Source organism: Stegostoma tigrinum, chromosome 41 (assembly GCF_030684315.1).
Source record: "Stegostoma tigrinum isolate sSteTig4 chromosome 41, sSteTig4.hap1, whole genome shotgun sequence".
Taxonomy (NCBI): domain Eukaryota; kingdom Metazoa; phylum Chordata; class Chondrichthyes; order Orectolobiformes; family Stegostomatidae; genus Stegostoma; species Stegostoma tigrinum.
The window spans coordinates 11410789-11554967 of record NC_081394.1 but is presented as its reverse complement, the minus strand read 5'-3'; positions in this window follow the sequence as shown (position 1 = coordinate 11554967).

Here is a 144179-nt window from a genome sequence, read left to right as displayed (position 1 = left end):
TTTCTACCTGATTCACACGCAAATAGACACAGTTGTAAGAAAATAATGTAAGTAAGCACATGGTTTAAGGGTGATGGTGGAAAGAGGCATTCCATTTCATGGGACATTGGTATCAGTTTTGAAACAGGCGGAATTTATACCTTGGAGACTGTCTCCAACTGAAGAGATTTCGAACCAGTGTTCCAGGAAATAGGATAAATAGGTTCGTCATTCGGACTACAAAGGAGTGAATTTGGGGGGAAGGGACTGGGAAAGCGACAAGAAATATAATGTGAAATAGCAAAGAGTAACAGCAGGTTGAAGTGTGCAGGGGGTTCAGCTAATCAGAAGACTCTGAAAGTAGTTAAAGAAAACGGCTTTATTATTATTATTATTATTATTATTATTATTATTGTAATATTATCAATGAAGATGTCATAATTCAAAGCAAACCAATAGAAAACAGCATAAGGGCACTTTAGCAAAATGCTTGTACAATTAGAAACAAGATAAATGATCAAACAGCACAAATCATCGTACATGATTTAGTAAGCATTTTGGAGACACAGTCGCAGAACGGTCGGAATTTGGAATTAAGTATCTGGGTGCATTGGCCTGTTCAGTGGGACAGATAGAAAAGCAAGGGAGGTAAATTAGTGCTGACATTCAACGATGATATCAGGTTGGTTGGGATCGATCGTATGGCTAATATGGAAATAGGGTGAACCCATTTGAGTGGAAATTAGAAATTCCAGACGAAGAAAAAACATGACAGACACGTGTAATCTATCAGTCACTGGCTAATAATATCACACTGGTGAGGTCAATATGCAAAGTAATAATGATTGTCTGTAAAAGTGGTACGGCAATTAACATGTGGAATTTTTATGTTCATGTTTATGGGCTGAACTATGTCAATCAAGGCAGCCTTGAGGAAGAGTTCATCATACGTATCTGTGACAGTTTTCGTGAACATTATGTCATGGAATTGACGAGGGAGAAAGTGGGTCCTCGATCTGCTCTGTGTAATGAGACGAGAATAATTAAAAATCTCATTGTTAGAGATCTTCTAGTAGGATTGATTAGCGTATGGTTGAATTTCGAATGCATGTGGAAAGTGAGAAGATAAAATTCAGTACTAGTTTCCTATAATTAAACAAAGCGACATATAATGAGATCGGGGGGGAGGTGTTGAAAATAGACACGAGGGGAAAGCTTCATGATGGGATAGATCAGGAACAGTGCAAAATTGTCAAAGCAATCTTCATTCAACGTGGCTAAAACCAATGGGAAAGGAGAAGACTGAGAAAACTTTAAACGTTAATATAAAGTCAGAACCAAGAAAGTATAATAAAAAGTAAGACATTAGACAAAATTAAATTGATCAGAATATAAAGACAGATTGCCAAATTCTATACAAATGTGGAAAAATTAAAAAAAGAGAGTAGATTAACAATTGTCCTTGAGAGGATGAGAAGAGGGATTTAGTAATGGGAAATGAGGAAATAGCTGATGCATGAACCTGTATTTCGTGTCAGTCTTCATATTGGAGTACACAAATAATATGTCAGGAATTGATATATCGGAGCCTAAGGTCGGTGAAGACATACGTGCAATCATTATAATGAAAGAGGTAGTATTGGACAAGCTAATGGAGTGAATGACAGGCAAGTTTCCTCAACCTGATGGAATGTATCCCAGTGGGCTATAAGAGATGTTGGGAGAAATAGCAAATGCGCTCATGGAAATTTATCAAAAGTCGCTGCACTGTCAGGCAGTTCCAGCAGATTGGGGAACCGCCAATGTGACACTTCTTTTTAAAACAGAAAGTCGACAAAAAGATGTGGAATAGATAACAACGTGTGTAGCTGGATGAGCACAGCAGGTCAAGCAGCATCTCAGGAGCACAAAAGCTGACTTTTCAGACCTCGCCCCTTCTTCAGAGAGGGGGATAGGGAGAGGGTTCTGAAAACATGTAGATAAAACAATGTAGATAAGCATGAAGTCATCCATTTTGTCCTTATGTGAGAATGAATATACTGGAGAGAGGGGGAGGCAGGCCGAAGGTGGATAAAGGAGAATATAGGTGGAGAGGAGAGTATAGATGGGGAGGTAGGGAGGGGATAGGTCAGTCCAGGAAGGACGGACGGGTCAAGAAGGCAGGATGAATTTGGTACATGGGAAATGGAGGTGCAGCTTGTGGTGGGAGGAGGGGATGGGTGAGTGGAAGAACAGGCTAGGGAGGGTGGGATGAGCTGGGCTGGTTTTGGGATGCAGTGGGCGAGGGGAAGATTTTGAAGCTGGCGAAGTCCACATTGATTTGGAAGTACAGGCCAGTTATCATCCTTTCTGTCATGGAAATACTCGACTCTATCATCGAGGAAGAAATAACAAGGCTTCAAGTTAGAAATTGCCCCTTTGGGCAGATGCACCGTTGGTTCATGAAGGGCAGGCCAACCTGAACTAATTTACCGGATTTTGTTGAAATCATTAAGAGCACTGCAGACAGCAGGGAGACAGTAGATATGTTGCATCTGGATTTCAAGAAGAAATTCAATAAATTGCCACCCAAATGGTTGCTGCATTTGATTAAAAAATGTGTTTAGTGCGATGTATTACCATGGATAAAGGATAGGTTAACTCGCAGGAAGCAAAGAATGGAGATAAGTAAGTGCTTTTCTGGTTGGCGATCCGAGACCGGAAGTGTGTTTCAGGGATCAGTATTAGGAACTCACTTTTTCACGACTTTCATAGATGATTTGGAGTTGCCGAACCACGTGTAACGTTTGCGGTAGATAGTAAGATGAATGGGAGAGAAAAGTGTGCAGAAGACTCTAAAAGTTTGCAGAGTGATATGTACAGTATAAATGATTGTGCAAACATCTGGCAGATAAGCATGTAGATAAAACAATGTAGATAAGCATGAAGTCATCCATTTTGTCCTTATGTGAGAATGAATGTACTGGCAATGGATGTTTGCAGAGGTGATTCATTAATTTGATTCCAGAGTTGCAAGTGTTGGCTTAAGTTGGTGAAATGAGTAGACTGGAATTATATTCATTGGAACTTAGAACAATTAGTGAGGATCTTGTTGAAACATATATAATTATGAAGGTAATGGATAATACCAAAGCAGTTTTCACTGGCAGGGGAAGCAAGAATAATAAGACATACATTCAAATTTAGGTGCAGCAGATTAAGGGCGATTTTCATGGGGAACTTCATCACGAAAAGCTTTGTGAATCTATGGACTTCTCTGCGAGTGAAGTAGGTGAAGTTTTTAAAGCTAAGGCAGATAATTGTCTGAACAGGACAAGAATTAAGTGTTATGCTGAGAGTGTGGCTGGGTGGAATTGAGGCCAGGAAATGGTCAGCCATCATCTTATTCAATGGTGAGCAGGCTCGAACAACCAGATGGCATGCTCCTGCTTCTGGATCCTAAGATTGCTCAGTACCTTTCTGTGGCCCTATTATTATTATTATTACTATTATTATTATTAGTATTATTATTATTATCATGTAATCACGTGCATGATTTACCATTCGCATGTGCATCACCTCACAGTGTTATATTTTCATTTCTAACTAAAAACCTTTATCTAGACCAGCCGACATCTCTGTTGATACCCTGCAGCAATTTTGAGCTATCTTCCTCATTGTGTACTGTCCTATATATTTTCCTTATCAGTACCAACCTTCTTGATTATTCCCTTTACATTTCAGCCCATTACATGGGGAATGAGATGTATACACAGAATGTTGTCAATAATTGCCAGTATTTTAATGTCCTTATGGTGTTCAGACATTCTGTTCACAACTGCATGCTACCACGTTGCCAGGTTGTCCACATGTGCTCCTAAGTAGGGTACCAACATGGGCAATGATCTCATCAACGCACTGCATTGACGTCATTTCTTTCTCAAGTTCGGACATGAGAAGATTAAGTGGGTAAAACGTTCCACTCAAACTCTGAGGGTGGAGAATCACTCACTGCTCAATATAAGCCATCGGATCACAGTTCCAATAAGCACCGAAGAAAGTGAAATGGAGATATGCAAGGTGTAATTTAAAACAAAAAAAAATCAAAAATCCCTTCCACAGAATGTTCTGAAACGTTTTGTTTCTGGGTATAGACTGAGAAAGTAAAATGATTGGCCTCTTTGGACATCAGGGGGTGTTGTGTGCAGAAAATGTTCCCAACGCTATATGCAATACCAGTGTCTGTTTCATATGTTTTAATTTTCCTCATATATCCACTGAATTCCATCCTTGTAAATCACCTTTATAGCCTCTACATATGTTTTCTTTTCATCCTTCATTGGATGTGGGTGTGCCTGGTTCGACCATAATTTAGTGCCTACGTGCGTTGGCCAGTAGGCTCATTGAAAGTAACACACAATGCTTTCGGGCTGGTGTCACATGTCGGTGCAGACAAAACAAAGATGACTGCATTATTCTGTGAAAGACATCAGCAGGCAACTTTTTAAAAATTATTATTATTTTCCTGACATTCCTCAACAGGCCAGTTCACTTCTTAACTTCAATTTTTTATTAAATTCAAATTTTAGCATATGCCCTGGTGAGAACATTACCCAGATCTGTGGATTAATCGTTCAATGAAAAGTTGGCCATCGTATTCTCAGTTCATTGACAATTCATGGGCAACAAATGCTTTCCAGTGATGTCTACATCATGAAAATGATTTTTGAAAATTATATTCGGAATTTTTAATTCAATGTCCCATGTTGTGCTACTTCATGGAGGAGAAAACCAAATGAATTAAGAATAAAGATGTATGCTGGTTTTAATTTATGTACGAAGGTTTGTCCAATTAGCCATTTTGTCTCTTCTTCTATACAGTTCACACACTTTCAATTTTCGGCAGACTGTTTCGTAAAATGTCTGTTTATCACTTTATTTTTCTGAACAGTGTGTAATGTTTGCAATTTTTCGTGTATCATTATGACTGCAAAATCAAAAGAGTATTGAAAATTGATGGTTAGGTCCATTGTCATTTCTGCTACTTCTTTGATTTGACACTGACACAAACCCCAAATGGGCTTCTGTGTGTGTGTGTGTGTGTGTGTGTGTGTGTGTGTGTGTGTGTGTGTGTGTGTGTATGTGTGTGTGTGTGTGTCGCGCACACCAAAGCGCATGTGTTTACATGGTGTTATTTCGTAACTGTAATTGATGGTAATAACTCTCGAGGTTAATTATGACACTGGAGATTTTGCTGTCGTCTTTTTAAATGCCTCCCTTCAACACATAAAAAAAAGTAATTCGAAATTTCGCCAACGTACCGAAGAGGAATCAACGGCATTGGCACAGAGGAAATATTCATTTCAATGTCACAGCAATGGTGCAGACGCGTTGATAGATTGGTCTGTTGTAACAACGGTTCAGCCACTCAAAGCAACAGATTGGGCTGTCACGGAATTTAATGAGAATTTTTAAAAAAGGTTGGCATGTTGCAACAATGAACAGAAGTCTCAGCGCAGCACTTTACCATCTTTCTACAAACTACGACAAGCTGCCTTTAAAAGTTCGAATCAAATACGTGCTTCGGGTTATTCAAGCAATTTACTACCCCATCCTCGCGATCGTTGGCCTCGCTGGTGAGTGCCTGTGTACACCTGTGTAGATTCTAAGCCATTCTTACTTATGTTATAAGACGATTCAGGTAACAGTTAGAATTCCCAGCATTTGTATTTTTTTTTGTAAAAAATCTTTCTCTTCTCTCTTTCCAAAGTTTAAACTTTCGAGAAACTTATTTATTTCTTTGTAAAAAATCTATCCCTTCTCTCTTTCCAAACATTAAACTTTCAAGAAGCATTTCAAAACTTTCCAGGAGCTTTGGCACTGAAGCAATTTCCCGAATTCTCTCGCTATTCAATTCTGCCCACTGTCACCATAAATTTATTTTTCTTTTCCTGCTCAGACCTAACACATCCGTTGCATAAATAAAAATTCTTACAAAGTCAGAATCTCTTTTTCATGGACACGAAATGTTGAATACTAGGGGACATTTAATTGAGGCAAGTGGAGGAATTTGAAAAGAGATTTTTTTTCAACAGGGAGACTGGGAGGAGTTGAAATGGCAAAGCAGGGGTGTAGGGGCTTTTAAAGATCATTTGCATGAGCATAAAAATGCACAAGTATGGGGAATATAGATGAAAGGCATTAGTTTAGTTTCGTGACATGGGCAACACAACTTCTTTCGTCAAAGGGCCAGATTCTGTCTTGTATCGTTTTGTGTTCTCTGTTCTCTGTTTGTTACATCCTGACTCGATGGTTGCAACTCTGTCTTGGGCTCGCGCACAGTAAAAAAAAAACTCGCCACATACTTCCACTCATTATAACCTTTTATTCCCACACCCACTTTACCCAAATAGCATTCTTTGAACCATCAAACTTGTTTCACAAAATTACTTTTGGACTTTTCCACCAACAACACAATGACACCATTCGCAATTCTGTGATTCACATCTATGCCCACACTTCCTTAGCCTCTGGGTTGAAAACGGTCACTCTGCTTCTCTCTGTACAGACGTTGCCAGACCGGTTTTGTTTCTCGATAGACATATGTTTTGTTTTTCTCAGATTTCCAATGTTTGCACTTGTTTGTTTTACTGACATATGGGCACTGTAGATGAAGTCCTGAGCAGTTCACAGATAAAAAGAGATTGAAGTGAGTCATAAAGGGAGGACAAGCAAGCTGTCTCTTAATTGTTCATCTGGCTTTCCAATATGCTACCTAACGTGCCACTTAAGTCAGAAGCCGGATGGAAGATGAATTCCATTCAGAAAGGAGATTTTCACTCGTTTGTTTCGTCACATTGAACAACACTAGTTGAGGTCTGCAATGTTTTTGGCTGCTAAATTTAAAACTTACTTTAACTTCAATACGTCAGAAACTTTGTTTTTTTCCCCAGCCAAGAGATGAGCATTACTTCCTCCAATACTACTCTTTGATATATGCAATGGCGGTGAATGCCAACTATACCAAATGTGAGAAGTTCACTGAGCTCTTCCTTAACAGTGCAGAGAAGGATAAGAGGCCATTTAAATTGCGAACTCCTTTCGAAAGAGTAGAATGGATGAGGTGTAGGATGAAGAGAGTTTCTGTTCATTACCATTTAGGCTGAGAGAAAAGAAAAAAATGTTGATCAGGAGGGGGATATATGGATACGAAAAAAAAAGTAAAATGGAACATAAAGAGTATTACATTGAGTGTCATCTTGCCAATTGTTGGAGCAGAATCGAAGGACCAAACAAACTTGTCCAGTTCCGATACTTGATTGTCATGTGGTCTCAAAAGACTTTTGCCAGTATTGCAGGAATTCTGACTAAGTGAGTTAGTTGCATGAATCAATTATTTAGCATTAACTGGGAGCACAATTGTCTCAATTGGTTGTTTGAGTTGAATATGCAGTCTCCCTGATGAGAAGTAAAAGATTAAGACCGTAAGTTTAAAGCGAGCTAAATTGTGAACAAACACATAAATTTTAATTATTGGTAGTAGGAGAACCTTTTTTGTGATTGTTAATAACATGAGAAATTTGTGGCTAATTTTAGTTCATTCAAAAAAAAACAGAATTTGATGATTCACATTATATTTCTCGTTTGTTGATGTAGCAGTAGGAAATAGCAGTTGTATGGAAGTATAGCTTTCATATAAAGTATTATACTTTTTTGTATGCAACCTGTGAAACTATATATATATATATATATATATATATATATATATATATATATATATATATATATATATAGTTCTTTTTAAAATTTGTTTACTGAACCATTGGCACAACAGCTTAAAGCGCAAGTTAGTGTACGACTGAGCAGAGGCAGTGGTGAGACAAACATGGAGGACACACATACTGTCTCAACTGTTCACTTGGCTTTCTAATAACATTCCTGCAGCTTTACATAACACAGAGCATAATAGGATATGTATCCAATTCAGTCAGGTCATTTTCATTGAATCAGATTGTCACTGCCAAGGTAAGGTGACACCTCACTGATGCTTCAGAGCTGCAACATGATTGGAAGCTGAAGTTTTTTTTAAAATTTATATGCATCAGATTGTAAGTTATTTCCGCGGCGAGAACTTCCCATCACTTTCTAGTATTCTGTCCTTTGATGTATCCAATGGTGTTTGAAGCCAGTTATATCAAATGGGGAAGGCATTCTATGCTCTTCTTCAACAGACTGTAGATCAATGAGAAGCCCTTTGATTTTGTAACTTTTTTTGTCTTAGAAAGCCATAGATTGGTGTGGTTGGAGAGAGTTTATATGTACATTTATGACTCAAGTAAATCAAGAAGGGAATATTTGGTTACACGAAAGCACAGGAAATTGGAAATGAGTCAGCATCAGCTTATCATCTGACTGACTGGTGGGGCAAATTCGAGGTACTCAGCAAATGAACCCTGTTCTGTTAAACCATAAGTCCACAAGACCATAAGACATAGGAGTGGAAGTAAGGCCATTCAGCCCATCGAACCCACTCTGCCATTTAATCATGCCTGATGGGCATTTCAACTCCACTTCCCTGAACTCTCCGCGTAGCCCTTGATTCCTTGTGAGATCAAGAATCTATCAATTTCTGCCTTGAAGACATTTAATGTCCCAGGGTCCACTGTGCTCCGTGGCAACAATTCCACAGGCCCAGCACTCCCTGGCTGAATTAATGCCTCCTCATTTCAGTTTTAAATTTACTCCACCCCCTAATTCTAAGGCTGACCCCACGGGTCCCAGTCTTCCTGCCTAACGGAAACAACTTCCCAGCTCCCACCCTTTCTAAGCCATGCATTGTCTTGTAAGTTTCTATGAGATCTCCCCTCAACCTTCTACACTCTAATGAATACAATCCAAGGATCCTCAGCTGTTCGTCGAACGTTAAACCGACCATTCCAGGTATCATCCATATGAATCTCCGCTGGACACATTCCAGCGCCAGTATGTCCTTCCTAAGGTGGGGGGCCAAAGAATGGACACAGTATTCTAAGTGGGGCCTAGCTAGAGCTTTATAAAGTCTCAGAAGCACATCACTGCTTTTATATTCCAACCCTCTTGAGATAAACGACAACATTACATTCACTTTCTTAATCACGGTCTCTACCTGCAAGTTAACCTTTAGAGAATCCTGGACCAACACTACCAGATCGCTTTGTACTTCTGCTTTACGAATTTTCTCAACGTTTAGAAAATAGTCCATGCCTGTAGTAATTTATTGCAATTTTTTACTGACTGATGATCTCATGTTAGTTTCGTCAGTATTCAGGGAATCCCAATTACGTGGCAGTAGTAGTATTAGCATATTAAATTCTACTAAAGGGGAGAGCAATGCCCTAATTGCTCATAGTCACCCTAATATGAAGAAATGAGATTTTAAAAAGCAATGTTAAAACGGGCAAAATTGTGAACAACACGCCAGATAGAGATCATTGGCAGCAGTGGAACATTTCTGTGTAAACGAAGATGATGAAAAGCACTAGGTAAGTATCTTTTACTGATAAATTTGGTATACAACTATTAAAACTCTGATAAATATGTCAGATTTTCATATAATAGATTCGTCCTTATCATTGGTCTTCAGTATTGGAATTCCGGCTACGTTTTCCAATCAACCCAACTTGCCAGTTATTGTTTGCCATTTTGCATTACACACTGGTCCCACCTTTCCACAATATCGGAGTCCACCTCCATATTGTTGCCAGCGCTACTGCAATACTTACGTCGATCCTTTCTTTCTCCTTGCTCAAACATCAAACTTTGCACTCTAATAAACCTCACATATCAAGTCATGATATGGAAGTTTCAGTTTTGGGCTGGGGTGAACAAAATCAGAAATCACTGAACACCAGTTTATTGTCCATTAGGTTTTTATTTAATATCACATGTTTTTTGGGAGTTCTTCCTTCATTGGTAAAATTCCATGTACTTTGGGGATCGCCCTCACGTCAGGGAGGGACATCTGGTGATGGTTAAGCTTGAAAATCACTACGTCTCAGATTAGGTAAGAGTTCAAGTAGGAGAATTCTTCAGAGTAACCTCAGACAAATAACTCAGGCTTTTGGCATTAACTTGGGATGCCAGACCAGCAATCCATGCAACTCAGCTAACCAAATGCAATATAAGATGTAATTTACTGTTAATTACTCAAAGCATTTCAACCGATTAAGTCATAAAGTGGCTGTTTTTCACTTGAAAATACATTTTGTTGAAGAAAAAGGAAAACATCACCATATCCATAATGAAACAACGGGCCTCTAACCATGGAAAGCTATTATTATGACCACGTGTCACTTTTAAAAGTTTGTTTTTGGACATGGTGATAATAATTGTCTCATCCACAACAACAGTACAGCCGCAGCAGTTCAGTATGCAAGTGGTGCTCCTACTGTAGACGCCGAAATCTTAATTTAGACTTTTTGGTGTTATCCCTCTTGTTTAAACCAGTATAAATAACCGGATGAGATCAGCGCCAGCAAAGCCAGCATTTCTTGTCCGTCCCTAATTGTGCAGAAAGATGTTTGACGCTATCCGACTGAAACATATTTAAAATGGGTTGAAGACAACAGGTGGAAATTCAAAACAGAGTTTAAAAAATGTATGTTTCAAGTCAGAAAAAGGCAAATGACTGACTAAGTTCAGTTTATTCTATTTATTTGTACTCACCAGTGTATTATTTTTATTGAAGTGTACTATTTGCATTATTTGTTAAGTTTTATTTTGTAATATCATTTTGTGAACTATCTAATAGGTAACAATATTGTTTCAGCCTTCAGAACGCACATGCATACTCATGGAGAAAGTCCGGCTGTTTCAGTTTTCCTGGATAATTCTTTTTACAGGACATATTGATTGCAGCAAAGAAGACCCAGGAGTCGGTCGTTGAATGGTTGTTTTAATCGGACTGTTATATCTTTGCATTAAAAACGACGTGAATAGAGCATTTATAGTCATTGTCATAGTCATAGTCATAGACACTCTCAGACTGACATTCTGTTGGAATTGGGTGAAAACAACGCAGGCAAAATGTAATATGTCAGACAACAGAACTCAACCGAGTCCCACTCTCCAAACAATGTCAGGCTCTGAAGATGAACAGTGGCAGCTAAATCGGACGTTGGCTAATATTTTGTGAATTATAAATATGAGAATTTGTTTCATTGACTATTTAATGCCGATTTTGATATCATTCATATTCACACTTATTTCAAAACAATGAAAGAACCTTATATTCGTTCTCACACCAAACAGTTGGCAAACTATCAAATTCTACCAAAAAAACTTGCTTTGTCTGGACCCCATGCAGTTTCGATGGAAAGGCAAACCCATGTCAATCTTTCATGCAAATCATCCCTCATTAGAACTGTGAACAATATTTCTCTAACTGATTCTGAAGGCATAGAGTAAAATGACGGAGAGGAGGATCATGTTGAAAAGTTTAGTCAAGCATTTTGTGTTATCTTCTTTGTCATTTAATTACATTTGATTTCTCACATATCACAATCCATTGTCTATATGATTTCAAGAAAATTGTTTTAGCCCATCACTCCATGAATTCATAATCTTAGCCGTTATGTCTGGAGGAGTGTTGTGGAGCAAAGAGAACTTGGAGTGCGGCTTCATAGATGCTTGACAGTGAGTGGCTGGTGGACAGTGCAGTGAAGAAGATGTTTTGGCATACTTGCCATTATTGGCCAGTGAATCCAGGAGAGAAGTTGTGATACTAAGTTGCTGCTGTACAGGACATTGATTAAGCCACTTTTGGGATATTGCATTCATATCTCGTCTCCCTGCTACAGGAAGGAAGTTGTAAACACTGAAATGGTTCAGAAAGGATTTGCAAGAATATTGCAAAGGTTGCAATGATGGAATTATAGGGAGACGACCATTAAGCTGACCCTCTTTTCCCTGGAGTGTCAAAGGCTGATGAGTGTCCTGACAAATTTATAAAATCATGAGATGCATGGATCGGGTGAATAGCCAAGATATCATTTTTAATTTTTTTTTCCCCAAGCTGGGTGTGTCCAAAGTTGCAGACCATTTTTTTAACGTGAAATCGGAAAGCTTTCAAAACAAACTCAGTGATTTTATTTAAAGCAGAAGTTAGTTCGTGTATGAAAGGAGCTGCAGAGGCACTGGTGGAGATTGGTTCAATCATAACATTTAAAAGGCACATTAATCAGTTTATGATCATGAAGAGTTTAGAGGGTTATGGGAAAATGCTGGAAATGGTCTAGATTCAATCAAGATATCTGTTTGTCATGAGTGAGTTTCACCAAAAGGTATGATTCCACGCTACATATCTCTCAGACTCAGTGAGTCATTCCTAAGTCAAAGGGGAAACCTTATTCGCAGGCTGCTATCTAATTTTGCTGTGTTTTTCTCTTCTTTACAGTTAACATTATAACGATTATCATCCTCTCTCAGGGAAAATGTGGTCTCTCCCGATGCATTACACGTTACCTGGTGGCCATGTCAGTGGCAGATTTACTCGTTGTTATCCTAGATCTGATGTTGAGACACGTTCCAATTATTTTTAAAAAGCAATTTAATTTCCTACAGTCTGTCCCTTTGTGTAATATTCATGCTGTCCTGTTATATACAGCTATTGATTGTTCTGTCTGGTTCACTGTCGCTTTCACCTTCGATCGTTTTGTAGTCCTGTGTTGCAGCAAACTGAAAAGTAAATACTGCACTGAGAGAACAGCGGCTGCAATTCTTGCATCAATGACTGCTTTGAGTGGTTTGAAGAATATTTTTTGGTATTTTATGTTTACAGGTTTGTATCGGCTTCATAATGAACCCTGGTTTTGTTATGTATCAACAGGTGTTCAGTTGTCTTTTGTCTGGGGTTCCATCGAATTTGTCCATTATATTTTCACCCCAATTATCCCATTTTTCATAATTCTGCTATTAAACCTATTCACAGGAAAACATGTTTTAATGAACACCAATGTTCGCAAGACACTCTGGGCTCGCAGCAAGGTAGCGAACATAAGAGATGCAGAGGTGGAAAATAGAAGAAGGTCCATCATTTTACTCTTCCTCATCTCTGCTAATGTGATCCTATTGTGGTTACCGTTGTTAATTTTTACATTTTGGACACGGGTGAATTTATTGGGGTATGCTGTATGGCTTCATCAATTTTGGCGAGACATTGGCTTCATGTTGCAACTTCTGAGCTGTTGTACTAACACGTGTATTTATGTTGTGACACAGAAAAGATTTCGGAAACAGTTGAAAAATGTTCTACTATACTTACTTACTCGAAAACTCCAATCTACCGAATGAAGTAATTTTTCCACCATTGAATACATCGAACAATTTTTGATTGTACTTCACATTTGCCAGACAGTAACCTCGAAATTTTTATTCAGTAAAAAAGTCAGTAGTGCTCCTCATTGTATTTGAAGAAATAAAGTTATACCCAATCATCATGGCAAAGGGAGAGAGGATCTGTCACACATCATTATTTTTGGGTTAAAGCTGTGTATGCTGTGGAAAATAAGTTTGGATACGATGAAGGTACTGGCCCTGTTATTATGTTCTCCGAACAAAATTGTTCTCCAAGTGTTTTGATGGGTGCAAATCCCTAGCTAACATGCTAAATTGAAAATGCTGTTGAGGCCTTTTGCCCATCACAAGGGTAAGGCAGCGATAACCTACCTTCATAATATGCTTAAAAGTCGAAGAAGTGCATTTGGCACTCATTCAGTGCTCGTGATCATTGGGAATAGGATAGATTCCTTCAGCACTTGGAGAATTGTGAGACTATCTGATCAAATTTCATTTATGGAATGGAGCTGGAGTGGTGTTTGCTTTGTGAGTCGGCAGCCCGGCTCACATTTCTGATAGCCAATCAGGAATTGTGTCTATTACTTCGCGGTTGAGAATTTGAGATGTTCTTCGTTCCTCATGACATTGTACATGATACATGGTTCTATCCCGATGGTGCATGAGTATGCAAATATGGAAAATATCGTGCCATTCTTCATGGCAGTTGTCAGTCATTCGACGCCATTACCAAATGCACTCAAACAATAAGAGTGAAGAGGGAAAGCATCATAAAAAAACTGGATAGCTGACAATCTCTGTAATGAACAGGATAACATCAATTGGAACTGAAATAAGATACAAGAAGCAAGCAACCTTCTCTATCTAAAATATTGAAATTTGAGCAACATCTAATCTGCACAGTATGGAAAGATTTATTATCCTTGGTAATGCTTACAATCCTACGTATGTGTTCACATTCCTGAATAGGAGAGTGTGTAGAAAAAGCAGATAGTTTAAAAGGTTCATGAGATGGTTAAGCAAAGGTATAGAAAGTTTGCAGTGGACTCCAACTTACTTACATTGAAAACAACGCAGAAACATTCCGTATCATGCAAATTCTTGTCAGGATCAGAGATGAAACATAGTAATAATTAAAACAATTCGATATTTAAGCACACTGTATACAAACATCAGACTGAGGAAAGATGAGAATCAAAAAGGCAAAGTAGAAGATTTGTAGGATATGGGCTGGAATCAACTTCATTCAGTAAATGACTCAGATACTTGAGTTGCTTGTTGCTTGGATTGTAATTTGAATAAAACACCACTCACTCAGCTGGTTGGTTAGTTTGCAGACGTTTAATTACGCTGCTGTGTAACATCAGTGCAACGTCTAATGATGCGCGGTTTCAATTTCCTGCCTCAGGTATGAAATCTGGGCTCCAGGAGAACTAGTTACCTCATTTCCATTTTTTTTTCTTAACAGTGGTTTAGATATAGGTCTAATTCTACATGTTTATTAATCTCCTTCTTGGTGGAGAACGAAGCCTCGAGCTATTCCCGTGTTTCTCGCTGTTTGGTCTGTCTGAGGGTCCTATTGATGTCACAGTTGACCAATTCTATTTGTCCGTGTGAATGGAGATGAGTGAGTACTGGTCATGTCCTTTCGTTGCTAGTAGGTTTTCATTTATTCTTTTGGCCTGCTATCTTTCTGTCTGCCCGGTGTCGTGTTTGTTGCACAGTTTCCATGGGATCTTGTATATCATGTTGATTCTGTCCATTGGGCATAATGTGACTTTGTTTCGAGTAAGGAGTTGTCATAGGATTGACTTAAAATTCTGTTTCAATCTGATGCTCAATGGTCCTTTAGACCCTTGTGGTCAATTCAGATATGTTTTTGATGTGATGAATGTTTCAGGACGTGGTATAACATCCTATGATAACAAAACGTAGAGCTGGGTGAACACAGCAAGGCCAAGCAACATCAGAGAAGCTGGAAGGCTGGCGTTTTGGGCCTGGGCCATTCTTCAGAATGATAACTTCCTGTTGCCGTTTCTGTGGTAGGCATCATTAGAGCCAGCTTTTCAGGCATCTGTTGTCCTTAAATGATTGGGAAATACATTCATCTTCATTTTGTCTGCTGTAGTGTGTCATCACTCATTTACACAACTCCGTTTGAGGGTGTTGGCATGGATGATTTCAGGACTTGATCCATGTGTATGGCCGTTGTGTGTACCTTTGTCAGGAATTCTCCGTTGGCCCTGAATTCGACGCTGAAGTCCCTGAATTGGGGCTGTTTGTTCTTTTCTTTCTCCTTGGTACTGCGGAGTGTATGTTAATAAATTGGTGTGTCTCTTCTGGTTTAGCCGAAATGAAGATGACAAAAGATTGATAGTTGGTTGTCTCTGCAGAAGGGTTGTGCTTTTCAGTCTCTTTTTCACCACTTCTCCTATTATCTGGACATTGGTAACCCCATGGTCGTCTCGTGGATTTGGTCAGATTTCTGGTAATGAAAGGTAAAGTGGTTGTGAAACGTATGATAACAGACTTCAGCACGTCGCTTGTGGAGATGGCGTCACTCCGGTCTCATTCATTCAGAAGTTTTGTTATTATTTCGCTTGCCAAAACTATGTTAATCAATGTGAATAGGCTGGTAACATGAAAGGACACCATGGTCTCGAGCTTGTCTGTTATTAGGTTATTGAGCAATTGGGGACCTACTGGGCTGAGTTGATTCCCAGCAATGTGCTTTAGACTTCTTTTTAAATCCTTGGCTAACCCGTCTGTTGGTGTGCCTGGGGCTGAGATTCTCGGCCTGAGGTGTATAGTCTGTTTGTTTGTTTTGGGAGACTGTAGAATGGGGGGTATTTGTTCCATAACGTTTCACTTCTACATCGTCGGCTTTGTTGATGTGTCTCGTCTGTTTACGTCTCATACAACATACATAGAACATAGAACATTACAGCACAGTACAGGCCCTTCAGCCCTCGACGTTGTGCCAACCTGTCATACCGATCTCAAGCCCATCTAACCTACACTATTCCATGTACGTCGACATGCTTAACCAATGACGACTTAAACGTACCCAAAGTCGGCGAATCTACTACCACTGCAGGCAAAGTGTTCCATTCCCTTACTACTCTCTGAGTAAAGAAACTACCTCTGTCCTATATCATTCACCCCTCAATTTGAAGCTATGCCCCCACTCGTGCTCGCCGTCACCATCGAGGAAAAAGGCTCTCCCTATCCACCCTATCTAAACCTCTGATTATTTTATATGTTTCAATTAAGTCACCTCTCAACCTTCTTCTCTCTAATGAAAACAGCCTCAAGTCCCTCAGACTTTCCTCATAAAACCTTCCCTCCATACCAGGCAACATCCTAGTAAATCTCCTCTGCACCCTTTCCAAAGCTTCCACATCCTTCTTATAATGCAGCGACCAGAACTGCACACAATACTCCAAGTGCGGCCGCACCAGAGTTTTGTACTGCTGCAGCATAACCTCATGGTTCTGGAACTCGATCCATCTATTAATGAAAGCTAAAACACTGTATGACTTCTTAACCCTGTCAACCTGGGTGGCAACTTTCAAGGATCTGTGTACATGGACACCGAGATCTCTCTGCTCATCTACACTACTAAGAATCTTACCATTAGCCCAGTACTTTGCCTTCTGATTACTCCTACCAAAGTGCTTCACCTCACACTTGTCCGCACTAAACTCCATTTGCCAGGTCTCAGCCCAGCTCTGCAGCTTATCTAATCCTCTCTGCAACCTACAGCATCATTCGTCACTATCCACAATTCCAGCGAACTTAGTGTCGTCTGCCAATTTACGAACCCATCCTTCTATGCCCTCATCCAGGTCATTTATAAAAATGACAAACAGCAGTGGACCTAACACCGACCCTTGTAGTACACCACTAGAAACTGGTCTCCAGGATCAATATTTCCCATCAAAACCACCGTTTGTCTTCTTTCAGCAATCCAATTTCCAATCCAAATTGCTGCATCTCCCACAATTCCATTCCTCCGCATTTTGTACAATAGCCTATTGTGGGGAAACTTATCGAATGCCTTGCTGAAATCCATATACACCACATCAACCGGTTTACTCTCATGTACCTGTTTGGCCACCTTCTCAATGAACTCAACAAGGTTTGTGAGGCACGATCTTCCCTTCACAAAACCGTGCTGACTATCCCTAATCAATGTATTCTTTTCTAGATAATTATAAATCCTATCCCTTAAACCTTTTCCAACACTTTACCAACAACTGAGATTAGGCTCACTGGTCTTTAATTACCAGGTTTGTCTCTACTCTCCTTCTTGAACAGGGGAACCACATTTGCTATCCTCCAGTCATCTGGCACTATTTCTGTAGACAATGACGAGTTAAAGATCAATGCCGAAGGCTCGGCAATCTCCTCCCTGGCTTCAGAGAGGATCCGAGGATAAATCCCATCCGGCCCAGGGGACTGATCTATCTTCACCCGCTGGGGATTTCGAATACCTCTTCCACGTGAACCTCAATCCCACCTAGTCTCGTAGCCTGTATCTCAGTATTCTCCTCGACAACATTGTCGTTTTCGAGAGTGAATATTGTTGAAAAATATTCATTTAGCGCTTCCCCTTTCTCGTCTGGCTCCACACACAACTTACCTCTATAACCTTTGACTGGGCCTCGTCTTCCTTTCGTCATTCTTTTACTCCTTAAATACCTATAGAAAGCCTGAGGGTTTACCCTGATCCGATCCGCCAACAACTTCTCATTTCTCCTCATGGCTCTTCTGAGCCCACTCTTTAGCTCTTTCCTGGCTACATCGTAGCCCTCAAGTGACCTAACTGAGCCTTCACATCTCATCCTAACATAAGCTTTCTTCTACCTCTTGACCAGAGAGTCCACCTCCTTCATAAACCACAGCTCCCGTACTCTACAGCTTCCTCCATGCCCGACAGGTACATACCTATCTAGGACACACAGAAACTTTTCCTTGAATAAGCTCCACATTTCTAATGTGCCCATCCCCTGCAGTTTGCTTCCTCATCCTATGCTCCCTAAATCTTAGCTATTCTCGTCGTAATTGCCTTATCCCCAGCTATAACTCTTGCCCAGTGGTACACATCTATCCCTTTCCATCACGAAAGTAAACATAACAGAATTGTGATCGCTATCACCAAAGTGCTCACCTACTTCCAAATCTAACACCTGGCCAGGCTCATTACCCAGTACCAAATCGAATGTGACTTCGCCCCTTGTTGGCCCATCTACATGCTGTCAGGAAGCCCTCCTGCACACACTGGACAAAAGCTGACCCATCTATAGTACTCCAACTATAGTGTTCACAGTCAATATTTGGAAAGTTGAAGTCCCGCATGACAACTACCCAGTCTCTCTCACTCCTATCGAGAATCATCTTTGCTCTCCTTTCCTCTATATCTCTGGAACTATTTGGAGGCCTATTGAAAACTCCCAACAGGTTGACCTCTCCTTTCCTGTTTCCAACCTCAGCCCATACTACCTCAGTTAATGAGTTCCCAAATATCCTTTCTGCAACTTTAATCCTGTCCTTGATCAAGAATGCCACACCTCCTACCCTTTTACCACCTTCTCTGTCCTTACTGAAACATCTTACTCCCGCAACCAGCAACAACCATTCCTGTCCCTGTTCTATCCATGTCTCCGAAATGGCCACAACATCGAAGTCTCAGGTACTAACCCATGCTGCAAGTTCACCCACCTTATTCTGGACGCACCTGGCATTGAAGTAGACACACTTCAAACCAACTTTTTGCTTGCCGGTGCCATCTTGCTTCCCTGAAACTTTATTTCGGACCACCCTACTCTCAACCTTTTCTATAGTCAAACTACAGTTTTGTTTCCCATCCCCCTGCTGAATTAGTTTACACCCACCCAAATAATCTGAGGAAATCCCACCACCCCCCCCCCAGGATATCGGTACCCCTCTGGTTCAGGTGAAGACCACCTTGTTTGTAGAGGCCCCACCTACCCCAGAAAGAGCCACAATTATCCAAGAATCCAAAACCCTCCCTCCTGAACCTTCCCTGTCGTCATGTGTTCAACTCCCCTCTCTCCCTATTCCTCAACTCACTAGCACGTGGCACAGGCAACAAACCAGAGACGACAACTCTGTTCGTCCTAGCTCTCATTGTCCCTCAAAGCTCCCTGAATTTCTGCCTTAAATCCCCATCTCTCTTCCTACCTATGTCGTTGGTGCCAATGTGGACCACGACTTGGGGCTGCTCCCCCTCCCCCTTAAGGGTCCCAAAAACACGATCAGAGACATCACGCACCCTCGCAACTGGGAGGCAACATGCCGACCATGAGTCTCTCTCGTCCCCACAGAACATCCTGTCTGTCCCCCTAACTGTGGAGTCCCCAAAGACTAATGCTCTGCTCCCCTCCCACCTTCCCTTCTGAGCAGCAGGGACAGACTCTGTGCCAGAGACCTGTGCCCCACTGCTTTCCCCTGGTCAGTCGTCCCCCCAACAGTATCCAAAACGATATATTTATTGTTAATGGGAATGGCCGCAGGGAGTCGCTGCACTGCCTGCTGGTTCCCTTTCTGTCCCCTGACCGTAACCCATCTGCCTTTTTCCTGTACTTGAGGAGTGACTACCTCCCTGTTACTCCTCTCAATAACCCCCTCTGCCTCCCGAATTATCCTAAGTTCATCCAGCTTCACCTCCCTAAAGTGGTTTTCAAGGAGCTGGAGTTGGGTGCACTTCCCGCAGATGTAGTCAGCAGGGAGACTAGTGGTGAACCTTACCTCCCACATTCTGCAGGAGGAACATTCAACTGCCCTGATCTCCGTTCCCATTATTCTAAATACCCAAGACTTAAAAAATAAAAAAAAATAAATCTGTTACCTTCCCAATCAGGCACACAGAACCGTCTTTTATTTTTGTTTAGAGGAGGAGGATGGGTGGGAGACGCTACCTGGGTCGTGTTTCGGGTAAAGCAACCACACAAATATATGACCTCACACACCAGTCCCGTGTCGGCTCCTGCTCAGCCCACCTCCACCTATGCACGAGGTAAGCTTTTTAAAGATTCAAAAACACTGACTCACCGGCTTCCCGACAGGTTCCTGCTCCAAGCTCCTGCTCGCGCTACTGCTGCAACCAGAAATGGAAGGCACTGGCACTCGAGGCCTCCACCCCAACCTTGAGTTCACCTTGGCCATCTCCAGCACATCCCTCACCTTCCTGGTTCTCACAGTCTCCATCTCAGGCAACCAGCTTGTAACTAATGTCCATTTCAAGCCCACCGACTCCCACAGCTACCGAGAATACACCTCCTCCCACCCACCCTCCAGCAAAAATTCCATCCCCTATTCCCAAATCCTCCGCCTCCACCGCATCTGCTCCCACGATAAGACATTCCACTCCTGCACATCCCAGATGTCCAAGTTCTTCAAGGACCGCAACTTTCCACCCAAAGCGATCGAGAACGCCCTGGACCACGTCTCCCGTATTTCCCGCAACACATCCCGCACACCCCGCCCCCACCACACCGCCCTAAGAGGATCCCCCTCGTTCTCACACACCACCCCACAAACCTCCGGATACAACGCATCACCTTCCAACACTTCCGCCATCTACAATCCGACCCCACCACCCAAGACATTTTTCCATCCCCACCCCTGTCTGCTTTCCGGAGAGACTGCTCTCTCCGTGACTCCCCTGTTCGCTCCACACTGCCCTCCAACCCCACCACACCTGGCACCTTCCCTTGCAACCGCAGGAAATGCTACACTTGCCCCCACACATCCTCCCTCGCCCCTATCCAAAGCCTCAAGATGACATTAAGCAGAGGTTCACCTGCACATCTGCCAAGGTGGTATACTGCATCCACTGTACCCGGTGTGGCTTCCTCAACATTGGGGAAACCAAGCGGAGGCTTGGGGACCACTTTGCAGAACACCTCGGCTCGGTTCGCAACAAGCAACTGCACCTCCCAGTTCAAACCATTTCCACTCCCCCTCCCATTCTTTAGATGACATGTCCATCATGGGCCTCCTGCAGTGCCACAATGATGCCGCCCAAAGGTTGCAGGAACAGCAACTCATACTCCGCTTGGGAACCCTGCAGCCTAATGTTATCAATGTGGACTTCACCAGCTTCAAAATCTCCCCTTCCCCCACTGCATCCCAAAACCAGTCCACCTGTCTCTGCCTCCCTAACCTGTTCTTTCTCTCACCCATCCCTTCCTCCCACCCCAAGCCGCACCCCCATCTCCTGCCTACTAACCTCATCCCACCTCCTTGACCTGTCCATCTTCCCTGGACTGACCTATACCCTCCCTACCTCCCCACCTATACTCTCCTCTCCACCTATCTTCTTTTCTCTCCATCTTTGTTCCGCCTCCCTCTCTCTCCCTATTTATTCCAGTACCCTCACCCCATCCCCCTCTCTGGTGAAGGGTCTCGGCCCGAAACGTCAGTTTTTGTGCTCCTGATATGCTGCTTGGCCTGCTGTTTTCATCCAGCCTCATATTTTATTATCTTGGGCACTCCAGGTAAGCTTTTTAAAAATTCAAAAACAGTGACTCACCGGCTTCCCGACAGGCTCCTCCTCCAAGCTCCCGTTCGCGCTGCTGCAGCAACCGTTAATGTGTTGATTATTTTATTCCCAGTTACAGATTCATATCTATTTGTCCCTGCCAGTATGTATTCGGTCTAAAAGGGCCATCTTTCCTGATGTGTTAAGAGTGTTAAGTTCGTTCCCTTTGGTCAGTGTCATGAATACTGCCTGTCTTGTAGCTTTTCGTGTTTCATCACTGATGCCATTGGTCTTCAGTATGGATTCTTATGTGGCTTGGAGCTCTTGTCCTGTAATCACTTCTGTTTTTGTAGTGGAGTACACCGATTAGAAAATTTATCTATGTCTATTAGAGCCTGGAAGGAGAGATTTTTTTTACCGAAGTGAATGACATCCACAATGGACAGAATCGACACGATATAAAGGATCCCATGCAAAAATTGCGACAAACTTTACAGTGCACAGACAGGAAGAACACTGGCTACAAGCATACATGAAGACCAATTAATAACGAAGGATATGACCAGTGCTCACTCCTTTCCATTCACATGTATGAGGAGATCTACCAGTTAAAATCCAACAACATGACGATACAAGTACAGGCCAAACAGAGACACGCATGGCGATTTCTAAAGGCTTCTTTATTGACTAAGAAGTCCATCAATAAACACATAGATTTAGACCTAATATATCCACCATTGTGAAGAAAAAAAATGGTAATGAGGTAACCAATTCCAATGGACCCCAGATTTTAAATACCAAGCAGGAAAACTCAACAGTGCTTCTTCGGAGGCCCCACTGATTATGTTACCCAGAAAAGCAATGAAACATTTGTGAACGAATGAACCAGGTCAACCAGGGTACCAACCACAGCTTTCAGAAAATGAGTTTCTCAAATATTGAAATATCACACAATCTGTTACTTCGTTGTTTTTTTTTTCAATTGCAACGCTCTCTCAAGACAACAAAAGTCAGATTGGATTTAACGAGGTTTCAAATTTATAATTTTTTGTTTCTTCAAACGTCAATCCCAAGCCCGGGTGGGGAAGATCACTGCCATTTAACAATGTCTTATCCAACACTTATTTTTTGCACTGCAATTGGGAAATGAGCTGAGTGCAGTTATAAATATTGATTCAATTCTAAACTGACACGAAATTCAATCTGCACGAGCAGTCCTTTCTGTTCTGTTCTTGTCTGATCCTCTGGTCACAGATTTCTTCCAACTTTTTTTGTTTGTTTGTTTGTTTTTCAAGATAGGCACAGGGTGTAAAATGTATTCTCTGTGTCCATTGACAAGAACAATGCAGATGAAGCAACATTCTGGGCGACCTACCTCAGTGTCAGCCTCCCTGCTCACAACCCCATTAAGAATGAATGGAGATTTAGTGACAAAAGCTGTTGGATTGTTCACATAGGTAGCGTTTCTGGAGCCTAGCTAGATAGCCCTAAAAACGAAAATATACATTGAAGAGGGTCGGTCAGCTGGGAGATTCATTGACTGCTGCAGACAACACAAATTAATTCCATTGATATTGAGGAAAAGCTCATCCACCAATCTTTGGCCACAGAACTCCTTTTTGGAATTTGGTGGAGGCTGGTGGGTCAAGGATTTTTCAACCTTTCTGTATCAACTCCCATAGTTTCACTTCTGCTCTGTCTTTCACACTTCACTTGGTCTGTACAGGATTAGTTAAAATTGGTGATGATATTTGAGAGAGGCACATTAAATTTGGCCTATATACAGTCCTCTACATGCAGAAGCTGTAAAATAAGCTTGCTTGTTTTCTGTACTTTCTGTTTCCTACACTGCATAAGACAGAGAGTTTGGTTGCAATAACTTGGACTGGACCTCAGCCCGGGATAGCAAGTGGTACCAGGAATAAGCCTAAGCCTCCAGATCAAACGTCAATCGACGGGACATAGAAGGTTAGATGGGCGGTAGAGTTTTTTTTTGTAATTGTTTTAAATCACTCAGTAAACATTCAAAAATCAACAATTGCTGTTGTCAAGCCTTCATTTGACGACTTTTATTGAATCCAAAAGAACCACTCGGCTTCACTCTGTGATCCAAGATACAATCTTAGCTGTGTTTCCTCTGTTACTCCCTACCTGCTTTGTATAATGTGGTACAATTGACTCAATCGCTATCCAAAAATCCCTATACATTGATGCTGGATTTGGCAATGTCCTTTCTCTTTCTCCTTTTCACTTTCATTCACTGTTTTTCTCTATGATTTCCATCAGCTTGAGTTTTACTTTTTGGATAAATACGAAGACCAGCATGTTGATTCGTGATCCTGATGGTGGATGCTCTCAACACTGGCTTTGGAGAAAGGGGCACCAGGCTCAGTTGAAGGAGGCACAGAACCTTGGCTTAACTCAGAGGTATTCAAGTAGAAATGTAATTAGGACTACTGGAAGGGGGCGAGTGATCTTGTGAAAGGAAGCAGAGCTTCTGAATAATGCATTTGTATCGATGATAAGGACGACAGGATAACGTGGAACTCAGGACGGGTGTTACTGAGTGGAGACAGGAATGCATGGAGGATATAAGAGCCTTTGACAAATATAACTTTTCCGTTTTCACAGAGACCAATTTCCATCTATACCATTATCAAAATCGTAAATCGATTGCTTTTCTCAAGAAACAAAATAAATATTTTGTTGTAAAGTTACTTTGCAGTCTGCATGATTGATGTAAATAATGCATGACTGTCCTGAACTTTTCACAGATGAAAAGAAGTGCAGGTAACTTGCTGGAAAATGTGGCCATAGTCTCAGATCCTAAGGAAGGAGGTGAAAAAGTGGCAAATGTTGAGACTTGTCTGATTGCACAGGAAGTTGTCTGCGCAGAATGAGCGAGAGTTTGGGGTGTAGCCATTGTTGGCAATGGTCTCACAGGTTAAGTCATCCCCGTGCAAAGCTAACAGTGGAATAATGTGGTGCAATATGGCATCCCATTGGAGATGCTGCACGTGTTGGCCAGTGGTGATTTGGAGATAAGTCCTGGAGGTTATCAACCAAGATCTTAAAGCATTATGAGCCATGCTTGTGGGGTTAAAAGGTTCTTTCCTGCTGTGGTTACCTATGCTCTTACGTTGATCCTTTGAGAAACTTCAATCCTGCAGAACCATTCCCAAATCCATCATCACGGTAACAACGTCCAATAATCCGTTCCTGATAATGCGACTTCCACAGAACTATATACCCGCAATACTGCATACATCGTCTCCCAAGCCTGTCTGGACAGTGCTTTGTGATATTCACAAAGTCACAGTGTGTATGCCTGGCAGTCGTCAGATTTCCTGGCTCCAGCTCTCTACTTTCCTGGAGAATTGTGTGGCTGTTTCTCCAACAGCGATATTAGAACACAGAACATCAAACATAACAGCGGAGGACAGGCCATTTGGCCCTCGATGTTGTGCTGATCTGTGAAACCAATTTGAAGCCCATCTGGACAACAATATTCCATTATCATTCATATATTTATTAAATGAACATTTAAAAGCCCTTAAAGTTGGTGAATCTATGATGGTTGCATGCAGGGCATTCCACACACTTACTAATCTCTGAGTAAAGAACCTACCTCTGACTTCTGTCCTCTATGTATCACTCTTCAATTTAAAGCTATGTCCCCTCGTGCTCACCATCATTGTCTGAGGTAAAAGGCTCCCACTGGCCACCCTATCTAATTATCTGATCATCTTGTTTGTCTCTGTGAAGTCATCTCTTAACCTTCTCCTCTCTAATGAAAGCAGCCTCAAGTCCCCCAGCCTTACGTCAGAAGAACTTCCCTTCATACCAGGCAACATCCTGGTAAATCTCTTCTGCACCCTTTTCAATACTTCCACATCCTTCTGATAATACAACGACCAGAACGATCCAAAATACACAAGTGTAGCCGCACCAGAGTTTTGTACAGATGCAACATGACCTCATGATTCTGAAACTCAATCCCTCCACCAATAACGCCTAACATACCGTACACCTTCGATGCAATGCTGTCAATCTGGATGACAACTTTCAAGGATCCATGCACATGGATTCTGAGATGTCTCTGCTCATCCACACAACCAATAATCTTACCGTTTGCCCAGTACTCTGTATTCCTGTTCCTACTTCCGAAGTGAATCATTCCACACTTTTCCACATTAAACTCCATTTGCCACCTTTCAGACCAGAACTGCAGCTTATTGATGCCCCTCTGTAACCTGCAACATCCTCCCGCATGAGCCACAGCTCCAATGACTGTAGTGTCATCCGGAAATTTATTAACCCATCGTTCTACGCCCTCATCCAGGTCATTAATAAAAATGACAAAAAGCAGTGGCCCCAAAGCAGATCCTTGTGGTCCACCATGAGTATCTGTACTCCAGCATGAACATGTCTCATCATCCATCACTCTCTGTCTTCCTAAAGCCAGCGCATTTCTGATCCTTACCGCGAAATCACCCTCAATCCCATGCCTCCATATTTTCTGCAATAGCCTGCACTGGGGGACCTGATCAAACACTTTCCTGAAATCCAGAAACACCACATCAACCGTTTTTCCCTTGTTAGGTTCGTTTTGGAGACCCTCACAGATTTGTTGAAATAACAAGACACTGATCTGTTGAGAGAAAATTAAAAAAAACACAAATCCTTTAAAAAAAACATGTGCAAGCTCTGGAAGATCACTCGACTCAATCCAACGCAGAAAGCAGGGTTTCATAAGCGATTCTCCCTGAGTAGTGGACAGTACACACTTTTTATCCCTTATCGAGAGAATAATAGTTAAAGCAATTTTACATCTCACAACGGCATGAAACAATCGCGAAATTAGAAACATAAAGAGAGCAGGATACAATATCGATCATTCATAAAGTGATGGCTCATGGCAGGAACAAATTTCACGTTGCCGAATTGACAGAATGTAATTTCAAGCTGCTGAAGAGACAGTCTTGAAGTCAGTGCCCTGGCCCCTTTTAGCAGAAACAGATGTTACATTCTTTACAGGATCTCAGAAGTCACACAACTGTACAAACGCTGCACACCTAATCACATTTGAGACAGTTTCCAGAAACCCCTGTGCAAGAAGATAAAGAATTAATAAGTTTTACATATAATTCCATTCAGGCAGGAAGCTTCAGGCCGCGTCTCTCTACCTCGCTGTTGGAAAATAAGGATTTACAAAGTTTTACACCTAATTCTAACCAGGTAGGAAGTTATAAGGCAGTGTGTACATACCTCTGTGTAAGCAGGTAAAAATTATTAATTTACAGATAATATAGAAATCAATTGGATGCTATTCCGAGAACTTTTCACATCCACCAGTTCACCCCATTAGCATTGAAATTCTCGAGGAACAGTCCTAGTTTCTGTATCTTGAACCTAAATGCCTTCAAAGCTAATAGTCTGCACCTAAAATGCAGTGGACAGATATGTTCACAGTATTCATCGTGGTGTCTAAACAGGTTGTCGTATAATTGCAACATGCTTTCTGCATAGTTTTATTCAAGACCACAAGGTCTAAAGGTCAGGATTGAATGAGCTTTCTTGATTATATTTTGCAACTGTTTGAGACATTTATGCACGTGAGCCGCTGTTTGGCCATCCATTGTATCCAAACTTAGACCATTCCTGCAATACACAAAAGTACTGATTTTTTTTTGGTTAATGTGAGCCATCTCACATTTCTGTACAGCGAACTCTACCAGAGACAGTTTTGCCCTCACGAAACACATCGGTACCCCTATGCAGTTTTATGCTGTCATCTACACTGTCTTTTAAGCCTGTTTTTTTTTATAGCAGATTCGCATATTTGACAATGTATACAGCAATTAAAGCCTTGAATAAAAAAATAAAGTGAATGTTTGCGGCCCAGCACAGACCCTTGTGGGACACCATTGGGCAAAAACTGTCAGTTTGTGAATCTTTCCATTATCATTACTTTCTTTTGCCTGTGACTGAACATATTTCTGAGCCATGTCAGTAATTCGGCTTCAATTGCAGTTGTTTTATCAAATGCCTTCCTCAAGTCCAGACAAATGACGGCATTCATTTTCCCCAGTACTGTAACTCAGTAGCATCGCCAGAAAAATATTACAAATCATTGCGATTTTGCAATCATGAACACCCTGTCATAAATCTATGTTAACTTTCACTCTGGAACTGAAAATTTTCAATGCTCAGTTGAGCATCTTTGATTTCAGACTCCAGTTCATTTTTGATCACTAATGCTAGTCTATTTTGCCTGTAATTCACTCACTTTTTTTTTCTTTCCACTTTCTTCAAAAAGAAATGGGATAGAATTGGTTAATTTACCAGTTCAGAGTGATGGCTCGTGCATTGAGGCAACTCTGAAAGTTCACAGTTAATCATCTACAATGTGCTCCTTTACATCCTTGAGTATGCACTTGATGGAAGCCATCAGATCAGTGATTTGTCCATCTTAATTTCGATTAATGTGCTCACTAACAAAGTTTTCTTTGCAACAATTTTACTCAGTGCCGGTTTCTAATCTATTGTTAACTTTCCCAGGACATCTCATAATTAATCCTCCTTGCCTTGTATAAATCATCGTGCAAAATAACCAATCAGCATATCTGCCATTTCCCCATTCTCAATGATGCAATTGCCATTTGTGTGTGTGTGTGTGTGTGTGTGTGTGTGTGTGTGTGTGTGCGCTGACATTGATCCTGACTATCAAATACCTATCCATGTCACTATAAAATGTATTCTTATTGATTTTACTTTCCAGTTAAGGAATCCTTTCACAATTACTTTTGGTATCCTATATCAGCTGCTTTGTGAACTCTTCTAGTGTTTTTCTATCTTTACCATTCAGTACAATTATTTTTATGCATGCAGTTTTTAAGCCCTTTCATGTGGATTTATGTTGATCTTGAAAATAATTAGTGTCTGTCACTTTTTTTGTTTTGTATTGTTTTCTGTGAAGTCCTGCATCTCAGAGACATAAGCTGCTTATGTATAGTATTAAATGTTTATTTAATCATCTTCCACTATTCTTCAGTTTTTCTTGATGTCATCAGCAGAGTCTCCAAGTTCACTATACGTTATTTCTGTTTCATTTTGAATTCCCGAAATGCTGCCAATTTGTGAACCGAAATATAACGCATTAAACTCTGAATCAAATGTTATATTGAACTCGATCCTGTTATGATCAACACGTGATAAGTATTTAATAAAGTTTGCTTTAAACCTGTAATGCTACTTCATCTCCGCTGCTATTTTTTCAACTGTCCTAAACAAATCTTTAGCTTTCACTCCCAAATACAAATCATTGTGCAAACATGCAACAATTTAACCCATGAAATCATAATCCGCAATTTGGCTTTTTGCCTGCAGCTCATTTTTATACATTCTCTTGTGCACGCCATTATTTCATCAGAACTCTTATTTCTGTCATGTACACTAACCTGTCTCTCAGCACTGATGCTCTACCCACTTGTGTATTATTTCTCGTGGGGCTGAACCAAAACACTGCACATAGTTTTGCCCTTGTCTGTTACTCCTGGAGTTGGGTAACTGTCTATTTCTTAACGAATTAATGTGACTTGATTTTGATATTCCAGTGACCTTCCCAAGCCCTCCCTTTGCATTACTTCGAACATAAACCTGGAGAGCACAGGATTGAGTCATTCAACCCATGATGCTCTTTTGGACCCGACACCAAGTCAAACTAATATCTTTTACCCGCCAATGGTGCATATCCAACCATTGCTTGCATATTCAGGTGCTTATGCGATAGTCTCTTAAATGGCCCCATTGTATATGTTTCTGCCAGCAAACCTGCCACGATGTTCCATGCTCCTACTCCTGTTTGTGTTACCAATTTGCCCCTCACATTGTCTTTGACCTTTACCCATCGAACATTAAACACCTGTGCCCTAGAATTGGGCGTTTCAACTCTGGAAAAAAAATAATAAAAATTTGATAGACAAGCATACCTCTGCTGCTATTCATTTTCTAGACCTCAATTGATGCTCCCCTCGGCCTGCACCATTCTATGGAAACAAACAGTATCGGATGATGACAACCTATCATGTGATTTTGACTTCGTCCACCCATTCCAAAACCAGCAACTATATGTCGTCACCTGATTATAATGTAGAAGCAAGTGGCCTCAATGACAATAAGCAATAAAATAAATTTTAAAATTCATTTGGTGTGTCTTAAAATCGACCCCCATTTGAATGACGATTAAATTCACTATACACATTTAGGTTAAATGTGCAACTTTCACTTCTGTACATTCACAAGCACCATAAGTGACAAGTATGACTTGATGGCAAGAAATTCCTTTCACTTTCAGATTTGCAGGCAACCTTTTATTACTGACAATTCTCGTGATTATGTGCAAATCGTTAGTTCAAGACTTTCTTCTGGAAGGAAAACCGAGCATTGGGGGGGAAAAAAAACAAAGTGGGCTGAAATAGGGAAGAGGAAAAAAAATAAAAAATACTTGATTTTTTTGCATTTTGTCAATGGTAATATGATGCTAAGTGAAAAAATTTGGGCCAATAGGAGATGAATTCGATATTCAATAGTACGCCTGAATAAATTAACATATCTCCACGAGTGGTTTTGCTTTTTAACATTTGGTACTTTCTGCGATTCATTGTGTCTACAAGTATGTGAGTGTTATTTCAGTTTGCTTGCAGCATCTATACTCTTTTGTATTCTCGGTCTTTTGTGCAAATGCCAAGGTTATTTATATTGGATACGCAATCTTAAAATGCTTGCAGAAGAGGTACAGTTCTTATAAATAGTTGCAAATTAGCACAAATTACAACTGTATTTATACAGGAATGAATATGACAAAATGCAAGACCTCATAGAAATGAACCCGTGGCCTTCAAAGACAAGACCAAACCTTTGCAGGCAAATAATTTGCATGACATGAAAATAATATTCAATCCAACATCAACTGAACTTTGATCCAAACATAGTCACTGGCTCTTGCAATTTTCTTTTTTAAATGTGCATTGAATAGCATGGAATATGACAAAAGTAAAAACATGAGAATAAATCAGATATGACAGTCCCTATTAAAGAGCAACTAAGTACTATCAGGTTAAGCTGATACTCACTTGGGTTCATACAAACTAGATTTGATATCACTTAAACATACAAGATTTTTAAGGGGTTTGACAGGTTAAATCCTAGAGGTTGTTGCCCCTCACAGGTGAGTCAATGGTCTCAGGTTTCAGAGTAAAGAGGCACCAATGGAAAACCTGGACGTGGAGTAATTTCAGCTCTCAGAGTGTTGGGAGTCTTTGGAAATCTGCCAAAGAATGCTGTTGGGCAGAATCCTTGATTATAACTGATCATGATTCAGATGACAGAAACCTTTTCTTCAGTGGCATTCCATTCTCTCCTCGCTCAGAAAAACGAATTAAATGAACATTCTTGTTTCTGGAATTATGGATTTCGACCAATATTTCGTGCATTGGTGTGCATATTGACATTCTGACGTTTCCTCGTTACCACAGCTCCACAAAGCTAAACTGAAGTCTCCCAAACAGCACAAGAGTAATTTCGACCATGCTGTGAATAGTTTCACCTTGAAAAACATCATTACCCTAAAACTACTCCCCATAGTCAGTGAAGATAAAGACCTTCCTTGTACCGACTTTTCTAACATTCATTCGGACTAGCCTTCACTGACACAACTGGCTTTTCAGGCAATGAACTCCAAACTCACACCATTATCTAAGTTGAACAAAATATGTTGGCTCACTTGTTACCACTGATGCATCAGGCCACCAGGAGCCAGTGTTTGGATCCACCCTTGGGGACTGTTTGTGTGGAGTTTGCACGTCCTCCCCATTAGTGCAAGGTTTCCCTCCAGCTGTTCTGATTACCTCCCAAAATGCATGGGTGTGCAGTTACGCGGATTAACCACCGTCAGTGCATAATTACAGAGATAGGGTATCGGTTTTGGTCTGGTGGAATACTATTCAGATGGTCAGCGTAGATTCATTGGACCAATTGGACTACTACCACACTATCGGAAATGCCTGATTGTCTTCTTCGAAAACTCATCAACTCTCCTCTTACCATCAAACTTTAGGCTTAAATCCCCATCCGTTGTGGAGTAACACCTCTCGCTCATAAAAACAAAGCAGCATCCCCATACACCTTGTCTATGTCGTTTTTTTTTCATGTCTTTCTTCGAGATCAGGTCTGCTGTCAATTTACATAGCTCAAAGCAAAGAAAACACACCTTGTCAAGCATTTTGACATACCTAACTCCCTGCATTCTCTGCACTATCCAGATATCTCCTCTGTATATTTACTAACACAACATCATACTTCCTGTCGTGCAGTGAGATGAAATATGTTCAGTATGCCAGTCTGAACCTAGTCACTGTTATGCACAGTTCCAACATAACTTCTTAACATTTGCATATGACTCAATGGTTCAGTAGAGCAATTATCTTATTTACGTTCTGAACAAGATTATCTCCCTGTTTTGCGACCTGCAATAATCTTTTAACAGTTCTATTTGCTCTGTTGTGTTTCATGCCTCGTGCCAAGGCATGGTACATCTTTAACTGGCTTGAAAGGATATTGGTCCGTATGGGAGAGGATCTAGTTGTTGTGATCCATTTTGCAACAAACAGCACAGGCAATGATCGGAAGGAGGACCTGTTTGGTGATTATGAAGCACTAGGAATGAAATTACGGAACAGGTCCTCGATTGTTATAATCTCCAGATTAACACTCGAGCCACGTGCAAATTGGCAAAGTGGTTAGAAATTATGGATTTAAACATCTGGAAAACTTGTGATGTGGGAATGCAGGTTTCTATTTCATAAAGCATTTTTAACAGGTTTTGAGCAGGAGGGATCTGTAACTTTGGGCCAGTCTCCAGCTGAACCAATTTGGGACCAGTTTTCTCATCAAAACGGTAGATGGTATGATCATGAGCATTTTAAACTAGTGAACTGTGGGGAAGGGAAGAGGAATATGGCATGAAGTATAATGGCAAATAGAAAAGGAAGCAGCAGGTTAACGTGTGCAGTGGGATTTGACAACATCAGCGACTGTTAAAGAGTTATGAAGAAAACTCAAAACTCAGGAGATATTAATGGAGATGTTATAGTACAAAAAGAAGGGATAGAAACAGCATAAAGGCAGTTTACCTGACTGTTCATAGCATTTTATGCAAGGTAAATGAGTAAATGGTGCAAATTATTGAGAATGAGTCTGATTTTGTAGCCATTAAGGAGATATGGTTGCACTTTGGTTCTGACTCGGCATTAAATATCCAGACGTATTGAATTATTCAGAAGAACAGATACGAAGGTAAGTAAAGTGAATTAAGACTGACATTCAAGGGTGAAATCAGGTTGCTCATAAGAGATGATATAGGTTCTATGGAGATTAAGTTTGAATCCATTTGGGTGGAAATGGTAAATTCTAAGAAGAAAATGTCACTGATACGTGTAGTCTATGAGCTACCAAATAATAACAGAACACCAGTGAGAGCAATAAACAAATATAAGCTACTGCCTGTATGCAATTTTCGTGGGATATTTTAATCTACATGTTGGATGTTCAAACCACATCAAAAAGGCAGTCTTGAGGAGGAATTCATTGAATTCATTAACAATAGTTTTCGTGGGCAGTTTGTAATGGAACTGATGTGGTGGAAAGCTATTCTAGAGCTGCCCCTGTGTAATGAGACATAAATAATTAAAAATCTAATAGTTGGGGTCATCTCGTAAGAAGCAATGTGGTCCTATGCTTAAACAAAGGAGATGACAACAGGATCAGCGAGGAGGTACCTGAAGCATTCGAAGTAAACACTTTAAGGTGGGACAGTTTAGGAACCAGGAATGACTTTGAAAGCCATCTTTCGTCAAAATAGATATCAGTGAAATGGAATGACTGTAGAAAACAAAAGGTGAACAGCCTTCAGTGTTTAATGAAATAAGGGAGATTATCAAATTGAAAGATAAGGCATACAAATTGGCAAAGGCCGTTGAGAAAGTAGAAGACTGACATCAACATCAACAGAAAGACAGAATTTTTGAAAAAATAAATAAATAAAAGTATAAATAGAAAAAAGATAGAATACAAGAGTATTTTGATCAGCATATAAAAAAAGGTAGCAACATTTCCTAAAAAATATAGAAAACTAAAAATATTGGCGACGGGAAACATTGGCCCTAGAGAGGATGAGAAATCGATTTTATAGTGGGAAATGAACAAACAGTTGAGACATTTCTTTTGTTTAGTTTTTTTTTTATGTGTGTGTGTGTGTTATCCTTCATCTTGAAAGACACAAGTAACATACCAGTAATTCATTACAAGGGGACTAAGGTTTGTGAGAACTTAGACACGATTATTATCGTGATTGTGGCAGTTTGGGGCAAGCTAATGGAGCTGAATGTAGACAAGATTCCTCGCCCTCATGAAAGGCAACCGATGATCCTTGCAAAAGAGACAGTGGGAGAAATATCAAATGCTCTCATGGTAATTTTCCAAAATGTTCTGGACTCCAGGGCAAATCCAGGAGATTGGAAAACAGCCAAAGCGACGTTACTGTATTAGCACTGCTGCCTTAGGTCATGAAAAACAAGTCATGCTTATTTAATTTAGTAGAATTCTATGAAATTATTATGAGTAATGTGGACAGTGTGGACCCAGGAGATGTGGTGTTTCTGGATGCCAAACAGAAATTGTACAAGGTGCCACACAACAAGTTACTGTGTAAGAGAAAGGTGCATGGTGTTCCGACTGATGTGTTTCCCTGGATGGAGGATTGGTTAACTAACAGGGAGAAAAGAATGGAGATAACTGAGTTTATTTTAATCTGGTTGACCATTGTCCAGTATTGATATATTGCAGTGATCATTGACTGCGACACAATTGTTTACGTTTTAAACAGTGATTTGGAGCTGGTGAGATTGGAGTTGCAGTGTGACAAAGTCTCAGGATCGCAGCTACATGAATGTTAGAGTAAAGTGGCCAGACGACTCATGAAAGTGTCTAGAGGGATCTATACTATTGAAGTGAGTGGACAAGTTCTGGCAGACGCAGTACAATTATAATAAATTTGAAATCATCAATTTTTATAGAAATAACAGTAAAAAGAACATTATTGAATGGCAAAAAATAGCAAGCTGCTGTGCAGAGGGCACTGGGTGTCTTTTTGCACGAATTGAAGAAGATTAGTTTGGATGGACAACAGGTAATCAAGAAGGTAAATGGAAATTTGTCCTGCATTGCTCGATGAATTAAGTTAACAAAGTAGGCAGTTTAATTCGCAGGTATATACGGTGCTGGTGAAGTCACACCTGGAGTATTGCATTTGGCTTCGGTCTCCTTACGAGTGAAAGGATGTTCCGGGACTGGACGTGGTGCACAGGCGATTCACTACATTGATTTTGGAGGTTCACGGGTTCGTATGTAAGGAGAAATTGATTTGGCTGGGATTATATTCACTGGAGTATTGAATAATGGGGGGAATATTGTAGAAACGTATAAAATTGTGAAGGGAATAGATAATATCAAAGCAGGGAGATTGCACCGGTTGGTGAAATTAGAATAAGAGGACGCAGACTCAAAATTAGGGCGATCGGATTTACGAGGGTAGTGAGCTGGACCTTCACCAAACACATTTTGAAACTGTATAAATCCCCATCCCATGAAGTAGGTGTGGCTTCCCCATTTAACGTTTTCACAGCTAAGATAGAAACTTTTCTGAACAGTGGAGGAATTAAGGGTAATGCTAAGTGTGTGGGTAGAAAGAATTGAGGTCAGGAAAATATCTGCCATAATCTTATTTAAAGGTGAGCGGGCTTGAACTGCCAGTTGGCCCACTCCGGCTTTTGGACCTTATGTTTGTTCAGAACCTTTCCAGGGCCCTATCATCATTCTGTGATCATTTGAATTGTTCAGCATTCGCATGTGCAACCCTCACAGTGTTCCATAGTGATTTCCACTTCTGACTCTTCACTTAGCCTAGCTGAGCGATCTGTTGATAGCTCTCCTGCAATTTAGAACCGTCTTCCTCATTACTTACCATCCTATCATTTTTCATAGCAGTATCAACATTATGTATTATTCCCTCTCTATTTAAGCCTGTTGTATGTGAACGCATCCACAGGATCTTTGCAATAATTGCCAGTATTTTTTTATTCCCTTACGGTGTTCAAACATTTGTTTACTCCTGTGTACTTCAAAACTACCAGCTTGTTCAAACGTGCTACTAAATGAAATTGCAACATCGACAACGATCTCATCGATGTACTGAATTGACAACAAGTCTTTCTTATGTTCGAACATGTGGAAATCAATCTGGAAAAATGTTGCATTCAAACTCTTAAGCAGGAGTTTCACTCACCTTTCAACATAGACCACAGGGTAATAGTTCCAAGAAGCGCCTGATAAAGTTCAATATATTTAAATGAGTTCTGATTTAAAAGAAAAATCAAACATTCCGTAAACAGAGGCTTGGAAACATTTATCAATGAGTACATTTTGAGAAAGAGAGATGATTGGCCCATTTGGACATCCGGAGGAGCTGAGTGTAAAGGAATCCAAGAGCCATGTGATCCAAACTACTGCCTGGTCCATATGTTGTAACTTACCGAATATGTCCACTCAATTTCACGCATTTACTTATTTATTTCTGGCTTCTACATACATTTTCGTTAGTCATTCATAAAATATGGGTGCACCTGGCTCGACCATAACTTACTGACTGTAGGCTTTTGCTCATAAGGCTATTGAGAGTGAATCAGAATGCTGTGGGTCTGGTGTCACATGGTGTCACATACCAAGGAAGGATGAAAGCACCATCCCCTAAAAGACATCAGTAAACCAGATGGATTTTCTTTTTTTAAAAGACAACCAACAACTGCTCAATACTTTTTCTTTAATTTCATTTTTTGATTGAAATCAAATCCCACCATATGGCCTGGTGAGAAGATAACCTGGGCCTGTGGAATATTTATCAATTATTATCGATGGCGAATATTATCAAATATTGGCCATTGCTTTGTCAGTTCAATGATAATTAAGAATACACAATAAATGCTTTCCAGAGACACCCACATCGTAAAAATGAATGTTAAAAACGATATTCAGCATTTTAAATTCAATGTTCCCCTCCGCGTTTTCTGCTAAATCATGGAAGAAAAAAAACTGCATTATTTTGGAACAAAGGTGCAAATCAAGTTAGCCATTTTGTCTATTCTTCTGTAAAGTTCACACATTTTCAATTTTCAGCGGAGTGTTTTGTAAATTGCCCATTTATTTACTTTTATTTTCTGCACAGTGTGAAAAGTTTGCAAGTATTTGTCTGTCTGTTGTGACTGCAAAATCAAAAGAAGATTTAAAATTTATGGTTCGGTGTCATTGTCATTTCTTGTAGTCCTTTTCATTTGTCACTCACTCAAAAACCAAATGCACTTCATCAGTTGTGTTTGTTTGTGTGTGTGTGTGTGTGTGTGTGTGTGTGTGTGTGTTTGTGCCCGTGTCTCTGCCTGGGTCTGCGTGCTTGTGCTTAACAAGGAGTATGTGCTGAAAAGAAATCATTTGAATGTTGTTTGAATTTATTTATTTTGTGATTATAAATAATATGAACAACCCTCGAGCTTAAATGCATCCCTGGAGCTTTCCTTGTCTCTATTTATAAATACCCTGCTTCAATCTATAATCCATAGTCTTCAGAAGTGTCGTCTTCAGACTTACGAGGAATCAATGGCATTGAGAGCAAAGAAACATTGATTTCAATGTCACGGCAATGGTGCAGAGATTGAGTATAGTTTGGGATATTGTAACAATGGTTCAACCACTAAAAACAATAGATTGGACTGTCACCGAAGTTCATCAAAATCCGAAGAAAACAGATTGGTATTTTGCAACAATGAACAGAAGTCTCAACATGTCACTTTACCATCTTTCGACAAGATTTGATGAACTGCCTTTAAGACATCGAATCAAGTACGTGCTTCGGGTTATTCAAGCTATTTACTACCCCATCCTCACTGTTTTTAGTCTCGCTGGTGAGTGTCCCTGTCCACCATGGTAGATCCTAAGCCATTCTTACCTATGCCATAATAGTTTGCAGGTAATACTGAAAATTCTTAAAATTGTACCTCGTTCTTCACAAAAAAAACAAGTTTTTTCTTCTCTTTTTCCAAACCATAAACTTTAAATAAATAGCTCAAACCTTTGAGGAGTTTTCGTACTGGAATGATTTCCTGAATTGTCTCGCTGATTAATCCTTCCCATTGCCAGCGTCATAATTTTGGTCCGTTCCAGCTGAGTCCCATTACATCTGCTGTGTAAACTAAATTTATTTCAGTCAGTGTATTTTCTTTCATAGTGTTGAAATGTCAAAATACTAGGGTCACGAATTTGAGGTGGGTGGATGAATTTCAAAAGAGATATTGGAGCAAGATTTTTTTTACTTAAACAATGGTTGAAATCTAAATGTGCTGCCAGGCATGTTGGACATTTAAGAGTTAGCGAGTTTTGAGAAGATTTGTAGCTCAGGTTGAGGTTCTGGATGTGAGATTGTCGGAGGCTTCGTCGGAGGCTCACTGATGATGTTACCTAGAATGGTGACGAAACGTCTGAAAATTAACCTTCCAGCTCAGTGAGCAATCTCACATTCAGAACATTTAAGAGTCATTTAGATGACCATATAAATGCACAAGTAATTGTGGGATATGGACGAAAGGCAGGCAGAATGGATGAGTTAATTCGGTGTCATGTGCAACATTTTGACCAAAGCGGCTGTTCCTCTATTGTATAGTTTTGTGTTCCATGTTCTATGGTTATTGCATCTGGAAGAATTTGTTGCAAATCTGTATTGGGCATGCTTAAAGTGAGAAGACTTCACAAACTTCCACTCATCCAAAACTTTCATTCCCACACCCGCCTTACCCAACAGCATTTTTTGAGCCATCAAGCATTGTTTCATGAATTTACACTGGCACTTGTCTGAAACGTAAACAAAAATGCTGTTCACATTTCTGTGACTCACGTTCTTGCATACAACACTTCTTGAGTCTCTGATCTCAAACCGGTAACTCTGCTTCTCTCTCTACAGATGTTGTCAGGTCGGTTTTTCTTCTCCAGAGATGGAGGCATTTGTCTCGGATTTCCAACATTCACATTTCTTTGTTTTACTGACATGTGGGTACAGTAGATAAAATGTTGCACAGTGACCAAAATAAATTGAGGCTGCAGTGAGGCAAAGAGAAAGCTCAAGCACGCTGTCTGTTAACTGTTCAACTGACTTTCCAGTAAGGTTCCCACAAATTCGCTTCATCCAGAATCAGCATGTGAAGTGAATCCGATTCTCGAAGGACATTTCACTGGATTATTTCTTCATATTCAACACTTCATGCAAGAAAAAGGCAACTGACTCACTAAGTTAAGTCAGTTCTATCATTTTTATTCACCACTGTATTACTTTTATAGCAATGTATTGTTTGCATTCATTTGGAGAGTTTTATTTTGCAGTTTTATGGTGAACTACTATGTCGCCGATAACAGCATTACCTCGGCCTCGCGAATGCATATGCGTGCTTCTCTGGGCAAAGTCAGGCTATTTCAGATCTCCTGGATGACTGTTTGTAGGGTACATCATGACGTACAGCAATTTAGGACCAGGTGTCGGTAGTTGAAATGCTGCTTCAGTCTGCTTGTCATAACTTTGTGTTGAAACTGTATGAATAGCAAATTTCTCATCATAGTCACTCTGCAGCCTGACATTCCGTCAGAATTTGGTGACCACCAGGAAGGAGAAATTTAACAGGTAATGAGTACAGAAATCTACCGAGAGCATCCCACTCTCCAAATATTGTCAGAATCGAAATATGAAAATTGGCAATTAAACTGGGGAGTTCAGACAGAAATGGGTTGCTTGTTCAAATTTGTGCTCATGATAACTTTGAGAATTTGTTTACTTGATGATTGAGTGCCTGTATTGATGTAATTCGATTCGATTCTGACAAAAAGAAAATTAGACATTCTGACGTTTCTTCTCACACATAACAGTAGACAAAAGATTAAAGTTCTGGACATGCTTATAATCTGCATAAAGACAAAAAAAAACTTGTATTCTCTGTCCATCATGTAGTTTCTATAAAAGGGGAAATCCATGCTAATCTTTCATGTAGATCACGCAACAGGAGAACTGAAAGTAATATTGTTCCACCTGTTTCTAAAAGTGAGGAGTAAAATGACAGATCCGAGGCTTATGTTATAAAAATGCTGAAGCATTTTGCGTTATCCTCTTTCTCAACAATTTTCTCTTGAATTCTCACATATCAAAATGCATCGTATTTGTTGTTTCAAAAGGTTAATTAGAGCATATCATTCCATGAATTCATACACTTAGTCCTTGGGTCCGGGGGAGTGTTGCGAAAAAGACACATTGGAGGGCAGCTTCACAGATGCTTGAAAGAGGAGTCGCTGGTAGGCAGAATAGTAAATAAGGTGCTAGGCGTGCTTGCCTTGAATTGAATGCAGAATAGTAGTTGGGATGTTATGCTGCTGCTTTCCAGAACATTGGTTAGGTGACTGTTGGAATAGCACGTTCAGTTCTGGTTTCCCTGCTACAGGAAAGATGTTGTGAAACATGGAAGATTTCAGAAATGAGTTAAAGGGATATTGCTAGGGTTACAGTGATCTTGCCACAGGGAGATGACAATGAGGTGAATCGATTTTCCTTGGAGTGTTGGAGGTCCTATTATGGTCACCGTTGTTGATTTCTACATTATGGCAGCGGATGTGGTTATTGGGGTTTGCTGTGTGGCTAAATCAATTTTGGCGAGATATTGGCTTCATGTTGCAACTTCTGAGCTGTTGCACAAATACTTGTATATATGCGGTAACGCAGAAAATGTTTCGAAAGCAGTTGAAGAATGTTCTCCGATACATATGTACTATTAAAAGCCAACCCATCCAATGATGTATTTATTCAATCATGGAGTGCTGCAAACATTTTTTTGATTGTGCTTCACACTTAACATTTCGTCAAACATTTTTTAAAATTATTATTTAAATGGAAGATCTGATTCTCATTGTAGTTGATTAAATAAAGTAATGCGCGATCACCAAGGTGACATTAGCAAGGATATGTCATGCATGATTATATAAGTGCAAAACAGCTTATGTTGTGCAAAAAAAGTTTCGTTGCAATGCCGGTACCTACCCTCTTACTGGTGACTCAGGACATTTTTTTTCTCCAAGGTGTTTGATGTGTGAGAATCCCGACACACCATGCGAACAAGAGAATGCTATTGTGGCCTTTTGTTCATCAAAGAGGGAAGATAGAGATCACCTCTTTCCCGACATTAGCAAAAGTAGCAGAAAATGTTCAGTCACACCCACGCTATTGGCAGCCATTAGGAGCAGGATACATTCCTTCGATTCTTCGAAAATTTGTAATGAATAAAACCATTAGATATTGGTGCACATGGCATATAAACATCAGATTGAAGAAAACTGAGAATTGAAAAGGTAAGAAGAATAATTTCTTATATGGACTGGAATAAACTTCACTCAGTTAATTATGAAAGTTCGTGAGTAGATTTGTGGCTCGGGTCATAGATTTTGTGTTTGGTTGGCTCGCCAAGCTAATTCATTAGTTCACATGCATTTCACTATCCAGCTGGGTAACATCATCAGAGAAGGCTGCAATAAAGCGCTGTTGTGTTTTCCCACTGTGAGATATATCAAAACACCCGTACTCACAATCACAGAACAACAGACAAAGTCGTGGAAACAAGTTCTTTGATTGCAAGTCTGCAGATTCGGGTGCCCCCGGAGAACGGAAGAGACCCTGATACAGAGTTTGCAGTCTTCTTTTATACATCCCATTCATTATGTATTCAGGCGCCAATGTTTGTATTCCCTCGGACCTCCCTAAGTGGGCGTCCCCATCTGTAGTTCAACTCAGGCTTTTACTAAACTCTACTACGCATGTGCCATAGCTGCGTGTGGCCACATACTCCTCATCTTTCACCTAGGTAGACCCAAGTGTTTCCCGGATCCGGTTTTAGCTGGCTCTTAATTGCTCCTTATTGTTATCTTCTGCTCACTCAAGCTGATTCCCCATACTGTGCACTGCCGCCTCACAACTTCTCCTTATTGCTATCACATTCATGACTAAATTCTGTCCAAGTAGTAACTGTTGTGCCTAAGATGATGTACTAGTGTTAACTGTAGTTTAACCACTGTCCTGTAACACTCCATTTCTCTCAATTCCACCCTTTCTCTTTTGCCACGCATTATTGGTTAAACTATACCTCAGCGTTCCCTCCCCGTTCCTTCAGTTGTTTCCTAAGTTGGCCATCATGTATTTAATCTCTCTCCGTTGGGTATCGTCATTATGGTCGCTCTCCGCGATTTTCATCATAAATAGTATTGTTTTCATGTCGGTCAGGGAGGCCGGCATCATACGGGCCAATAGACATTTCAGGATGTTCAGGCCTATTATTAGTCCTACTACTATGATTAGGCCATGAATCGCTAGCTTCAGCAACCAATTACCCCATCCAGTCAAGCCCAACTGCCCCATTCCAATCCTGCCTCCTTGTGATACCTATTGCCCGCTTCTCGTATTTTACCAATTTGACCCCGAATATGTTGGGAGAGGTTAGTAATGTTTTGCGACTCGTCGGGGATATAGGTACAACATTCATTCCCGATCAGAGCGCAGGTCCCCCCCGCCCCCAGCCCCCTTTCTCAGCGAGTATAAAATCCAAGGTCATTCGGTTTTGGAGGGCCACTGATCTGAGGGCAATCATTTCAGTAGTGAGGGCCCGCACCTGGGTCTGCTTCTCACTTAGAGCTATGGCCGTGCCATTGGCCAATTCCTCCAAGGAAGCAGCTAACTGTTGAATTTCTACCCCTGCCCGAGCCGTCCCATAAGGAGGACAGAGGGTCCAGGACAAGAGGCAGTCTCTGTCACCTTTCTGGGTTTGCACCTCTGCTTCCCCCGTTCCTTTCTAGTCCATGGGACTTGATTCGGGATGTGTACATGAGCGACTAGGTAGGCTAGGTAGCCACAACCACTCCACCCCTTCTGTTCAGGTGGCAAGGTCCGCTCTATGCCAGATCCCTGGTGTCCCTCATGTTCATATTGTTCCCCGGGCAGGTATGGATATGCTCTGGTGTCACATACCCAATATGCCCCGTTTAATGGTATGGGCAGGCAATATTCGTGGGCCACTTGGTACATTTTACAGGACGAGTTCCCCAATTGGAACGGGGCGCTCACATTCCAGTTACAGGAACACATTGAGTTAACCTGTCGCCGAGGTGACATAGCTCGGAGACCGTCAATTGCCCCTTTGTCCGTGGGGCCGGTCGGGGAAACCATCCCTTCAAACTGTAATTCCCCTTGCTCCCTTTCCACTTACCCCAACACAGCCACCAATTCCCGTAACTAGAATTCCATGTACCTCCGCCTGACTCCCATGTATCGCTTACAGAGGCGTTGAACTGCAGCACCTCGCCTACTTCCTCCCTAGTCATAGGCAGAATGGTAAGAGGGATTCCAGACTACTCATGATGTGGGATGGCCGTGCATACCCAATAATTGTTCTGTCCCTTCTGTCAAGCATCTTTCGCACAGAGTGTAGTAAAATAATTAAACCCGCTTCCGCAAACCGCAAGGCACAGTATAGTAAACAGACTGTGATATACAATTTTGAACTGATTACTGTCCTTCATCATCCGTTTTGCTTAATCCATAATGTCAACGGATTGTCTCCCGCTCGGACTTCCCACTCTCCCTCGTTTGATGTGTCCACTGGTCCCTTTATCCGCGCCGCGTGCGTCCACCCTTTTTCTTTTGTTCAAATCACTGTTTCTGTTGTCAGCAACACGAGATATGGGCCAGACCACTGCAGCCATAACTTCTCCTCTTTCCATGACTTGACAAGGACCCAATCTCCTGCCTTTATCGGGTGGATGGGGAAATCCAGAGGAGGGCTCTGTGCCAGCAAGCCTGTTGTTTTAAGCTCTGCGAGTGAACGAGAGACTGCCAGTAAATAGTTCCTTAGAAACGCCTCATTACTTTCAAAGGTGGAGACCACTTCCTCTCCTCCTAGATAGGGGAGTCCAAACAACATTTCATACGATGACACCCCTATTTCCTTCAGGGGAACAGTGCGTATTCTCAGCAGAGCTAGCGGTAAACACTTAGTCCAGGGGAGTTTTGTTTCCTCTACCAGCTTCCTTATGTGTGCCTTTAAGGTGGCATTCATTCGCTCTACCATTCCCGAACTTTGTGGGTGCCCGGGGTGTGCAACTTCCAGGTAATCCCCAATGTACGACAAATCAATTTATGCACCTTTCCCGCAAAATGTGTCCCCCTATCTGAATCAATGGATTCTACTCTTCCGTACCTAGGGATTATCTGTTCTAAGAGGATCTTAGCCACCACCTGGGAGGTCGCACTAGCGACAGGGAAGGCCTCCAGTCATTGGGTATAGTGGTCTACTATCACCAGTATATATTCCGACCTCTGGGCTCGAGGGAATTCAGTGATGTCCATCTGTATTCGTTGAAATGGTCGTACTGTCAATGGCTGTCCCCCTTTTGGCGATGCCCTCATCACCTTTTCATTCACTTTCAGAAAGACTATACATCCCAACACTGCTTGTTTCGCCAAGGTATATATGCCGGAACATGTGTAAGTTCGTAAAAGGGTGTTGCATAACGCCTGGGTTCCCCAATGGGACTGGGAGTGCAATTCGTGCAACAGTCGCCTGGTTACCTCCTTGTTTAGTATTTGTCTACCATCCGGAAGCCACCACTTCCTGTCCGCTGTTTTTCTGGCTCTCAGCTCGTTTTTCATGCGCTCCTTATCGGAGTCTGAGAATAGCGGTACCTTCTTTACCCCTTCCCCCAACGGGATCAGGGACATCATTCGCACTGTCGCAGATTGGGCAGCATTTTGGGCGTTCCTGTTGGCCATTCGGTTCCCTCTGGCCTCCAGGGAATTTCCCTTTTGATGTCCTGGAACATGTATTACCGCTATTCTTTCAGGTTTCTTGAGCGCGTCCAAGGTCTTTTTAATCAATTGTTCATGGGCCAGCTCCCTCCCTCTTGTCGTTATCATCCCCCGCTCTTGCCCAAACGTATGCACTACTCCAAATGCATACTTTGAATCAGGATAGATCGTGCCTTCCCGGTTGTCCAACAACTCCTATGCTCTCATCAGGCCGTACAATTCACAGGACTGTGCCAACCAGTTCCCGGGCAGGCGCCCCGATTCTACTGTGGTTCCCACAATCCCATCGATTATCGTGTATCCACTGTACCTCTTTCCTTCCATGCGGTACGATGATCCGTCTATGAACCATCTTCACCCTCCTGTGAGGAGATCCTCATCTGGATCGTGTCGGCTCTTAGTTTTGTAAGTCAATGATGTCGCAACAGTTACGTTCCCAGTCTCCCGACTCTTCATCTGCCGCAGGTGGGTATAAAAATTGTGAGGGGTTCACGTTTTTATCCATGGCTATGGTCAAGTCGTCTTTTTCCATCCAGATCATTTCTTATTTTAATATTCTTGAATCTGTCAGCCACCTATGGAATTTCTGGGTCAGGATTGTCCTGACTGGGTGGGGAGTACATACTACTAGATTTCCACCAAAGGTGAGCTTCCGACTTTCCACAACCAAGATAACCGTGGCTGCTATCGCCTGGACATATACGGGTCACCCTCGGGACACCAGGTCTAGTAATTTCAAGAGGAAGGCCACCGGTTGTTTCTGTCTCCCTCGTGTTTGAGTCAACACCCGCAAGGCCACTCCATCATCAACATTCACAAATAAGTAAATAGGCTTGTTAACTGAGGGCAGAGCCAATACTGGAGCAGTCACCAAGCTGTCATGTAAGCGGTCGAATTTTTGCTGTTCCTCAGTACTCCAGGCTAACTCCATCTCTTCACTAGCTAGTTTGTCATAGAGGAACTTGACCAGCCGGGCATATTCATTTATCCAGGACCGACAATATCCAACAAGTCCCAAGAACTTCCTTATTTCCTTCCGATTGCTAGGCAAGGGTAAGCCGACAATTCCTGCGATCCTCTCTGGGCTTATTCTCTTCTTCCCGTGGCTAATCAGGTGTCCCAGGTATTTCACGTCTTGGGCGTCAAATTGGAGCTTACGTTTGGACACCTGCAGACCCTTTGTCTAGAGGAAATTTAATAACTATATAGTGGATTCCCGGACGCTGTCCTGTTCTTCCCCGGCGAGTAAGAGATCGTCCTGTTGGAGGACATATTGTGGCTCAGTTATGCACCCTGAGGGAGGAAGACGAACGAGAGATCGGGAAACAGGTCTGGTCTGGAGAGGCAACAGAGGGGGTTTACAGATACCTCCCCTCCTAAATAACCCTGAAGGAAGGATATGGCCCAGTACGAGTGAGACAGTATCCCATCTCTCTCAAAGGGCGAAAGGGGCTCCAGCTGGTTATTCAGGGTCTTCTGCGGGATGGAATGCTGGAAGGATGTATGTGCCCCTTCAAGACCCCAGTGTTACCTGTGCGGAAGACGGATGGGACGTTCCGTCTTGTTCAGGACCTGCGGGAACCAAATAAGATAGTTCAGACCCGACATCAAGTAGTCCCAAACCCCTATACTATTCTGAACCGGATACCCCCGGAGCAGGCGGTGTTCAGTGTAGTCGACTTAAAAGATGCCTTTTGGAGCTGCCCCCTCCACGTCAGTTCTCCTTATCCTCTTCTGTCCCCTGCCTTCTTTCAGAAACCTCTCATCAGGAAAGTCTTCCGAGATGCTCCCTTTTGACTGATCATCCCCATCCTCCCTTAGGTCGTATTCCCCCTCATTGCTAGGTAGTTCAGGTCTACGTCCCCCGCCGCTTCCATACCCGCGGCCCCCGGACCATGATGGGCTGTCTGGTAGGGTGGATGCAGGTGATCAAGGGGGTTCCACGTCGGGGCGCTCGAGTTGTCCTCTTTGTTTTCAACCATTTTAAATAACTTGGCTGTCGCTATCCAACATCCGGATTAGGAGGACTCCTTTGACTCACAAAGGCATTCAAGTTCTGATAAACCCAATCCTCGTCGGACCCCCAGCGTGGTCACCATACTGAGGGTCCGCGAATCGGGGTGTTTGGCCATTCAAAATTTATCATAACTTCCTTACTTTTTCCCTTCGTCCGCCCTGTGTCCCAATTCCTTAGCTGCTGCCTTAACGGACTATCAGGCGGAATCATGGGGCACTCTCCCTTAAAGTCCTTCTCTTCCTTCCCACCTCGGGGTTTTGTGCACGTGTTTCCCATGTCTACTTCTTCCCTGGTACCTGAAGTATTTGCCGACTTCCCACAGCCCACAACCCACGGACTATCGGGTGAGATGCCCCAGACGCACCTTGTCCTTCCCACGCCTGTTTCCCCCGGGTCTTGTTACCCAGACCCTGCCGACCGCTCTTAAGCAGACGTTCCCCCGATCGCCCGAGTATACTTAATAGTCTTTCTTTCTAACCCGGGTCTTGTGCACAAGAATTGCTCGATCGCAGCACGCTACTGATGTCCTACCACCACTTGTTTCCAGAGTGTCCTGTCCGGATGTCACTCGCTCAGACTGCCCAACGTCGGGTCAGGACTTCAGGGACCACTGAACTCAGCGGGGTGCACCTCCCCCTCTTCCTAGACTCGCCGTCAGACGTCTCAGAGTGGCGATCCCAGACGAACATAGAACATAGAACAGTACAGCACAGAACAGGCCCGTCAGCCAACGATGTTGTGCCAACCATTGATCCTCATGTATGCACCCTCAAATTTCTGTGACGATATGCATGCCCAGCAGTCTCTTAAATGACCCCAATGACCTTGCTTCCACAAGTGCTGCTGGCAACGCATTCCATGCTTTCACAACTCTCTGTGTAAAGAACCCGCCTCTGACATCCCCTCTATAATTTCCTCCAACCGGCTTAAAACTATGACCCCTCGTGTTAGCCATTTCTGCCGTGGGAAATAATCTCTGGCTATCAACTCTGCCTATGCCTCTCATTATCTTGTATACCTCAATTAGGTCCCCTCTCCCCCTCCTTTTCACCAATGAAAACAGTCAGAGCTCAGTCAACCTCTCTTCATAAGATAAGCCCTCCAGTCCAGGCAGCATCCTGGTAAACCTCCGCTGAACCTTCTCCAAAGCATCCACATCTTTCCTATAATAGGGCGACCAGAACTGGACGCAGTATTCAATGTGCGGTCTAACCAAAGTTTAATAGGGCTGCAACAAGATCTCACGACTCTTAAACTCAATCCCCCTGTTAATGAAAGCCAAAACAGCGTACGCTTTCTTAACAACCCTGTCCACTTGGGTGGCCATTTTAAGAGATCTATGTATCTGCACACCAAGATCCCTCTGTTCCTCCACACTGCCAAGAATCCTATCCTTAATCTTGTACTCAGCTTTCAAATTCGACCTTCCAAAATGCATCACCTCGCATTTATCCAGTTTGAACTCCATCTGCCAACTCTCAGCCCATCTCTGCACCCTGTCAATGTCCCGCTGCAGCCTACAACATCCCTCTTTACTGTCAACGACTCCTCCAACCTTTGTGTCGTCTGCAAACTTGCTGACCCATCCTTCAATCCCCTCATCCAAGTTATTAGTAAAAATGACAAACAGTAGAGGCCCAAGGACAGAACCCTGTGGAACACCACTCACCACTGACTTCCAGGCAGAATATTTTCCTTCAACCACCACTCGCTGCCTTCTGTTGGCCAGCCAATTCTGTATCCAGACAGCTAAGTTCCCCCGTATCCCATTCCTCCTGACCTTCTGAATGAGCCTACCATGGGGAATCTTATCATGCCTTACTGAAGCCCATATACACCACATCCACAGCTCGACCCTCATTAACGTTTCTAGTCACATCCTCAAAGAACTCGATAAAGTTTGTGAGGCATGACCTGCCCCTCACAACGCCGTGTTGACTGCATTTGATCAAGCCATGCTCTTCCAAATGGTCATAAATCCTATCCCTCAGAATCCTTTCTAACACCTTGCAGACGACAGACATGAGACTTAATGCTCTGTAATTGCCGGGGATTTCCCTATTTCCTTTCTTGAAGAGAAGAATTACATTTGCCTCTCCCCACTCCTCAAGTACGACTCCAGTGGAGAGCGAGGATGCAAAGACCCTCGCAAGTGGGGAAGCAATTGCATTTCTCGCTTCCCAAAGCAGCCGAGGACAAATCTGGTCCGGGCCTGGCGACTTGTCAACCTTAATGTTTGACAAAATTTTCAGCAATCAGCTTCCTCTATCTCTATCCATTCCACCATGAACACCTGCTCTTCAAAGGTTTCATTCACTACAAAGTTCGTTTCTTTCGTAAAGACAGAAGGAACAAAAACTCATTTAGGGCTTCCCCTAACTCCTCAGACTCCACATACAAGTTCCCTATGCTATCCCTGATCGGCCCTACTCTTTCTTTGTCCATTCTCTTATTCCTCATATAAGTGTAAAATGCCTTTGTGTTTTCCCTAATTCGTTCTGCCAAGCCTTTCTCTTGCCCCCTCCTGGCTCTCCTCAGACCATTTTTGAGCTCCTTCCTTGCCTGCGTGTAATCCTCTCTAGCTGAACTTGACCCTAGCTTCCTCCGTCTTATGTAAGCTACCTTCTTCCTTTTCACAAGAAGATCCACCGCTCTCGTCATCCAAGGTTTCTTTATCTTACACCTTCTTGCCTGTCTCAGAGGGACATATTTACTAATCACTCGCAACAACTGTTCCTTAAACAGTCTCCACGTGGCTATGGTGCCCTTACCATAGAACAATTGCTCCCAGTCCATGCTTCCTAACGCATGTCTAATCGCGTCATAGTTTCCTCTTCCCCAATTAAATATCCTCCCATTTTACCTAATCCTCTCCTTCTCCATAGCTATGTAGAATGTGAGGCAGTTATGGTCACTATCACCAAAATGCTCTCCCACACAAGATCTGATACCTGCTCGTTTCCGAGCACTAATTCTAGAATGACCTCAACGAGCCCCCAAATTTGTGAGATTTATCAAAACACCCGTGCTCACAATCACAGAACTGCTGGAGACAATGTCGTGGAAACAAGTCCTTTTATTGCGAGTTGTGGTGATGGATCTATTTGCACCTGTCAGTGTGCATTCGTGTCTGCAAGACACGTCTGTGCTTTAGGGAGGTAGTCCTGTTTATTTCATACTACTGACATACGGCATTGGTCCACTGAAAGCATTTAGACATTATTGCCTTTTTTTTCAATCCTTCGAGGGACTTACATTTCTGACTTAATAACTGTGTTAAGTTTTTTTTTGCTCTGTTCAGTGTTGCCAGCACTGTCGGCCTTATGGTTGGTTGTGGGTCATCATTGACACCGTTGACCTTTCGTGTGGGTTCTCATGCGACTTGGAACTCTTGTCCTGTTAGCATCTCTGTGATTCTAGTCGAAAACTCGTATTAGACCAGTTTTCTTTGTGACTGTTAGTGCCCTGTCTGAGAGGTTTCTTATCCAAGTGACTGATATCCACTATCGACAGAATCAGCATTGTATAAAGGATCCCATGCAAACACTGTGACAAACAATACATAGCACTGACAGGAAAAAACTGGCCATAAGACAACATGAGCACCAATTAGCAATAAAAGAGCATGACCAGCACTCATTCGTCTCCATTCACACGGATAAGGAGAACCATTAGATGGGCTAGGACAAATTAGGATACTAGGAAAAGCCAAATAGACACAAGCAAAGGAATTTCTCGATGCTTGCTTCTCCAGCAAGAAGGCCATCAATAAACACATAGAATTAGACCCAACATATATACCAGTGTGAAGAAAAAAAAATAAATGAGGAAATCGATTCCAATGGAACCCAAAGTTTAAATCCCAAGTCAGGAAACACAAAAGTGCTTCATCTGAGGCGACACTGATAATGTTACCCAACAGCGTAAGGAAACATCTGCAAACTAACAAACCAACACGATGAGCAAACCGACCACAGCATTCAGAAAATGGACTTTTGAAAATGTTGAGATGTTACTCAATGTGTTACTTGCTTGATTTTCAAATGAAATGCTCAATTGAGACAAGAAAAGGCAGATTAGATTTAACGAGGGCCCTAATTTATCTCTTACTTTACTGAAAATTTCCAGAGCAAGGCCTGGTGGAGAACATAACTGTCATGTTGGAATGAATATCCAATACTCAGTTTTTGCATTGTGCTTGGGAAATGACCATAGTGCAGTCATAAATGTTGATTCCATACAAAGTTCACACGAAACACAATCAGCACGAGCTGTCTTTCTTGCTTTCCAGCTCCCTTCATATCTCATCCTTTGGTCATAGATTTCTGCCAGTTTGATCAAAGTAAGCACAGGGTATAAAGTGTAATTGCCAATGTCCACTGGCAACAACGATCCTAACGAAGCAACATTATGAGATATCAGCCTCAGTATCAGGATTCTTGCTCACCACACCATGAAGAATGAGACGATATTTGTTTATAAAAGCTGTTGATCATTCACATGGGCAGCATATCTGGAGCCTAGCTGGCCAGCCTTACTAAGGAAAGTGTACAATGAAGCGGGGAGGTCAGTCTGTAGACTCAATGACTGCATGAGATAGCACAACTGAATTCCATAAATATTGTGGAAAAGCAGATTCACCAATGTCAGTCTTTGGGCAATAACTCATTTGGGAAGGCTGAAGGAGTCTTGTGAGTAAAGAAGTTTTCCAACAATCTGTCTCAATTACCGTCTTTCCAACTTAATGCTCTGACTTCCTCACTTCACCATGTCTGCACAGGTTGAGCTAAAGTTGATGATGATATTCGACCACTGCACAACCATAAATGAAATGTGCAAACATTCCTGTCCATGCAAAAGATAGCACAATAAGCTTGTATTTCTGTATTTCTGTATAGGAGAGAGAGATTGGTTCCAAGATATTGGACTTCACCTCAGAATGGTACCACGAATAGATGTAAACCTCCAGACCATACATCAAACAAGGAGGCACAGGAGGGTGGAAAGCATTCGACATTTTTAAAATTTCTTTTATTTTTTTTAATAAGCGTACATATTTAAACAAATTGCTGTTGAAATGTCTTCACTTAACAACATTTAATTGCAACCAAAAGAACCACTTGGCTACACTGTGTGATCCGAGACACTGTCAGTTGTGGTTTCTCTCTTTTTACATATCCGAATCTTGTGCGATGGAACAATTGACTCAATCTCTGTGATTTCCATCGGCTTGTTGTTTCTCTGCGTAGTCATTAAGGCCAGAGTGTTGATATGTGATCCTGGTGGTGGGTGTTCTCAATATTGATATTGGAGAGATGGGGCACCAGGTTCGGTGGAAGTAAGCACAAGGCCTTGGCTTGATTCAATGTTGTTCAATAGTAATGTAATTAGGTTTCCTGGTATTGGTACTAGCACTCGGGAAACGAAGCAGAGTTTCGCACTGATGCAGTGTTATGAATAACAAAGAGAATAAGATCATTGTAAGCAGGCTCGTAACTCAGGAGGAGTGCTGCTGAGCATAGAGAGGAATGTATGCAGGATATCAGAGCCTTTAACAAACTTAGCAATTCCATTTTCAAACAGACCAAATTTAAGACTATACAAGATCAAAGTTCCAGATTGTTTGCTTTTCAACAGAACAGGAAATTGTTTGGATTGAAAGATATTGTGCAACCTTCAATACTGATGTCAATAATTGCTGATTGTCTTATTTTTTTTCAATGAAACTGATTGCTTGAAGTGCAGATAAGTCACTTGGAAATGTGGCCATGGCCTACGGTGCTCAGTAGGGTGGTGACAAATCGGCAAATGTTAAGCCTGTCTGATTACTTGGGAAGCTACTATAGTGGTGTGAGCTGATGGCCGGAATGACAAGATAATGAAATGTGAGGCTGGCAGAACACGGCAGGCCCAGCAACATCTCAGGAGCACAAAAGCTGACGTTTCGGGCCTAGACCCTTCATCAGAGAGGGGGATGGGGTGAGGGTTCTGGAATAAATAGGGTGAGAGGGGGAGGTGGACCGAAGATGGAGAGAAAAGAAGATAGGTGGAGAGGACAGTATAGGTGGGGATGTAGGGAGGCGATAGGTCAGTCCAGGGAAGACGGACAGGTCAAGGAGGCGGGATGAGGTCAGTAGGTAGGAGATGGAGGTCCGGCTTGGGGTGGGAGGAACGGATGGGTGAGAGGAAGAAAAGGTTAGGGAGGCAGAGACAGGTTGGACTGGTTTTGGGATGCAGTGGGTGGAGGGGACGAGCTGCGCTGGTTGTGTGGTTCAGTGGGAGCAGGGGACGAACTGGGCTGGTTTTGGGATGCGGTGGGGGAAGGGGAGATTTTGAAGCTGGTGAAGTCCACATTGATACCATTGGGCTGCAGGGTTTCCAATTGGAATATGAGTTGCTGTTCCTGCAACATTCGGGTGGCATTATTGTGGCACAGCAGGAGGCCAATGATGGACATGTCATCTAAAGAATGGGAGGGGGAGTGGAAATGGTTTGCGACTGGGAGGTGCAGTTGTTTATTGCGAACCGAGTGGAGGTGTTCTGCAAAGCGGTCCCCAAGCCTCCGCTTGGTTTCGCCAATGTAGAGGAAGTCACACCGGGTACAGTGGATGCAGTATATTACATTGGCTGATGTGCAGGTGAACCTCTGCTTAATGTGGAAAGTCATCTTGGGGCCTAGGATAGGGGTGAGGGAGGAGGTGTGGGGGCAAGTGTAGCATTTCGTGCGGTTGCAAGGGAAGGTGCCGGGTGTGGTGGGGTTGGAGGGCAGTGTGGAGTGAACAAGGGAGTGACGGATAGAGTGGTTTCTCTGGAAAGCAGACAGGGGTGGGGATGGAAAAATGTCTTGGGTGGTGGGGTCGGATTGTAGATGGCAGAAGTGTCGGAGGATGATGTGTTGTATCCGGCAGTTGGTGGGGTGGTGTGTGAGAACGAAGGCGGATCCTCTTTTGTCAGGAATGACAAAGTTGTTGGCCACGGGGTCGCAGAGTAATCCACCCCTGCTCAAGCGTCAAGAGTGGAGGGGAGTATGGCATTCCACTGGAGGTAGTGCAAATGTTAGCCAGTGGTCATTTGGAGACGAGACAAGAAGGTTATCAGCAATGATCTTGAAGAAGTATGGGGCAAGCTTGTGGGGTTGAATAGATCATCCCTGCTCTGATTGCGTGTGCTCATACATTGATTCTTGGAGAAACTTCAACCCTGCACAATTATTCCCAAATGCATCATCACAGTCACAACATCCAAGAAGCCTTTCCTGGGGATGACAGCTCCCCAGGCGTAATACTCAAAATGCTCAATACGTCATCTCCCAGGATTTCTCCAGACAGTGCATTTTGTGATATTCACGTAGTCACAGTGTGTATGACTGGGAGAGGTCAGACTTCGTGGCCTCATGTCGTCTAAGTCCGTGGACACGATGTGACTGTTTCTCCTGCAGGGTTACTGGGTGAAAACGGGACAATTTTTTTTTCTTGTTCTGGAAAGAAGTGTTTCAATCTATCCAGTTTTGAAACAGAGAGACTTCTTTCATAACTCTAGGCACTTAACCTGCAAGAAGGAGTATCATTGTGTAGCCAGCGTTCCATAACTGCTTTCGTAATACATTGTTTCATTCAGGTTTGAGGGATTAGAGCACGATAGACACACGTACCATCTGTAAATACGAATGAAGTTGTCTGGATGTAATAATATACCAGAACAATGGCGACACTCCGCTTACATGCACTCGAAATCTCATGTGGTGACAGCCAGAAGCACAAATGACATTCATTATCTCGTGCTTCTGAAAGAGACAGGGTGCAGGGATCCAGGAAATTATGTCTCTCCTCTCTCTGACTACCTCCTCCAGGAATTCAAACACTGTGTCGATAAAAATTGGAGTTGGCGTAACGTGGCTTTCCTGAATGTCTCCCCTTTCAATAATCCTGCCATACGTTTATTTCAACCACATATCTCATCTGCTGTCAGTCTATATTTATGATACGTTATTAGCTTTGTTGAATGGCATAATGTGAGGGAATTGGCCTCAGTAGCCTGTCGCGCAGTCATGGGTCAGTCCATGGTTAAGCATGACGCATCATTGTTATATGAGTGCCAAGGTTCACGTAAATACAAACTGTGGTCACCTGCCAATAAGTGACAGAAATGGGAGTGGTCTTGATGTCATTCAGTATCAGGGATCTACTGATGTGGTTTGAACAAAATGAAAGTTTTGTGCGGCACAAAATTGATGACTGGACATGAGAAATGAACTCTGGTTTGTAAGACGGTTCACGCTTGAGGAACAGTGTTTTAAGGGTGAAATTTTCCGTCATCAAATGAGAAAAGTGTTGAGGAAAGCAAAGAAAACTGGTCCAGCTCCTCAGAATTTTCGTGTCCTCGGGCTAAACCAGATTTAAATCCTATGAATGCCCATTGTGGGCTAATTTTCAAAACGAATACGTGCTTTCAGCCTCCAGTAACGTTATCAATGAGAGGACGTTTTCACAGTTCGGTGTTCAGTCAGATTTCCCAAAATATCTGCCCACACAGTCCAACAACTTTATTTGATTTTTGAAAAAAAAGAGATGTTAATGAAAGAGGGGCTTTGCAAGACCATTAGGAAGTATGTACAATTCTCTGCACTGAACTGAACTGTCGTTTGGACTTCGGGATAACTGTTACAGTGACTTTAACGCAATGTAACACTGCCTCGTAATGATGTTCGAGACTGGATTGATTTTGTATCAAATTTCTGCCAATAATGTGTCCTCGCTGTTGTGTGTATGACGTAGTGAAACGATTTTGCATCTTGTTGGGCGTATCTCAGAGTTGAGGCAATGCTGGAACAGCTTGCAAATGAAAACATTCTTGAGCAAGCCTCTTCTGTAATTTTCCGCTGTTTCCCTAGACTTGCACTCCTCCCTGGAACATCTGGACAACAAGAACACATATATCAAATTACCTCTCATCCACAACGGAACCACCTTCAACAACAGTATTCCATCGAGGCTGAGATCTAAACCTTGGCCACGGCTCAAGTCTCACATCTGGATCAGATTTCTGACCCACAGACTGCAATCAATTCAAATGGAAAACTGCACATTTTCCACAACAACACTAAACACTTCGGCCCCACAAGGGTGAATGCTCATACAATGAATATACTGCCTGTACACTCATGACTGTGCAACATCTACAATTTTGCTGATGACCAGACTATTATCTGGCCGATATCGAACAACAAAGTTTCAGAATGCTGAAATGAGACAGAGGGCATGTTGACATAATGCAATGATAGCAAACTCTCTGTCAACTTCCGCAAAACGAAAGAACTGATCATTGACTTCAGAAAGAAAATAGGAGAGCACTTCTGCATCGACATCAACAGTGTGGGTGTTGAAATTGTTGGGAATATTAGTTTCCTCGGAATACTCATAACCAACAAACTGTGCTGGACTTTCTGCATAGATGCAACTGTCAAAAAAAGCACAACAACAGTTATTCTTCCGCAGGCTGCTCGGAAATTCTGCATGTACACAAGTACGCTAACCAAGTTTAACAGATGCACCAGAGTTTACATTTTGTCTGTGTACATAACAGCCAGGTGTGGCAACTGCTTCGTGTAGGACTGTAAAAAACTGCATGAGGTTTGTGCACAGTCCAGACCATCACAGAAGCCAACCTTCCATCAATTGATTCCACATACACAACCCTTTGCTGTAGAAAGGCTGTCAACATTATTAAATACCGATTCCACCCACCTCCACTAACCACTTCTGCCAGGCAGGAGACACAGAAGCTTGACTACACTCCAGGAATTTCTGGAACAGCATCTTTCTTGTTGTTATTAGACAAATGTATGGACTCGCTAACTTCAAAAGAGGCTGATCTTGCTTCTCATTTCTTATTTACAGCAAATGCATTTTTATTGTTTCAATTTCTTATTTAACTCACTGCCTGATCTCTTCTAGGCATACCCAAAATGAACAAGTTGTACTGCTCTCTCGGTTGGGACTTGCATTCACATTATTCCTCTTGTCCACCGACATTAATTTATCTGTTACTTCTGGTGTTATATCAACTGTTTGCTAAAACTCGGTTCTGAGGAAGAATCACCAGATTGAAACGTTAGCCCCGACTTTTCTTCACAGATTCTGCCAGATCTAATGAACACTTCCAGCAACTTCTGTTGTTGTTCCTCATCTTGCTAATGTTGCAAGCTCGTGTGACAAATACTTCTCGAGTCAATGCCTTTGTGGTTTTCCATATGTGGATTCGCTCTGCATGTGACACAAGAATGACGTGTAAAGGAGGTGCAGGTGTCTTGATTGTTTTCTGTGATTAAAGGCTCCATTGCTGTGAATAATTGTTATCATTGTTAATAATAAACAGATTCAGTGTGAGCCGTAGAGATGTGCCGCACAGAGACAGGCCCATCAGGCGAAGCTGGCCCATGCCGGCCAAAATATCCATCAACAATAGCCCCATTTCCCTGCACTTGGGCCAAGTCTTTCTCACCATTTCTGATCCATGTATTCACCTAAATTCCATTTCACTTTTGTTAATGTAAAGACCTCAACTATTTCTGCTGGCAAATCTTTCCATATATGTATCATTTTTGGTGTAAAAAACAAGTTACCCGCTTTTCCAACTTATCCATTAAAATACACCTGAGATTTCTTGGACCACTTCAAATCTAACCAAGATTCTGTTGCAGTTTCCGATAACGTTCCTCTATGTCTGTGATGTCACCGATTTTATTGTCATCTGCAAATATGCCTTGCACGTTCTCACCCAAAATATTGATATAGATAACAAACAGCAATGGGCCCAGTACTAAACACTGAGGCATACCACTCGTTAGAGGCCTCCAATCTGACAAGATTATTTCTTCTTGCTTCCTACCATTAAGCTAATCATGTATCAAATTTACTAGACCGCACCCACAACCCCCGCCCCGGGTTCTATACGATCTATCCTTACAGAGCATTCTCCCATGGGGAATCTTGTTAAAGGCCTTAGTGAAATTCATACAGATTATGTCTACCATCCTGCTTTGATAAACTTCCTGATCATTTCATCAAAAACTGCAACAAGCTTGTGAGGTATGTCACACATGAAGCCATGCTGAATATTACAAACCAAACACTTCCTTTCACATGCAGGTAATTTTTTCTTTAATCTCAGAATCTTCTCAAGTGACTTACCTGTCACAGATGATAGGCTTACCAGTCTGTAATTCCCAGGTATTTCCTTACTGCCATTTTTGGTAAAGGACACAACATTCATTACTGTCCGTTCATCTGGGACCTCAAAAGTGGCTAATAATGATGCAAATGTGTCAGGTAGTGTCCCTGCAATTTCTTCTCTAGCCTTTTTCCGTGTTCTGATGAATATTTTGTCAGATCAAGGAGATGTTTCTGCCTTCATGCATTTTAATATTTTCAACACATTTTCTACTGTTTAATGGACTCTCCACAAGATATTGCCATGAACCGCCCCAAGTCTTTATGTCATTCTCAATGGTACATGAAATATTCATTGAGTAACCTGGCCCATCTCCTGTTGTTTCACAGGTATGTGTCAACATCAGTCCTTGATGACATCTATTCTCTCTCTAATTATTATTTTACATTTTATTTACAGTAACAATCACTGTATTCACATTAACTTCTCAGCCAAAGCTACCTCGTGTCCCATTTTCACAATCCTGCTTTCTTTTTTCAGTATTCTCCAGGATTGCTGATATATCTCCTGGGATTCTGTTGATCCCAGCTGCCTGTACCTGAGCCATGCCTCCATCATTTCTCTGTTTCAAGCCTCAATATATTGAGTCAACCAAAGTTCCCCACTCCCTGAAAGCTTGCTGTTGACCCTCACCGGAACAGATGGGCCTTTAACTCTAGCTATTAACTTTTAAATGCTTTTCGCTTGCCAGAGGTCACTTTGCCTACAAACAAACGAAAAATCCACACCTGCGAGTTCCTGTCTAATTCCATCAAAGTGTGCCTTGTCTTAGTGTAGAACTTGAAGCAGTGGACCAGTTTTGCCCCTCTGCATAGCTATTGTAAAATTAACAGAATTTTGATGAATGGTCCCAAATCGTTCCCCACTGCCACTTTAGTCAGCTGTCCTATCTGATGTTCGAAGGTGTTTTGCGACACTCACGAGTAGAAATCTCGATATCCTGATTCAGGAAACATTCCTGAACACAATTATCAAACTCCACGCCGTCAAAGCCCTAAATAGTATGGCAGTCCCAGTTATGTTCTGAAATGTAAAATCTACCACTCTGACAAGCTATTTTTTTCCTGCAAGACTCCCCGTGTGTTGACCCTCTTATTCCCGTCAGCTATTTGAGCACCAATAGCACAAACCCAGTAAGGTCACCATGCCTTTCTTATTTCATACCTCCAAACACAAAGGCTCACTGGATGATTCCTCAGTCATTTCATTTCTGAGATACTCTCCTTGATCAAAAATGCAAATCCATTGGTGATATTTCCTGCACCTCTCTACCAGTGAGAGGACCTGCAACATAAAGCATCTAGCTGCCAGCTCTGTCCCTCTATGATCCATGTTTCTGCAGTGGTTATAATATCCCAGTCCCGTCTACCCATCCATGGCTGAAGTTGATCAGCCTTAGCTGTCAGAACTCGGCATTGAATGAGATGCAAATTAATCCAAAAGGCATTCTTCACTCCATGTCAAGTTACAGCCAGACCTGTCTCTTCAATTTTGGAGCAAAAACAAAGTTGATTGAAAGCTCAGCAGACCTGACATCATTTGTGAACAAAAAAAACCAGATCTGACAGTTCAGGTCGAGCGACACTTCCTCAGAACATCCTTGTCAACTTGAGGATTGGATTTCTGATTACTGTATCTCCTTCCATCGTCATATATGTTTCGTGCTCCTGAGGGGCCAACCTCTGCCAATCTACTTTAAACCCTCTCTTGTAACAACATGGAAATGCCTTATTTTTATTGCATTTTTCTTCCATTCTGAGTGGACAGAAGAGATGTATGTGGCTATGTTGGCATTTCCTGCTGTTCGAGTCACGGATCGTGTGCGTTAAAGGAGGAACATCGACGTTTTTTGTACGTGTGATCATTCTTTAGATACGTTGACAGAATCAATGCCACACTCCACCTACCCTTCTCTTGTAAATGCTATCCCTTGAAGTATGGAAACTTTATTTTCTGAAGATTATTATTATTTTCACTGAGTGAACAAGAATTCAGCTCGCTTGTTGCTTTGAATGAAACTACTTCAACTGTTATCATTTGTATGGAACAATCTTCAGTCAGATGTAGCATTACATGTGTGTGTTTTTATGATATTTATGATTTTATGATATGTTGGCACTGAAGCCCTAGAGAAGCGATTTGTTTGGATATACCCAGAAAGAGAGAGAGAGAGAGACAGATACATTCAGAACCATATTAGTCTTACAGGAGATTCTGCAGAGATGTTGAATCTTTCAAAGCATACTTGTATTGCTTTAGGTAAGTTCAACCTCAGTGGTGTTTCCATGCATTTTGGGACATTATAGTGTTGGGTATGTAAAGGCGGGGCCATGAACTATTTGTGGCTGTGCCAGAGAGTCATCCATTGGCTTCAAAATAAAATTATTTATGACATAAGCGCCAACAAGGTTTGATTATGTCTGAATCCTGACGGGTAGGTGATGCTTCCATGTTTGAGTCATGAAAAGTGTGTCATGTGGTGCGTTGGAATTGAGATGGATTTAAGCTGGGGTCTGTTTTCGGTTATTTCTGGTTAGCAATTGAGTTAAGATTCAGTTTTTGTCAGTGTTCAAGTGCAGTCATGCCAGGTTCAGACTTAATTCATATTGGCGTCAGAGGGAGGCGTTTTCACGGCCGTGATCCAGGTTTAGCATGGAAAGAAGTCTGTTTCGTGTCAGCTGCAGCGCAAATCGATTAATACATAAACGAGACACTTTTTAACAAAACAACTTTAATCATACATCCTTGATACACACTAGCTCTTACACTCAAACTAATTTCCACCACCTGCTCGTTACTCTCGTGAATAAATACTTACAGAGCCTTACGATGACATGTGCATCATCGGAAGTTTTTTACTGCACAACACCAAAAGAAATGTTAATCTGACTTTGGTAGGATATAAAACAGCACATGACTGTTCATCGTATTCTTGCAGGGGACAGATAGAAACCAATACGCATTCACAGGCAACAATAGCATGGTAAAACAGAACATTGCAGAGTTATATTAAAGGAGCAGAGCAGCCGGGAATGTCAGTCTTGAATAAGTGGTGCACTTGTGGAGTGGCTAGATGTCTCAGAGTTTAACATTGCTGCAACGTGGTGCTCGGTTCAATCCCACTTTTGGGCAACTGTTTGAGCGGAGATTGCATGCTTTCTCTGAGTCTTTGTAGGATTTCTCCTGGTGCTCTTGTTTCCTTGCACAATTCCAAGATGTGTTAATTTGTGAATTGACTGAGCTAATTTGCTCACAGTGTTCACAGATGTGTATGTTAGATGTGTTATCAATTGGAAACGTAGAGTTGCACTGATGGGATGAGTCTGCATGACATGTTGTTTGAATGGCTGACGTGGATTTTTTGGCCAGATTGCCTTTTCCCACTCTGTAGGGATTCTTTGCAAAGAATCATAATGCGGGAGCATAGTGATGTCATACAGACTATCTTGACAGAGCGTTGTGCTGCAAAAATTCAGCCCTATTTTAACAATGCAATAAAAGATGGTCAGAATTGAACATGCCATGCAACAATTGGCATTGATTGAGGATCAATGCACTGTCCATGGATCGGCAGAAGGACCTCCGCAAGGTCAGAGGAGCAGCTCGAAGGAAGAATTCCAGTGTGAAAGTTTGAATACTGAGGGAGTGCTTGAAATTTAGATAATCACTGCTGAGGGGGTTGAATCCTGAATGAAGAACTGCATTGTTAGATGATCACTACAGAAGGAGTTCTATAATTTCCAATGTTCAATTGGGATTTTCTGCACGACAGACTTGCCCATACATTAGGGAGGACTGCCCTGTCGGAATGCCAAGGTGTCAGTGTGTCTGAAGTCATTTTCATGGTTTAGAGACCAATGGCAGTTTCTGAAGGGGACAGCGCCAATTCCGGTTGGCAAGAAAAATAATAAGTGTATGTCTCAATTTTACACCGGCTGTTGCTAACTGTGAATGCCAGTATCGAAGTATACCAAAATTAAATTCATTGCCATTAATTCAGTATGTATCTGAAAACGTATGTGAGACCAATGTGCATTTGTCCATTAAAATGAGTAGCGTGGATTGCAACTGTATTAATTGCATGAATAAGCACGGTTTCAATAGCATACTGAACGAATGGCAAAGATTTTGATTTTGGTACACCTTAATACTGGACATTCACAGTCAGCATCAGCCGATGTGAAATTGAGACATATATATTTTTGGTCTTGCCAACTGTAATTGGCACTGTCCCATTCAGAAACTGCCAATACGTCCTTTCTTGAGCTTTGTTTGGAATGAAACCAATGCTAGTGATGTAGAAGCCCAAGGAAGTCAGGATATCTGTGAATTTGAGTCGGGGTGAGATGTTAATGTGATAACATCCCATTAATTTCTATGCTTCTACAAATTAAAGTCTCTAATCTGCATTTGCTTCCAATGCAGAGGCTTTAGTTCATAGAAGTAAACTCTTATCTGCATGCACATAGGTATGCAGGTACTGCCATGAAGCTTCCTGCCCGGCTAAGAATTCAGTGTAAAGCTTTTGTAACTCCTCATCTTCTCACACATCGGGATGCAGACACTGTCTTAAGCTTCCTGGCTGAATTAAAATTAGAATCAAACTGTTTCAAAAATAGGGTTAGGTGTGGAAAATTTGTGAAGGTGCGAAACCTCCAAAGCATGCGACTTCTGTCGCTGACAAAAGGGCCAGGACACTGATTTTGTCCTAGCCAGACACACTGGCAACGTGAAATCAGAATCTGTCCCGGACAACAACTAGAATTCGCCTCCTGCCTTTAGCAGCTACTTCATGAAAAATCGATACGATATCCTGGTCTTTTATGTTCTTGATGCAATACTTGTTTGGTATCCTGTCTTTGTCTGCTGTAGTAATTGTTTCATCAATCATATCTTTTGTAAATTGTGAAATTGTTTTCTGTATCATGTCTTCTGTAAAGTATAAAAAGCGGGGACTGTCCACTGCTCGGGGAGAATTACATGTGAGACTCTGCACACTGTGCCGGGGAAAGTACAGGTATTCTCCACAGCTTGTACTTGCTTGGTAATAAAAGGAATTGTGTTTTTCTAAACAGGTCAGTCCCTTGTTATTGCAGCAAGTCCGTGAGGGTCTCTGAAAATGAAACTGACATTTAGCGCTGCAAGCAGGGTTCCAACATGTACCAGCAGTCTCACGTGGGCAGCTGAATAAGTGATCGTTCGACTGTCGGTGGAGTGAGATGGACGGGCCTGCAAGGTACGATTCCCCTTGGTCTCTCTCGCTAACCTGTCATCTGTGCGACCCCTCGTCCCTGCGTGGCCATGTACTGACAGAACCCGAGACAACTCATAGTCTTGAATACTGCGAAATCCTAACGCCTGGAGGTTCGAGTCCCCCGGTGGCCGGGGTGAGAGTCCTCAGGTCAGATAAACAAAGTAAAAAAATCCGGGAGGTTCGATTCCACTGTGACCGGGGTTAGAGTCCACAGGTCAGATAACTGATCATTTTTAAAATCCGGGAGGATAGATTTCTTCCGGTGACCAGGGGTGAAACCCTGTGTCGGGCAATCGGGAAAAGGGAGGGGGATTAGTATAAGACCTAGGTACAGTGTAGTTACAGTGTCTGTCTGTCTCAACCACCCTGCCTTAGACCGGTTGTTAGGAGGGGAAATCACCCACGCAAAGGTCAGGACCCTGAAGTGGGTGTCGAGACTAAGGACACCGCTGTAGGATATAGAGATAGTAAAAAGTATGTGAAAGAGCTGATAAAATAAAACAAACAGCAAAGGAAAAATGGGATCAACACTGGATAAATCGGGTGTCGGCACTCCTTTACATCGATTATGCCGGGATGATCCCGAAAATGAAGTACAGTACAGACGTGTGCCAGCATGCTTAAACAAAAGATTGGGAAATGAGAATTGGCCACTGTGGGGAACGTGGGATAGAGATCTATGTACTAAAACAGAAGAGGCACTGGAAAGGGTTAATATCATTCTGGAGAAAGAAGCTGAGGGGCTGACTGAAAAATCAAAACTGGCCAGTTTGATGGATAATGCACATAGGAGAGGGATCAGTGCCTGTGATAACGAGGGGAAACCAAAAACTTGGGAAGTTTTAAAACTGCAGTGTAAGGATCATGAGACGAATGAAAGGGAAAGAGTTAACCAAGAAAGGCAGAAGAGACAACAACGAGACAAAGAATGGGGGCTAGAGTGGCAGGCCACGTTGACAGAAAACAAAATAATCGGAGGCACCTCCTGACATATTTGCCATGCCGATATTGTTCCAAATTAATGACACAGATGAGCAAGACGAGGAGGACTGGGGAAGACATCCCTCTGCCCCATCGGAACCATTACTCCCTCCACAACTCTACCCGTCCTTGGCTAATCTACATCTGTAGGCACTCCAACACTGCCATCAGTCCCAGAAAACCGCCACCGTATGCTGACCAAACTAAATCTCCAATAGAATCTCGAAGCCCTTCCGTAGTCAGCCCACATGAATCCCCTGACAAACTCACGGCTTGTACAGACCCTATCTCCTGTCGTACCAGATGTAAAACTAAGCAGACATACAGAAAACAGGACGCAGACCAGGCCGTTAGTGAACAAAAGGATGGACGACAGGATCTTTTTAAAACCCATAAGAGAAGCCCAGGAAGACATAGGTCCGGGGTGCAGCCGACTTGACCCTCTAACACCTGTTTACTGTTTCCTGGCGACTCGACAAGTAGCAAAGAATATGATAGTCCCAACTCACAATCGAAGGATATTGAATGTGAGGATAGAGTTTGGAAGAGACCCTTGAATAGCCATATTCTGAAGAAGGACCTCTGTAAAAAAAAATCACCAGCAATTCCCTAAACGCACGGTCCCTCACCCGAACCCAACACAAGGGGGTCAAAATGCAATGCAAGTCTATGCCCCTTGGAAGCCACAAAAGAACTGTTTAATTATGTCAAGGGCCCCTGATCGAAAGACTAACGCAGAAGATTTTATGGATTACGTCCTGGTACTATTCAAATGTACCAAGCCATCCCCCAACCTCTATTTAGCCTGTGCTGCATTTATGCTGCGCTCGCCAGCCCTCGGGGTCAGTCCCAGGAAGTTGACCTCGCTCAACCCTATCTGCGCCTTCTTAGGGTTTACCTTCAACCCGCTCTGACATGGGAGTTGTAACATCTCACTAAGTAGGGGGCCATGTTCCTCACTATTGTCTGTGTACAACAGGATGTCGTCCACGTACTGTACAAGCCCGTGTGGCTCACTGAAATCTTTGAAACAGTCTGCCACACACTGGTGGAGAATGCTGGGGCGATAATGGAAACCCTGTGGCAGACAAATCCACGTGTACCGTTGTCCTTGAAAGGTAAATGTGAATTTGTACTGGTCCTGCTGAACTGGGATAGACCAGAAACCATTCGAGATATCCGGCACCATGAAATTCCACGCCCCGCCCCACCCAACACCGCTTTAAGCCAGGAGAGCGCCTTCCCATCAATGGCACACGCCATTGTTTTAAAATTCACAACCACTTATCGAGGTTATTAATACCTCTTGAAACTGCCGGCTGCACTTCCTCCCACAGCTGTGGCCCCGGCGGAGGGTAAATTCACGCCCACTTCTCCAGGCTATGGATACCTCTTGAACTGCCAGTTGCAGTTTCTCCCACAGCTGTGGACCCGGCGCGGTGTGGGTCGGGGGTGGGGGGGGTGTGGGCGGTCACAAACACTTATCCAGGTAATTGATACCGCTTGAAACGTGCAGTTTCTCCGACAGCTGTGGCTCTGCTGGGTCCTAGGGTCCGCCTGCAACACTATTTCTTTTTTCCGAAGAATTTCTGATTTTTGTGCATGGTAAATTTGTTTTTTTTTAGCATGTATAAATCCAACTCTTGTTGGTAATGCTTTAAACGAACTGGAGTTTTCTTCCCCTCCTGCCACTCTCTCTCTAAGTCACCATTGCAATGTTTGTGCCCATACTGCCTCCCTGGTTCAGTTTGGTAAATGGGATATGGTGACACTGTGCAAATGAGACATGACTCAGAGCAGAGATTCCTCCTTTGCACTCACCCTGCTGCCCTTCCTCCTGACTGATAGCAATCATCATGTGGAGTGGATATTGAAACTGCCCTACCCCGTGTGGTACCACATCAATTACACACGCACAGACATCATACCGAAACTGACAGGTGTACAATAGGCCCTTTAATCTTGAATTAAAACGACCAGTTGCCTACTACTCCACTCGCCTGGACACTGTATCTCAGGGATAACACCCTTCGTACCCAGATTCTTTCTGTTCCTTATCGCCGCAATTTGTTCCTTATCTCTTCCTGCTCCACTATTAACCCAGCCACTTTTCTAAGCGAACCCCCACTTGACTGCCAGCTGAGCTGAGGAACCAATTTCTAACCTCTCCCTGCCCGGCCCTTACTGATGCCCCACTCCCTTCTCCGGACCCAGTGTGGATTTTTAACGTCCTCGGGTATACTCTTCCAGGATTCGTTCTCTGCTGAAAACCTCCAGGCAATCCTCCTCACTAAACAGTTTCACACTTAAAGCTAAACAATTTGCTATTATCAAATGTGCTGCCCATGCCTCTGTTGATTCGACAGTTACTCGGGGCAACGCTCGGGCTGATCTGGCTGCTAAACAGGCTGCTGCAGACCAAATTTTAATTATACCCTCTATGAAAAAGCAGGCAGTAAATCGCACACCTTCACACAAGACGGGCATGCCAGGTATGGTCACTGTTTGGCATTTACAGGGGGATGACCCTGCTACTGAAAATAATATTTGCAAGGCACATGGATGTTTGCATTCTGCATCCTCACGCCTTTGGGTTACCCCAGTCAGCCAAGTGTGTGTATCTGTTACTTTATGACCTATGCTTGTTGACTGTCTGCATTCTGACACCCACCTTGGCAAGGAGGGAATGAGTGATATTATGCTGCGTAACTGGTGGCATCCCAGTCTGACTGAGCCAGCCCAGTCTCGTGTAGCATCTTGTCTCACATGCCAGCAAAACAATGTGGGTCAGGGTTTGAGATGCTCACGATGAAAAACACCCTTGCCAGGTGGACCATTTGAATACATTCTGCTTGATCTTATTGAATTACAGCGCGTAAGCTGTTACAAATATTGTCTTGTCATTGTAGGTGCATTCAGTAGGTGGATAGAGGCTTTGCCAACGACAAACAACAAAGCCTCAAAAGTAGTAAAACTGTTATTAACCGAAATAATACCAAGGTTTGGAGTACCGTGACAAATTAGTTCGGACAATGGCCCTCATTCTGTAGGGAAAGTTAATAAGGAACTGTGTGATGCATTACACATCCAGCAACAATTCCACCATGCCTACCAACCTCCGGCAGTAGGGATCGTAGACAGAGCCAATGGAACAGTTAAAACTAAACTGACGAAGTTGACATCAGAAACTGGCCTTCAAGGTTTTGCCACTCGTCTTGTATCACATGCAAATAACACCCCATTTTACTACTGGGCTCTCAGCAGTGGAGATACTCTCTGGCCGACCTAACAGAACACTCTGGGCACTCCCTAAATGTGATGGGAGAAGAAATGCAAATGTACTACCGACAACTAAAATCATCTTTAGAGTTTCTCCATTTGCAGGTGAAGTGCGCCTTCGGACCACCTCCACAGACACTGGAACAAGACCTCGAGATTCAGAATCGATCTTCGTGGCCGCAGATTGCAGATTTTGTACTTATCGTGGGCTGGGATCGCCCCAAGCTTGGACCAGGGTGAAAAGGGCCGTGCCAAGTGCTTCTTCAAACTCCAACAGCTCTTAATGTAAAAGGACAAAACCGCTGGAACCACTGAAGTGACCGTAAAAGATAGATTTCCTCATCAGCGTGCAGTTAACGATTGGACTGACTGTTATTCTGCCTATGCATGGCCAGCAGGACAATTTGTTCTATAAAGCACACATCCAGCTACACGGGAATCAGAAAGCAAATTACCGACTAGCAGGTCTGTAGAAGCATTATTTGTGGCAAGATCTGCCTGGAACCCTAGTCAGATTTATGAAATGAAGTATTCCGATAAGCCTTGCCGAGTGGAGGGGGCATCTCGTACGCGGGGTGTGCAGGGCACGTGTGTGAAACTGGCAGTTAGTTGCCTCTCTGGTTATGGGGACACTAGACCTGGGCATGGGAAGAAAGGGGCTAACTGTATTGGTCCCAACATCTATCCGTTTTGCTTTCATGGAACTGGGACTGGTTGTGCATGCTCTCGTCACTAATCACTCCCAAAATATTTCCTGGCGCCATCGGTGCGTAAAAAGAAATTGCACCACTAAAGGTGGATTGTTGAACTGCCCCTGCTTGAAATCTAAGCCCATAACTGTGACCCTGGGCATATAGTGGACTTGTGGGGATTGCAATGGCACTCATGTAAAAACCGACTATGGATCATTTCCAGTTAACTCCGCAAATTTCCATTCACATAAGGGTCAATCCTCCTGGCATAGCTATCAAGAAATATGGGAGCCTGTTACCTGCTACTAGGCAAAAAAGGGATTTGTTTTCCTCCTTAACGGGACCTTCACTACTGCCACTCCAACTCTGCCGGTGCTCTTTGCTGTTGGCACCATTGGGCCCCTCACGGTCCCTTGTCCCCAACAAGCCCGAATTCAATGGTGACTTGTCACACGCTTCCTGAGCCAGGAGTTTTGCGCTGCATGGCAGAACCCAGTTGCCTTGGGCTCTTCCTTGGGATACGACTTCCTGGGAACTGTCAGCTTGGGAGGCTCCCCTGGGGTGGTGGCCGCAAAAAAAGAACCCCAGAATTACCTTACATGTGGACTGACCGCACTGGGAAACAGCACAATGATGGCATTGGAAGCACTCAACCAAGAATTGGCTGAACCTCGGCTCTATGCTCAGCAAACTCGGTATGTAGTGCACTATCAGCTGGCTCAGCATGGTGGAGTATGAACTATTCTAGGGGACAAGTGCATTACCCACGTCACCAACGGATCGCATAACATTACCCAGGCTATCCAAGCCATACAGGGGCAGTTGGAACAGGCCAGTGAGGGACCCCGCCCGAGAGAGGGTTTCTTGTGATGGTATATGGGCGGTTCTTGGGGCTCATATTTGCTGAATGGGTTAGTTGTTCCAGTGGCTGTCATAGCTGCCTGCTGTACATTTATGGCATGCCTGAGTCTTTGCTGCAGATTTGTGTTTGACAGGTTAGCAGCTCCCCTCTCAGCCCCGTTATAGGTTATCATGAAATGATAAAAGGAGGGAATGAGGTGTTAATGTGATAACATCCCCAAAATTTCTCTGCTTGGATCAATTAAAGTCTCTTACCTGCATTTGATTCCTATGCAGAGACATTAATTTATAGAAGTAAACTCTTATCTATCTACACATTGGTATGCAGGAACTACCGAAAAGCTTCCTGCCCAGTTAGGAATTCAGTGTAAAGCTTTTGTAACTCCTTTTCTTCTCACACATCGGTATGCAGGCACTCTCCTGAAGCTTCCTGCCCAGCTAGGAATTCAGTGTAAAGCTTTTGTATCTCCTTATCTTCTCACACATCGGCATGCAGACACTGTCTTCAGCTTCCTGACTGAATTAAAATTAGAATCAAACTGTTTCAAATAGGGTTAGGTGGGGAAAATTTGTAAAGGTGTGAAACCTCTAAGGCATGCAACTTCTGCCGCTGACAAAGGGGCCAGGGAATTGACTTTGTCCTAGCCAGACTCACTGGCAACTTGAAATCAGAATCTGTCCTGGGCAAACAACTCAAAATCGCCTCCTGCCATTCGCAGCTACTTCACAAACACTCGATACGATATCGTGGTCTTGTATGTTCTGATTCAATACTTGTTTGATATCCTGTCTTTGTCTGCTGCAGGAATTATTTCATGAATCATGTCTTTTGTAAATTGTGAAATTGTTTTCTGTATCATGTCTTCTGTAAAGTACAAAACGCGGGGACTGTCCGCCGCTTCGGGAGAATTATTTGCAAGACACTGCACTCTGTGCCGGATTGAGTACAGTAATTCTCCACAGCTTGTACTTGCTTCGTAATAAAAGGATTTGTGTTTTTTTTTCTAAACAGGTCAGTGCCTTGCTATTGCAGCAAGTCCGTGAGGGTGTCTGAAAATGAAACAGACAGGGAGATATAACAATGTTTAGGAATGATGTTGATAGACAAATAGTTAGACGGCCACATAACAGATCATTGGCAAGGTCCAGAAAATCTTTAGATTCCTGAATCCAAACTCTATAAGATGAGTTGTCTATGAACATGGCGAGAGCGAAACACAACTCCTGCACAGTAATATTGGCAGAGACTGGAAATAGTCTGGGCATCAAGATCTTTCACCAACAAAAAGCAGAAGTTTCTGTAAAAGATCAGCAGGTCTGGCAGCACCTGAAGAAAAAAAAAATCAGAGTTAACGTTTTGGGTTTGGTGACCCTTCCTCTGACGACCCTGGTCTAAGAGTCACGGGACGTTAAAATAAAGTCACTCATGCTTTATTTTTCCAGACAGTTACCGGATTTTCTTACCTTATCCAGCAGCTTGTGTTTTTATTCCTTGGTTTGAGAACCCCAGCTCATTCACTTTTCATAGAGACCTTTGTTTCTTTCTATCTTATTCTGCCATTGTCTCAAATAAAGGTAACTTCTCTCATCTTGTAGTTCTCTTTCCTTTCTTTTCTTTTTTACTCTTCCACTTACATTTAAACTGGGAAATGCATGTGCTTGTATCTCTCTCCTTCAGTATTTTTCTTAGTCCGTCCGTGTCAATGTCTGTGTATCTTCAAGCAAGTTCTGGCATTCTCTTTCCAATGATTCTCTCTGAATTTATTTCGCCCTGTTCGCTTTTCAGTTGTCTTTCCGTCTTTCTGAATGACTTCTGATCTGACTCTCATTCTCAAGGCCAGTGTTTATGTTTGTACCTTGGTCTCTTTCTCTCTTAATCTTTGTGTGTTCCTCTGTCTCTCTCCATGACGATCAAACAGTGATTCCTACCCCTGCCACAACCCCAACACAAATATCTCTTTTAAAAAAATGATTACTCCTAGTTGCTGAGTGGACGAAACTGGCCATTGAGTGATCGTTTTTCATTTGAGAGCAAATGGGCTTCCAGAGAGTATTACAGAGCGACATGTGAAGGAAAAGAAATTCTGTTTGTATGGAACGAAATTGTGCATCCATTCAGAGCAAGTGATTTTACATGGAGTGCAACGATGTTCCAGTTGCTTATGTATGTGTGCATTGAGTTTTGACTGGGAGATTTAATTCAGTGACAGAGAAATTCAATAGGGCGTTCGTGTGCTTAGATCGAGCATGAGTGAGGTCATGTCAAGAATGAGTGATTTAGCACTGAATTTGAGTGCATTCCTCTCAAGTACATATCGGTTTCTTTTGAATATGAACGATTTTTCAATGGATGTGCGCTTTCATTGAATGTTATTAAATTTCAATCAAACACGTGTGTCAGCAGTAAGTGTGAGTGAATTTCCGTTCATTGTGAAATGGTTTCATTGATAGTGAATGAATTTCCAGCTTTTGAGTCAGTTATTACTTAGTATAGCTTTACTTAAACAGTGAATTTTTTTAATAGAGTGTGGGTGAGTTTGCATGTCTGTGAGTGAGCCTTCACAGCAATTGGATTAGTTCATATTGAATGCGTGTGTTTTTCCATCAAATACCAGCATCTTCCTGATGCGGTGAATAAGAGGCCATTAAGTATGAGTGAGTTCCGATTGAATGTGAGCAAGTTTCCATGAAACTAAAGTTAGGTTTCAATAACTGAATTCACGTGCAGAGAAAATTGGGTTTCCATTGATGCCTTGAGTCCCCATTCAATATGAATGAATTTCCTTTGATTGCGAGAGATTGCACTGAGCATTAGTTTTCATTGAATGATTGTGGATGTCCATTCAGTGGGAGTCATTTTTAAACAACAATGACGTAATATTTCGTGGAAGGCGTCAATTTCACTGTGAGTGAGCAAGTTCCCGTTGTATATAAGTGACTTTCCAAAAATTTTGACAAACATTCTATTGACGATGTGTGAGAATCTGCGGAGTGCTAGTGTGTTTCCATAAATGGAACTTAGTTAACCATGTGTGCGCATAAGGTGCCAATGAATAAGTATGAGAATCCATTGAGTGGGGTTTATGCTTCACTGAGTCGTGAGAGCTACCACCCTTCATGCATGAGCTTTGATTTTGAATCTGTGCTTATTGCGTAAAAATGGGTAGGGTTTCACTCAGTGTAGGTGAGTTTCCTTTCACAAAACGCCATTTTTGTAGCGAATGGCAATTGTCACCAAAGAGAATGAAATTTGCACTTCGAAATGCAGTGCTGATTGGGGAGTATTATTTCTATTACCCTGCATATTTTACTCTTGCCAAGTCATATCCACATGTGAGGCCTGCAATGCTGCTATACTCATGAATAATGTTTCTCTATTTCAAATTCAACAATAGAAACGTTTAATATCACTTAATTCTGCATATCATGCAGAAGCTGTCGCCATTCTCACAAGCACACCCAACGTTCAGTGACACAACATGATAGTTCACTAGGAATTTCAAGAATTCATCCTCCCTTGTGGAATTTTCCACTTGATTTACCATTAAAATTCCATTCCAATTTAAGAATTCTCCCTCTTCTGCAAAGCATGTCGCAGTCAATTCAGAAAGTAAATAATGTTTAGTCCTTATCCCCATCTCTCACCAAAACAATTCTCCAATTGAATCTATCTGTCACCATAGCCATCAACCCCACCCAAACTTGGTTGCCTCAAGATCACCCTTGCCTTGTTTCTTCACAATGCTGCACGTCTTTCCGAGCACTATCATTTCCAACTTCAGAAATTCTGAAGAAGGTTCTAAGCCTTTCCCACTCCTCTGATGCTACTTGGTCTGCTGTGTTCATCCAGCTCAACTCCTTGTTATCTCAATGCTTCAGACGAGCTACTTTGAAACACAAACTAATTTTGGATCAGTGTCAGCGAAGAATTGTCCAACAACAGTGATGTTAAGAAGCCTGAAAGAGATAATTTGTTTCTTTTATTCCTTCGGTTCTCATGCAAAGGACCTTTGGAAACCCATTGTATTCTCTTGGAGTATTGCATGCTGTTTTGGTCGCCAGGTTATAGTAAAGTCAAAGGTAAACTGGAAAGTGTGCAAACAAGATTTAAGAGGATGTTACTAGGACTAGTAGCTTCGAATAATTGGGAGAGGTTGGCCAGGATAAGACCTTATTCCTTGGAACTTAGAAGAATGAGAGTTTGACATTATTTATGTGTGTAAAATCATGCGAGGTATAGATAGGATGAATTCATATTGTCTTTTTTCCCCCAGGGATAGAGAATTGAAAACGAGGGCATTTGATTAATGTGAGGAGGGAAATACTTAACAATCCTCTCAGGGGAAACTTCTTGATGCACGAAGTGGTGCGTACATGGAATGGACCGTGAGAGAAAGTGGTGGAGTCAGGTACAGTAGCAACATTGAAGCAACATTTGTGTGCCTACTTGGATTGGAAGTGTTTAGAGGGATATGGAACAAACACAGGCAATTGAAACTGGCGAATTGACATCATGCTCAGCATGGACCAGATTGGTTCACAAGGCCTGGTTCAATTCTATAGGACTCTATGACTCTAAGATAACTGCCAGGTGACGAAAGGTAGTTATAAGACAGATAGAAATTACACTCCGGTTCTTTTCAATGGAGCTCTGGGATGGAGGCTCCATGTTGAGGAATGACTATCTATATATGGCTATGACCCTGAGGCAACTTTTTGCACAGGAGAATATAAGAGAGTTGTGTGCATGTACTCATTTGAAAGTGTTCCATCGTTCAATTAGCATGTCGTTGATTGGTGAAGCAACAATCTGTTCCTGTTTTACTTTCACTCTTTTACTGTATGACCCTTTCCCTGGAACAGTGAAGAGAAATCTGTCGCTGTCACATTTGAAGTTCACGATTGATCCAAAACCATCATCGAGCACTACATTTGGAGCAGAATGTGAGGCATCAGCAGAAGTTCATCTTGTTGTCATTTAATCAATAATGCTAATTGACAGGACCATGTGATATTTGAGACATCAGCAAAATCTAATCCTGGAAGGATCACGATTCGGGCAGAAATTACTAAAAGTTAGTTGATAAGAAAGCAACGTCATCTCGGTCTGTAAGTACCACAAGTTTTCTGAACGATCATTTTGTCTGAACATCACTCTTGAAATGCCTGCCGAGAATTTAGGGAAGAATAAAATGGCTACATAGTGGGACTTTTGCCTCTGTTACCCACAATATTCCATATCATTTGCACTTGTGGTACTTAAGGACTGAGATGACATTTCTTTCTAATCAATTTACTATTAATAATTTCTGCCCAATTCTCGATCCTTCCAGGATTAGATTTTGCTGATGTCCTAAAAATCACATGGTCCTGTCAATTGGGAATATTGATCAAATGTCGACTAGATGAACTTTTCTAGATGCCTCAAATATTGCGTTGTCATATTAAGGTGGAATATTGATCAAAAGACTCCAGTCCATCGACAACAATTGCTGTTGCCTTGTTGCACTCGAAACAAACTTCAACATGATATTTTAGTTGGTGGAAAATAATATTATATGTCTCTGAAGATCCACATTTAATTTCCTCAGTGTCATATGCTCAGTGCAGATTTCTTCAACTGTTTCATCATTTAATCCATTACATTCAAATCCAGAAGTTTGGCATTCTGAGCTGAATCTGTGCTGGAGTAGCTACACACTGTTATTCTTCAGTACCCATGACAGTTTTGTACTTGACATTTCTCGTAAATAAAGAAATTCTTGAGTTTGGAGCTCGTTATAACAGATGAAAATTCACTAAACTGCAAATCCTGCCTTTGGATCGTGCCCTTGTCGCTGTTTTTCTTTTGTAGTGGACAGACAAATTTACAATTGATGATTTCATGAATACATGGGATTTGTTGGAAATGGCAATAGTATTTGAGATTTGAAATAAGGGCAGCCAAAATTTCATGTAGTACATTCCCTGCATTCTAAACATATCTTGGCAATAGAAACAGGATAGAATTTAGCATTAAATAAGAATATTAATTATTATGTATGTTGAACAATTGTGCAAATTACATCGGACAGTTTTCAATGCCTGAAACCCCCAAACGTTACTTCCTTCCAATAAGAATGGGCTGGACAGTCTCAATTACCCTGTCAAAGCACTGCCAACTGCTGATGGATACCTTAGAAAACAGCTCAGCCTGCTTGTTCACCATTCGCTGTCACCATCACCAGCTACAGCTGAAGATCTCTGTTATTCACTGACATCAAAAGCGAACTATCAAGAAAAACAGAGACAAAATGATGACACCTCAAAGCCTGCCAACACTGATAGTGTACAAATTAATGAGTGTTACAAAAAACTCTCCAATTTTTCTGGATGCGTCAGACCCCAAAACATAAAATGAGATAGACACTACCTGCAAAATTGGGACTTGGTTGACCACATTCAACATTCACCTCATTATTCACAATTTCAAAATTAATGCTATACATTTCATCGTCAACATGTACAGCAGCAATTTACCAACACAGCTCCTTTAAAATTCAAGAGCATTCCTCTGAAGAAAGATCATAACCATGAATGCGGAGCCAATGTTTTGCACACTCAGCTACAGACCATCAGAATTTGAAAGTACACCATTTTTTCCGTCCCATGTCATTGAGATCTAGCACCGGAACGTCTGTCTTTTTTTTATCGAAGGAAAGATATTGCCCCATTGGAGACAGTTCAAAGAAAGTTCACGATGATTATCTCTGATAAGAAGACACTGTTTTCTGAGAAAAGTTTAAAGTATTTGTGACTGTATTCATTGAAGCTTAGAAGAATGAGATGTTCTGATTCAAGTATAGAGAGTTAATAAGTGTTTTCACAAGTGTAATAGTAAGATGAAGTTTCCCCTCATTAGTGAGCCCAGGACCAGAGGGCAACATCTCAAAATGAAGGCGCAAATTGAAAAGAATGCGTCTAGTCACAATTTCATCTTTCAAACAATTGTGCGGCTTTGAAACTCCCAGTCATCATCTCTGTATGTGCAGGTTACTTTTGTATATTTACAGCTGAGATAGATCGACCTTTGGCCCACCAGGGAACCAAAGTTAATGGACGAAGAGCAGGAAAGTGGGCCCCAGGGATGTTGGATCAGGCCTGATTCTAATAAATCGTGGAGCAGGCTCTAGGGGATGCATGGCCGAACGCTGCTCCTGTGTCTTGTGATTTTATAGCTTTAATGTTTAAATCCTTCCTTCACTTAACTTTCCCTTCGATGGTAACTAGGACTTGGAGTCTGGACGTTCAGTTTCTGTATAGCTGCTTGAAAACTTTGAAAGTTTGATTGTCTACTTCTGCTACTACTCCTAAAATACATACGATAACAACATTTTTACAGAATGTGAAGAGTCACTTTGGCAGGTTGTGTTCATGCTGATCACCAAATATCTATTTAATCTAATCACATTTTTCAACTAATGCCCGGTGTGCTGTGGGATATCCATTGCACATCAAAATATTTCGAAGAATTTTCAGAAACGTATGAAAGTTCGCACATCAACAAATTCAAACCCTTATGGCACTGGCATCAAAACAGTGTCCCCTGGTTCTTATGAAGTGAAGTGATTTCTCCCTCTATGCCTGCTGTGGCCCTCAAAATACCTCAATCATATCAAGTAACATTCATCTTTACTCGAAGGAAATCCACACCATCCTATGTAGTCGTTAATCATGACTGAAATGCTGCAGCCCAGACAACATCGAGTGACTATCTGACAAATTCCTGAGAATGGAATCATATCCGTCTTACAATGTTGCATCCAAAACTGTGTGCAATACACTATCAGTGATCTAAATTACGTTGTGCACAACTGCATCAGTACCGTCTGGTGCTGCTTTAAATGTCTCAAATAAACAACGTTTTCATCGATTGATTATCTTTTAGTCTATAAATTGATCTCCATGTGAGGGCATGCGAAAAAAATACTGTCTGAAGAACGCCTTGACTGCACCTAATGCACGATCGTCCAGAAAACACTTCATCACTTCATCAAGAACGGCAATCGAATTGTTCAACATCAATTCTCCCCTTTTGAAATGATACCAGCTTTCCTTGGTTAATCCCTTCCTCTGTGCATCCAGTTTGACAATATCCTTTTGAATATTTACTCTAAGTACCCCCTACCGCAGATCAGAAATCAGACAACACCAGTTTACAGTCGAAAAACTATTTTTTTGAACTCAAAGCTACTGGGGGTTTGCCCCTTCGCCATGCGAAGCGCAACACTAAAGAAGAACTGTGATTTCAAATAACCCCATTGGATGCGAAACTATTGTTGTGTGAATTCTGAATTTTCCTACCACATTCCAACCCTGGCACTTTCATATAATGCCTACTGCATATGGTAGGCGCATTGAATAGACGTTTGTATTATTATCACCAGCATTCTTCTGAAACAATCGCTGACCACCAGTCTTCTGACACATATACTGATACCAGTTCCTGCAACCTTTTCCTTTTGTTTCCACAGCCTCAGAGCGATAATTCCTTCAAGGGCAGCACAGCTCCCCTCCCTCTTGCCTATGCCGATAATCTGCATCTATTTTACGGTGAATTGCCAATATATTTTGGCCTCAGTGTGTTTCGCTCAATATTGAATGAAGTACTAAGCACACGAGTTGCAAGATAGTCTTGTTGGCAATAATGTATGTCAATATTTATTCTGTATTGAGGGAATCCTGGTGATTGTTCTAACCATTCTAACACAGCCATAAATTTGATCATTTTCATTGTCTCAGGTGAACACATCAATTCATCTTTATTACACCAGTCATGTCTTTGCTAATTTCAGTAAAATTCATTCTGGATTGCGTTTTTACCAATATGCCACTTTCCTCGAAGAAGCAATTGATACGTTTTCTCCATTTTGATAATATTCCTGCCAAAATAATCTGTTCACGATGGGATTATTCAAGAGGCCGCGTCATGGGTTCAAGAATGCGCAGGAAGTGCATGTTTCTTAAGATTGCCGTCATTTTTTTGCCATAAACAGCATTCAAGCTGTGCTGTCGACAAGTCATACACTTAAGTCTGAGATTTATCTACACATTGATTTCTTCTGCTCCTTTTATTTTAGTAAAGACGTGAGTTTTCATAGTAAATTTTAATTTAAAAGACGTCATTCAGACTGGATTGTAGTATATAGTTTGAGAATCCATTTCTTTGTGTATGTGTTGTTTTAAAACTATGGTTGAATCATTTCAAAGTCAATATTGAATTCGTTGTTTTCATGAGTCCAATCAGTGAGATTGTTCATGCTTTTTAAAAAAAAAACCCTATTTCAATGTTATGATTGTAAACATGAATTTAATCAAGCTGGCTAGAAATCGCAATTGACAAATTCAGCTGAAAGCCTTGAATTTGTGTGTTCATAATAAAGAATAATTCTGCAACACCTACAAGTGTGAGCATCTTTCCTGATATGTCTGCTCAAATACTTGCGCCGAGAGAATTGTAAACACATTGAAAATTCATTATCAGCATTTTGAACACTTCTAAATTATTCATTCTCACAAGCCCTGCTGTGCATATTATGTGATTATTTATATCAATGTGTACCTATATTGTTTCCTTTATCAATCTTCTCGGCACTTAATCGAGTTACTAAAATGATAGAACATAGGACATAGAACATTACAGCACAGTACAGGCCCTTCAGCCCTCGATGTTGTGCCAACGTGTCATACCGGTCTCAAGCCCATGTAACCTACACTATTCCATGTACGTCCATCTGCTTATCCAATGACGACTTAAATGTACCTAAATTTGGCTAATCTACTACCGTTGCAGGCAAAGCGTTCCATTCCCTTACTACTCTCTGAGTAAAGAAACTACCTCCGGCATCTGTCCTATATCTTTCACTCCTCAATTTAAAGCTATGCCCCCTCGTGCTCGCCGTCACCATCCGAGGGAAAAGGGTGTCCCTATCCACCCTATCTAACCCTCTGATTATTTTATATTTTTCAATTAAGTCACCTCTCAACCTTCTTCTCTCTAATGAGAAAAGCCTCAAGTCCCTCAGTCTTTCCACGTAAGACCTTCCCTCCATACTAGGCAAAATCTTAGTAAATCTCCTCTGCACCCTTTCCAAAGCTTCCACATCCTTCTTATAATGCGGTGACCAGAACTGTACACAATACTCCAAGTGGGGTCGCATCAGCGTTTTGCATAGCTTCACCATAACCTCTTGGTTCCGGAACTCGATCCCTCTATTAATAAAAGCCAAAACACTGTATGATTTCTTAACAGCCTTGTCAACCTGGGTGGCAACTTACAAGGATCTGTGCACATGGACACCGAGATCTCTCTGCTCATCTACACTAGTAAGAATCTTACCATTAGCCCTGTACTTTGCCTTCTGGCTACTCCTACCAAAGTGCATAACCTCACCCTTGTCTGCATTAAACTCTATTTGCCACCTCTCTGCCCAGCTCTGCAGCTTATCTGTGTTTTTTTTTTCTTTTTTTTTCTGAAAACCCTATCCCCTACAAAAATTTCTCAGCCACACATTCATCTGGTCTGCCTTTCTAGTTCTACCCTCACTGGCACAAGGCACTGGGAATAATCCAGAGATCACGACTTTTGAAGCCCTGCTTTTTAACTTCTTACCTAACTCCATGTACTCATGTTGCAGGATCCCATTCCTTTGCCTACCTATGTCATTTGTGTACAACGATCTCTGGTTGTTCACCCTCCCGCTTCAGAACATTCTGCAACCAGTCAGAGACATCCTTGACCCTGGCATCCAAGAGACAACACATCATCCTGGTGTCTCTTCTGTAGCTACAGAGTGTCCTATCAGTATCTCGTAGTAGTGTTGCGAAAGTGTTGTATATGAGAATGCATAACTTACAACCAGTAGTCAGAGCAGCACCAAATTTGATGGTTGGCATCACTAATGTCATAATCAATCGAATCATTGGTACTTACTTGCCAGAAAAGTCTTTGTTGCTAACTCCAGCATGCTGCACTGAAGCTATCATTTCTAACGCAACCGGTAACTTATCTGCCTGGTTCGCAAATTCATTCACCTTTGACAACATTTTCGTCATTTGTTGCCCAAAGCTGAAGACCCAAATATTGCACAAAGGAAACGTCAACAGCAATAGCAGGCATGGCTATTGTTCGCAGCTGCCTAAAAACCATCTGCTGGGACTTTGTCTTCAACCCCATGCATATACGAAAACGATTACCCTAGTAATGTCAGGATTCAAACTGATTTGGTTGACTTACACAATCTATTACATATACTACTGCATCGCAAATGCCCCTGGTCATGCAGTAGTCATGCTGACACTATTTATTTACTTCAACAGGCATCTTATGTATTACACAATCACTTTCTTTAATTAGGGTGCACAAACTAAATTCGGGGGAAAGTTAAAAAAAAGTTGATGAAAAGTCCAATCAAGAGATTTTTTTTGTGTCTTTATCATCAGGTAAAATCAGTAAAATCTTGCAGAATACTGCAAAACTTTTATAACATAAGGACTAAAGGCAGTTGCCGACAACACAAGCAATTCAACAAGCTTTGACATGCAATACGATATTGGTTCAGGGAATATTTTCTTCTAGTCTCGTTATTAATGTGTTCTGTGAAAAATGATACACATGATTCAACTGTTTCTTCTACATTCATCAGAATTTTTCACAAGAATATGACTTCAAGAGAAAAAAAAACTTATAATGCCTCTGTGGAATTCATTGATTTTTTTTGTTCCTGCTGTATTCTCCTCATGAGAAACCCTGTCATGGAAAATGAACACACGAATGCTGACTGCCCAGTAATAGATCGGCTTTGTTAAATTTTGAGTCGTACATGGTGATTCTGATGAGTCAGAACATGAGAAAAGCGCAAAGAAAATTGCTGAAATATACATCATTCAGTCTTAAGAGATGGTTTGTGTATTTGTGCCTGTTTCTAGGAACAAGGAACAAGGTTTTGTGCATTCACATGTGTCACATCTCTGACAACCAATTGCATTTCACTTAGACTTTGAACAACAACTGTTACCTGAGTATCACAGAATATTTCAGTAAATGCCAGGCATTGGAATATTTACATATAATACGAGATTATGTTTTGTGAGTTTTGGAAATGCAGAATTGTTGCATCGAGTTAACACTTAAAAAAATCAACGTGTATTGTTTTATCTGTTACACTGGAAATTGGAACATATCATTTCCATAACTAGCATCAATGTCCCAGTCAAATACACATGAATAGCCACTTGTTTGAGATAATCAGAACGTCCTTTTAGCTTGGCAGCAACATATTTATCATGGCACGCACCTTCTCTTTTGTTGCGACTCCATTTTACCTGCAGCATTTTATGGGGAGAAGTGGCATGCATTCTTGATGTAGCAGGAATGCCATCACCACTATTTAATGTTATTTTGAAACTGCACTCAATGCAACTATCCTACAAGCATCCATTAAAACACTTAAAATATTGCGCAGTTGGAGCTCACTGGAAATGGTTTCTCACTGGTTTAGGCAATAGTATTTTATGAGAGTTCATTTGGTTATCTCTGTTGACATACCAGCGGGGCTTCAATACACATAAGAGTTCAGAAACTGCAGGATAACACAACAGGAATAGGAACTCAACACTTCAGCCCATTTCACCTTCCAATGAGGTTGTGATGTTCAGTGACCGAACTCGATGTACCTGCCTTCGGCAGAAATGCTTTGATGTTTCTGCGCCAGAAAAAAAATCTCGGATCTAAAATTAAGAACTGATCCAACAATCCAATGTCATTTCTAAAAGTGATTCGAAGCACAACGACAATGTGTGCAGAAGTGCATTGTAACACATTTCCTGAATTGTCGAGCCCGAATTCTCAGGCGATGCCTCTTAGTTCTAGAATCTACAACAAGAGGAAATGCTTAATCTTCAACTGAGCTGTCTTCCCTGGTAATATCTAATGGCATCCATCCATTCATCCATGAAGCATCGACATTCTCGAGTAAACAGGCCAAATTTATTTCATCTCTCCCCATAGCATCAACCTAAAGCCCAAATATCATTCAACTCTTTTCAAGGCTACTTTTTCATTCCGAAAACGCAGTGTTCAGATATGATAAAAGTATTCCTCGCGGTATCTAAACAGGGTTTAGTATAATTGCAGCATACTTCTATGCATGTTCATAAGTTGTAAAGGTCAGCATTCAAGTCACTTTGTTGAATATTTTCTGCACCTGCTTCTGATGTTTTGATCATCAATGCGCCTGAGCCACTCTTTGCACATTCATTGTATTTAACTTCATACCATTCATAAATTACCCGAATGTACATTTGTTGGTTCAAAATTGGCCAATCCCACATTTCCGTGCAGTCAGCTAAATCAGACTCACAGTTCTTCCCTCACGTAATACACTGATATCCCTTAGCACTTTTGTGTTGTCATCCACTTTGCCTACAAGGCAAAACATTTGGTTATATGACATACTATGCAACAGTTCAAGATATAAATTTAAAAAAAGAGAATGCTTGGGACCCTAATACAGATCCTTGTGGGACAAAACTGTTAAAATGCCGTAAATTTGCGATTACCAATTGGTATTACTTTCTGTTAGCTGCTATTCACAAATTTCCCAGCTGTGTCAGCAATTTGACCAACATCATCAATGAGCCTCCGATGAAGTGAAGGTGTTATGTCCCGCTTTCTATTTATCTGTTTAGATTTCCTTGGGTTGGTGATGTCATTTCCTGTACAAAATAACAACACAGACAAGACAGAAGCATGGATAAAAAAACTTATCTGACCAATCATTAACAGGCACTGAGAAAGCCGTCTTAGTAAGAGGATTAAATTACAACTTCCGGGATGCGGACAAGAAAGATTTCTTAGCAGCGTTAGAAACAACACTGAAAGAGAACAACCCAGCAAACCATCAGACAGACAGCCACACCAACACTAAGCAGAAAAAAGGAAGAAAACACACTCAATACACCAGAAAGGAAAGCCCTAAAAGGACGCAAAAAAGATTTAAAAAAACATTGTTATCCTACCTGTAGACAAAGGACGCTTGATAGTCATTTTAAACCGAACAGACGACATTGAGAAAGTAAACGCACTGCTTGCAGATACCAACACTGACCAACAGGTGACGATAGACCCGACCCCACAAAGAGAGAACCGAATCACAGCCTGACTCAAAAACTTCAAAAATCTGGAGAAGTAAACAAAAGAGACTTCCAAAAAATGAAACCAGATGGATCCAACACACCACGCTTCTATGGGCTACCAAAAATTCACAAACCAGGAACCCCCCTCAGACCCATAGTCTTGCTGCCTGGAACACCAACCTACAGACTAGCCAAGGAACTACACCTAGTAGAAGTCTCATGCCACTCCATTCGCTCCACCCAAGAATTCCTAAACACCACCAAAGACACCAAGATAGAAGGGGATGAAATAATGGTCTCCTTTGATGTAACAACCCTGTTCACATCCATCAACATCAACTCGACCAAAGAAATACTGATGACACTATTGAAGAACGAAAGACACATACACCAGACACCACCAACCTCATCAGCAAGGACAACATCATCAAGCTAGAGGACCAATACCTTACCACCCACTTCAGTCTCAATAACAAAACCTACAGACAAACCAACGGTGCACCGATGGGATCTCCAATATCAGGTTTCTTAGCAGAGGCAGTAATGCTGACACGCTGAGAAAGGGAATTATCTTCTCTACGGTCTGAAAAAATATTAATTTGCTGTCTTGCTTCCTGAAGCTCTATTTGGAAAGGTACATTAGTCCTGGTGTGTGTCTGCCTGCTGACGGGTTGAGGGATATTTCTGATTGGCTTGAACGGATATTGGAGCGGGAGGTCGGGAATTCAGTTTCTTTTATCCACGTTGCGACAAACAACATAGGCAAGACCAGGAAGGAGCATCTATTTGGGGATGATAGACCACAAGGAACAAAATTAAGTAACAGGTCCTCGACGGTTATAATTTCCAAATGTCTACCTGATTTATGTGCAAATAGGCATCATGGCAAGAAAATGTTGTGAGTAAACACGTGGATAAAGGAGTGACGTTAGAAAGAGTGGTTCCATTTCATGGCGCATTGGTATCAGTTTTGGAACAGGAAAAAATTGTACTTTGAGACTGATTCAATGGCTGAGAAAGGAAATTATCTTCTGTATGGTCTGAAAAATATTAACTTGCTGTCTTGCTTCCTGAAGCAATATTTGGAAAGGTACATTACACCTGGTGTGTGTCTGCCTGTTGACAGGGTGTGGGATACTTCTGATTGGCTTGAACGGATGTTGGAGTGGGAGGTCCAGAATTCAGTTGCTTTTATCTACGTTGTGTCAAACAACATAGGCAATACTAGGAAGGAGCATCTATTTGGGGACGATAGCCCCAGTAGTCTTCCCCATTGGAAGTTTGTAAAGCTAAGGTAGATAATTTTCTCAACAGACATCTCTGTTGGTATCCTGCTGCATTTTAGAGCTATCTTCATCAATGTGTACCATCCTATATATTTTCTTTATCAGCACCAAGTTTCTTGATCTTTTTCCGTTTGTGTTTAATACCAGGACATGGTGAGGAGAAGCAGACGCAGGATGTTGCCAGTAATTGTCTATATTTTAATTGTGTTATGGTGTTCAGACATTCTGTTTATGCCTGCACACTGCCACGTTGCCACGTTGTCCACATGCTCTACTCAATAGGCTACCGACATTGGCAATGATCTCATCGATGCACTGCACTGACACCAATTCTTTCTCATGTTCGAACATTAGAAGAGCAAGTCGGTAAAATGTTCTCTCAAACTCTAAGGCTGGAAGTTCATTCACTGCTCAATATAGGGCACGGGATCACAGTTCCAAGAAGCATCGATGAAAGTGAAAGGGAGATATATCAGGCGTGATTTTTAAAGAAGAATCACAAATTCCTGACACAAACTGTTCTGAAATATTTATCACTGAGCATCGGCTGAGAAAGACAAATGATGAGCTTCTTTGGATGTCTGAGGGTGCTGTGTGTGGAAAACGCTCCAAGTGTGATTTGCCAAATCAATGCCTGTTTCATATGTTTTAATTTTCTTCATGTATCCATTGAATTTCACACCCTTTAATCAGCTTTTCATCTTTTACATATCTTTCATTTTATCTGTCATTGGATGTGGGTGTGCCTGATTCAACCATAATTTACTGCAAATGTGCATTGTCCCATAGGGCAATGTCCGCACAATGCTGTGGAACTGGTGTCACATTTCGGTACAGACAAAACAAGGTTGACAGTATCGTTCCCTAACTGACATCATTCAGTCAGATGGAATTTTCTTTATATTATCCTGACAATCCTCAACAGATCAACTCTCTTCCTAATTTCATTTTTTTATTGAAATCTCATTTCAACATATGCCCTGGTGAGAACATTATCCAGATCTCTGGATTAATGATTCAACAATAATGTTGGCCATCACATTATCAGTTCATTGACAATTAAGAATGAACAACAAATGTTTTCCAGTGATGCACATATCCTAAAAATGAATTTTGAAAATGATATTCGAAATTTTAAATTCAATGTCTCCCTCACGACGTGCTGCTACTTCATGGAAGAGAAAACTGAATGAATTGAGAATGAATGTGTATGCTGGCTTTAATTTATATACAAGGGTTCATCGAATTAGCCAATTTGTCTCTTCTTCTATAAAGTTCACATACTTTCAATTTTCAGCTGACTATTTTGTAAAATATCTGTTTCTCACTTTCATTTCCCGAACCTTGTGTAATGTTTGCAATTTATAGTGTATCTGTATGACTGTAAAATGAAAAGGGGACTGAAAAATGATGTTTAGGGCCAATGCCATTTCTGCTAGTGCTTTGATTTGCCACTCACGCAAAACCCAAATGGACTTCATTGTGTGTGTGTGTGTGTGTGTGTGTTTGTGTGTGTGTGTGTGTGTGTGTGTGTGTGTGTGTGTTTGTGTGTGTGTGTGTGTGTGTGTGTGTGTTTGTGTGTGTGTGTGTATGTGTCTGTTTAACAATGAATATGTGTTTAAATGGTGTTATCTGAATTTATTTATTTCGTGTCTGTAATTGATGATAATCACCTTGAGGATAATTAGGTCACGAGAGGCTTTGTTGTCTCTTTTTTAAATGCATCCCTTCAACATATAAAACATAGTCAATGGAAGTTTTGCCTCCATATCTATGAGGAATCAATGACATTGAGAGAGAGGAAATCGTGATTTCAATGTCACAGTTGTGGTGCAGAGACTGAAGAAAGACTGGAATGTTATAACAGCGGTTCAGTCACTAATAACAATCGATTGGACTGTCATGGAATTTAATGAGAATCCGAAAATAACAGGTTGGCATGTTGCAACAATGAACAGAAGTCTCCGTACAGCACTTTACCATCTTTCGACGCGCTATGACGAGTTGCCTTTAAAAATTCGAATCAAATACGTGCTTCGGGTTATTCAGGCTATTTACTTCCCCATCCTCGCAATTGTTGGTGTCACCGGTGAGTGCCTATGTTCATTTCTGTAGATTCTAAGCCATTTTTAATTCTGTTATAATTCTTGCGAACTAACAGTTAAAAAGCCCAGCATTAGACTTTATTTCTTCACAAAAAATCTTTCTCTTCTGTCTTTCCAAACATTGAACTTCCAATTAAAATTTCAAAACTTTCGAGGAGCATTGGCACTGAAATAGTTGCCCGAATTATTTCACGAATCAATTCTTCTCACTGCCGCCATCATATTTTTTTTCTCAGCTCAGACTCAACACATCTGCTGCATAAATAAGAAAAGTTATTTCACAGTCTGAATCTCTTGTTACATATACTTGAAATGTCAAATACGAGGGAGCATGTACTTGAGGCGAGGGGAGGAATTTGAAAGGAGACATGGTGCTTTTTTTTAATAGGGTGAGTAGTCGGACTCTGAAATGCTCTGCCAGAGTCGTATGGGTTCTTAGGGATCATTTACATGAGCATAAAATACGCAAGTAATTGAGGACTATGAACGAAAGGCAATCAGAAGGTATTAGTTTAGTTTATTCTCATGTGCGACACAACATCTTTCATCAAAGTGCAGATCCCGTCTTGTATAGTTTTGTATTCTATGTTCTATGTTTGTTGCCTTCTGACTAGATTGTTCCAAATCTGTCTTCGAGTTATAACTCGTCAGTGACTTCCACTCATCAAAGCCTTTCATTCCCACAACCAACGTACTCAATTAAAATTCTTTGAAACATTAAATATAGTTTCACGAAATTACTTTCACACTTTTCTGACAACAACACAATGATACTACTCACAATTGCGTGATTCACGTCAGTGCCCACACGTCTGGAGTTGCCCCTCTCAAAACAGTAACTCTGCTTCTCTCTCTACATGATATTGCCAGACTGGTTTTGTTTCTCCAGAGATGTGCTTTTTTCCCTGTACTTTCAACTTTTGCACTTTCTTTTTACTGACATGTGGGAACAGTAAATAAAGTGTTGTGCAGTTAACAAATGAAAAGAGAATGAAGTGAGCGAAATAGGTAGGACAAGCAAGCTGTCTCTTAACTGTTCAGCTGGCTTCTGTTTATGATACCCAGACTTTGACTTAAGTCAGAACCTGGATGGGAGTTGAATCCCCGATTCAGAAAAGAGATTTTCGCTGGTTTGTTTCATGACATTCAAAGCAAGATGACACTTCACCGCTGTTTGAGGACGGCGAAGTTAATGACTGCTAAAGTTCAAACTTTTTTCAGCTTCGTTGCTTCAGACAACTTTCCCCCACTTCAGAGCTGTCCATCACATCTGGAAATAGTATCCTTTGATATATGCAATCATGATGAACGCCAGCCATACCAAATGGAAGAAAAAAGCACTGAGTTCTTCCTCAAACGGACAGAGAAGGATGAGAGGCCATTTGAGTTTGGAACTCCTTTCCACGTAAAGGAATAGATGAGGTGCGGGGTGAGAGAGTTTCTCTGTTTTTTTTAGGCTGAGAAAGAAAACATTCTCAATCAGTGCGGGTATCTATGAATATGAAATTGTAACGTGAGGAGTTTGGCATCAGCTATGATCTTGCCAAAATTTGAGGCAGGATTCAAGGACACATCAAAATAATCCAGTTCCGATACCTAATTGCCATATGGCCTGAAAGGATTTTAGCCAGTCTTGCGGGGATCCTGATTAAGTGCAATTAGTAGTATTAATAGATTAATTAGCATTAACTGGGAGCACAATAGTTATAAGTGGTTGTATGAGTTGAATGTGCAATTTCCCTGATGAGGAGAAATAGATTAAATGATACGCTTAGAACCGGCTAAATTATTAACAAACACATAAATTGTAATTATTGGTCGCAGTAGAACATTTTTTGTGCATCTGAAAAGTACACGAAATTTGTGACTAATTTCAGTTCATTCAAACACATGCCAGAATTTGATCATTGACTGAATATTTCTGGTTTGCTGATGCAGCAGTGTAAGATAGTATGTTAAATGTAAGTATTATTTTCCTCTAAAGTGTTAGACGTCGGGTATCCAAAGTCTAAATCTTGGATTCAAAACTTAGCTTTTCAGATAATGGATTCACAGTCCTCTGTGATCACTGTAACTCTCTACTCTCTCGCTACAGGTGCTGCCAGAGTCGTGTTGTTTACACAGAAATGTATTTTTTTTTTAATTTTTCTCTTGGATTTCCAGCGTTCACAATTTTTTTGTTCGTTTGTTGAAACATTGGCACAATATAATCAAGCACAATTTAGTGAACGACTGAGCAGAGGTTATAATAACCATATACGGAGGTTAAACACATTGTCTCTCAAGTGTTCAATTGTTGTTTTTTTCCATAAACTTCCACTATCTTTAAGTAACACAGAAGCATAACAGGAGGTGAATCCCATTCAGGCAGATACTTTTCATTGGGTTCTTTTCATCACAAACTATGCAAGGTGACACCTCGTCGATGCTTCAGGACTACAATGTATTGGCTGTTGAAGTTTTGTGTATTATTAATTTATATGCGTCAAAATGTAATATATCTCCGAGGCAAGAACTTTCCATCGCTTTCTAATTTACTGTCCTTTGAATCATCTAATGGTGATGGAGGCCAGATATATCAAATGGGGAAAACATTCTGAGCCCTTCCTCGCAAGAGAGTGGAATGCTGTGAGGCCCCTTGCATTTGGAACTTGTTGCCGCAGAAACCCATAGATGTGGTGCAGGTGGAGAGAGTTCATGTGTGTATTTAAGGCTGAAGTAGTTCAAAAGAGGAATATAGCGTTGCAACAAAGCACAGGAAATTGGAAATGAGTCGGCAATCAACTTATCATCAGGCTGACTTGTGGAGCAAGTTCGAGGGGAGCAACAAAACAACCCTGCTCCAAATTCTTATTGGATGATGATTTCATTTGAGTGTTGTCAGTATTCCTGAATCCCAATTTTGTGGCAGGAGTGCTATTAGAATATTAAATATCATTAAAGGGGGAGCAAAGTGCCCCTAATTGGTCATATATTATTATTGCACAGTCTCCCTGATAGGACGAAATTAGATTTTGTTTTAAAGTGTTAAAACAGGCAATATTGTGAACAACACGTCAGATAGAAGTCATTGGCAGCAGTGGAACATTTCAGTGTACATGAATATGATGAAAGGCAATAGGTAAGTATTATTTATCAATACCTTTGGCTTACAACTAATAAAACTCTGCTAATTGTGTCAGATTTTCAGATAATGGATTTGCCCTTATCGTTACTCTTCAGTTTTGTAATTCCTGCTATGTTTTTCAATTAAGACAACTTGCCTATTATTGTTTGCCATTTTGCATTACGCATTGGTCTCATCTTTCCAAAATGTAGGAGAACTCCACCATATTACTGCCGTTACTAATGTAATACATCTGGCTACCTTTTGTTTCTCATTGCTCAAACGTTAAACTTAGCATGCTTTAATCAATCACTGAAATCAAGACATGATATGGAGTAGTCGGTTATGGAACACGGTCACACAAAATCGAAAGTCACAGAACACAAGGTTATCTTGCATTAGGTTTATTTGAAATCAAAAGCTTTTGTATAGCTGTTCTGCCATCGGTTGACGTCCATGTACTTCAGCATTCGGGGATGGACTCTCGTTAGAGAGGGATATCTGGTGATGGTTTAACCGAAATATCAAAACGTCACAGATGAGGTTCGATGTCGAAAAGGTGAGTCCTTCATAAAAACCTTAAACAATGAACTCCTGCTATTGTCATTAACTTAGCGTGACAAGCCAACTGTCCAGGCAACTCAAATAACCAAATGTAACATAAAATGCACTTACTGTTAAATTACTCAAACCATCTTAACAGTAATTCTTCAGCAGATTCCTTCATGCAGTGGCTGTTTTTTCACCTTAAATTACAAATTAAAAATGACGGAAAACATCATAATGCCCCATAATGGAACAATTGCCTTCTGCCCGTGGAAAACCTTTATTGCAAACACACGTCAGTTTTTTTTTCGTTTTATATATCGTGAGAAGAATTAGTAGCGTGGCTAATCCACGACAACAGTACAGCTGCAGCAGTTGAGACAACATTGCAAATATCCAACTTGTGCTCCAACTGTTGACGCTGCCATCTTAATTTAGACTTCGTGGTGTTATCCCTCTTGTTTAAAACCAGTATCATTGTGGGGTGAGTTTGTTGCTGGCTAAGCAAGCATTTATTGTCCATCCCGAATTGTACAGAAGGCAGTTTGATGCTTCCTGAGTGAAATGTAGTTAAAATGAGATGAAGTGAACAGGTGACAAGACAATGGAGAGGTAAAAAAAACATGCTCCATGTAAGATAAAAGGCAAATGAATAACTAAGTTCACTGAGTTCAATGTATTTGTACTCGCCAGTGTATTACTTTTAGTGAAGTGTACTATTTATATTATTTGTGAGGTTGTATTTTGCAGTATAATTTTGAACGACTAACGAGCAGGTGACAGAATTTCTTCTGGCTCGAGAACGTACGTGCAGCCTCATGGGGAAAGTTAGGCTGTTTCAGTTCTTCTGGATAACTTTTTGTGCAGGATATAAAGCTTGCAGTAACTAAGTTCCAAGTGTCTATCGTTGAAAGGCTGCTTCAATGTGTCTGTCATATCTTTGTGTCGAAAACTACGTACATTTATTGTCAAAGTCACTCAGCAGCCTGACATTTTATCAGAATTGGTGAACACCATGAACCGAAGTGGAACCGATAGGAAGCACAGAACTCTACTGAGTGCATCCCACTCTGCAAACAGTGTCAGTTTCTGAATATAAACAGTGGCAGCTAAATTTTGAGTGTTCAGACAGAAGTGGGTCCCTTGTTTAACGTTGTGTTAATGATCATTATGAGAATTTGTTTCATTGATTAGTTAATGCCTATTTTGATATAATTCAATTCCATTCCTATTGGAAAACGATGAGAAAGACTTATGTTTGTATCACACGGATCAATTAACAAAACATCAATTTCTAGATAGGCAGGTAATCTGGAAAACAAACAGCAACAACAAAAAAGCCTTACATTGTCTGTAAGTCATGCAGTTTCTACGGAAAGGCCAATCCATGTCAAACTTTTATGTCGATCATCATTTCACATATCTGCAAGTAGTATTGCTCTAAATGTTTCTGAAGGCATAGAACAAAATGACGGACCATAGGATTGTGCTGAAAAGTTTGCTCAAGCATTTTGTGTTGTACATTTGACATTTCACTTGATTTTTCTCACATAACACATCCAACGTATTTGTTGTTTCAAGAAAATAACTTCAGTCCATCACTTCATGCATTCAGACACTTGGTCCTTACATCTGGGGGAGTGCTACGGAGTAAAGAGGTTTTGGAGTGCAGCTTCATGGATGCTCGAAAGTGGAGTGGCTGTGAGACAGAATAGTGAGAGAAGGTGTTTGTTATGCTTTCCTTTATTGGCCAGTGAATACAGAATAATAGTTGTTGCGAAATGTTGCTTCCATACAGGACATATGTTCAGGCACTTTTGGAAAAATGCATTCATTTCTGGTGGCCCTGGAGCAAGAAGGATGCTCTGAATGGTTTGGAGAGAATTTACAGTTATGTTGCTAATTTTGCAGTGATTGAGCTGCAGGGAGAGGGCCATTCGGCTGAGGCAATTTTCTCTGTAGTGTCAAAGGCTGACACGTGACCTTTTTGAAGTTTATAAAATCAGGAGAGTCATGATAGAGTGCATAACCGAAAACTTTTTCCGAGGGTTGGTGATTCCAAAACTGGAGAGCATATTTTTTGAGGTGTGAGGGAAAAAAAATCAAAATGAACTCAGTAGTAACTTTATAATGCAGAAGTTAGTGCATGTATGAAAGGAGCTGCAGAGGCATTTGGTGGCGTTTGGCACATTTATAACAATTAAAAAGGCATCTGATTCAAGATATGAATACGAATAGTTTAGAGGCATTCGGGAAACAATGCTGCAAGCTGGCATGGGTGGGATGGAACAAAGGGTCTGTTTCCACGGTCGATACATCTAAGTCTCTGTGGGTTTTCCAAAGTCAAAGAGAAAACTTTACTCGCAAGGTGCTGTCTAATATCGCTGTGTTTTTCTCTTCTTTACAGTTAACATTGTAACGATTGCCGTCCTGTCTCAGGGAAAATGTGATATCTCCAAATGGATTACTCGTTAACTGTTGGCCAGGTCAGCAGCAGATTTACTTGTTGTTATCCTAGAACTGATGTTCAGACAGATTCCAATTGTTTTTAAGAAGCAATTTATCTTCCTAAAGTCTGTCCCTTTGTGTACCATTCATGCTGTTCTGCTAGAGACATCGATTGATTGTTCTGTATGGTTTATTGTTGCTTTCACCTTCGATCGTTTTATAGTTCTTTGTTGCAGCAAGCTGAACAGTAAATACTACACTGAGAAAACAGCGGTCACAATTCTTGTATCAATGACTGTTTTGAGTGTTCTGAAGAATAGTTCCTGGTATTTGATGTTCACAGGTTTGTATCACCTTCTTAAAGAACCCTGTTTTTTTTTAATCATGTATCAACAGGTATTCAGTTCTCTTTGGTCTGGGGTTCCATCGAGTTTCGTCAGTACGTACTCACCCTGATTATCCCATTTGTCCTTAAAATATTGTTGAATGCATTCACAGGAAAATACGTTTAATTGAACACCAATATCCGCAAGAGATTCTGGTCTCACTGCAAGGTCGGGAATGTAAGAGATGCAGAGGTGGAAAATAGAAGAAGATCCATAATTTTACTCTTCCTCATCTCTGCTAATTTGATCCTATTTTGGTCACCTTTGTTGTTACCTACATTTTGGATACGGATGAGATTATCAGGGTATGCTGTCTGGCTTAATCAATTTTGGCGAGATATTGGTTTCATGTTGCAACTTTTGAGCTGATGCACAAACACTTGTATTTATGTTGTGACACAGAAAATGTTTCGAAAGCAGTGAAGAATGTTCTACTATACTCATTTACTCGAAAAGTCCAATCCATACAAAATGTAATTATTAAATCATTGACTGTATTGATCAATTTTTGATTGTACTTCACATTCGTCATATACTCGGTCCAAAATTTTTATTCAGTAAAATGTCAGTTCTGATTCTCAGTGTCATTGAAAAATTAACGTAATCCACGATCATCAGGGTGAATAGAGAGAGGATATGTCATATGTCATTATTTAGGGCTGAAACAGCTTATGCTGTGCAAAATAAATTTGTATACAATGCTCGTCCTGGCACTCTTATTGCGTTCTCTGAACAAGATTGTTCACCAAGGGACTTGACGGGTGAAAATCTTTGGACACCATGCTAAAAAGACAATGCTGCTGTGGCCTTTTGCCCATCACAAAGGTAAGATCGTCATTGCCTATTCTTTTCAAAACGAGTAAAAGTAGCAAAAGAAATTCTGGCACTCATTCAGTACGAGTGACCATTGGGAATAGGACACGTTCCTTCAGCACGTGGAGAATTGTGAGAGGACCAGATCAAACATTATTTTTTGCAACTGTGCTGAGGTTTTGTTTGTTTTGTGATTCAGCAGCCAGGTTCGCATGACTGATGGCAGATCAGGAATTGTGTCTATCCACTTCCTGGTTAAGCATTTGTGGAATGCTGTGTTCCTCATGAAATTGTAGGTGATGCATTGTTCTATACTCATGGTACATGGATGTGCAAATATGGAACATTGTCGTCCCATTGTTCATGGCAGATATCAGTCTGATGATGCCATTACCAAACACACTCAACAAATGAGGGTCAATAGAGAAAACTTCATCAAAAACCTCGCCAGCTGACAATCTTCATTCTAAACAGGTTGACAACAACTGCAACTGGAATAAGATAAAAGAAGCAAACCACCTTTTACATGTAAACCATTGGGGTTTAAACAGAATCTAGTCTACACCGCATGGAAAAATTTATAATATATTGATAATGATTAACAATGCCACATGCTTGTTAGCGTTCCATCAATAGGAGAGTGAGTCAAATAGCAAATATTTTGAAAGGTTCAAGGGATGGTTGCATAAATGTACAGCAAGTTTGCAGGGGAATCTGGCTGAATTACATTGCAAGCAACGCAGAAACTTCCTATATTGTAGAAATTCTGGGAAGAATCAGAGATGATAAGAACTAATATTTAAAACAGTTAGATATTGGACTTAAGATTGCAGAAAACTGAGAAATAAAAAGGCAAAGTAGAAGATTTCAAAAATGTTGGCTGGAATCAATTTCACTCAGTAAATATCTCAAGTTCTTGAATGGGGATTTAGCGCAGGTTGTGGATGCTATGGTTGGTTCACTTGCCAGGCTGGTTCGTTAGTTTGCAAAATTTTCATTACCCTGCTGGGTAACATTATCAGTGCAGCCTCCAATGAAACACTGTTTAATATCCTGCCCGGTATGTAAACTCTGGGTTCTACTCAAATTAGTTACCTCATTTCCGTCTTTTCTTCACAGTAGTGTATATATAGGGCCTAATTCTACATGTTTATTGATGGCCTTATTGGTGGACAACGAAGCCTCTCGATATTCCCGAGTTTGTGATTGTTTGGCCTGTCTGAACATTCTATTGTTGTCACAATAGAACTAATGGTTCTCCTTGTCTGAGTGAATGGAGAAGAGTGCGTGCCAGCCATGTAACTTTGTTGCTCAATGGTTTTCATTTATACTTGTAGCCAATTACCTTTCTGTCTGTCCGGTGTAGTGCTTGTCACAGTCTTTGAATTGGGATCTTGGATATCACGTTGATTCTGTTCTTTGCTTCGAGTGAGAAGGTTTCATCGGGTTGATGTAAGTTTGTGTTCAATCTGATGCCCACTGGTCACTGGAGCATTGTGATCAGTTCCTACATGTTCTTGACAGACGGTAATGTGAGGATTGTGTCAGGTATCTGTTGTCCTAAGGTACTCAGGAGAGATGTTTATCTTATTTTTGGCGTAGTTCTGGCCTGCTGCATTGTGTTGTTACTCATTTAATAGTGGTTTTGCACAATTCCATTTGTGGGTGCTGTGATAGTTGCTTTCAGCAAAATTGTGTGGCCTTTCTATGTACATTTAGCAGAAAGTCCCCATTGCTCCTGCGTTCTACAATGACGTCCAGGGTTGGGAGCTGTCTGTTCCTTTCTTCTTCCTTGATGCTGGTGAGGGTGTTGTTTGCAAGTTGGTATGTCTCCTCTGGTTTAGCCCAACTGATTTTGTCAAAAGGATCGTTGATATTTCAGATATATTGTTTAGCTTGTCTCTGTAAAAGGAATGTACGTTCAAGTCTCTGTCTCACCATGACTTCGATGAGTGTGGAGAGAGGTGACCCCATGGATGTCTCGTTCATTTGGTCATAGATATGGCCATTAAAGGTCATGCGCATCGTGAGACATTGAGTCAATAACTTCAACATGTTTCTGTGGAGATGTTGTCACTCCACTCTCAATCTTTGATAATTGTTGTTATCGTTTCTCTTGCCAGTGGAATGTCAATTGACGTGAAAAGGGTGGTAACATCAAAGGACATCGTGTTCTCATGTGCATCTATTCTTATATCAATCAGGAAATCGAGGAACTCCTGGACTGAATGGATTGAGTGGGATTACTTGCTGATGAGATGCGTCAGACTTCTTTGTAACTCCATGGCTCACCTTCAGTTGGTGTGAAGGATCACTGCCGTCTTACAATGTCTTATCCAGTACTTATTTTTTGCCCTGTGATTGAGCACAATCAGCATGAATTGTGGATTCTACTGTCATCTTGTCTGATCCTCTGGCCACAGATTTCTGCCAGCTCTTTCAAACCAGGCCAGAGTATAAAATATAATCTCGAGTATCGAGTGACAACAATGATCGAGATGGAGCAACATTCTGGGGAGATCTACCTGAGTGTCAGGCTCCTTGTTCGCCACTCAATTAAAAAAAGGTGCCATTTATTTTCAAAAGCTGTTGGATTGTTCACATGGATAGCATCTCTGGAGCCTCACCAACTAGCCCGACGCAGGAAAGTCTGCATTGGAGAGTATAGTTCGGCTGGTAGGCTCATTGACTGCCGAGGCTGCACAAATGAATTCTGTTGTCATTGAAGAAAAGCTGATCCACTAACATCAGTCTTTGGCAATATAACCTCTTCTTGGAGGCGAAGGTAGTCTTGCGGTTCAAAACTATTATTTTCAATCTTTCTGTCTCAATTCCCATGATTTCAATTATGCTCTGCCTTTCTCACTTCATTCTGTCTGTACGGTTTAAGCTAAATTTGCTGATGATATTGAGATCTGCACAACATTAAATGTGACCTGTAATCAGCCCTATATATGCAGAAGCTAGCAAAATAAGCCTGCTTATTTTCTGTACTTGCTGTTTGTTACACTATATAAGAGAGAGTTTCATTCCAACATCTTAGACGTCACCTCAGACGGGGAATGCAAATTTTACCAGGAATACACTGAAGCCTACAGATCAATGTCAATCTATAATTATCATGCATAATTAGTTTTGTCAGATGACATGGTATGAGGGGATGCATCTCTGTGGTCTGTTTCACAGTCATGGATGAGTCCGTGGTGAAACATGAGACATTATTGAAATATGAGTGCTAAACGTCATGTACAAAATATATGTGATCACCTACTAATTTTTGACAGAACTGGGAGTAATCATGAAGCCAATCACTGTCAAGGAACTGCTTATGCGGTTTGAAAATTTTGGAAGATTTATGGGGCACGAAATTGATGACTAGACATTGTAAATGGATTCTAATGTTCATGACTGTTCCTGCTTAAAGAGCTGTGTTTCAAGGACGATCTGTTAAGCCATCACATGCGAAAAAATAATGAGGAAAGCAGAGAGAATCTAATCCAACTCCTCAGAGTATGGTGTTCTCAGGCTCAGCAGTATTTAAATCCTAAAGATTGCTCTTTTGGGCTAATTTTCAAAATGGACACGTGTTTTCAACCTTCACTAAAATTATCAATAGTAGGACGTGTTCACAATTCAATGTTCAGACATATTTCCTGGTGGTAGCGATTTTAAACATCTCAGAAGCAATATTTCATGGAAGGCCTTGGTTTGACTCTGTATCACTAAGTTTCCACTGTCTAAAAGTGACTTTCCAATAAGTGAGATGGGCATTCTTGTGAGGATGTGTGTGAATCCGTTAAGTGCAAGGGTATCCCCATGCATGGAAATTGAGTTAAATTTGGGTGAAATTGAGCTGTGAATGATTGAGAATGAGACTCCATCGTGTGGGGACAAGTGTTCACCAAATCATGAGAGTTAACCACTGAACAATCATTCAATTTTGTTTTGACTCTGTGCTTATCTCAGAAGAATGGACTGAATTGTATTGTTTGTAGGTGAGTTTCCTTTCAAGAAATATCATTTTTTTGTGAAGAATGGCAGTTGTCACGAGAGGGAATGAGATTTCCATTTCGAAATGCAACGCTGATTGGTGAATATTGGTTCAGTTATGCTGTGTATTTGCTGTTGCTGAGTGATATCTACTTTTCAGGTCATTAATGTTGATGTATTCATTAATGTTGTTTCCCAATTTCAAATTCAACAATTGAACCATTTAATAGCACTCAACCCTACGTACCACTCAGAAGCTACCAACATTCCCACAATCAGCGTCAACACTCAAACAAGAGTTCTCCATGAAATGACATTTTCCATTAGTCCAATCAGTCAGACTTTTTATGTTTTGTTTTAATTCTACTTGAATGTTATAATTGTAGACGTGTGTTTAATGAAACAGGCTTCAACTCATCATTCACAAACTAAGCTAAATGCCTTGAATTTGTGTGATCGCATCTAACAAGAATTCTACAACATCTGCAAGTGTATTTTTTTCCTGATATGCCTGCCCAACTACTGTAATCAAGAGAATTGTAAACCCATTGGATATTCGCTATCAGCATGTTGACTGCTTCCAAAATATTCTTTCTCATACAGATCCTGCTGTGCATTTCATGTGATTATTTCTATTAATGTGTCCCTACACAGTTTTTTTTTTGTATCCATCTTGACTGCACTTAATCTCCTAGCTACAATGATAGTCGAGAGGGGAGGGTATGGTTGATCGAATGCATAACTTACCACCAGATGGTCATAGCAGGACTGGATCTGGTCATTGTCATCAATACTTTCATACTCAGTCGAACCGTTGAGATTTACTTCCCAGAAAATTATTTGTTGCTTACTCCAGCACGCTGCACAAATGCTACATTCTCTAACGCAGTTGGTAACTTACCTGCCCGGTTGACCATCATATTCAACTTCGACCGGATTTTAGCCATTCGTTGCCCAAATTTGAAGGCCGAATATTCCACAAAGAAAACAGCTACAGCAGTAATAGGCATGGTCCTTGCTCGCAGCTAACTGAAATCCATCTGGTAGAACTTTGTCTTTGAACGCATGTATGTAATGAAGGGATCGCTCTGATAATGCTCAATATTCATTATATATGCTATCGCATCTCAAACGCTCCTGTTCGTGCAGTAATTATGATGACACCGTTTATTTATTTCAACAAAGAGTTTATATAATAACATGAACACTTCCATTTATACCGGGGAGGGGAGGCAAATAAATTCAGGGAAATGTTTAAAAAAATCAGTCGATGAAAAATCCAATCAAGAAAATTCTTTGTGTCTTTATAGTCAATTACACTCTATAAATCCTTGTGGAATATTACAAAACTTTTGTAACATAAGGAGTAAGGCCAGTTATCGGCAACACAAGCAATTCAACAAGCTTCAACAGGCAATACGGTATTGGTTTAATCAAGCTTTTCTTCTTATTTTGTTTCTTTATTAATATGTTTCCTGAAAAAATGATACTTCTTAAAAAAGACCTTCCCTTCTACATTTTTCACAACATTTCACAAGATTACAAGTTCAAGAAAAAATAAAAAAAATGCTTACAATGCATCAGTGGAGAACATTGACTTCTTGCCTGCTGGATTCTCCTCATAAGAAGCCCGATCATGGACAATGAACATACTAATGCTGATTACCTGTGAACAAATTGGCCATATTAAATTTTGAATCATGCATGGTGGCTCTGATGAGTGAGGACATGCGAGAAGAACAAGGAAAACTGCGGAAGCATATATCATTCAGTCATAAGAGATGGTCTGTGCATTTGTGGCAGTTTCTATGCAAAGAACAGGGCTCTGCGCTAATATATGTCATATCTCTGACAAAGAATTCTGTTTCACTGAGACTTTGAACAACAACCATTACCTGAGTATCGCAGCACATTTCCAGTAAATGTCACACAGTTGAATACTTACATATAATATTAGATGATGCTTTGCGAGTTTTTGAAATGCACGATTGTTGTATATAGTTAGCGCTTTTATTAAAAGCGACATCATCTGTTTCATCTGTTACACTGTTCGGTGAAACATGGCATTTCCATGTCCACCATCAGAGTCCCAGTCAAATTCAAATGACAAGTGACTTTTTTCAGATAATCAGAACTTCCTTATAAACTTGGCAGCAATATATATTTTTCATGGCACACTTTTTTTTTGTTTTGCAACAGCACTTTACCTGCAGCATTATCTGGGGAGAGGTGGCACACATTCTTGATGCAGCGTAAAAACTGTTGCCCGGGCTGATTATGGTTTTGACAATGCATTCAAACCAACTGTCCTAAAGCATCCTTTAAATCAAGTAAAATGTGAATCAGTGTTACTCTTATAGTGTCAGTTTCTCACCGATTTAGGCAATGATATCTATGAGTTTATTTGTTATTTTTTTTATTGACCAACCAGCAGTGCTTCAATGCACATAAAAGTAGGAAATCCAGGAAAAGTCAACTGGAAAACAAAATCGACTCTACTCGCCTGTTCCACTTTCAATGAGCTTGTGGTTGAGCAGTGACCTAAGTCCCTGAACCTGCCTGGGACAGAAATACTTTGATCCTTCTGCGGCAGAAAAAAAAATTCTGTAATCTCAAACTTAAATTTAAGAACTGATTCAGCAATCCAATGCCATTTCTAAGAGATCCCACGTGTGACGACAATGTATGCAGAAGTGCATTGTCACACCTTTCTTGAATCATCTGGCCCTAATTCTTATACAATGCCTCTTAATTCAACAGTCTGCAAAAAGACAAACTGGTTTCAACTCGACTCTCTATCACTGTAAATACCTGACGGTATTCATCAATTCATCCATGAAGCATCGACATTCTCAAGAAAACAGGCCTAATTTGTGCATCTCCCCCTACTACTTCAACATAAATTCCAAGTAGCATACAACTCCTTTCAAGGCTATTATTTTGTGCCTAAAACGTAGTGTTCTCATCTGATCGTAGTAATCCTTTTGATGTCTAAACAGGGTTTCATATAACTGCAAAATAACTTCTGCATACTTTTACGCAAGCCCATCAGGTGGAAATGGCAGCATTCAATTTGCTTTCTTGAATATTTTCTGCAACTGTTTGTGACGTTTAAAATATCAATGCACCTGAGCTACTCATCGTACATCCATTTTGTTTAGCTTCATACCATTCATACATTGCCCAGAAGTACATTTTTTGGTCCAAAGTTGGGTAATCCCATATATACATGCAGTGAACTCTATCAGGCTCACAGTTTTTCGCTCACATTTATGTTCCTTTGATGTTTTGTGCTGTCATCACTTTACCTACAATGCAATACATTTGGATATATGACAATCTATGCAACAATCCAAGCCATAAATAAGAATTTCAAAAAATAGAACTGTTGTGACTCTAATATAGATTCTTGTGGGATCCCACTGGTCAACTCCTGTAAATTTGTGGTCACAAATTATCATTACTTTCTGTTGGCTGCTACTCAACACATTTCCCAGCTATGCTGGCAATAGTGCCCTCACTTGCTCGGCTAATCTCACTCGGCTAATACTATCTTTTGTGAGGGGTTTCATCAAATGACTTCTCAGAGACCAGACGAATAACATCATCGATTTTTCCCAGTCCACTTACTCTGTCGCCTTGTCAAAACTAAAAGTACAATCATTGAGGTTTGTCAGGCATAAATGTATGCCCTCAGTAACAAAAAAAAATTGAGTTTTCAATGAGGCATTCTTGAGTTAATACTCCATATCATTTTTTTTTCAACACTGATGTTCAGTTACATTTTATGTAATTCTCTTGGATTCTCTTTCTTCCTTCTTAAAAATGAAAATGGATGCAACTTTCCAATGCAGAATGATGAACTCTGCATTGAGGCAACTCGGAAAGGTGATAGTTAAATCGTCTGCAATGTGCCCCTTAACATTGCTGAAAATGCTTGGATGTCAGCTGCCAGGTCACGGGGGTTTATCCATCTGAAATTCGATTAATTTCCTCATTAACAAAGCTTAACTTACATCAATTATCCCCAGCCACTGTTTCCAAACCACAGGAAATTTTCTCGGGAAACCCCTCCTCTACTTTATAAATAATGGGACAAAGTAATCATTCAACATGTCTGCCATTTCCCCATTGTCAAGGATTCAAAACATATTATCAGTTTTTAATGCACTCACACTGATCTTCACTATTACCCTAGCTTTATGCTGGTCTTTAACCATTGAGGTGTCTGTTGATTTTTTTCTTGAGTTACCTGTAACGTTTTCTACCTCAGAGTTATAAGCTGGTTGTCTATTCTCTTACATGTTTCTTTGATCATTCTCCACTTTTCTTCAGTTTAACTTGGAGTCATCAGCAGAATTTCCAAGTTCATTTTCTGCAGCATCTGTTTCATCTACTTAAAGTCAGTCTTACCAATACCTAAAATGCTCATCTTTGATTCAAATGTTACGCTGAACTCTATTATGTTCTGATGAATGTGTGAAAAATATTTAATCAATCATGTATTATCAGTAATGTTACCTCATATCCTTTGCTATTTTCAACTGTCCATTAAACTGTAAAGATTTTAGTTCCTAATACCGCACATCTGGAAAATCTACTCTATCGCAATCCATAATTTGAATATGTGACTGCAGCTTATTTAATTTATTGTGCACACTCTGTGCACGTAACATATGTAAATAGAACTATTATTTCTGATGCATACACGAACCTGTACTTTAACACAGATAATTTATTCACTTGATTTTTTTTTTCTCTCATAGCTTAACCAAACAATTCATGTAGTTTTTTCCTTGCCTGCCATTCCTGAAGTCGGATTCCTGCCTGTTTCTTAATGAGCGATTATTACTTCATTTTGAAACTCCACTGAAGCATCCAAGCCGTCCCTACCACTTTCTTAGATCATAGAATACTTCTGAAGAATGGTCCAGACCCAAAAAGACAGCTTTCCTACTCCTCTGAAACTGCTTGGTCTGCTTGATCATCCAGCTCCACACATTGTTTTCTTACATAGAACAAGGAACTGTCCAGGACAGGAACATATCCTTCAGTCTCAGATGTTATGCCGAACATGAAGACCAATTGAAAATAATTCCTTCGATCTGCCATCGGTACCTATCCCTACATTACTTGTATATTCATGTGCTTGTCCTGAAGTCCCCAGCATGTCCTCATTGTATCTACTTCAAACAGCACCCCAGAATCTCGTTCCAGACTCCTAATGCACTTTGGGTAAATAACTTTCCCCTCAGTCTTCTATGAACATTTCCCTCGAAGCTGAAATGCATGTCCCCTAGAATTGGAAGTTTCAACTCTGAGAAATATTTTTGATCGACAACACTAACTATTCCTGTCATAATTCTATCAAGGCTTCCCTGAGCCTGCTCGACGCAAGAGAAAACAACCAATCTTTTTGTGTCCTCTCCTTAATGGGTCATAATCCGGGCAGCATCCTGCTAATCATCTTCTGCACTCTCTCTAGACTCACCACATTCTTCCTGTAATATGGTGACCAGAACTTAATGCAATACACTAAATGTGGCCAACGAAGTCTCATAATGTTGTAATTTTACAACATGACTATTGTGCTTAATTCCCTGACAAATAAAGACTAGCATCACGTATGTCTTCTCTTCCACCCGATCTTCTTGTGTGGCACATTCAGGGAGCTATCAACTTGAAGCCCAAGTTCATTCTGAACGTTCATGCTGTTCAGAGTCCTGCCATCAACAATATGCTTTTCCTTAATATTTGTTTTCCCAAAGTAACGCACATCACACTTGCCCAGATTTATCTCTATCTGCCATTTATCTGCCTAGATCTATGAATCCTCTGTATCCCACTGTATGTCTTCGCACGTTTCTACACTATCCACAACTCCACCAATCTTTGTGTCGTCTGAAAACATAATAATCCAAGTATCTGCATTTTCATCGAAGTCATTGATTATATATATAGAATGTATCCGCGTTGAAGAGCAATTGTAATAAGCTGCAGCCTGAGAAACACCCTTCCATAAAATCCCTGTCTTCAATGGGCACACCAATTCTGAACCCACGAAGTTATGTCTTGGTAGATGCCATGCATTCTAATCTGCTGAATGAGAATAACATGAAAGCCTTACTAAAATCGATGAAAAAAGTCCACTATTCTCCTGTCATCAATCACCATTGCAACCTCCTCCAAAAACTCAACCAAGTTCGTAAGACATGATCTTCCCTTCACAAAGAAATGCTGATTGTCCCTTATCAGGCAACGCTTTTTTCAATTGTACATAAATTTTATACCTAAAAACTACCTCTGATGGCTTCCCAGACAATGGTGTGAGACTCACTGGCGATTATTTTCTTTGGATATCCACATTCACCTTCTTTAACAGAGGAACAACAGTTCATAATCGTCAGTCTCCAGGATGTCTTCAGTAGCTCTCAAAGATGCAAAGATGTTGACCAAAATCCCAGCAATCTCTTTTCATGCTTCTTTCAAAAACTTGGGGAAAATAGAAGCAGACCCTGTGAACTTACTCAAATGAGGGCTCTTCAAGAGATCCAACACCATTTACAGCTTGATCTGATATTGCCCGAGCATATTAAAATAAAAAATGCCACTATCCTCCGTAACCTTCTTTTGCTTGCTGAATAATGAAGCAAAGTACTCAATTAGGACCTCACCCACATTCTCTGCCTACGAGCGACAGTTTATACCTGTCAGTGATCCTATCTTCTCTCTGTGATTATTTTGTTTGGACTCGCTCTCACTCTACTTGCCAATCTCAATTCAAGGGTCCTTCTTGCTCTTGTAATTACTTCTTCTCCCCACGAGCCCTGTCAAATTTTAGCTTGATAAAACTTACACACTCTTTTTTGTTTTCCTTTTCGCTAAGCTTGTAACTTCAGTCATTATCCATGGGTCCCTTCTCATGCCATCCTTATACTTGCTTCTTACTGTAACATTTTGTCCAGAAATTTCCCCAGCATTTGTTAAATGGGCTCCTCATGTCAACTGTGGGCCCGTCCGATCACAGCTACTCCCAACTAAGACTCCAAATCTCCTGCCCAATATTATGTAACTTGCCCTCCCCCAATCCAGAAGCTTCACAAAAGGTCTTAAATTATCCTTGTTCACAGTTACCTTAAAATAAAAGGAGTTATGGTCACTACTGAAAATGCTTTCTCACTAGAGAGTCAGAAGCCTGGCCAGGCTCATTAGCCAATACAAGATCCAATATCTCCCCTCCTCCAGTTAGACTAACCACATATTTTTTTCGAGAAATCATCTTGGATGCACTTAACAAATCTTGACCCCCGTAAGTCTCTTGCTCTTGAGATGTTATTGGTATTGCATCTCATTGATTATGATATTGTGTCTAAATTAATGGGTTTTTTTATCTGTTTGCACAGGGGTATACAGCCATTGCCTTATAACTTACTACCTGATGAGATTTTGGTGTAAAACGTTGTAAATCCTTTTCTTCCTACGTCTCGGCAGAAAGACACTGCCTTAAGCTTCCTGCCTGAATAGAATTAGGCGCAAAACTTTGTGAGTCTTTATCTTCCTGCACAGTGAATGTGGAAACTGTCTCAAATAAGATAACGTGGGCTGCGTTTCTAAAGGTGTGAGACTTCTGAGATCCTGTAAAAAATGCAACTTCTGTTTCTGCTAAAACGTGCCAGGGCAGTGACTTTTGTTCAAGCCAGACTCTTTGGCCGCTTGAAATTTCGTTCTGCCACTTCAGTGACTTGAAATCACCTCCTGCCATTAGTAGTCACTTTGTGAATGTTCAATAGTGTGTCCTGGTCTCTTTATGCTTTCTGTGTAGTAATTGTTTGTGTATCATCTCATTGTCTGATGTAACGATTGTTTCATGGATCATGCCATTGTGAGATGTAAAATTCTTTTGTGTATTATGCACTTGATAAAGTGTAAAACGCAGGGACACTCCGATGCTGAGGGAGAATCACTTCCGAGACTCAGCATTCTGTACCGGATTGAGTACAGTGATCCCCCACGGCTTGTACTTGCTTTGTAATAAAGGATTTGTGATTTTCTGAACAGGTCAGTGTCGTATCATTGCATCAAGTCCGTGAGGGTTTCAAAAACGAACCTAACATCTCCAAGGGATGGCCTAATTAATGCTAGAGAAGTTAAAGTCACCCACGTTTCAACTCTTTTTTTTTGTTTTATCAAATCATCATCGGTCACCAAGAGATTGTTCCTGAATCGCTCAGAAGCCATTCGGTGTCCTACAAGCAACTGCAGTCAGAATGATAACTCCAATGTTACATTCAGGTTCTACCCATATTGCCTCAGCGGAAGAGACCTCCAGCATGTCCACTCTTAGTGCCGAAAAACTGTTCTTCCCAATTAAAAATGAAACTCCTCTACCTTACACTCTAACTGATCTGAAACAACAAAATCCTGGAAATTTGAGCAACCAATCCTCTCAGTCTCTCAACTAAGTCTCTGTCATTGCAAGAAAATCACAGTCCAATGTACCAATCAGGCTGGAAGCTTATCTGTCTTACCTCCGATATTTGCTGCATTGAAATAACCGCACTTCAGCCCACTAGGACGATCATTTTCATTGGTGTGTCTCTACCTGACCTTTCTTTCTAATTTACCGGTCCAAATATCTGCCTTGCCCTCAATCCCTCCACGAGCCGACTTTTCTTATGGTTTCCAGATCCCTACCACTCCAGCTTATGTCACCCTGAGTAACACTAGCTAACCTACCTGAGAGGATAATGGTTGCACGCCAATTTAGATGCCACCCGTTCTTCTTGTATAGAGAACTCCGGCTTCAAGAGTGGTCCCAATGATCCAAGAATCTGAAACAGTGCCTTCTGCACCAGATCCTTAGCCACACTTTCATCAGACTAATCGTTCTATTCCTTACCTCACTGGCATGTGGCATGGGTACAATCATACAGATGACTACTATTAAGTTCTTGATTTCAAAATCTTTCTTAATTCCGTGTCACCACTCTGCAGGGCCTCATCCCTCTACCTGTGTCGTTGTTAATAATGTGCATCACGACCCCAGACTGTTCACTGGCCCCTGAAGAATTTTGTCAAAATACTCAGATATATCCTTGGCTCCGGTGTGGAGAATTGGTGTGGGGTTTGGACAACGCACCATCCAGGAGTCACGGATGTGGTCATGCGTGTGACCATGCCAACAAGCGAGAATTTGAAAACTGTAGCTCATTGGGATCTTGTCCGACAATCCTGCAAAACAGAGCCAGTTGACCTGACACAGGCCTGTCTAATTCTTTTATATTCTCAAGAGAGGCTATCCCTTGAAAGTATCCAAAAAGCTGAACCCTGTTTGAGAGGGGGAATAGCAATATGAAACTCCTGCACTCCCTGCCTGCCATTCCTGGCGGCCACCAATCTACGTGACTGAACCTTGGTTGTGACTACCTACGTATTATTAGTGTCTGTCACCCTCTCGGCCCTGTGATGAAGTACAGCACCAACCAATCAATGTGGTTTATGAAGGGGTGCGGCCATTCCCACTTCCTTTTGTGAATTTGTCAAGGTCTCTCGTCTACTCACTGATCTCCCACATATGGAAGGAGCTCTGCTCCACTTCCCTAACTGTCATCTCTGCTCGTCTGCAATAAGAAAAAAAATGGAAGAATTTTACTTTTTCTGCCTGACTTCATGAAGCTCAGTATTCATCTAAGCCCGCATTTATACTGATGAGCTGCAGTGATAGCTTCCTGAAAATAAAATGCCAGCTTTCCAAGTGGACAGAGTACCTGACTGGCTGCAACAAACTTCTTATTCACCTTTGTTAACGTTCTTCTTTTTTTTGGTTTGGAGAAAGAGTTATGGTTGGGTGGAAACACTACAGTAATCGAATGTTTAAGGTTTACTGTTCGTGGATACCGAGTTCTTCCTCATTCAATTGATGGTGCTGACTGCTGACTTCTCCGAGAATGCTCAGTGAACTCTCTCAGAGTCCACTATTGAATCTTGTTTCTACTAGTTATGACGGGGGTCTGGGTGATCGAAGGAACTGATTTAAGTCCTATGCAAAGGCTATTTAAACCTTCAGATGTGAAATTGACCTCAGGTTGGATCAGGTGCCGCACATTCCATTGATATCATTCCTTCCAGTGTGAATACTGATGCCAGTACCCCCAAAATTGAATTCCTCTTTTCCATCCCACGACTATAGTCGTGTGTTTACTTGTGTGAGTGTATTATCTCTGTCAGTTTGAATGTGGGTTAGATAATATTCCAGAGATTGAAACCCTCGAGTTTCTCTTATTCAGTTTTGCTCCTATACCCTACGATTCCGCATTCTGGAGCACTTCACGACAACATGTTACACAATGACTGGATCCTCCCTCTTCCACTACAATTGCTTTTCAATCTGGATTGGCATGTCCTGACCTTGACACTTGGCAGGCAAAACTTCACGTGGAATGTCGATTCTCCTTACAAGTGATGTTATCTGGATTCCTAATTTTAGAATTCCCCACAACTTTCATTTTGTTCACTCTGCTTGAAGGGCATGCAGTTCACTCTGGAGTGATTGGGTTGCTGTCTACCCTATTGTCCTGTCCCCATCTCGAGAAGGTGCAAGTGACTCATACCTGTTTGACAACGTCAAGAGTTGAAGTTCTTCCAGTGCTAAATTCAGGATGCCTCTAATTGCCTTCACCTGGAGTTGCACCCAACTGTCACTGACCACTGGATACGTTTACATCACATACAGGGTTTGAGTATCTCCCAAAATGTAGCATCAAGGTAAATTTCCCCCTCCCTGATAGGCCACAATGTTCGAACTTCAGATCTAAGTTCATTAATTCGGATCCAGATATCGTTGAACAAACAAATGTCATAAATGTGTTTACTGTGAAACATCATGAGATGCACCTTTTGCAAAATCATGTAAGCACAACACAACACCAGACCAGAACTCTACAAATTATTTAACAAGTCGGTCATTTTTTTAATTTAAAATTTCTTGCTGGCGTTTAAGTTCTAATCTGTAAAATAATTTACCAATTTGGCTTTTTCTATTCCAAATTCGGATAAGTATTTAACTTAGCATTTACTTATCAAGCAATGAACTGATGTCACTTCTTGCAATGTCAGTCTGTTATTCTGCGAATTGTTTCTGATCCCAAGAGGTTCCTTCGTAACTGGTTGAACTCTCTCCGAGTTTCCAGATAATTGTGTGGGCCTCAAACTTCGCCCATGTTTCTTACTTCCTGCACTGTCGAAGTCTCTTCGTCTGTCATCTACTCTTTCACACGATGCACGAAATAACTGAGGACTTTAGTTTGAAAATAAAGAACAGAAGTTCTCATCAATGAGAGTAAAGGAGGGGCTGATCGACACCTACCTCTTTCACCTGACTTGATGGTTGACGAAATTATGAACAGCTCAAATGTATATCTTATGGTTAGCTTGTATTGTCCAGTTCATGTCTTAACATCATTGATGTGTTCACACTATGAACATATTGTGAGATAGCATGCTGACAATAATACAGAGATGTGAAAGACCGAAAACATGGTTAATGAGGTATGCATGTCTGCACAACATGTTAAACTGGTTCTCTTTGTACATTGACTGCAGATTTCGGAATTTCAACCTTTCAGAAATGATGAACGCATTCTTTACAAGCATCTCATTGTTCACCTGCTGCAGATATCATAAAAAGCCGTTTTGAATTGAGGTTTATTCATATAAAGGGTATTTTGGAATGAATAAAATTCAGGAAGTGCATTTATGATGATATACTTGGAATATATACTTGGAATCCCTTGAGGTTAATATTAACTTTTGGTTCAATGTGAACTCAAGACAGGCTTGACCAACTGTGGATGAAATCGATGGAGGTATTTCGGGTGGTCAAAAATGGCATGCTTGTCTCCAGTTATTATGTTATTCACAGCAGCGATTAATTGGATGGTAATAACGTTACTATCAAACCATTCATACCTGATTATGGTTAATTATTCATTCTTCTTGAATGCATCCCAATGAGTTGTGTGGCCCTTTGATGCTTTACTCATAAACTCTCTGTTCCTATTTCTCACTTCACCCAATGAAGTGGTTGCACTGTGATAGCTCATGTTTTCAAATAAACCTTTGTGACAAGGTGTCATGTGATTTCTGACCTGGTCCACTTGAGGCCAACACGAGCACCTCCACGGCATCACCTGATCATGGTAGGAAGCTGGTGTCGTCCAAGACAGGAAAGAAATGCCTAAAGTTGTGCAGTGATACTGCACGTCGTTGCAACATTCCTACAGAGCCTTTCACACGGTGATGCAGCAGACAGCAATCGCATCGTTGAAGCAACTACAAACGCCAGAAGTTTTACTGATCTGTGAAACAGAATATAAGCACTAAACTGAAATAAAACTGCATTTGATGTGCCTTCAAATCGTCCCCAATGAGATGACTATTCGAATGAACTCAATACATTTTGTTTTAAGGTGCAAATTTCAACTGCACAGATTCACAAGCACCATAAACGACCAATGTGACTTGACTGCAATGAAATCCTTTCCCTGTCGATGTGACAGGAATTCATTAATCACTGAACATTATCTCAATCATTTACAAATCATTCATTAAAAACTATCTTCTGGAACTAAAAGCTAGTACTCAAAAAAGAATAGGCTGAACTGAGAAAATGAGACACATTGAATTAATGACATTTTTTGGCATTTCATTCGATGGTCATAAACACCTCGATTATTAATGAAAAAAGGTCAATTGTAGTTTGCTCCTGAATATTTTAACAGTTCTACACGTGTGGTTTTATAATTTACAAGAAAATTGCATTTGTTATCTTTTGACAATAATTTGTCGACAAGTATGCGAGCATGACCTGAGTTTGTGCTATTCTATTTGGTTTTTGTCTTCCCATTGTTTGATGCCAAAGAGATGGTCACTTGAAATCGATGCAGAATATTACAATGCTTACATATGAGGTGTTATGGCAAACGCGCAGGAAAGTGAATGTGAAAAATGTGCCATCAACAATGGTCATCTTGCAAGAAGGAGCATGGGGCATCATTTCTTATAATTTTACGTTTAAATTATGACTTTTAGCGAAAGACTCTCAAATTGTTTCATAAAAATGCACAATGCATTAAATGTGAAATATTTGTTCAACCGTGAACACATTTCGATAAATAAAGATCAATGTACATTTTAGAACGCAATGAGACAACAGACAACATTCCAATATAGTAAAGTCATCTCCTCAGCCAGAGATCAAACCTCTTAATGACAAATGCCACAACTGAAATTAATATATTTGATAATTTGTGAAAATAGTTATTGAACTTGTAAATCTTGTAAATTCTGACGATTTCAGTAATTGTTCTCGCAGCCATGGAGCATATTATTCTCTATTATTTGCACAAGAATCCTTTCCTCGAAGAGATGGTTGATACTGACTGTCAAAAGAAAACTTCGATTATGTAAGAATCTATTCCCTCAGCCAGAAGAGCTTCGAGCCTGAGAACAAATCAACACGAATATGTATCAATTATTCTTGTTTATTTTATTTAGATACTTGCAGTTTATTCTCTCTCCACTTGCCACAGCGATTAACTGTGTTAATTGAAAGCAAAAGCATGTGGAAGAAGGGGGCAGTGACGAAACCTAAAATCTTAAATTCACCCTTTACATTACAAGAACTTACAAAGTGACAAAAGTCGAGATTTTGGCAATTGATACCTTATCACACTTTTGAGAGCAGTTATTCGTGCAGTGTTCTGTCTCTGCTTCGTGCTGTACTGTCATTTTGCAGCTTCATCTGCTTTCGTTTTCTGCTTTCAATCACCAGGTGATGTGGGAGACAATGGCCTCGTGGTACGATCACTCTACTGTTAATGCTGACACCGAGGTAGTGTTCTGGGGACCTGGGTTCCAATTCCAACACGGCAGATGGTGGAATTTGAGTTCAACGAAATTTATCTGGAATTAAAAATTTAATTTTGAACAGAAATCTGTAGCCGATTGTCACAAAACCCCTTCTGACTCACTCGTGTCTTTTCGGGAAGGAAATCTGCAATGCTTACCTGGTCTGCCCGACATATTGCTGCAGAGATAAAGCAATGCAGTTGACTCTGAACTACCCTCTGGGCAATTCGGGACGGACAATAAATGCTGACGTAGCCAGCGATGCCCTTATTCCTGCATGAATAAATAAAAGGTGTCTCCAGTTTTTTTTTTGTTTGTTTTTCCCCAGCTGGTAGTGTCATTGCATGAAAATTTCCTTTCTTTTTGAAAGGCAAAGCCTCAGCGAGCGAAGAAAACTGGCTCAAAGGATATCATGCTGCTGTGATAGAATTTACACAAATATCCTGTGTTGAATGTAATAACGTGTTACTTGCGTAATTCAAATATTATGATGATAATTGCAATCATCGACTGAAGATGAAAAATGCTAATGTCAAGTCTGTGGTACAAGATCCGAGATGGCAAAGTTTCAGCTGTAGATACGAAACACAAAAAAGCAGGATGTGTTGGCAATAACTGTCAAGGAATTGTGGGAGTTATTGTAAGGCAAATGCTGTAATGACTGCAACTTTGCTGCGGGTTTTGGAATAAAATCCCTTGATTTCAGTGAAGTTTCATCCCGAACAGTTCTGTGAAAAAGGATTGTGTTCTTCCACAGGTTGTCTCCAGGATTCAACGAATGCACACTTCAATCAACTTGAACATAACCCATTGTATTCTGAGGTGCTTCAAAACATCAACAATCTGATGACAGCTACAACACTCATTTCACATAGTCACGCAGGGATCAGATTGTCAACAATTTCAGAGCAGTTCAGCATATTTCATTGAAATAATTGCGCACACAAATCGAGAATTGGAATTCTCTTTTTTAAATTAGAAGTTACATTTCAATTCAATAACACGAAACATCTCTGTTTGACAGCATTCCATTGAGGACTGTGGAAGACAAGTGTGGGAATTAGAATCGAACAGCTGTGCAGACTGAATTCACCTGTTGCTGCTGAATAAAGAACCTGAAGTTTCTACTTGCGGAACTCGCAGGGGCCTCGCATTCTAGGCTGGGATTAGGCCACAGAGACAGTGTGCGATTGTTCACTCCATTCTTGACCCCAAAAACCGCAATGACGCTCCCTGTGGCCCTGAGCCTGCCAGTGAAAACTCTTTACATTCTTGATTCCTCTTTGTCAGAGTTCCATCTGTGTAATGTTGATGACAGTCATGTTGACATGATGTTAGGGCAATCATCCCGTCTATTTTGTTTTCATTTGTTTTGTTTTTCTCAAGAATGGAAAAATGCTGAAATGATGTTTCGGAATAGAGAAGTCGCTGAGATCTGACTGCAGCTGTGTCTGTGCTTTTTTTAAAGAGTAAACTGATGGTCAACTGAATGAAATGTTCAAAATTAGTGCTGCCAGGGAATCAGTTTGCCAGCATGTCTAAAGGTTTCTCCAGTGCCGACATTTGAAACTGACTTGGCTGCTGTATTGTGAGAAGTATTTAGGCTGCCAAAAAATCATGCATCACCAAGTCGAGATAAAAGTTTCCTTTGTGGAGAGGAAATGAAAGAAAACAGTAATTTTGAATGTAATTGAGGAGAAACTTCAATTATCGTCTAGTGAGCATGTGCTGACATTAACATTCGGAAGCAGAATGCTTAACCAATGGATTCATGAGCCTCCATTTCCACTCGAAACGTGAGAACATTGTGAAATTATTTACCACAATGGACTTTGGTGTTTAGCTCATCGTGTGTGTCCACCACTGAGAGTGACAGTTTTTTTTTATCAGAAACTAGTCTTGTTTAGAATGGCAGAAAAGTCGAGTGAATGTAGAGGGGGACATATTCAAGGTGACAACGTAAATAAGACAAACGTAGCAATAAACGGGATGTGAGACTAGCAGGTGACCTGAAAGTGATTTTGACAATCTTCCAGAAATACGTAAATAGTACAGTGACATCATCATTATAGGGGGCAAGGAGGTCAAATGTGGAAGTGGGACGATTGAGGACCGAAATGTGTACTTTTCAATTTTGATAAAGGACATAGCTGAAGCATGAAGCAAGCAACTTTACTGCTTCAGATTTCTAACCCAGGCCATGTTGCAAGATTTGGATATTCATTTCAATGTGCTGTTTAAATGTGACAGGGATGCAACTTTGTTTAGGTTGCCTACATTTAAAGTGGAGAAAGGTACTGGACTCAATTGAGTTGCACCCAAAAAGACAGAGAAGAGTGATAAAATCAATTGCAAATGCATGATGTTATTGCAAACTTCATACGTGTTTCTTTTTTCAAGACAGGATGCGCTGCCAATTCAGGAAGTACCAGTCTGTTTGATTTGTTGTTTCAACACTTCTGCAGAAACATAAATAACTTCGGCCAGAATTACAGCTAAATTTGAATATGAATAGATAGAGCCTACATGACATCATTAAATAAAAATGACGTACAACCTTGCTCAATCGACTTACTGTCTTTGATGCTGACAATACAGTTTCAACTAGGGGAGATAAAATGCAGAATTGGAGACACTTTGAGGATCACTTATGTTTTGTCCCCTAAAATTAGCCCAACCTTTCAGTTCCTGACCACTTCAGCACACCACAATATTCCAGAACCAATCATTTTGTGTCGGGACTCCTGCAGTGTTCCAGTGGAACACAGCTCAAAAAGAATAACATTTCATCCTCTGCTTAGAGACAATATAGTCTTCAGGATTCGACATCGAATTTGACAATTTTTGAACCTGAGCAACTTCCTTTTTGTTATTTCCCCATCCCCATCCCCAAAATAACAGTTAGGGTGCTTTCAACACAACTAACCCATTATCACCTAGATCTCACCACCCAACAGCTTACCCTGCATTTCTTACTCCCTCTTTTACCATGATCCACCCCTTGTCTGCCGAACAGTCTTTCTGGACATCTGGGCCTGATCTCCAACTGTGTGCTTCTGCACACCCCCTTCCCCATATTCTCTCATCAGCATATGTATCACAATCTCCCAGTAACCAGTAGTTCTGAAGACGGGTCACTGAACGTGAAATGTTAATTTTGATTTCTCTCCACGCATACTCTGAGGCCTTGTTAGCAGTTTTAACTGGAAATACAACAGAACGGATTGATGAGAAGAATACATTTGGGATGATATACTTCTGTTTATGAAAGATATTTTATCATGGCGATGCAATAGATGTTTGAATAAACACGGACCTGATGGAGAATACATGAATACAAAATAGGATGACTGACAAGAAGTGAAGATGAATAAACGGAGTTTTGTTTTTACAGACTGCAGATCATTTGTAGAGAAATAACTCCTGTTCAGTGTTGAGCCTTTTCGATGAAATTATAGAATCACAGGCATATACGAGTGAAACCAACGGCAAATGTCCCATTGTGATGACACAGGTTCTTCAAATATGGTTCATTGTCTCTGGATAACCTCCTACATTTTAGTCATTCTTTTGAACATAATTTTGTTTTTCTCAAAAGTAACCGTCCAATGGCCTTTTAAATACATCAAGCAAAGCTGCATCTTCAACACTTCCAGGCACTGCATTCCACAATGCAACGAATCACTTCATGGTATTTTATTTTCGGTCTCCATATTTGCTTGTTACGCAAATGACTTAACAAAAATAAAACCCTCACATTCTTGATAATTTTATACATGGGAAACATTTCTCCCTCTCTACTATATTCAGCCCCATGAAAGGCCTCACCCTTAATCTACATAGCTCAGATGAAGAGAAATTTTGAAGGCCGTTTGTGTACAACGTCAGAAGTCGGTAAATATCTTGTAAAGTGATATCCTAATCAGATGACCTGAATTGTAATGTCTTTGGGGAGGAAGTTCATGGATTTTGATCTGAAGACACTGTCAGAGTTTCAACATTTATCCATGTCAGGCCATTACGTGACTGAGTTGCAAATTTGTTCAAATTATTAAAGTCGAGAGCTTTTCTTTTAACTGTCAACCCAGAAGAGTCGACTTATATTCTTGATCTAAGAGTAAATGCATAAATTATATATTTATATTGGAATTATAGAATCACAGACATGTATAGCATGGAAACAGACCCTTTGGTCCAAATCATCCATATTGATCAGATATCGGTCACAAATCTTATCCCATTTACAGCATTTCAGCATTACCCCTCCAAAACCTTCTTATTAGTATTCATATCCAGGTTTATTTTAAATGTTGCAATTGTTGCAGCATCTACCACTTGCTCTGGCACTCCATTCCATTCATGCACCACCCTCTGCTTGAAATGACTGCACCTTAGATCTCTTTTAAATCTTTCCCCCTCTCAGCTTAAACTTATGATCTCAAATTTTCGGCTCCCCCAACAGAGGAAAAATACTTGTCTACTCATTATATCTGGATATCATATGAGTTTATAACCTGCGATAAGATCAGCCTCCAACTATCCATGCAACATTGCCCCACTATACTCAACCTCTCCATATCACTCAACACCATCAATCATCACAAAATCCTCAGAATACTTTCTTGACCATGTTGAATTTCACAACACCTTTCTATAAGAGAATGACCAGTACTGCATGTTGTATTCCGAAAGGAGCTGAACTAATGCCCTATACTACCACAACATGACCTCCCAATGCTGATACTCAATCCATTGACCAGTGATGCCAAGCATCCTAAAAGCTTTCCTCAACAAAAAAGACCTATCAATGACTCAATTTTCAATGAGCTCTGAACATGTGCTTCAAGCCCCTTTGTTCAGGAAAATTCACCAGTACCTTCCTGTTCCGTATATAAGCACTGCACAAGTTTAACGTTCCAGAATGCAGCACCTCACATTTATCTTAATTAAACTGTATCTGCCATTGATCCATTTCTTTGAGGTCACATTATTTTCGAAGCATCCTTATTCACAGTAATCTCCACTTCAAATTTTGTTATTTTCTGTCAATTTACGACCCATAACTTTTCTTTTAAAAAAAATCCAAATCAGTTGTATAAATTGCAAGCTTCATGTGATTACATCCAAATCAGGCCTAAGGTGATGGAAAAATAAACAATGGGTCCAGCACTGATCATTGGGGCACACTGCTGGTCACAGGCCTGCAGTTGGAGAAGCTATCCTCCACCACAACCTTCTGTCTTCTGCTTTTGAGGCTGCCCTGTATCCAAAAAATCTCCTTACATTCCATGTGATCTACTTTGCGAAGCAGCCGACCATAAGGAATCTTGTCGAACACCTTACAGATGTCCACATAGATCACGACCACTGCTCTGGGCGCATCAGTCCTCTTTGTTACTACTTCAAAAAGAAACTCAAGTAAGTTCTTGAAACCATTTTGAAAGAGTTCATTTAAAAAGATGAGTCAAGGAACATGTTAAAAAAAATCAATGGCATCATCACTAGATAGTTGCTAGTCTGGAGTTGAAAATATCATTTTCTTCTTTCAGCACTGTTTTCACAGAATCTATATGTCATTTTTGTAGTAAGTCAAAATTCTGAAAAGATTTTGTCGTGAATAGAAATTGACTGTTACCAATTAACCTTAACTTTTAGGAGCAAAAGCAAAGTTGTTCCTGATTTACAGCATGAGCAGATCTTTTATCATTGAGTGTGCACCTTAAATTTTATCACCGAGTGTGCACGTTCTTGCCAGTCACTACAATTAAAATCTCATTTGCTGTGTTCAAGTAAACTTTTGCTGTCGAGTTGGCAAATCCACAGTATACTCTGTGAAGTTTGTCAATATCATCTCATCATGTTTTGTCGGGCTTAGAAGAACACATTTAGTTATACGCTTCACACAAAGCACAGAACTCCATGACATTTGCATCATCTACGCTCTTTGTCGTGAACTTTAACAGACAACATGGCTGAAATTTTCGATTTGCAAGATGAGACCTTTTCCTGGAAACTCTGGAATGAAACCGGGCAGAGAAGTGTGATTGCAAATGATTCGTCATGCAATAAAGTGGAACAAAATGTTCAAACATGGCCGAGAAAACGCGAATCAGAAAACAATGGTTTCCCTCTTGCAATTGGAATGGCAGTTCGACTTGCAGATTCATAAAAGAAATTGACAATCAAATTCTGAAAGCCTACCACGTTCATGGGGGTGCATTCTCTGATCTAATAATTTACGACTGATTGTGAATTCCAGAAAATTTAAAATTGGGATAGATGAAAAGTTTGGTGTTCAAGTCAGCATTGATAACATTATCGTGTCTAAAACTTGTCTGGCCATTTGATGGTCTGTGGAACTTGATTCCTTGTCAAGAAACATCCAGACTTGTACGAAATTATTACTTGAAGTGAGAAGCTCCAACAGATAAAGACAAACTAACCTATTCTGAACAGTGAGGAGTACAAAGTCCAGAAGTTGAGCCATAATCAAATGTTCATTCTTGCTCAAAAAACAGTGGTAATTGTTGTTTAATTGATGCTGTTTGAGTTTCAATACGAATTCTGATTGTTATCCAAACAGACGACGGCAGAAACGTCAGTGAGAGGAATTCTGAGAGACAGCACTGCAGTCACCATAACTGGGGAGAGGATTGCAAAAGGAAATCCTCACTGACCGAAGCCGAACAGCACGCAATCAGAAGGTGGCAGAGAAGTTTGTCAGAGGAATTCTGTGAGATAGGACAGCAGTCAATGTGACCAGAATGAATTCGTCAGAGGTGCTCATGTCAAGGAGGGATGAATTGCCCCCAATTTGGATAGGATTTGGAATGTAGATTTGAAGCAGTCATTTGAGGTCAAATCTACCTCTGCCATGTGGGGGTCTTTTGGCTAAAGTGTAGGACGTTCATGTCCTCCTTAGTTCAAAGTATCACAATGGAAGGATTCAGGAAACACAGATGACAAGGGAATTGGAAAGTGAGTCAAAAGAAATAGCGAAGCATAAGACAGGTCTCGGCAGCTATGACCTCACAAAGCCCTGCATGAGTGCGTAGAAATTAAGAAGGAATTTAAATGCACAATTAGGAAGGGAAAAGGGGGGCATTAAATGCCTTCAGCAGCAGAGTCAAGGCGATGACCTACATTTTTTTTTCTTAACGCACAGGTTAGGAGAAAAAGGGTAACCAGGAATGCGCAGGCTCACTCATTGACAAAGCATTGAATTTTTTCATGGAGCCACAGAGTGGGGATGATTTTGATTGAGTTTTTTTTTTGTTTTCAACAAGGCAAAAGATATGGCTGTAGTTAATGCCAGGAATGAACATGTGAATACCCAAGAGAATGTCGACACAATGAAAGGGGATATTTTCGGAATCTTAAATTGCATTCAGATAGACAAACCCACAGGACCAGACGTGATTGACCCAGCATGCTCGGAGAAACACTGGAATAACTTCATTCGGGCATTGGAGGATATCTTCAGATCCTCGTTGATCACAGGTGAAGTTCCAGCCAAATGGCGATAAGTGAATGTTGTTCCACAGTTTAGGAAAGGATGCAGGTCCTACCCAAGAAACTAGAGGCTGGTGAAGTTTATGCTTGTGGTGGGGAAGGTCTTGTAGAAATTTCTGATGAACAATATATATGCGCATTTGGAGGACAATAGGCTAGTTCGTGACAAATTGCGTGGTTTGGTACGGGGAATGTTGTGACTCAGAAACCTGACTGAATTTTCTCAAGAGTTAACGAGGACATTTGATGATGAATGGGCATTGAATTTAAATGAAGTTTAGTCAGGCGCCTGGTAAAGCCCTACATGCCAGACTGTCAAAAAAAGAATAAAATAATTTGGGATTCTGGCGTGATCGATCCAGACAGATAGAAAACTGGCTGAGACAAATAAGACAGAGAATATTGGTGGAAGGAGGTTTTTCAGAATGGAGGCCCGTATCTCGTGGTGGACCCTTTGTATTTGTAGTGCATAGAAATCTTCTGGAGGAAAATGTGGGTGACCTGAAAAACAGTTTTGCTGATGATGTGAAGATTGCTAAATTTGCTGATAGTGACAATGACTGTGAAATTATGCAGCAAGATACAGATAGATTGGCGACATGGACGCAGAAATGGCAGACGAAGTTGGAACTAGACAAAAGCCACGGCAATGCATTTTTAGTATCAAATTATGTTGTTGATTATACTATAATTAGCAGAATGCTGAGGAGCACAAGCATTCAGACTGATCTGTGCATGCAGATTCACAGATCCCTGAATGTGGCAACACAGGTAGCCAAGATGTTTAAGAAGGCATGTGGCATGCTTCACATCACCACTTGGGGCATGTACTATCAGAGTTGGAAAAAACATATAGCAGCTATATAAAACCATTGTTGGGCAGCATTTGTAGCATTGTGTGCAGTTTTAGTCAGCACATGACCAGAAGGATGCGGAAGTTTTGCAGAGAGTGTGCAGAATGGTGACAAGGATGTTGCCTGGTCTCCAGGACATTGACTGTAATCAAAGGCTAGGATTGTTTTCACTGGAAAGGCGGCAGCTGAGAAGCCAAAGGCTTTTTTTCCGAGGAATGAAGCTTCAATTCCAAGGGGACACAAGTTCCAGTTCAGATGGGAAAATTGGAAAGAAGTTGTGCAAGACAAGTTATTCACGCAGAAAGCAGAAGCAGCCTGGAATGCACGATCAAGGAAGGAGGCACATTTAAGAATTTTAAGAAGCACCTATTTGAAGAACTGAATAGGGAGTGAAGTGCCATTTTTATAAGGTGGAAGAAATGAACACATGAGGCACTTCAGCATAGGAACAGACTGCTCGGCACATCAAGAGTGTGCCGACAATCAAATCCTCATTAAGTTCAAAACAAATCTCTCATTTTTTGATCCACATCCGTCTCCTCAGCCCCTAAACAGAGCAACTGATATGTTTTTGTTGTGTTTTTCATTAGATATTTTGCAGCACCGCTGTGGTCGTCCCTAATTAAGTTGATTAAATCAAATAGCTGCAGATAACAGCTACAAGACTAACTACAATTGCCCATCTCACACATTGTTTATGCTAGTGTTCATAAATATCTCATATTTTGGAGTTGTGAATTGAGAAATTTGAAATGGTGCAGAAGTGGATTTTTGTTTGGTGACTTGAAATGTAACACGTCATTTTTGTTGCCATGGACCTGATCAAACAGTGACATGAATTCAGTATACCTAGAATGCAAACTGGAGCAAAATAATGATTCAGGTCGTCATGTTAGAGATATTTTCCATTCACATGTTATTAACAGTAGAGCAGTTAAGAAAGCTGGAAAAATTCCACACACCAAATAATTATGCAACATAGCATTCGTGCACGTTTCATGACAAACCTTGCAGCCTGTGTCAATGCTTTGGTAGATTTGTGAAATTCATCACAAATATTCATTTATTCCCATGGAAATCTACTGTTACCGCTTCAAGTGGATTTTGAATTCAGTTTTGAAAATAAGATCAAAAAGCCTGCTAGCACAAAACCTTCAGTCAGTTCATTAGAACTCACATCCCTTGAATGAATAATAAGAAATGTGTAAAAACAAAGTTGCTGGAAAAACTGACATTTTCCAGTATCTTTGTTTTTCGTCCCTGATTTACGGCATCCGCAGTTCTTCTGGTATTTGAAAAGGAATGTGCCGTATGACAAGCCTAAGTTCTATCAATGCATTTCAGAAACCATGTCACATACTTACTGCTAACAAAAACATTTGTCATTTGCTTTATAGAACGTTGTTACATAGTCAATATTCCTTCATTATGTCCATTTAGTGAGAATCTCAAGATCCTGCATAACCTGACTTTATCCATTCAGACACGTCATGTGTGATTCAGAACTGGGCAATGATACATACACTGGAATGTTAGTTCCTCCGACTACTTTAAAAGTATCATATTTTTACATTATTTTACATTCCTCGTTCTGACATATCGAATATTTATTTCGTAAATGCTACCATTTGTGTCTACTCATTTTTTTTTTACTACGGTACATCTATACCCTGATCAAATATGACGAGAACAATGTAATTATTCTGCAAATTCTCAACTTTCAGAGAATGCATCTCTACCCTCCATTTTGACACTTGGTGGTCTTTTAGTTGAAAACTACTTGCCAGACAGGAACTGGCGCATTTGTCTGTTCTTTCCGAATTCATATTCACCTGTCACCTGAAGTACTACTCCTCGTTTCTCTCAGGTCAAACTGTAAAAATAAAATTGCATTGTCAGAAACACTGTCTTGATGTTCCTCGAAATCCAGTACTTTTGGGAAAAAGTATTGAGAGCAAACAAGGTTTTGTGACAGCCCGGCAAATAAGGTCTTGGTTTTAATACTATCCAACAATATTTCCAGCTCCTTCTGGATCACAGGCCGAATGTATAAAAATCAAACCATTGTTTTCACGACTGTCACTGCAGCATATTTCGTCTGAAAATATTTCCCCAACGGAATTGAATTTCTGAAGTTTTCAAGTGTTAAAACCCATCTCAACAATATTCCAAACATTGAGAAAGTTGACTATCCTGTTGGTAATGTCATTTCAAACTATTTTATTCCACTGTTATTGATCTGATTTGTGCTGTTTCTGCACACGATGTGCTTTTCCCACCAGCAGAACTATCAATTAAAATCTACCCACCACTCCATTTGAATAATAAAGAAGTAAACACAACTCATAAAAAATGTGCAAATCAGAATCTTTGATATAACTGAGGAGACCAGAGTTCGTCTGAAACTCTATCATGAAAGGTTCCCTATCACAAAAGCCAGTTTGCCCCTCTGAGCACAATGGCAACATTCCAGTGCCGACTTCACAATAAAATGACGCTACAACGATGCAGTTAAAGAACAGAAGTCAAGGTAAGACTAACAAGTCGACCCATCTCTTTTCAGTATTCAAATTCATAATCTGAAGTGAGTGTTGCAAAATGTGCACGGATATTGTGGGTGTCTTGCTCCGTCAAGTTGCAGTCGCTTCTCTTCCATTATTGCTTTGGTAAATCTTGTGAATTTGTGCCTGCATGTACATGAATCATGTAGTTGATGTGTGAAATTGTGCAAGAGAATCAACTGATGCTCAACAGAGAAATGAATATTTGAGTCATAAAAGCCATATGCAAAATTTAATCCTCCATCAGGGCTGCCTGGGAAGTCCCATTGTCTCTGCTTGTTCCTCCCCGACAGGTCTCAGCTCTTCCTGCCTTGACTCAATCTTCCCTCAGTGCCCACGTATATTCATGAAGGGTCACCAGAGCCGAAACATAGTCTCTCATATATTTACTTCACAAGTGCTACCTCACCTGTTGAGACTTTTCGCAACTTCTGTTTTTCCTCCATATTTGAAACTTGCAAGTTTTGAGAAGATTTATAGCTCAGGTTGAGGTTCTCAATGTGAGTTTGCTCGCTGAGCAGGAAGTTTAGTTTTCAGATGTTTCGTCACCATTCTGGGTAACATCATCAGTGAGCCTCCAACAAAGCGCTGGTTTTATGTCCCGCTTTCTATTTATCTGGTTCGGTTTCCTTGGGTTGGTGATGTCATTTACTGCGTTGGTGAATGTCATTTCCTGTTCTTTTTATCAGGGGATGATAGATTGGCTCCAAATCAATGTGTTTGTTGATGGAGTTCCGGTTAGAATGCCATGCTTCTAGGAATTGTCGTGCGTGTTTCTGTTTAACTTGTCCTAGGATGGATGTGCTGTCCCAATCAAATTGGTGTCCTTCCTCATCTGTATGTAATCATACGAGTTGATGTTACCCGGAATGGTGACGAAACGTCTGAAAACTAACCTTGCAGCTCAGCGAGTAAACTCACATCCATAACCGAAACTTGTTGCATATATGAAGACATATTTTAAAAAATAAACGAAAGGTACGAAGTGCACGGCCACTCAGGATTTCATTCTTCTTAGAAAAAGAAAATGATCAGGATGTAAAACATATGCATCAGGTGAGACCCTGCCTCTGAACAATTTGTCTCAACGACATGGCACTTAAGAGCCATTCAAATGGCCAAGGCACAGGCAACGTTTCCAATAACAACCACCAGGTCGTAGAGGACCACAATTGTGCGTTAACATTTTGAAATAGCCTCACCAGAGAGAAAATATTCTCTTTATCACGAAATGGAAGGTTTTTCTGGCTTCACTAATCTATAAAAATTTCTGCTGATCTACGCTAAATATCTTGCATGCGAAGGTCACAAAATAAGTAGAATTTAGGGACTGCCGAGGAAATTATACTTTCCTGTGCACCTAACGTGAAGCAGTTCAGAACTCGGGGGCGTATTCAGATTGGAGATCTAAGCAGCGATCATTGAAAAACAACGTTACCAAAGTATTGCACTGTCAGCGTATCCTTCACAGTCGATTTTGGAGGTCTATAAACAAGAGAAACCTTTTTTGTTCAGTGGGATTACTTATTCTCCTCTTTCAGCCTGAATAGTTACCCTACCATTTTCAATTCTGGCATTATACACCTCTAACAGTATTTAGTGCATATTTGTACATGATTGGCTATCTTGGCATTCCGATAATATTTCCTCATTGTTACAGCTCTTCCAGGCTAATCTCATGCCTCCCAAATAAACAAACTAATTTCCTCTGTGCTGCAAACTCCTCCCCTCTAAAATTATAATCAGCCCGCAGTTTCTCCAATTGATTAATGAAGCTAACTACCTTGCATCACACTGACTCTTCCATCATTCGTTCATATTATCCTGCAATAACACAGACATGTTTTCAGGCAATGAATTCAAGTCTGATGCCATCATCTGATTGAAACAAAATTGGGCAACGCAATTTCTCAGTGGTTCCCATTTCTGCATCACTGAGTCAGGGAGCTGTGTGCGACCCCAGCCTGGGGTGACTGTCTGAGCAGAGTTTGCATATTCTCGGAGTATGTGCATGGAATTTGTCTCGTTGCTCTGATTACATCCCATGGCCCAAAGGTGTGAAGGTCAGATAGTTCAACTATTGACAATGCATAATTCCAGAGATGGGTAGGGAGTGGATCTCCGTGGAATACTCTTCAGATGGTCTGTGTGAACTCATTGGACCAAATAGCGCCCTTCCCAATGTAAGGATTCTATGATTCTGTTCCATGAAAATTTGCCAACATTCCTCTTAGCCTCAAACCTTTGGCTTAAATCCCTGCCCCCAAATGACTAACACCTCTAAATCATGGAAAACTACAATTCCATCCATATTATAAAAGCCACAGAAAAAGCAATACTTCTCCATGAGACCTACTTTCAACATATATTTCTTCAAGCAAAGAAAACTCCTTATCCAACCTTTTGACATACCTGACACCCTGCATGGGAGGCACCATCCAGATGAATCTTGTCTTCGAGCTTTCCAGCACAACAACATCGTTCCTATCATGCAAAGATATGGAATTTGCTCAGCACTACACTTCAAAATTAATCAGTATTTCTTATAGTACAACTTAACTTCCTGCTTTTGTCTATGATTCAGTGCCGACGAAAGATAATTAACTTCTCATCATTATGAACAACATTACCTTCCTGTCTTGCTTCCTAAAGCAATCTTTTGCAATATACATTTGACCTTTACATTGCATGCCTGCTGAGAGGGTGAGAGACATCTCTGATATACACGAAAGGATATGCAGCGTGAGGGTCCAGTTGTTGAGAACCATGTTGAGACAAACATGGGCGATGTGAGGAAGAAGCATCTATTTTGGGATTAGAAAGCACAGGAAACAAAATTAACAGTTAGGTCCTCAATGGTTATAATCTCCACATTTCTAACCGAGTCACGTACAAATTGGCAAAGCGGTAATAAAGTTAAGTCAGTAAACATTTGGATAAGGGAGTGATGTGGGAAAGAGGGGTTCCACTTCATGGAGCATTGGTATCAGTTTTTGAACGGGAGGATTTTTTACCTTTGGCGCTGTCTGCAACTGAACTGATTTGGTACCAGCCTTCCAGCAAAAAGCATAAAAAGGTAGGTCACTAGTACAAAAAAATTAGTGAACTGGGGGAAGGGACGGGCAAACAACAGGAAGTGTAATGGTAAATCGCAATGAGAAATATTGCAGGTTAAAATTTGTGCAGGGGGTTCAGCTAAACAGAAGACTCTGAAAGCAGTCAAAGGAGAACTGTGGAGATATTATTAATGGACATGTTATAATTCTAAACCAATCTCTAAAAACCAGCATAAAGGCACTTGATCTGAATGTCTGTCGCAATTTTAACAAGGTATATGAGCTAATGTGAATTGGTATAACTTAGTAGGCTTCATTGTGACGTAGTTGCAGGGTGGTCGCAACTGGGAATTAAATACCCAGGTGCATTGGCCTATTCAGAAGGACGGATAGGAAGGTAAGGGAGGTAATGTAGTGTTGATATACAAGGATGACATCAGGTTGGTAATGAGGTTTAATGTTGATTCCTTGGGAAAAGTGTGAACCTATTTGGGTGGAAATTAGAAATTCTGAGAAAAAAGAATCCCGGACACGTGTAGTCTATTGACCACTGACTAACAACTTCATACTGATCGGCACAATAAACAAAATTATACCTAACATCCGTTAAAATGGCCCGGCAATTAACGTGGGGAATTTTTATCTCCATTTTAATGAGTTGAACTAGGTCAGCCAAGGCAACCTTGAGGGCGAGTTCATCATCTGTATCAGTGATCGTTTTCTTCAATAATATGTCATGGAACTAACGAGGAAGAAAGTGGCCTTCCATCTGCTCTGCATACTGCGATAAGAATAATTTAAAATCTCATAGTTCAAGATCTTCTTGGAAGGATTGATTAGAGTAGGGTTGAATTTCGAGCACAGATGGAAAGTGAGAAGATGAAATTCAAAAACAGTCTCTGATAATTAATCAAACGAGCCAATGATAAGATCAGGGAGGAGTTTTCTGAAGTAGACTCGAGGAAAAGGCTTTGTGATGGAACAGTCTAGGAACAGTGGATTTTTTTCAAATAAATCTTCAAGCCATGCATCTAAATCCAATGGGAAATGAGAAGACTGAGAAAACATTAAACGTCAAGAGGAACTCAGACTAAAGAAAGTATTATATAACTTAAGACATATGACGAGATTAAGTTGTACAGAATATAAAGGCAGATAGCAAAACTTCTCTACAGATGTGAAAAAAATGGTGAAAGGTGTCAATGGTGCTTAAGGAGATGAGAAGGGGGATTTAAGAATGGGAAATGAGGAAATAGATGAGGCAATGGACATGTATTTTGTGTTAGACTTCACACTGGAGTACACAAATAATATGCCAGGAATTGATGAGAACGAGGCTCAGGTAGATGAAAGCATAAATGTGTTCACTACAATGGAAGCGGTAGTGTTGGACAAACTAATTGATAGAATGGCAGGCAAGTTTCCTCGCCCTGATGGAATGCATCCCAGTATACTAAAAGAAATAGTGGTAGGAATAGCCAATGCATTCATGATAATTTTTCAAAAGTCGCTGGACTATCGGGCAGTTTCAGCACATTGGAAAATAGCCACTGTGACAATGTAAAACAGAAAGCATAGAAAAGATGAAGAATTGCGGGTGTGTTTTCTTCGCTTCTGGCAGAGGGAAAATGCATGAATCTGTCATTAAGGGGAAAATAGCAAAACTTCTGGATAAAAATTGCCCCTTTGGGTAGATACAGCATTGGTTCATGAAAAGCAGATCTACCTGAAGTAATTTACTGGATTTTGACACTGGGGACACAGTAGATGTTCAATGTCTGGATTTCAAGAAGAAATTCAGTAAGGTGTCGGACAAATGTTTGCAGTGTATGATAAAAATGCACAGTGCTTACAGTGATGAATTACTACGGATAGAGGATAGGTTAACTGACAGGAAACAAAGAATGGAGATAAGTAAGTGTGTTTCTGGCACACAATAAGACGCCTGTGTTCTGCTTCAGGGAAATTATTGGTAAATCATTTACTTACAACTTTCACAAATGAGTTGTAGTTCGGGAACAACGTGTATTATGTCAAGGTTTGCTGTTGACAGTAAGATGAATAGCAAAGAAAAGTGTGCAGAAGACCCTAGAAGTTTGAGAGTTATAAATACAGTAAAATTGTGTTTGCAAACGTCTGGCAGAGGCAGCACAACGTAGATAAATGTGAAGTCATCGATTTTGTACTTATGTGAGAATGGATGTACTGGAAATGTATGGGGTGCGGAGGAGGTTCATTAAGTAGATTCCAGATTTGCAAGTGTAGACGTATGTGAAGGTTTGGAGTAGACTGGGATTATATTCTTTGGAATTTAGAAGAATTAGGGAGGATCTTGTTGAAAAATATAATATTATGAAGGGAATAGACATAAACAAAGCAGTATTCACTGGCAGGGGAAGCAAGAATTAGAAGATATATATTGAAATTTGGTAGAAATGATTTAGGAAGGTATTGCTGGGGAACATCTTCACCAAAAGCTTTGTAAAGCTGTGGACTTCTCTGAGTTCGAAGTAAGTGAGGTTCCTCATTGAAAGTTTTTAAAGTTAAGATTGATAATTTTCTGAACAGGAAAAGAATCAAGTGTTATGCTGAGAATGTGTGTGGGTGGAAGCAAGGCCAAGAAATGATCAGCCAACATCTTATTCAATGGTGAGAAGACACCAACGGCCAAATAGCATGCTCCTGCTTCGAGCTTTGATGATTGTTCGATCCCTTTCCATGGCCGTGTCATTATAATGTAATCACCCATTTTTTTAACATTTGCATGTGCACCACCGAAGAGTGTTCTATCTCGATTTCTACTCAAAACTCTTCGTCTGGCACAGCCAACTAATCTGTTGATATCTCCTGTGATTTCAAGCTGTCTTCCTCACTGCGTACCATCCTGTATATTTTCGAATCAACATCAACCATATTGATTATTCCCTCTCCATTTGATTCCATTACATGGGGAATGGGATGCATACACAGGACATTGCTAATAATTGCCTGTATTTTCATGCTCTTATAGTGATGAGGCATTCTCTTTACACGTATGCTTCCATGTTACCAGGTTGTCCACATGTGCTATTGAACAGGTTGCCAAATTGACAACTGTGTCATCGATGCATTGCATTGGCACCAGTTGTTTCTCATTTCGAACATTACAGGATCAAGTCGGTAAAATATTCCACTCAAACTCTGAGGCTGGGGTTTCACTCAATGTTCAATATAGGTCACAGGATTACAGTTCTAAGAAACACTGAAGAAATTGAAATAGAGATAGTTAAGGCGTGATTTTTAGAAGGATCAAAAATTCCTTACACACAGTGTTCTGAAACATTTATCACTGAGTATATGATGAGAAAGACGAATGGTTGGCCTCTTTGGACACATGCGGGTGATGTGTGTGGAAAACCCTCCAGGTTTTATGTGCCAACCCAGTGTTGGCTTCATATGTAATAATTTCCCTCTTATATCCATTGGATTTCATCCCTTTTAACCAACTTTTTAGCTTCTACATATCTTTCCTTCCATTTCTCATTGGATGTGGGTGAGCCTGACTCGACCATAACTTGCTGCCTATGTGTAATGGCCAATATGGCAATCGACAGTCTTGCGCAATGCTGTTAATCCAGTGTCATATGCCAGTACAGACCAAGCAAGGATGACTGCATAATTTCGTAAAAGACATCAGTAGGTAAAGCGAAATTTTGTTGTCATTTTCCTGACAATCCTCAACAGATCAATTCACTTCTTAATTCCATTTTGGTTATTGAATCCAAATTCCAACATATGCCCTGGTGAGAACATTACCCAGATCTCTGGATTAATCATTCAATGATAACTTTGGTTATCGCTATTTCTGTCATTGACAATTAAAAATGGACAACAAATGCTTTCCAGTGACACCCACATCCTACAAAATAATTTTAAAAATGTCATTCAGAATTTTAATTTCCATGTCTCCCTCACTACGTCCTGCTCCTTTATGGAAGAGAAAACAAAATAAATTGAAAATAAACGTGTATGCTGTGTTTAATTTGTATACCAAGGCTCATCCAATTAGCGATTTTGTCTCTTCTTCTGAGAAAATTCAAACTGTTTCAATTTTCAGTGGACTGTTTTGTAAAATGTCTGGTTACCACTTTCATTTTTTGATCAGTGTGTAACGTATGCAACTTTTGGTGTAATTGTATGACTGCAAAATGCAAAAGAGGACTTAAAATTGATGGTCTGGTCCATTGTCATTTCTGCTTGATCTTTGACTCAGCAAACCCACGCAAACCCCAAATAGACTTCATTTTGTATGTGTGTGTGTGTGTGTGTGTGTGTGTGTGTGTGTGTGTGTGTGTGTGTGTGTGTGTGTGTGTGTGTGTGTGTGTGTGTGTAACAAGGACTATGTATTTAAATGTTGTTATGAAGTTGTTCATTTCATATCTGTAACTGGTGCTAATAACCCTCGAGGTTAATTATGTCACTGGAGGTTTTGCTTTCTGATTTTTTATTTAAATGCCTCCCTTCAATATATAAAATACAGTCACTGGAAATTTTGCCTCCGTACTGAAGAGGAATCAATGCCTTTGAGAGATTGGAAATATTGATTTCAGTATCACATCAATGGTACTGGCACTGAGGATTGATTGGGCTGTTATAACAATGGTTCAACCAGTAAAAGCAATAGATTGGACAGTCACGGAATTTGATGAGAATTCAAAAAAAAACAGGTTGCCATGTTGCAACAATGAACAGAAGTCTCAGCACAGCCCTTCACCATCTCTCTACACGCTATGACGGGCTGCCTTTACAAATTCGAATCAAATACGTGCTTCGGGTTATTCAAGTAATTTACTACCCCATCCTCGCGATCGTTGGTCTCACTGGTGAGTGCCTGTATACACCTAGGTAGATTCTAAGCCTTTCTTATTTGTGTTATAATACTATTCAGTTAAGAGTTCTTTGCAAAATTTCTTTACCTTCTGTCTTTCCAAACTTTAAACTATAAAGAAGCATTTAAAAACTTTCAAGGAGCTTTGGCACTGAAATACTTTCCCAAATTCTCTCGGTAATCAATTCTGCCCACTGCAGTCATCATTTATTTTTTACTTTTCCAGCTCAGGCCCAATACATCTGCTGCATAAATAAAAGTTATGTCATGGATTTGAATCTCTTTTGTTCTTACAATTGAAGTATTGAATCCTGGGGAGCATGTATTTGAGGCGAGGGGAGGAATTTGAAAGTACATATGGAGGCGTTTCTTTTTTCTCACCAGCGAAACTGGGAGCGGTTGAAGACGCTCTGCCAGGGATTTCAGGGCTTTTCAGGGTCATTGATATGAGCACAAAAATGTGGAATATGGACGGAAGGCAATCAGAAGACATGAGTTTAGTTTTGTGACATGTGCAACACAACATCTTTCATCAAAGAGCCAGATCCTGTCTTGTACGGTTTTGTTTTCTCTGTTTTCTGTTGTTGCCTCCTGACTAAATGGTTGCAAATGTGTTTTGCGGACCCTTCAACTTCGAACTCATCAAGAAGCTCAACTCATCAAAACCTTTCGTTACGACACCCGCTATACCCAAATAGCATCCTTTGAAACATCCAACATTTCACGAAATTACTTTCACACTTTTCTGACAACACAATGATACCAATCAGAATTATGCGATTCAAATCTATGTCCACACTTGTACAGCCGTTGGTCTCAAAACAGTAACTTTGTTTCTCCCTCTCCAGATGTTGTCAGACTGGTTTTGTTTCTCCAGAGATGTATTCTTTTTTTTTTCTCTTGGATCTCCAACGTTCACACTTGCTTGTGTTTTCTGACATCTGGGCACAATAGATAAAGTGCTGAGCAAGTTACAAATGAACACAGACTAAAATGAGCCGACTATTCATCTGGCTTTGCAATATGATTCCCACACATTCGCTTAAGTCAGAGGCAGAATGGGAGACGAATCCCATTCATTAAAGAAATTTTCACTGTTTTGTTTCATTACATTCAACGCAGTGTAACACTTCACCACTGATTGAGAACTGCAATGCAATTGACTGCTAAAGTTAAGATTTCTAATATGTCAGAAACTTAACCCTCATGCAAGAGCTGCCCATCACTTCCTGCAATACTGTCCTTTGATATATCCAATGACGAGGAACTTCAGCTGTAACAAATTGCAGAAACACACTGAGTTCTTTTCAACATGGCAGAGAAGCACTGGAGGCCATTTAATTTTGGAGCTCCTTTCAGCAGAGAGCCATGAATAAGGTGCCAGGTGAAGAGAGTTTCTGTGCATTTTTTTAAGTGAAAGAAGAAAAGATTCTTGATCAGTAGCGATATCTATGAATATGAAAGAAGGACACTAAGTTGGAATGGGGGTGTGTACGGCATCAACTATCATCTTGCCAAATGTTGGAGCAGGATCCAAGGACCCAACCAACTTCAGTTCCAGTAGTTAATTGCCATTTGGTTTCAATGGACTTGTGCCAGTATTTCAGGAATCCTGATTAAGTGAGATTTGTTGTATTAATAGATTAATTAGCATTGACTGGGAGCACAACCGTCCAAATTGGTCTGATGAGTTGAATATGCAGGTCCCTAAAGAGAAGGATTAGATTAGATGGTATGTTTAAAACGGGCTAAATTATTAACAAACACGCAAATTGTAATTATTGTCAGCAGTAGAACCTTTTTGTGAATGCGAATAAGGTAAGAAATTTGAGGCTAATTTCAGTTCATTCAAATAAATGCCACAATCTGATGATTTCCTGGATATTTCTCATTTGCTGATGTAGCAGTAGAAGATTGCAGATTACATGTGAGAAATATTTTCCCATAAAGTGTTATAACTTCCGCCTCCAAACTCAAAAACGTGGATCGGAATGTTAGCTTTTCTGATAACGGATTGAATAACCCTCTGCGTTCGCTGTAACTCTCTTTCTCTCTCCACAGATGCTGCCAGTATTTTTTTAAATGTCTTGGATCTCCAGCATTCACAGATTCTTGTTTTGTTTTTTTTTAACTGAAGCATTGACACTGTAGCTTGAAGCACAAGTTAGTGAATGACTCAGCAGAGGCTGGAGTTAGACAATTATGGACGTACTGTCACATACTGTCACATGACACATACTGTCTCTCAACTGTTCACTTGAGTTTCCAATAAGATTCCTGTACCTTTATGTAACGCAGTAGCATAATAGGAGGTGAATCCCATTCAAGCTGACCATTTTCATTGGACGCTTTCATGACTGCCAACACAAGGTGACACCTCGCCAATGCCTCAGGACTGCAATATAATTGGCCGCTGAAGTTTGTTTTCTATTTATATGCGTCAGATTGTAATTTATTTCTGAGGCAAGAACAGCCCATAACTTTCTGGTCTACTGTCCTGTGGTGTATCCAATGGTGATGGAGGTGAGCTTTCTCAAATGGGGAGGACATCCTGAACCCTTCCTCAACAGGGAGTCGAACGATGAGAAGCTCTTTGCTTTTGGAGCTTGCTGTAACAGTGAAGCATGGATTGGTGCATTTGGAGAGAATTCATGAGTATATTTAATGCTGAAGTAAATCAGTAGGGGAATACAGGGTTGCAGGAAATTGGAGATGAGGAGGTGGCAATCACCTTATATTCAGACTGACTGGTGTGGCAATCTTGAGGGGCGCGACAAATGAATCTTGTTCCAAAATTTTTATTGGCTGATGATCTTGTGTGAGTTTTGTCATTTTTATGGGTGTCCCAATTACCTGGCACGAGTCGTATTAGCATATTAAATTCTATTTAATGGGAGCACAACAGTCCTATTTGGTCATATTGCGTGAGTGCACAGTCACCCTGAAAAGAAGAAATTAGATTTTAAAAACATAACATTAAAATTGGCGAAATTGTGAATAAGACGCCAGATAGAAATCATTGGCAGCCGTGGAATATTTCTATGTATGTGAATATGGTGAAAAGTACGAGGTAAGTATCATCTACCGATATCTTTGGCATATAATTACTAAAACTCTGACAAATATATCAGGCTTTCAGATAATAGATTCACACTTAGTGTTGTTCCTAAGTTTTCTAATTCGAGCTACGGTTTCCAATAAATACAACTTGCCTGTTGTTGTTTGCCATTTTGCATTAGACACTGGTGTCATCTTTCTACAATGTAGGAGTACACCTCCAGATTGCTGCCAGAACTACTGTAATTCTTATATCAATCCTCTGTTTCTCCTTGCTGAAAGGCCAAACTTATCACTCTTTAATGAATCTCACATATCAAGGCATGATATGGAGGTGTCGGTATTGGAATGGGCTGAACAAAATCAGAAGTCACACAACACCAGTTTATTGTGCAATAGGTTTATTTAAAACCACAAGTTTTTGGGGAGCTTCCCATTCATTGGTTGTAGTCCATGTACTTCAGCATTCGGGGATGCACTCTCGTTAGAGAGGGGTTTTTGGTGATTGTTTTGCCTGAATATCACCACGTCTCAAATCAGGTAAGAGGTCGATAATGAGAATCCTTCACAGTAACCTTATACATGTAACTCAGGCTATAGGCATTAAATTGACATGACAGACCAGCAATCCAGGCAACTCAACTAACCAAATGCAATACAAGTTGTAATTTACTGTTAATTACTCCAACCATTTTATCCGTATTTGTTGAACCAATTCCTTCATAAAGTGGCTGTTTTTCACCTGAAAATACAAATTAAGAATAATGGAAAACATCACCGTATCCCATAATGAGGCAACCAAATTGTAACCATAGAAATCTGTTATCGCAACCATTCATCAATTTTGACGTTTTTCTTTTGTAGATGGTGATAAGAATTGTTAACTTGTCTAATCCATGACCTAAGTACAGCTGAAGCAGTTGAGATACGTCTGTGAATATTTACCTTGTATTCCTACTGTTGATGCTGCAGTTTTAATTTAGACTTCTTGGTGTTATCTCTCTTGTTTAAAACCAGTATCAATTGCGGCATGAGTTTGTCATGGCTAAGCCAGCATTTATTGTACAACCCTAATTGTGCAGAAGGCAAATTGACACTACCGGAACGAAACATAGTTAAAATGAGATAAAGAGAACAGATGGGAATTCAAAGCGGAGATAAAAAAGAAATATATATGCTCCAAATCAGAAAATGGCAAATGACTAAATTCAGTTAGTTCTATTTATTTTCACTCACCAGTGTATTAATTTTATTGATGTGTTCTATTTGCATTATTTGTGAGGTTTAATTTTGAACTGTCATTTTGAAGGACTAACTGGCAGGTAACAGCATTGCTTCAGCCTCCAGAACGCACGAGCAGGCTCATGGCGAAGGTCAGGCTTTCGGAGTTCACCTGGATAACTCTTCGTGAAGGACATATTGATTGCAGCAACTAATGTACAGTTGTCAGTCGTCGAAAGGCTGCTGCAATGTGCCTGTCATATCATTGTGTTGAAAACGATGTGAATCGTACATGTATAGTCATAGTCACTCTGCAGCCTGACATTCTATTGGAATTTGGTGAACACCATGAAGGCGAAATGGAATAGTTGGAAGTACAGAACTCAACCGGGTGCATCCCACTCTCCAAATCGTGTCAGGTTCTGAATATAAAGAGTGTCAACTAAATCGAGGGATTCGGACCTAAGTAAGTCTCGTATTTAATGGTGCGTTGATGATAAATATGAGAATTGTTTTGTTGATTGTTTAAAGCCTATTTTGATATAATTCATTTCCATACTTACTGAAAAAAGAAAGAACTGTATGTTCGTTCTCACACATAACAGTTGACAACATATCAAATTGTGGATCTGCTGATAATCTCAAAAAGAAACTTGCATTGTCTGGACATCATACAGTTTCTATGGTAAGGCAAAACCATGTCAATCTTTCGTGCAGATCATCCCTCATCAGAACTGCAAGTTATATTGCTCTAATTGTTTCTAAAATCACTGTGTGAAATGTTTGACAGTAGGATCATGCTGAATAGTTTGCTCAAACATTTCATGTTGTCCTCTTTGTCAATTAATTTCACTTGATTTTTCACATATCAAAATTCATCTTAGTCCTTAGGTCTGGAGGAGTCGTGTGGAGCAAAGAGAGTTTGGAGTGCTGCTTCATAGATCCGTGTAAGTGGAGTCGCTGGCAGATGGGATAGAGAAGAAAGTGTTTGGCATGTTTGCCTTTATTGGCCAGGGAATCCAGTGCATTACTTGTGAAGTTATGTTGCTGCTGTAAAGGACATTGTTTAAGCCACTTTTGGAATACAGCATTCATATCTCATCTCCTGGCTGCAGAAAGGATGCTGTGAACACTGACCTGGTTCAGAAACGATTTACAAGTATGTTGCAAAGGTTGCAGTGATTGAGATATTGGGAGAGGGCCGGTTAGCTGAGAAGGTTTTCCCTGGAGTGTCAAAGGCTGACAAGTGACCGTATAGATGATTATAAAATCATGAGAGGCATGGGTAGGGTGAATAGCTGAGAACCTTTTCCCGGTTTGGGTCAGTCCAAAGCTGGAGACCATATTTCTTAGTTGAGTGGAGAAAGATTTCAAAAGGAACTCAGTGGTAACTTTTTTAATCCAGAAGTTGGTGTGTGTATGAAAGGACTTGCAGAAGCAATGGTGGAGGTTGGTTCAATTATAACAATTAAAAGGCATGAGTTTATGAATAGGAACAGTTGTGAGGGATATGAGAAAAATGCTGGAAATGGTTGAGCTTCACAAAGATATCTGGTTGGCATTGGAGAGTTGGACCAAAGGGTCTGATTCCACACTACATATCTCTTAGACTCAATGAGTCATTCCTAAGACAAAGGGGAATCATTACTCGCAGGCTGCTGTCTAATTTAGCTGTGTTTTTTTTTCTTCTTTACAGTTAACATTACAACGATTATCATCCTATCTCAGGGAAAATGTGGTCTCTCCCGATGGGTTCCGCGCTACCTGGTGGCCATGTCAGTGGCAGATTTACTCGTTGTTATCCTAGATCTGATGTTGAGACAGATTCCAATTGCTGATAAGAAGCAGTTTATTTTCCTGAAGTCATTCCGTTTGTGTAATATTCATGCTGTCCTGTTATATAAAGGTATTGATTGTCCTGTATGGTTTACTGTTGCTTTCACCTTTGGTCGTTCTGTAGTCCTTTGTTGTAGCAAACTGAAAAGTAAACACTGCACTAAGAGAACTGTGGCTGCAATTCTTGGATCAATGACTGTTTTTAGTGGTTTGAAGAATATTTTCTGGTATTTTATGTTTACAGGTTTGTACCAGCTTCATAAAGAGCCTTGCTTTTGTCATGTATCAACAGGTGTTCAGTTGTCTTTGGCCTGGTGTTCCATCGAGTTTGTCCATTATATCCTTGCACTAATTATCCCATTTGTCATAATTCTGCTATTAAACGCATTCACAGGAAAACATGTTTTAATGAACACCAATGTCCGCAAGAGATTCTGGACTCACAGCAAGGTCAGGAATGTAAGAGATGCAGAGGTGGAAAATAGAGGAAGATCCATTCTTGTACTCGTTCTCAACTCTGCAAATTTGATCCAATTGTCGTCACCTTTGTTGATTTCTACATTTTGGACACGGTTGAAATTATTGGGGTATGCAGTATGGATTGATCAATTTCGGCCAGATATTGTTTTCATGTTGCAATTTTTGAGCTGTTGCACAAACATTTGTATTTATGTTGTGACACAGAAAATGTTCCAAAAACAGTTTTAAAATGTTCTACTCTACTTATTTACTACAAACCTCCAAGCCATCCAATGACGTAATTATTCCACCATTGACAGCTTCGAGCAATTTTTGATTGTACTTCACGTTTGGCAGACAGTCAGCTCGAATGTGTATTCGGGAAAAAGTCAGTTCTGATCATCATTGTATTTGAAGAAATAAAGGAATACCCAATCATCATGGGAACAGGAGAGAGGATCTATGACACATGATCATTTTGGTCTAAAACTGCGTATGCTCTGCAAAACAAGTTTTGATACAATGCTGGTACTGGCCATCTTACTAGCCTTTGGGAAAAAATAATCTTCTCCAAGGAATTTGATGGGTGCAAATACCTAGATACCATGCTAAAAAGCATGCTGTTGTGGCTTTTTTGCCCCATCACTAATGGATGCCTCTTTCATGAGATGATTAAAAGTAACAGGAGTGCTTCTAGCACTCATTCAATACGAGTGACTATTGGGAATAGGATATTTTCCTTCAGCACTTGGACGATTGTGAGATGATCTGATCAAATTTCATTTATGGAATAGAGCCAGGATTGTGTTTGTTTGTAATTCGGCAGCCAGTTTTAAATGACTAATAGCCGATTAGCAATTGTGTCCACCCACTTCCTGATTGAGAATTTGTGGAATGCTTCTACTCAGGAACCTGGGTTATTTACTGAGTGAAACTGATTCCAGCCCACATCTTACAAATCTTCTTCTTTGCCGTTTTAATTCTCAGTTTTCCTCAATGTTTTTATGCAGTATGCTTCAATATCGAATTGTTTTAATTGTTACGGTTTTTCATCTCTGATTTCTGCCAGAATTTGTATGATATAAAATGGTTCTGCGTAGTTTTCAATGGAAGTAAGTTGGAGTCCACTGCAAACTTGTTGTGCCTTAATTTGCAGTCGTTTCATAACCCTGCTGTGAAACGTCACCAATGCAATGTCCAATGCACTGTTTCAATTTCCTGCTGGTGTGTGAAATCTGGGCTACTTTGGAATTAGTTGCCACATTTCTGTTTTTACGTTCACAGTGGTTTAAATATTGGTCCAATTCGACATGTTTATTGATGGCTTTCTTGGTGGGGAACGAAGCCTGTCAATATTCCCGTCTTTGTCGCTGTTTGGTCTGCCCTAGAATCCTCATCACGCCACAAATGAACTGAACATTCTCCTCGGACATGTGAATGGAACCGAGTGAGTACTGGTCATGTCCTTTTGTTGCTGGTTGGTTTTCATTTATTGTTGTGGACAGTAAACTTTCTCTCTGTCCAGTGTAGTGATTGTCGCAGTCTTTGCATGGGATCATGTATATCATGTTGATTCTGTCCATTGGGCATAATGTGACTTTGTTTCGAGTGAGGAGTTGTCATAGGATTGACTTAAAATTCTGTTTCAATCTGATGCTCAATGGTCACAGAAATTTGAGGGTGCATACATGAGGATCAATGGTCGGCACAACATTGTGGGCTGAAGGGCCTGTTCTGTGCTGTACTGTTCTATGTTCTATGTTGATTCTGTCCATCATGTGTTATGTGTCTTTCCTTCAAGTTAGAGGTTGTCATCGGTTTGATGTATATTTGTGTTTCAATCTCATGCCCAATGGTGATTGGAGTCTTGTGGTCAATGCAGATATGTTCTTGATGTGATGTGTGTGTCAGAGCGTGTTATAATTTCCTGTGACAACAAAATGTGGAGCTGGATGAACACAGCAGGCCAAACGGCATCAGAGGAGCAAGAAGGCTGACATTTCAGGCCTGGGCCATTCTTCAGAATTAGAACTCCCTGTTGTTGTTTGTATGGTAGACACCATTGGACCCAACTTTTCAGGTACCTGTTGTTCTTAAATACTTGGGAGAGGTATTCATCTTCGTTCTGTAGCCGTTCCGGCCTGCTCCAGTGTGTTATCGCTCATTTAAGTAGTGGCTTTACATAACTCCCTTTGTGGGTGTTGGGATGGTTGCTTTCAGGACTTGATCCGCCTGCGTGACCTAGCTGTGTACCTTTGTTAGAAACTCCACGTTGGGCCTGCGTCCTCTGAAGATGTCCCAGAATGAGGGTTGTTTGTCCTTTTCCTTTCCTTTGATGCTGCTGAGAATGTTGCTTATCAGTTGGTGTGTCTCCTCTGGGTTAGCCTAAGTGATGACGTTGAAAGATCGATAGTGAGGTTGTCTCTGCGGAAGGGCTCTACTTTCAAGTCTCTGTTTCACCACTATGGCTATTATGTGGACATTGATGACCCCATGCCTGTCTCGTTGATTTGGTAGTATCTTTAGCCATTCAAGGTAAAGTGGATCGGAGGACAAAGGATCAGTAAGTGCAGCATGTTGCCTGTGGAGATGGTATCACTTGGGCCTCATTCTTTCAAAACTTTTGTTATTGTTTCTCTTGCAAGTGGAATGTCAATAAATGTGAATAGGCTGGTAAATTCAAAGGACACCATGGTCTCGAGCTCATCTATTCATAAGTCTTTGAGCAAATTGTGGACTTCCTGGACTGAGTGGATTGAGTGTGGCGGCTTGCTGACGAGGTGCTTTAGACTTCTTTCTGTCTCCTTGGCTAACCTGTCTGTTGGTTTGCCTGGGAGGGAGATTATCGGCCTCAGGTGTACATTCGGCTTGTGTGCTTTTGGGAGGTCGTAGAATCAGGGATTATTTGTCCCATAAGGTTTTGCTTTTAGGTAGTCGGCTTTGTTGATTTGTCTGGTCTGTTTGTGTCTCGTTAGTGTGTTGATTATTTTATTCCCAGTTACATATTCAGATCTATTTGTACCTGCCAGCATGTATTCGTGGCTGCATATAGTTTCTGTGGCTTAATGAGGTAGTCCCTTTTTTCATATTACTGTCATGCAACCCGTCCACTGTTCTGACTATGTATTTGACTTTATTTTCTTCTAATCAGGCCTTCTTTCCTGATGTGTTAAGGGCGTCAAGTTCGTTCCCTCTGGTCAGTGTTGGGAACACTGTCTGTATGATGGCTGGTTGTGTTTCTTCACGAAAGCTGTTGGTCTTCATTGTGGCTTCTCATGTGGCTAGGAGCTGTTGACCTGTTATCACCTCAGTGGTTGCAGTGAAGTACACGTATTAGAACAGTTTTCTCTGTGTCTGTTAGAGCCCTGTCTGAGAGGTTTCTTACCCAAGTGACTGACAACCACTACAGACAGAATGAACATGATGTATAGGACCCTTTGCAAAGACTATGACAAAAATTACAGTGCACAGATAGGAAGAAAGCTGGCGACAAGCATACATGAAAACCAATTTGTAACCAAAGGATGTGATCAGTACTCACTCCTTTCCATTTACACGTATGAGGAGATCTACCAGTTGGAATAGAAAAACATTAGGATACGAGTAGATGTCAAATAGACACAAGCACAGGGTTTTCTAAGTACTTGTTCATCGGCTAAGATGGCCATTAATAAACACATATAAATGGAGCCAATATATGCACCACTGCGAAGAAAAAACTGACAGTGAGGTAACCAACTCCAATGGACCCAAAATTTCAACTACCAAGCAGGAAAACACAACAGTGCTTCATGGGAGGCCGTACTAATGATGCTACCCAGAACGGTAATGAAACATTTGCGAACTAATGAACCAAGTCGTCCACGGAATGAGTGACAGCATTCAGCAAATGAGTTTTTAAAACATTGCGATGTCACTCAATCTGTAACTTAGTTGTTTTTTATTCCAAATTGAAACGCTCTCTCAAGACAACAAAAGACAGATTGGATTTAACTTCAATCCCAAACCCGGGTGGGGAAGATCACTGCCATTTTGCAATTATTTTCCAACGGTTACTTTTTTTGAACTGCGATTGGGAAATGAGCTGAGCACAGTCATAAATATTGAATCCATTCAAAACTCCCACTAAATGTAGTCTGCATGAGCTGTCCTTTCGGTTCTCTTCATGTCTGATCCTCTGGTCACAGATTTCTTTCAGTTTTTGTTTTCTCATTTTGTTATCAAACCAGGCACAGGGTATAAAATGTATTTTCAGTGTACAGTGGCAACAACGATGCAGATGAACCCATAATCTGGGGCGACCTACCTCAGTGCCAGTCTCCCTGCTCACTTTCAGGTTCATTTTCGGAGACCCTCACGGACTTGCTGCAATACAAGACACTGACATGTTTAGAAAATCTCAAATCCTGTTATTAGCAAGCAAGTACAAACTGTGGAGAATCACTGTACTCAACATGGTGCAGCATGCAGAGTCTCGCATGTAATTCTCCCCGAGCAGCGGACAGTCCCCACTTTTTATACTTTACAGAAAACATGATACAGAAAACAATTTCACAATTTACAAAAGACATGATTCATGAAACAATTACTGCAGCAGACAAAGACAGGATACCAAACACGTATTGCATCAAGAACGTAAAAGTCCAGGATATCAGGAGGCGATTTCGAGTTGTTGTACGGGACAGATTCTGATTTCAAGTAGCCAGTGTGCCTGGAGAGGACAAAGTCAGTGCCCTGGCCCCTTTTGTCAGCGACAGAAGTTGCATGCTTTAGAGGTTTCACACCTTTACAAATTTTCCCCACCTAACCCTATTTGAAACAGTTTGATTCTAATTTTAATTCAGTCAGGAAGCTTAAGACAGTGTCTGCATGTCAATGTGTGGAGATGGTAAGGAGTTACAAAAGCTTTACACTGAATTCGTGGCTGGACAGGAAGCTTCAGGGCAGTGCCTGCATACCTACGTGTAGGTAGATAAGAGTTTACTTCTCTTAATTAAAGTGTCTGCATAGGAATCAAATGCAGATAAGAGACTTTAAATTAGAGAAGCAAAGAAAGCAATGCGATGTTATCACATTAACATCTCATTCCCTCCTTTTATCATTTCATGATAACCTATACGGGCCGAGAGGGGAGCTGCTAAACTGTCAAACACGCATCTGCAGCAAGGGTTCAGGCATGCCATAAATGTACACCAGGAATCTATGTCAACCACGAGAACAACTAAGCCGTGCAGCAGATATGAGCCCCAAGAACCGCCCATGAGCCATCCCAACAAACCTTCTCCAGGCCGGGGTCCCTCCCTGTACTGTTCCAACTGCCCCTGTATGGCTTGGATAGCCTGGGTAATATAGGATTCCTAGGGGACGTGGGTCATGCACTTGTCCCCTATAATAGTTCATACTCCCCCTAGCTGAGCCAACTGATAGTCCACTGCATACCGGGTTTGCTGAGCATAGATCCGAATTTAAGCCAGTTCTTCGTTGACTGTCTCCAATGCCATCATTGTGCTGTTTCCCGGGGCGGTGAGTCCACATCTCAGGTAATTTCGAATTCTTGCGGCCACCACCACAGGGGAGCCTCCCAAGCTGACAGTTCCGAGGAAACCGTCTCCTAAGGAAGAGCCCAAGGCAACTGAGTTCTGCCATGCAGCGCAAAACCCCCGGCTCACGAAGCCTGTGACAATTCGCCGTTGAATTCGGGCTTGTTGGGGACAAGGTACAGTGAGGGGCCCAATGGTCCCAACAGCAAACAGCACCGGCAGAGTTGGAGTGGTAGTAGTGAAGGTCCCGTTAAGGAGGAAAACAGATCCCTTTTTTGCCCGGTAGCAGGTAACAGGCTCCCGTAATTATTGATAGCTATGCCAGGAGCACTGACCCTTACGTGGATGGAAATTTGCGGAGTTAAATGGAAATGACCCAAAATAGGATTTTTGCATGAGTGCCATTGCAATCCGCACAAGTCCACTGTATGCCTGGGGTCACAGTTATGGGCTTAGATTTCAAGCAGGGGCAGTTCAACAATCCGCCTTTAGTGGTGCAATTTCTCTTTCCGCACCGATGCGGCCAGGAAACATTTTGGGGTTGATTAGTAACTCGAGCAGACAGACAACAAGTCCCAGTTCCAGTGAAGCAAAATGGATAGATGTTGGGACCTGTACAGTTCGCCCCTTTCTTCCCACGCCCAGGTCTAGTGTCCCCACAACCAGAGAGGCCACTAAATACCAGTTTCACACATGTATCCTGCACACCTCTCGTCAATGTTCCCCTCTCCCCTCAGCAATACTTACCGGAATATTCTATTTCACAAAGCTGACTAGGGTTTCAGGCAGGTGTTGCTACAAATAACGCTTCGACGGACCGTGCTAGTGGGTAAGATGCTGTCTGATTCCCGTGCAGCTGGATGTGTGTTCTACAAAAAAATTTTCCTGCTGGCAGTGCATGGTGAGAATAACACTCAGTCCAATGGTTAACTGCACGCTGATGAGGAAATCTATCGTTTACAGTCACTTGAGTGGATCCTGCGATTCTGTCCTTTAACTTTAAGGGCTGTCGGAGTCTGAAGAAGCACTTGGTATGATTCTTAACTCATGGTCCATGGTCTCCACTACCCCTGCTGCCCGAGGGTGGTAGCCACAGTGGAGTTGTTGTTGGACGTGTAAGAATCATACCAAGTTCTTGGTCCAAGCTTGGGGCGACCCCAGTCCCAGAGAAGTACAAAATCTCCAATCTGTGGCCACCAAGATTGATCCTGCATCTTGACGTCTTGTTCCAATGTCTGCGGAGGTGGTCTGAAGGCGGACATCATCTGTGAATGGAGAAACTTTAAAGATGATGTTAGTT